At 45.7% G+C, this 102,218-nt stretch overlaps 2 protein-coding genes across 3 annotated transcripts in view; one reads left to right on the plus strand and one right to left on the minus strand.

Moving 5' to 3' along the window:
- The window catches only part of TUBA1A (tubulin alpha 1a), a 4,403-nt gene extending 2,978 nt beyond the window's left edge, over positions 1-1,425 (minus strand). Inside the window, exon 1 of the mRNA XM_003778011.5 lies at positions 1,302-1,425. Coding sequence (XP_003778059.1) covers positions 1,302-1,304 — 3 coding nt within the window. The 5' untranslated portion in view covers positions 1,305-1,425. The remainder of the gene's footprint in view (positions 1-1,301) is intronic.
- Positions 1,426-28,270: 26,845 nt separating this feature from the next.
- Positions 28,271-85,491, plus strand: LOC100446260 (tubulin alpha-1C chain). 2 transcript variants are annotated; one of them, XM_054527209.2, is made up of 6 exons: positions 28,271-28,424; positions 40,259-40,334; positions 47,435-47,543; positions 81,891-82,113; positions 82,269-82,417; positions 84,408-85,491. In XM_054527209.2, the coding sequence occupies exons 1-6, from the start codon at positions 28,310-28,312 to the stop codon at positions 85,380-85,382; spliced, it is 1,647 nt and encodes a 548-aa protein (XP_054383184.2). In that variant the 5' UTR covers positions 28,271-28,309; the 3' UTR covers positions 85,383-85,491. The 2 variants fall into 2 exon arrangements, with proteins under 2 accessions (XP_054383184.2, XP_009245955.1); XM_009247680.4 differs by lacking the exons at positions 28,271-28,424; positions 40,259-40,334; positions 47,435-47,543 and adding an exon at positions 77,421-77,628.
- The last annotated feature ends 16,727 nt before the right edge of the window (positions 85,492-102,218 follow it).

Raw genomic sequence — 102,218 nt, forward strand, 5'->3', positions numbered from 1 at the left:
CCCACCACATAATATTCATATTCTTTGCATCCAATAGAGGTTTTCTTCTCTGTGGTCTTTAGGGCTACCACTTTCATTGTCTATTCGCTGATGTGGTGGGGGCGGGGCGGGGCAGGTGGGGGGCGGCGGGGAAGGGCGTTTCCCTGAGTCCTGACCATCAGGGTACCCTGGGGCTCACAAAGTGGGCTTTCTCCCTCGCTGAACGTGCAGCCCAGAGAGAGAGAGAGAGACACACACACACACACACACACACACACACACACACACACACACACACACACATTCAGTCGGTCATCAGGGTACCCTGGGGTTCACAAAGTGGGCTTTCTCCCTCGCTGAACGTGCAGCCCAGACAGAGAGAGAGAGAGAGACACACACACACACACACACACACACACACACACACACACACACATTCAGTCGGTCAGGGCAGGGCGACACACACTTCAGTCGGTCAGGGCAGGGCGTCCCCAGACCAGTCATTAAAGAGCTTGTGAAGTGAATTATGATTTTGCTCAAGAAAAAAAAGTCATCTAACTTATAATAGTGAAGAAAACCCTTTTGGAGCCTATAGTTCCGCAATGATGAAAGGTTTTTTTTTTTAAGTTAGCTCCTGACAGAAGAGGTTCAGTGAGGGCGAACCCCGCCCAGTGGCTCCAACGCCATAGAAGCCAGAAACAAACAACCCCGCCCCTGCGCCGCCCTGACACCCGCTGCCGGGGGCTCCGACAGAAACTCACCATGTTTTCCCGGGAATGTGTGGGTACCTTTCCAAAACGCCAACGACCGCGAGGGGTCTTCCCACGCTAACCCCAGGCTGCGCTTTGTTCCCGTTCCCCCTCCCACGTCCCCCAGCTCGCCCAACGCCCCCGCTCTTTTTGGGTGCCTCGTCCTCTCCCGGTCCCCAGAGAACGACGCGAGACAGAAAGTGGCCCCTCAGCAGCAGCGAAACCGTGCGCAAAGACACGGGGCCCAGCCGGGACGCCCCAGACCCCTCGGTCGCGGCAGACGGGCTGCCCGCGGCCCCGAAAGTCTCTCGGACAACACAGGCGCCTAGGCGCCGCCTTTGTTCCTCCCCAGCGATCTGCTGCGCCCTGGGCGCAATCCTGGCCCGGTTCCTGCACCCGCATTGCGGCGGCGGGGGGGCTTGAGGATTTGGGGCTAAGCTAAACCTCACAAAACATACCACCACCCTCTCGCCCAGAGAGCTTACGAAAGAAAAGAGCTTAAAGGTTTTCCAAGTAGAGCCTGGGGGCGCTGACGCCACCCAACGGCCACAAAGAGCCGAAGCCGATTCTCACCATGGTTGCTGCTTCGCGGCTGCCGAGCAGATGGCGGAGACGAGGAGGAGAGGTTGTTGCTTCTTACAGCGCGACTCTTAGGCGGTCGATGTAAGAGAACCTGCGGCACATGGGCGGATGCGGCTCCCTATATACAACTCGGTCACCATGGGGATGGGCCGGGGCCTTTTCCTGTTGGTCCAGACCCCCAATCTGCCCAGAGAAGCCATGACAGGAGACTGGTGATTGGTGCAAGCGACGTGGGATGAGGTAATCTCTCCCCCACCCCTTTTTCTCTAGCATCCGTAGACTGTTCGCATCCTTTAGACAAAGAGACCGTGCAGAAGCAGTCGGCAGAGCATCCATTATGGGGCGGGGTTGGGGAGGGGCGGAAGGAGAAGAAAGGGGACTGGAGTTAGAAGACTTTATGTTGCTTAAACCTCAAACTGCAGTTAAAATTATCTATGTGAGGTTTTTTCCCCCCTACCCTTAATAACAGAATTTATGTTTAGATTAAATATTTAAAGGAAAATTACTGCCAGCCCCTCCCTCGTAATATATTAAACTCGACTACATTTTGTTAGCGTTCAACATCTCTAATTGCTTTAAACATAAAGTGGGAGAGAAAATGGGCGTGATGCTCAAAATGGCCTGGGTAAATGTGATTTTTTTTTTAATTTAAAAAAAGATTTAGTCATACAGTCATTCCAAATGGTTTCTCAGGTTCAACTAACTTATTTTCAGAGCTTCTTTTGCAGGCACACGCACACCCGAATAGCTAAACAAAACTGGAAGATGGAAAGAATAACCATACTAAATAAAGAAGCGAACAAATAGTTCTAACATGGCAATAATCAAGAGCAAGTGAACGTAGAGTAGTTATAATAGTTTACTAGAGGTATTCCTTTATGAGAAGTCTATGTAACACATTTTGTGTGGTACATTGTCCTTTGGAATGAATCATCTTTCCTGATATAAAATTGGGAAAATACAAGGAGAAATAATTGAGCTCAGAAGTTAGTACTACATGTGTGCAATTATATATCTGAATTGGACTTTTGTCTGGAAAGTAGCAAGCAAAATAATAGTAATAACCAATACACCAAATTAAAAAGAAGAGAATAATATAATGTAAAAAGAAGACCATTTTGCAATGTCGCCTCCATCCACAGACAACTGTGAAACATCAGCTCAATAAATGCATTTCCTTTTTATGTAGTTCTTATGTCAATTTGGTAAATATCCTCCTCCGAGTGGGCTTCTAACTGTGGGAATTTTAGCCGGCCTCACACCCTTGCTATTTAGCTAGAGACTCTGGTGGTTGCTCAGTTGTCCCTTGGGACAAAAATGCTTTGCTTTCACCCCTAGGAAATAAATTGGAGTAAAATTATCTTGCTATTTAGAAAGGCTCCATTCTCAGCAACAATGCGGAGTAAGTCACTGGACTTCGTACCACTGGATGTTGGTGATGAAATTTCAGAGGTAAATAAGTTTGGCCACTAAAGTTGAAAGTTTATTTTTTACAAATAATTTTTCCTTTTGGTTTTCAGCGACAGATTTTCAGGGTCTGCAGCACTACTCACACAGTGCTCTGCGGAGCCCATTCATTCCTGCTAGGCTGGCAGGCTAAGAAGGGCGTGGGAGGGAGGGTCTTGAGAATACAGCTGCTGCAGGTTGTGGTGTGACAATGGCGACCACGGATTTTTCTAGCCTGCCATCCACAGTTCTGCTTTACTTGTTCAATTTTGCTTCAGTAATATTCTCTGGAAAAAAAATAATATCCAAAATGCAAAAATCATTTTATCTACTTATTGTATATTTCCTAGGAAAAAATAATCCTCAACATCATCTTATCTCCACTTCTTTAGCAAAAAAAAAAAAAAAAAAGTATATTTCAGAAGAGACAGGAGGATTAGGTATTTGAATGCTTCTTTCAGAACCCAGAAATATATTTAACAAAAATAAGAATTAAATGGCATAAGGAAGCATAAGGATTAATAAGTAGCTCATTCAAAATACTTTCACAATTTTAATAATAAAATATATCAGACACTATTGGATTATAGTAACATGTACAAGTCTTTTTGGAATGAGAAGCAGAGTTTGAACATTATTTTCTTTACAATATAAAAAGATTAATTAAGAAATATGTCATTTATCCAATAGTCTCAGTTCTTTATGCAATTTCCAAAGGATTAAATAAAAGAGAGGAGGGTTCACGCGGTTGATTCTTTGTAATTCTATCTCAGAGCCATTCTGTTCCTTATGTAAATGAGGGTTATTCCCTCCGCTTGGGCATATGTAACAAGATCTAGGTCAGAAATAGACTATTTAGGCACTGATAATCTCAAATATATAAACAAGAGATCAGGGGAAATAACTAATCTATAATTTTTGTTCCTTATTATCTGATTTAATAATGCTCAAACTGTGGAAAGGAAAACAATACTTTTTTTACTAGTTCATCTCTTATTTTTACTGCCATTTAAAAAAATTTGACATCAATATGCATGTACAAGTATTCTGCTAATGGATTCATTCTTGTACACAGTAAGATTAGCATAAAACATTCTTCTTTCATAATATTTGTAGAATTTTAATCATTTATTCACATGTCTACATTTCTCCTCCATTAAAATGTAAGTCCTAATTCCTGTCAAAGTGCCTAACTACAGTAGATGTTATACACCACATGTTTGCTCAATTAAATGAACAGCTCTCTGTGCAGTTTCTTTCTTTCTTTCTCTTTTTTTTTTTTTTTTTTTTGAGATGGAGTCTCATTCTGTCGCCCAGGCTGGAGTGCAGTGGCACGATCTCGGCTCACTGCAACCTCCGCTTCCCGAGTTCAAGCGATTCTCTTGCCTCAACCTCCTGAGTAGCTGGGATTACAGGTGCTGGCCACCACACCTGGCTAATTTTTGTGTTTTTAGTAGAGACGGGGTTTTGCCATGTTGGCCAGTCTGGTCTTGAACTCCTGACTTCAGGTGATCCACCTGCCTCAGCCTCCTAAAGTGCTAGGATTACAGGCATGATCCATGGTGCCCAGCCTGCGCAGATTTTCATTACCTATTATCATGCTTAGTAATGTAAAGATATTGGCTAGAGCGGTGGCTTACTCCTGTAATCCCAGCACTTTGGGAGGCCAAGGTGGTGGACCACCTGAGGTTAGGAGTTTGAGACCAGCCTGGACAATATGGAGAAACCCTGTCTCTATCAAAAATATAAAAATTAGCCCATGCGCAGTGGCTCATGCCTTTAATCCCAGCACTTTGGGAGGCCGAGGCAGGGGATTATTTGAGGTCAGGAGTTCGAGACCAGCCTAGCCAACATGGCGAAACCCCACCTCTACTAAAACAAAACAAAACAAAACAAAACACCAGCCAGGTGTGGTGGCTCGTGCCTGTAATCCCAGTTATTGTGGATATTGAGGCATAAGAATCGCTTGAACTCGGGAGGCAGAGGTTGCGGTGAGCTGAGATCATACCACTGCACTCCAGCCTGAGCGACAGAGTGAGACTCTGTCTTAAAAAAAAGATATTTAATTAAGTATTTTACTATTTATAATCAGCAAGCATTTACTGAGTAAGCCCAAGACCATACTAGGTGGTGAAGAATTCAGAGGTAATAGCATGATCTCTTTTCTCTAGAATCTTCCAATTTATTGGAATAATTGAGACACGTACATTCCTATAGGTTTGAGAATGACATGTACGTGTGTATGTTTGGAGAGGGGCCATGCAATAGATCCCAATAGAGGGGATCTATTTCATGACTCCGTGTATCATAACTTATGAGGGAAACAAGAGTTGTCAAACACTTTTTTTTACATCTTCACCTCCTATTCATCCCTAAATCCATTTCAAACTGGATTCTGCTCCTATCACTCCTTTAAAGTGCCTCCTTGTTTGTTTTTTGTTTGTTTGTTTTTGAGATGGAGTCTCACTCGTGTTCAGTGGCGCAATATCAGCTCACTGCAGCCTCTGCTTCTGGGTTCAAATGATTCTTCTGCCTCAGCCTCTCAAGTAGCGGGGATTACAGGTGCCCACCACCACGCCCAGCTAATTTTTGTATTTTTAGTAGAGACAGGGTTACCTCATGTTGGCCAGGCTGGTCTCAAACTCCTGGCCTCAAGTGGCCAACTTGCCTCAGCCTCCCAAAGTGCTGAGATTACAGGCGTGAGCCACCGTGCCTGGTCTATCTCAGTTGTTAAATCCACTGGACACATTTTAGTTCTTGTTGACCTGTGACAGGATTTGTCACAGCTGACTATTATCTCCTTCAAGACACTTTCTTCCCTTAGCCTCAAAAACTCTACATTTGCTGGGTTTCTCTCCTACATTTTTGTTTCCAGTCAGTCTCTGTTGGTTCCTCCTCCTTTCCCTAATCTTCAAACGTTGGAATTCCTCAAGCTTCAGTCCTAGACCTTTTCCTCATTTTATTCTATGTGGTCTTATACCTTTTTGGTGGATGGCAAGTGCATTCATTCCCAAGGCTTCAAATCCTTCCTGTATGCCGATGACTTCTTTTATTTATTTATTTACTTTTAATTTTTTTTAGAGACAAAGTCTCGCTATATTGCCTAGGCTGGTCTCAAACTCCTGGCCTCACGTGATCCTCCTACCTCAGCCTCCCCAGTAGCTGGGATTACAGGTGGGAGCCACTTTGCCTGGTGCCGATGAATTCCTTTTTCTTTTTTTTTTTTCCTAAGACGGAGTTTCACTCTTGTCACCCAGGCTGGAGTGCAATAGCATGATCTCGGCTCACTGCAAACTCTGCCTCCCAGGTTCAAGCGATTCTCCTGCCTCAGCCTCCTGAGTAGCTGGGATTATAGGCGCCACCACCACGCCCAGCTAATTTTTGTATTTTTAGTAGAGACTGGGCTTCACCATGCTGGCCAGGCTGGTCTTGAACTCCTGCTCAGGTGATCCACCTGCCTCTGCCTCCCAAAGTGCTGGGATTGCAGGCGTGAGCCACCTCGCCCAGCCTGATGACTTCCTGATATCTCTTCTTAGTCTCAGATCATATAGTCAATTTCCAGTCTCTGGCTTGTTTTCTCAGATATCTCAAATTGAACTAATGTTTGTTTGTTTGTTTGTTTGTTTATTTTGAGACAGAGTCTTGCTCTGTCACCCAGGCTGGAGTGCAATGGCACTATCTTGGCTCACTGCAACCTCTGCCTCCTGGGTTCAAGCAATTCTCCTGCCTCAGCCTCCCGAGTAGCTGGGATTACAGGCACACGCTGCCATGCCCAGCTAATTTTTTGTATTTTAGTAGAGACGGGGTTTCACCGTGTTGCCCAGGCTGGTCTCGAACTGCTGAACTCAGGCAATCCACCCACCTTGGCCTCCCAAAGTGTTAGGATTACAGGCATGAGCCTGTATAATGTTTATAATGGAAGCTTTTATTAGAAATGGTGGCTCTTGAATAGAATGGTAGTGGAATAATAAGTACTCTAGGAAAAGTAACATTAGCAAAGATATAGTATAATGATGAACTGTTGCCTGGATAAGGGAGGACAAAGAAATTGGCTTGATTAGGGCATTCGAGGGTGGGTAAGCGATGTGTTATATGGGGAGGGTGGAGCTAGTTAACAAAATGGTTTAAACTTCGGTCTGAAGGAGTTTGGGATTGAGTCCATACACAGTGTGAAGCCTTTATACATATATATGTGTGTATATATATATATATATATATATATATATAGAGAGAGAGAGAGAGAGAGAGAAAGAGAGAGAGAGAGAGACGGAGTTTTGCTCTTGTTGCCCAGGCTCGAGTGCAATGGCATGATCTCGGCTCACCACAACCCCCGCCTCCCGGGTAAAAGCGATTCTCCTGCCTCAGCCTCCCAAGTAGCTTGGATTATAGGCATGCGCCACCATGCCTGGCTAATTTTGTATTTTTAGTAGAGATGGGGTTACTCCATATTGGTCAGGCTGGTCTCGAACTCCCAACCTCAGGTGATCCACCCGCCTTGGCCTCCCAAAGTGCTGGGATGACAGGTGTGAGCCACTGTGCTTGGCCGAAGCCTTTATGTTCTTATCCAAAAGAGTGACAGGCCAAGTGTAGTGGCTCATACCTGTAATCCCGGCACTTTGGGAGGCCGAGGCATGAGGCTTGCTTGAGCCCAGGAGTTCGAGACCAGTTTGGGCAACATAGAGAGACCTCATTTCTACAAAAAATTTTTAAAATTAGCTGGGTAAGGTGGCATGCACCTGTGGTTCTAGCTACTTGGGAGGCTGAGGCAGGAAGAATGCTTGACCCTGGGAAGTCAAGGCTGCAATGAGCTGTGATGATTGTGCCACTGCGTTCCAGCTTGGGCAACAGAGTGAGAGAGACCCCGTCACCAAGTTAAAAAAAAAAAAAAAAAAGGGACAAATTTATGAAGGGAACAGCATTTTCATAAAATTAATGTGACTGGTGTATGGAGTAGGAAAAAAGAGACTGGAGAATGAGACCAATACAATTATTGCAATAATCTAAGCAGAAGGTCTCAGGCCATCATAATGGATAGAAAGGGATAAGAGAAGACATCATTCAAAGGAAGAATCCTGGTGGTGATTGGTTGGATATGTGGTAAAAAGGAAGGAGTCAAAATCAACCCTTAAAGTGTTTTTTTTCTTTTGTCTTTTTTTAGAGGCAGGACCCAGGCTGGAGAGCAGTGGCATAATCATAGTTCACAGCAGTCTCAAACTTCTGGGTTCAAGTGATCCTCCCACCTCAGCCTCCGGTGTAGCTGGGACTACAGACCCATACCACCACACTTGGCTTTTTTTGTAGAGACGGGGTCTCACTTTTCTTGCTCAGGCTGGTCTCAAACTCCTGGCCTCAAGCAGTCCTCCTACCCCAGCCTCTGAAAGTGCTGGGATCACAGGCGTGAGCCAGTGTGCCCTGCCTAATCTTTAAAGTTTTTAGCCTGGAAGACTCAGAGAATGAAATGGTAGTGGTGCTATTAACAGAATAGGGAAGTTGAGAAGAGATGCAAGTCTAAGCAGAAAATGCATTTGTGTGTGTGCTGGGGGAGGGTGTTGAGGGCAGGAAAGTTCAGTCGATGTGATCTAACAAGCTGAATGTTACACCATTTAGGTGACAGAGGAATTGAGGGCAGAAGTCTTGGAGGCTGCTGGGAATCTGAGATTGGGACTGCTTAGGGAAAGGTCAGGACTGGAGGGGATGGAGATGTGTATTTGGTGGCTAATGACAACAGCATGGTTATAAAGCTGGTGGTATAGTATGAGAATAGAATTCTCCAACTGTAACCCATAATTTCAAGCTATGTCACTGAATGGGAACGAGATAGATTTGGGGACTTTTAGGGTTATTTAGCAGGCTGACTTACCAGGTTTGGGAACAGATTTAATAAATTAAAAACAGGGTCGTGCGTGGTGGCTCACGCCTGTAATCCCAGCACTTTGGAAGCCAAGGTGGGTGGACTACCTGAGGTCAGGGGTTTGAGATCAGCCTGGTCAACATGGTGAAACCCTGTCTCTACTAAAAATACAAAAATTAACTGGGCGTGGTGGCAAGTGCCTATAATCCCAGCTACTCAAGAGGCTGAGGCAGGAGAATTGCTTGAACCCAAGAGGTGGAGGTTGCAGTGAGCCAAGATCACACTACTGCACTCCAGCCTGGGTGACAGAGCAAGACTCTGTCTCAAAAAAAAAAAAATTAATTAAAAACAGTAGGCTGGGTGAGGTGGCTCATGCCTGTAATCTCAGCACTTTGGGAGGCTGAGGCAAAAGGATCGCTTGAGCCCAGGAGTTCGAGACCAACCTGGGCAACATATCAAGACCCCCATCTCTACCAAAAAGAAAAAAATTAACTGGGCGTGTTGATGAACGCCTATTGTCCCAGCTACTTAGGAGGCTGAGGTGGGAGGATCGCTTGAGCACAGGAGGTCTAGGTTGCCGTGAGCTGTGATGGTGCCACTGCACTCCAGCCTGGGGGACAGAGTGAGACTCTGTCTCAAAAATAATAATAATAGGCCAGGCGCCGTGGCTCACACCTGTAATCCCAGCACTTTGGGAGGCCGAGGCGGGTGGATTGCCTGAGATCAGGAATTCGAGACCAACCTGGACAACAAGGTGAAATCCCATCTCTACTAAAATATAAAAAACTAGCCAGGCGTGGCTGTGTGTGCCTGTAGTCCCAGCTACTCGGGAGGCTGAGGCAGGAGAATTACTTGAACCCAGGAGGTGGAGGTTGTAGTGAGCCAAGATCGCACCACTGCACTCCAGCATGGGTGACAGAGCGAGACTCCATGTCCAAGAAAATATAATAATAATAACAAATAATAATAAAAATAAAAACAGTAAAGAACTGCAAGGGAAAGAAGTGTCAGAAAAGGAAACAAAGAAGGAGGCGGTAAAGGAGAACACGTTGATGTCACAGAAACAAAGGAAGGAGCGAGTGTCAAGAGAGTGCTGAGTAATACCAAATACTGCAGAGGAGTCTTTAAATAAGGACAGAAGAGTGCTCATTGGATTTAGTAACAAGGAAATCAGTATAAAGCAAGGGCTTGGCATAAAAGACAAAAAAAAAAAAAAAATGTTTCCTGCCCCAGAGGAGCTCAAGGTGCAAGGAAAGAAACTGTTATTACAGTGTGACGAGTGCTGTAAGATAGAGTTCAGCCCAGGAGCTGCCACACGGACACAGAGATGAAGCTGGTGGTCCAGTTTTCTAGGTGCTGTTGGTTCACACTTCCTAACCTCATTTCCCTGTGATGTCACCTGTCTCATGCCACATCACTGCCTCTGCATCTTTTGTGAAATGAGCATACCTGTCCATGCCACACTGCCTTCTTGGTGCGTGGTGGAGTGTAAATGGGTATATTCAAGCAACCAGGTTTTCCTTAAATTCTCTTGCTAAACACGCTTCAAACTCTAAATGTAAACAAAGGAATGGACATGATTATAATGATACATGGAATTTAAGTTTATCTTCATTTTAGGGTTTAGTATGGATCAATATATTGAATGAATTGGCTCTATGTGTGGCTATCCACACAAAGACTATCCACTGAATTTACCTTGGCCAAATTCCAACGCTAACCATTTAGGTAAGAATATGGTTCCACATCTAGAATTCAGAATTTTATTTAAAGCTTAACATTCTTTTTCTCAGGATCTGGCCAACAATGCAGTATTACTAAATAATAGTTTTTTTCTGGATAACTATGGTAAGAATTATCTGTGGTCATTCTGGTAACTGAGTTTTATCTATTTGGGGAAGGATTTTTGTGTGTATAGCAGAGATAAACATTAATGGATTTCTATTCCAGAAGTAGGACTTACAAAATAACACAATGAATACCTGAACCCTGTAATATTAAAAATATATCTCTGGCATTGGAATAAAATGCTTTGAAGTAACTCGTTAATGTTCATTTATTTACTGGAGCAGTCTTTTTTTTATGTGTCAGAGTCTCACTCTGTTGCCCAGGCTGGAGTGCAGTGGTATGATCACGGCTCACTGCAGCCTTGACCTCCCAGGCTCAAGCCATCCTCATACCTCAGCCTCCGAGTAGGTGGGACTACAGGCACACACCACCATGCCTAGCTAATTTTTGTATTTTTTGTAGAGACAGGATTTCTCCATGTTGCCCAGGCTGGCCTCGAACATCTGGGCTCAAGCAATCAGCTGGCCTCCACCTCCCAAAGTGCTGGGATTTCAAGCATGAGTCAACGCGCCCGGCCTCTGGACCACTCTTTTAAACAAAATATTTAAGTCCTGAGATACACATTTTAATTTGTAATTTTGCTCTGGTACATTGGAGTGGTAATTTAGCCATGCCTACTGATGAAATCTGACATTTGAGGAAAGGGGACAAAACTTGAAGAGGCTCAAAGGCATCCGGAGAAGACAAGAAAGAGAAGGAAACAGAGAAGACAATAGAGAATGTCAGTTTTCACGAAACACAATTTATGATTCGGTTGCATTTTACACATACTCACAAGAATGCACATCGAACCACCTCTGTCCCGCCCCCTTCCTTCTCCAAAGCAAATGGAAATGAGGTGGCCGACTGGGAAGGTTGCCATGGTGCACTGGCTACAGGGATTCAATTGTAATCAAAAGAGGCTCCAGAGTCCCTTCCCCCAACCTTCCAAATGTGGGTTTCTCTCTTTTCTCTCAAATCCCTGTCTTAATTCCATGCTGTAGATAAACCAGAATGAGAATGATTTACCAGTGAACAAAAAACCATTTAGTGCCTCCAAAAGTTTACAGATGCATTGATCTTGTCAGACACAAAACACTGAGGAATTAGAACTGGTTCATTTTTAGATACAGCTTGTCACACAAAAGTCAGAATTCACTTTTAAAATGTCTTATACAGCACACCTCCATCTTTGAGACTTATATTTCTTACTGATTTTATCCCCAGATAACCTGCACACATCTCAAATTCAATATATCTAAATGGAATTTGTTATTTTTCTCCATCACTGTCCTCGTATTTTATATTCTCAGTGATCCTGTATTCTTAATATTAGTTCATTGTCACCATCTTTCTGGTCTATGAAGCTAGATTAAAATGATAACCTCGGCTGGGCACGGTGGCTCATGCCTGTAATCCCAGCACTTTGGGAGGCCTAGGTGGGTGGATCACTTGAGGTCAGGTATTCAAGACCAGCCTGGCCAACATGGTGAAACCCCATTTCTACAAAAAATACAAAAATTAGACCAGTGTGGTGGCTCACACCTATAATCCCAGCTATTAGGGAGGCTGAGGCATGAGAATCACTTCAACCTGGAAGGCGGAGGTTGCTATGACCTGAGATCGCACCACTGCACTCCAGCCTGGGTGACAGAGTAAGACTCTGTCTCAAAAAAAAAAAAAATATATATATATATATAAAAAATAAATAATAATAATAACCTCATATAACACTGTGTTCCAGGCACTATTCTAAGTACTTTAATTCATTTAAGTTAATCCTAACTGATCACTAAATTCTGTCAATTACAATTCAAAATTATCTTAATAAACATGCAGAATGAACAATTGAGGAGGCTTCTGAAGCTTTACCAGTCTTTTCTTTTTGGAGATGGAGTCTCACTCTGCCGCCCAGGCTGGAGTGCAATGGCACGACCTCAGCTCACTGCAACCTCTGCCTCCCAGGTTCAAGCGGTTCTCCTGCCTCAGCCTTCGGAGTAGCTGGGATTACAGGCGTGCACCACCACACCAAGCTAATTTCTGTATTATTAGTAGAGATGGGGTTTTACCATTTTGGCCAGGCTGGTCCCGAACTCCCAGCCTGAGGTGATCCACCCACCTCAGCCTCCCAAAGTGCTGGGATTACAGGCGTGAGCCACCGCGCCCAGCCTTGACCAGTCTTGTTAGCCAAAGGGCCTACATCAAGGGGAGGACGTGGCAGAATATTTAGGTCGGGCTTTGAACCTCCCTCTTCAAGTGTTACAGGCATAAATCTAAGACCAAAATATAAGATACCCCCCTATAACATGTTGGAATGATCATGTACACCAGTGTTTCCTAAATGTGCTGAAGTAATTGGGGTACTAGTTAAAATATGGATTCCCAGTTCCTCCACCAGACAGTCTGATTCAGTAGGTCTAATTCAGTAAATAATACTCTCCTAGAATTAATAATTTATCATTTTTGAGCTAAACAATTTTAGTGTGTTTGATGTGGTTCAGCTATTTCTAAATTCTGATATCTGCTCGATAAATTTACTGAAAATTACTTTATTTATGGTTGTTAACCCTAAAGACACAACTCCTAGTGAAGCCTAGACTCAAAGAGCATTTTAAGAAATGTCTGTCCATATTCCCTTTTTAAAATATTTTTCTTTTTTTTTTTTTTAAACTTCTCTGGAGATAATACTGGATCTGCCTTCCTTTAGATTTAGAAATCAATTATGCACAGGCAAAAGAGAAGTTAGAAAAAGCTGCATTTTTCTTCATCTGCCTAGCCTAAAAGATCATTTAGGAAACATTTCTCCGTTTCCCTGTGGATGTAAACTTTGATTATACATGTGTAGAAGAGAAAGGCTTAGGGAACGCTGTGGGTTTTTTCCTTCATCTGCTTATGTGAACACCAATCTGTTGTTCTAGTACTGTCTACAGATTATAAGAGATGAGAGGTTCACTCAAGATAGCATAGCCTGAAATAAGTCCCTTACATGGCAAGACTATTTATGGATTTAGTATATTTTAATAAATAAGCCCACTATTAATCTTTTTAAAATGATTTCAGTATTTTTAGACTTGTAAGAGCGACTTCGCTCTCACCCCCATGTTACTAAGCAACGTATTATACAGTTGCTAGGAGACAGACTAGCAAGGTTGGGGGTATTTCAAATTTCCGTTGTCACCTTGCCTATCACATGACTATACCCGAGAGAGTTTTACAGCCTTAGAGAAAAGAGAAAAAAGTTAATGGCACATAGAAAAGAAGGAAAGAGAGATGAGGTTGAGGAATAAAGGAATAGAATAAGGAAAATCGCAAGGTATTTGAGAAGAGTCTGTGAACTTGGCAGGGAAAGGCTATTATGCAATTTCCTTGAATGAGTCATGGAAAAACCTTAAATTGCCAGTGCTGTATTTTATATTCTGTATGCTTCTACCTTTTCTAAAAACAAATTAGAGAATAAGCTTGGAGAAGAAGATCTTTCAGATAGTTTTTCTGAATACTTTCAGAGAGTGGAAATCAATTATAACTCTTACAGAAGACAGGCATTTACAAATGAATTTTTCAAAGTCACACATAATTTAAAATCCCCAAGTCAGATAAACAAGCTTATTTCCTTCTATTTCTCCCTCAAAATAGTAAAAAAAATGACAGTACTGAGAGGAAGGTTAGAATACAAGTGTTCTTAGACAAATTGAGCAGCAAGATGGTCATATAGGCTCTTGGGCAGTATGTGTTTCTGCACACAATTTAAAAAATTTAATACAAAGCAGAGAGAGAAGAAGCCTTTGTACTCTATCTCAAGGACTCTGTATCTGAAATAAGAAACCAGGCTCCAGGTCTCATTGTGTGTATGTGAAAAGTTGAGTCTTTGTGTCATTGTGTCTTCATGGTATTTACTGTTGCTAGCAACCAGGAAGCTCCCTAGTGATTGTCGCTAGGTCCTCCATGCCTCTGTCTGCCTGAAACCTTAGTCAGTGCCAGAAACACCAGAGATAAAAATCGTTGCAAAAAATCCAGCGCACATCATTCCCAATGGTTTTACAGCAAACGATTCATCTTGTGTTCAGTGAAAATCTGTGTAAAATGGAGGCTTCACACAGAGCTCATCCTCAGCTTCTTCTTCATGAATGCCAATCTTTCCGTGCAGAGCAGAGTGGACATTGTGATGGTTTAATTAAAATAAGATTTATATCCTAGCATCATCAGCTTTAACCAATAAAATAATAAATAAATAAATCAGACAGCCGGGCACGGTGGCTCACGCCTGTAATCCCAGCACTTTGGGAGGCTGAGGCAGGTGGATCACCTGAGGTCGGGAGTTTGAGACCAGCCTAACATGGAAAAGCCCGGTCTCTACTAAAAATACAAAATTAGCTGGGCATGGTGGAACATGCCTGTAATCCCAGCTACTCAGGAGGCTGAGGCAGGAGAATCGCTTGAACCTGGGAGGCAGAGGTTGTGGTGAGCTGAGATCACGCCATTGCACTCCAGCCTGGGCAACAAGAGTGAAACTCCATCGCAAAAAAATAAATAAATAAAAAATAGTTAAAAATAAAATAAAATAAATCAGACGAAGAGCAGAGAAAAGAAAGATTTCACCAGTTTTAGGTGACTTCTAGTTCTAAGGCATCAACACTTGCTGACAGCTTGAGATCACCTTTGTGTTCACAGAACCATGGTACAAATGATGATACTATTTCCACAGAAGAGTCTAGAATATTCCGATTAAAGATCCACATCAGTGTCATCCCCAGAAACGACTGACATCATCTCTCAAAACTCAATTTTTTGGGTCTTACATGAACCCCAAGTCAATACAACTTACTTACACCATCCTGTACAAATGCAGACTTTATGTTTGGTTTCCTGTGTGTTTTCTACTCAGAGGTAGATAGTTACAGCTCTGAAATGGGAAAGAATTGCAAATCTGAGCTGAAATTTAGAAAAGATTAATGTTGAGATGACATAAATATGTACTTCTTTCAGGTGCCTATACTCCAAAAGAGTATCTGAAGAGATATTTATTTATGTATGTATTGAGACTGTCGCCCACGCTAGAGTGTAGTGGCACAATCAGGGCTCACTGCAGCCTCAACTTCCCGGGTTCAAGCAGTCCTCCCACCTCAACACCCCTGAGTAGCTGGGACTACAGGCACGCACCACCACGCCCAGCAAATTTCTTGTATTTTTGGTAGAATTGGGGTTTCACCGTGTTGCCCAGGCTAGTCTTAAACTCCTGGCCTCAAGCGATCCTCCTCCCTCAGCCTCCCAAAGTGCTGGGGTTACAGGTGTGAGCCACCACGTCCAGCTGAGATATTTATTATTGTGATTACAGCACCTAATGAAGGCTATAAGTAATACAGGAGTTAAGAAAAAATCACTTAGGCAGATAGTTAGGGTATGGGAGTACCCCAGGGTATATACCCCAGACAACATAGCTGCTTCATAAATACTTGATATTCATTATGTAATTTAATCATTTATTTTATCCTCAAAATAATTCTAGGGGATAGATACAATTATATTCACTATTTTTCTCAGTTGAGGAAGCTGAGGTTTAAATTTAAATAGTATGGCCGGGCGTAGTGGCTCACGCCTGTAATCCCAGAACTTTGGGAGGCCAAGGCGGGCGGATCACCTGAGGTCGGGAGTTGAAGACCAGCCTGACCAACATGGAGAAACCCCATATCTACTAAAAATACAAAATTAGCTGGGCATGGTGGCACATGCCTGTAATCCCAGCTACTCCAGAGGCTGAGGCAGAATTGCTTGAACCCAGGAGGCAGAGGTTGCTGTGAGCCGAGATCATGCCATTGCACTCCAGCCTGGGCAACAAGAGCAAAACTCTGTCTTCAAATAAATTAATTAATTAAAATAGTATGTCCAAGCAAGGTCTCTTACAGCTGATAAGTAACAAAATAAAAATGCAAACCTAGGTCTATCTGGCTTTAGTGTTTGACTCTCAACCATTATTTAATTTATTTATTTGTTTATTTTGAGATGGAGTCTCACTCTGTAATCCAGTCTGGACTGCAGTGGTGCAATCTTGGCTCACTGCAACCTCCGCCTCCCAGGTTCAAGCAATTCTTCTACCTCAACCTCTGGAGTAGCTGGGACTACAGAGGCATGCCACCATGCCCAGCTAATTTTTGTATTTTTAGTAGAGACAGGGTTTCACCATGTTGGTCAGGCTGGTCTTGCACACCTGACCTCAAGTGATCCACCCACCTCGGCCTCCCAAAGTACTGGGATTATAGGCCTGAGCCACTGAGCCTGGCGTATTATTATTATTTTTTTGAATAAACCTCTCAGCATCCCTTAACCATTATTTTACATATTTTGTGTAACAGAGAAAGCTTTCTATATGGAATTAAATTGTGCAGTACAGTATTGTGTCAGGGTGAGGAGCACAGGCTCTAGAGTCCCTCTGTCCCCTGACAGGATAATGGTGACCCAGAATGCCTGCTCACTCCGGGGCTGGGCCTTCCCACTGGGCCCTATCTGGATGACCATCTAAAACTAACAATTCCCCATACTTGGATTTCCTCAACTCTAGGTGCTTCAATCTGGAAGACCTCCATGGGGTCTTTAGATGGCTAGTTCCCACTGGGCTCTGTGATGCCAGTCCAGTCAACCTGATAGTTCTTTTTCAGTGTGAGGCAAAGACTTGTCCCTAGAGCCTTCCTGCATTCATCTGATCTTCTCCCCTCCTTTTCTTATCTAATAAGAGCAGGAGATCCATTTTAGGGGCCATGTGTGGCCTGAATTCTAATTCTAATTCAGTCTAATAAAGAATGTGTTTTTAGAAGAACTGTCTAGGATACTGCAGCATTTCACATTCTTCAAGGCTTGGTTTAGTGCCTTGGAGCCATATTGTCTCAACATCTTCATTTCAGAAGAAAATCTTGGCTTTCCCTTTGCATAATCAAAAAATCCATTGAATTGGTATTCTTAGAACAAAGAAACATTTAATACATTTTTTTTTCCATTTTAAAATGCATTTCTTCTTACATACACACTGAGCACAAAACATGAAATAGTCACATGCAGGTGGTGTCCTGGAGCCTGCCTGGAAGACTCCTGAGAATCAGGTGTATGAACCCATTCCCAACTCGGTGTTCAGTGATATCACACTGGTGGCCTGAAATGGGCCATGATACAAACATTTACATCATGGAAATTGGCAAATGCTACAAATCAAGCCTTTTTCCTTTCTTTCTCTCTCAGTGCCAGTTAACATTTTACCAGAAGGCCGGGCGCAGTGGCTCATGCCTATAATCCCAGCACTTTGGGAGGCCAAGGAGGGCAGATTGCCTGAGGTCAGGAGTTCGAGACTAGTCTGGCCAACATGGTGAAACCCTGTCTCTACTAAAAATGCGAAAAAAAAAAAAAAATTAGCCAGGCATGGTTGCACAAGCCTGTAATCCCAGGTACTTGGGAGGCTGAGGCAGGGTAATTGCTTGAACCAGGGAGGTGGAGGTTGCAGTAAGCCGAGATCGCACCACTGCTCTCCAGCCTGGGCGACAGAGCAAGATTCCATCTCAAAATAAGTAAATAAAATAAATAAACATTTTACCAGAAAACCACTAGGAGAGGAGTTCTTAAAGAGCAATGTGCCTGTAATCCCAGCTCCTCTGGAGGCTGACATGGGAGGATCGCTTGAGCCCAGAAAGTTGAGGCTGCAGTGAGCCATGATCGTGCCACTGCACTCCAGCCTTGGCAACACAGAGAGATCTGTCTCAAAATAAATAAATAAATAAATAAATAATAAAAGCAATATGTCATCAGTGTAACTTCAATGAAGCATAGTTCATCCTTGTGTCACCTGGCATCGTCTTGCTGGACTTCTCAAATCATATAAATGAAGGAAGTCATTTGCTCAGTGACATGTGCTAACACAACTTTCGTTAAATGGGGGAGTATTGCACGCACCCTCAAACACAAGACTTGCTAGAAATTATGTTCACCATCTAACACAGGGCAGGCTATAGTAGGATCCAATCTTCTCAGAAGATTGAATATATCCGGATTGCCTACAAAAAAAGGCACAAAGCAGGTTGCGGGAATAGCACAGTTTTCTCATTACAGTGTTTGTGGTTAGCTTTTCAATTCTGAGATGATTACCTAAAGGATCTTTATTGAAATCTGTAGATGACTGGTTTAGTTACAACAAGTGAGAAGCCTTACGATCTGAATTCAAATGGTAATTATTAGAAAAACAGGATTTAAAAATCTTGACTTGTATTGCTAAACGAACTGAGAACATCTATAGTAATAACTAACATTTTTAAAGTTATGACTACGTGCCAGGCTGTGTTCCGGGTATTATATTTGTATTAACTCATTTATTCTTCACCACAACTTTCAGAGATAGATATTATAATTAATCCCATTTTACAGATGACAAAATTGAGGCACAAAAAGTTTAATTACATTGCCAAATGTCACCAAGTAAATAATAAAGCCAGAGTTCAAACCCAAGCAGCCTAAATTCTAATCCTTCTAATCCTAATTAAGGCCTTCTGGCATCATTTTTTATGCTAAATATAGATTTAAACTTACATTTAGATTTTTCTAGTGATTTTTTAAAACAAATCATATATGGTCCACTAGTTCAGCATTTTTCCAAACTTGTTGACCATCGATCTATTGTTAAAAGTATATTTTGCATTCATATTATATCTATAACAAAATAATATTTACTCTTACTGTACACAATACACTCTGTTTTTTAAATTCTATTTCACTTTTCAAAAGTTGGTTACAACTCACTATGAGAAAAGAAAGAAAGAAAGAAACAAAAAAAGAAAAAGAAAGAGAGAGAGAGAGCCTGGGCGTGGTGGCTCACGCCTGTAATTCCAGCACTTTGGGAGGCCGAGGTGGGCGGATCACGAGGTCATGAGATCGAGACCATCTTGGCCAACATCTAAAACCCTGTCTCTACTAAAAATACAAAAATTAGCTGGGCATGCTGGCACATGCCTGTAGTCCCAGCTATTTGGGAGGCTGAGGCAGGAGAATCGCTTGAACCTGGGAGGCAGAGGTTGCAGTGAGCCGAGATCACGCCACTGCACTCCAACCTGGGGGGCAGAGCAAGACTCCGTCAAAAAAAAAAAAAAAAGAAAGAAAGAGAAGGAAGGAAGGAAGAGAAAGAAAAAGAGAGAAAGAGAAAGAAAAAGAAAGAAAGAAGGAAAGAAAGAAAGAAACTCAAACCTGTAATCCCAGCACTTTGGGAGGCCGAGGCAGGCAGACCATGAGGTTAGCAGTTCGAGCAAGCCTGACCAACATGGTGAAACCCCATCTCTACTAAAAATACAAAAATTAGCCAGGTGTGGTGGTGGGCACCTGTAATCCAGTACTATAGAGGCTGAGGCAGGAGAAATGCTTGAACCTGGGAGGTGGAGACTGCAGTGAGCCAAGATTGCGCCACTACACTCCAGCCTGGGTGACAGCGAGACTCCGTCTCAATAAAAAACAAAACAAAACAAAACAAAGGAACAACAACAAAAAACTATTCTGGGCAGGCATGGTAGCTCATGCCTGTAATCCCAACATTTTGGGAGGCTGAGGTGGGCAGATCACTTGAGGTCAAGAGTTCAAGACCAGCCTGGCCAACATGGTGAAACCCCATCTCTACAAAAAAAAAAAAAATACAAAAAAAATTAGCCAGATGTGGTGCCACACACCTGTGATCCCAGTTACTTGGGAGGCTGAGGTGGGAGAATCGCTTGAACCCGGGAGGCGGCAGTTGCCGTGAGCCGAAATCGTGCCACTGCACTCCAGCCTGGGCAACAGTGAGACTCTGTCTCAAAAAAAAAAAAAAAAAAAAAGAAAAGAAAAGAAAAAAAGAAAGAAAACCAAAGAAATCCGAATAAAGTATGGACTTCAGTTAATAATAATATATCAATGTTGGCTCATTATTTGGGGAAAATATATCATACTAATGTAAGATACTAATAACAGGTTAAACTGGGTATATGGAATTTCTATGTATCTTTGCAATTTTTCTGTAAATCAAAAACTATTCTACAACAAAGAAATTTATTTTAAAAAACTATTTTCTACTAAAAAGAATCAGGTCTTTAAAAAAAAACTCAGAGCTTCTAGAAGATAATGAATCAGGGGTTTTTGGAGAAATGGCTAATTCCTGGTCTGAAGCATAAAATGTGCACAATGTGCCCGGTACATCTTGTTATGCCAGAAAGCAAAGAAGTTATCCAAAAAATTAATGGGATTGTCAAAAGGCTACAGGAGCCAACATGAAGCTATTATTGGCCCCAAACAAGACACTATACGCATTGAAAAGAACCATTACTGCAATTGAAAGAGACACACTGATCATATTTTTCAGATCATGAATTCATAATAAGATTTTTAAAGACAGAAAACAAAAAACATTCATTTGTCACTATATTCTGAAAATTCGCAATTTAAAGGGAAGAAATTAAGCTTTATCCTCTCTTTTCCATATTAACTATGTTTCAGGCAACCAAGTAGCACTTCTTTACAAAATCATTTTAGCTAATAAATGTAGAAAAAAGTACAGAATTAGAAAATTACCACTTTGCACCCCTTAACACAAATAATTGACGCAGGCAAAGGTCATCAAAGGATGATACCATTACAAGCAAGTTGAGGCATTTTGCAATGAAGGCACCAGGCTGTCACACCTTGAATCTGCTAATGAGTCTTGGCATCTCTAACAGTTGGAGAACCGGAAACTGTGCGCCTCCTTATGTGATGCAGTGTGAAGCGCACAGCACAGCCTGTGAGATAGACCCTTGAATCCGGATCTAATGAAGGCTTCGAGCTACCTTCTTACAGGTAATATGGAGAATAGAGGGGCAAGTTAAAAAAACCACCAAGAAGCAAATAGCAAATTCCGAATGTGGGCCATTTTAAAGAGAACTGTGTCAGCCTGTTCTTGTATTGCTATAAAGAAACCCCCGAGGCTGGGTAATTTATAAAGAAAAGGGGTTTAATTGCCTCACAGTTCTGCAGGCTTTATGGGAAGCATGGTGCTGACTTTTGCTCGGCTTCTGGGGAGGCCTGAGGAAGCTTACAGTCATGGTGGCAGGCAAAGGGGGAGCCCCCAATACATGGTGAAAGCAGGAACAAGACGGCGGGGAGGTGCCACACACCTTTAAACAACCAGATCTCCTCAAGAGAACTCAGTACTGTGAAGACAGCACCAAGCCACCAGGGATCTGTCCCCATAATCCAAACACCTCCCACCAGGCCCCACCTCTGGCACTGGGAATTACGATTCAACATGAGATTTGTTTTTGATTTTTTCTGTTGTTTTTTTTTTTGAGACAGAGTCTCACTGTGTCGCCCAGGCTGGAGTGCAGTTGCGCAATCTCAGCTCACTGTAACCTCGGCCTCCTGGATTCAAGCAATTCTCCTGCCTCAGCCTCCTGAGTAGCTATGACTACAGGCGTGTGCCACTGCCCCTGGCTAATTTTTGTATTTTTAATAGAGATGGGGTTTCACCATGCTGGCCAGGCTGGTCTTGAACTCCTGACCTTGTGATCCGCTCGCCTCAGCCTCCCAAAGTGCTGGGATTACACGCACGAGCCACCACGCCTGGCCCTAGATTTGACTTTTGTTTTTAATTTTTAAATTATTATCATTATTATTTTTATTTATTTATATATTTTTTGAGACGGAGTTTTGCTCTTGTTGCTCAGGCTGGAGTGCAATGGCACGCTGTCCGGCTCACTGCAATCTCTGCCTCCTGGGTTCAAGCGATTCTCCTGCCTCAGCCTCCCAAATAGCTGGGACTACAGGAATGTGCCACCACACCTGGCTAATTTTGTATTTTTAGTAGAGATGGGGTTTCTCCATGTTGGTCAGGCTGGTCTCGAACTCCTGACCTCAGGTGATCCACCTGCCTCGGTCTCCCAAAGTGCTGGGATTACAGGCATGAGCCACTGTGCCCGGCCTATTATTATTATTATTTGAGACAGGGTCTCACTCACTCTGTTGCCCAGGCTGGAGTGTAGTGGCAAGATCTTGGCTCACTGCAACCTCTGCTTCCTAGGTTTAAGCAATTCTCCTGCCTCAACCTCCTGGGTAGCTGATTACAGATGTGCACCACCACACCTGGCTAATTTTTGTATTTTTAGTAGAGATGAGGTTTCACCATGTTGGCCAGGCTGGTCTCGAACTCCTGATCTCAAGTGACCCACCTGCCTCAGCCTCCCGAAGTGTTAGGATTACAGGCGTGAGCCACCATGCCCGGCTATTATTATTATTATTTAACTTATTATTTTAAGTTCAGGGGTTCGTGTGCAGGATGTCCAGGTTTGTTACATAGGTAAACATGCGTCATGGGGGTTTGTTGTACAGATTAGTTCATCACCCGGATATGAAGCCTAGTATCCATCAGTCATTTTTCATGATCCTGTCTCTCCTCGCAGCCTCCACCCTCCAGCAGGCCCCAGTGTGTACTGTTCCCCTCTATGTGATCATGTGTTCTCATCTTTTAGCTCCCACTTATAAGTGAGAACACAGAACGAGATTTGGGCGGGGACAAATACCCAAACTATATCAACAACTGACCCAGTTTATTCAACAGGACAATGGCATGGGGATTTAAAAAAAATGGAAGAGGAATGGCTTCAGATTAAAAGACAAGAGGCCGGGCTTGATGGCTCACGCCTGTAATCCCAGCACTTTGGGAGGCCGAGGTGGGCAAATCACTTGAGGTCAGGAGTTTGAGACCAGCCTGGGCAACATGGTGAAACCTAGTCTCTACTAAAAATACAAAAATTAGCTGGGCTGTGGTGAGGCCCGCCTATAGTCCCAGCTGCTCGGGAGGCTGAGGCAGGAGAATAGCTTGAACCTGGGAGGCAGAAGTTGCAGTGAGCCAAGATCACGCCATTGCACCCCAGCCTGAGTGACAGAGTGAGATTCTTTTTGAAAATAAATAAATAAATAAAATAAAATAAAAGACAGGAGACATAACCAAAATAATGTGTTCTCCTCATTTGGATACTAATTCAAACAAACCAATTATAAAATAATTTATTTTGAGATAATCAGGGAAATTTGAATATGGACCAAGAAATTGTTAATTTATTAGGTATGACAATTACTTTGAGGCTATGTAAGAAAATGTCCATATTTGTAAGAGATAGGTACTCAAGTATGTAGGGTGAAATGACATGAAGTCTGATTTAAAACAATAATAACAATAATAATGAGAGACAGGTTATATTATTCTCTCTACTTTTGAATGTGTTTGAAAGTATTAATAAAGTTTGAGGCCAGGCACGGTGGCTCATGCCTGTAATTCCAGCACTTTGGGAGGCTGAGGCGAGTGGACTCCTTTGAGTCCAGGAGTTTGAGACCAGCCTGGGCAAAATGGTGAAATCCCGTCCCTACAAAAAAATACAAAGACTAGCTGGGTGTGATGGTGCATGCCTGTAATCCCAGCTGCTTGGGATGGTGATGTTGGAGCATCGTTTGAGCCCAGGAGGCGGAGGTTGCAGTGAGCCAAGGTCACACCATTGTACCCCAGCCTGGGCAACAGAGCAAGACCCTGTCTCAAAAATAAATAAATAAATAAATTAATTAATTAATTAAATTTAAAAAAATTTTGGCAGCCGGCGTGGTGGCTCATGCCTGTAATCCCAGCACTTTGGGAGGCCAAGGTGGTGGATCACCTGAGGTCAGGAGTTCGAGACCAGCCTGACCAACATGGTGAAACCCCATCTCTACTAAAAATACAAAAAAAAAAAAAAATTAGCCAGGCATGATGGTGCGTACCTGTAATCCCAGATACTTGGGAGGCTAAAGCAGGAGAATCACTTGAACTCCGGAGGCGGAGGTTGCAGTGAGCCGAGATCTCACTATTACACTCCAGCTGGGGCATCGCAGCGAGACTCTGTCTCCAAAAAAAAAAAGAAAGAAAGAAACAAAAGAAAATATTACATCTGGGCGAGATGGCTCACACCTGTAATCCCAGCATTTTGGGAGGCCAAGGTGGTGGATCACCTGATGTCAGGAGTTCGAGACCAGCCTGGCCAACATCGTGAAACCCCATCTCTACTTTTAAAAATACAAAAAATTAAATGGGCATGGTGCCGGGCGCCTGTAATCCCAGCTGCTCAGGAGGCTGAGACAGGAGAATCACTTGAACCCGGGAGGCGGAGGTTGCAGCGAGCTGAGATCACGCCATATACAGCAAGACTCCATTTTTTTTTTTGAGACGGATTCTCACTCTGTCGCCCAGGCTGGAGTGCAGTGGCATGATCTCGACTCACTGCAACCTCCTCCTCCCAGGTTCACGCCATTCTCCTGCCTCAGCCTCCCAAGTAGCTGGGACTACAGGCACCCGCCACCACGCCCGGCTAATTTTTTATATTTTTAGTAGAGACAGGGTTTCACCGTGTTAGCCAGGATGGTCTCGATCTCCTGACCTCGTGATCTGCCCGCCTTGGCCTCCCAAAGTGCTGGGATTACAGGCGTGAGTCACTGCGCCCAGTTGCAAGATTCCATTTTTGCAGACTCCACAGCCAGTGTTGTGGACACCGTGATGCACTGCCCCGATCCCCCTGTACTAAGGGACTTGTTGTCCCTGCTATTGGAGAGTTGTTGGCAGATGCCTGCAGCTGTCGGCCCCTGCAGAGACTTCATCAGCTTCAGGGAGCTGTAATCAAGTTAAAATTAGATCATTAGAGTGGGCCCCGATCCACTATGACTGTTGTCCTCATAAAGAGAGGAAAGTTGAACAGAGATACAGACCTGCACAGAAGGCAGACAGACACAGGGAGAAGGTGGCCATGGAGAAGCCAAGGAGAGAGGCCTGAACAGTTCCTTCCTTCACGGCGCTGGGAACAAACCAGTTCTGCCAACACCTTGCTTTGGACTTCTAGGCTCCAGGACTGAGACAATAAATTTCTGTTGTTTAAGGCACCCAGTTTGTGGTACTTTGTTCTAGCAGCCATAGCAAACTAATACAGATGGCAAGAAAACTAAACACTTTTGTCCAATTATGCACACATATCTACCAAAACCGTCAAGAAAAGCGAGAGAATAAGCACTGATTCTTCCGTGTGGGAGGAAAGGGCTGCTGTCTGGGCAGGAACATGGGGAGCTCCATCAAGAGTCCTGCATCACGATGTGGTTCCTGACGCTCCAGTTCTTGAGGGGGTGGGAAGTTCATGGACATTGGTCCTATAATTATGATTTTAATTTTTACTTTATATATATATATACACACATATATATACATATATACACATATATATACATATATACACATATATACATATATACACATATATACATATATATACATATACATATATACACATATATACATATATATACATATATACACACATATATACACATATATGTATATGTGTAAACATATACATATATATGTATATGTATGTATTTAGAGACAGGGTCTCTCTCTGTTGCCCAGCAGGAATGCAGTGGCACAATCATGGCTCACTGCAGCCTTTGGCCTCCTGGGCTCAAGCACTCTTCTAGCCTCAGCCTCCCAAAGTGCTGAGATTACAGGTGTGAGCCACCATGCCTGGCTTATAATTTTTTTAAAATGTAGAAAACTCATCTGAATTGTGGGAATATGCACAAAGTTCTCTCACAGAGTTTGGCATTATGAGAGAGGGGACGCATAGACAAACACGAAAATCTATTTCCTTTTATAGGGACCAGAGTTCAGACGGGAGACTCTTTTTGGTAATATTCATATCTAGTCCTTCTGGGCCTCTTTCATGGCCCGTGGGATATAAGAGGCAAAAAAGTCGTACTTCAATTTTTAATGCCCCAGGAAACAAGTTGCTTATATGAACTCAATGATGAATCAGCTGAAGTGACTCATTTATGTAATTTTGAGAATGGATTCAGCCGATTTCTTTAATTCCAACATTGACTGCAGTAGAAAATAAATGTGCTTGACCTCATTCTACAGCTTGCTGGAAAATAGGATTAATGTTTACCTCAGAACAGTCATATGAGGCTTGATGTTTCAGAGATTTTTGATGAGTGGTGTTTAAGAAATCCAACCTGTTTGGACTGCAATCAAGGTTAACTATTTTCTTGTTTGGCTAAATAGGAACTCTATTTTGCCGGGTGTTTTTTGTTTGGTTGGTTTATTTTTGAGACGGAGTTTTGCTCTGTCACCCAGGCTGGAGTGCAGTGGTGCCATCTCAGCTTGCTGGAGCCTTGACCTCCCCAGCTCAAGGGATCCTCCCACCTTTGCCTCCAAGGTAGCTGGGACTATAGGCTCATGCCACCATGCCTGGCTAATTTTTTTTTTTTTTTTTTTGAAACAGAGTCTCGCTCTGTTGCCCAGGCTGCAGTGCAGTGGTGCGATCTCGGCTCACTGCAACCTCCACGCCCCAGGTTCAAGCAGTTCTCTGCCTCAGCCTCCCAAATAGCTGGGATTACAGGCACCCGCCACCAGGCCTGGCTAATTTTTTTGTATTTTTTAGTAGAGACAGGGTTTCACCATCTTGCCCAGGCTGGTCTTGAACTCCTGCCCTTGTGATCCACCTGCCTCAGCCTCCCAAAGTGCTGGGATTACAGGCGTGAGCCACCTTGCCTGGCCTAATTTTTGTATTTTTAGTAGAGACAGGGTTTTGCTATGTTGCCCATGCTGGTCTCGAACTCCTGGGCTCAAGTGATCCGCCCACCTCAGTCAGTCTCCCAAAATGCTGAGATTACAGGCCTGAGCCACCACGACTAGCCTTGTTCTTCTTTTAGTGCTGGTCTTGTGCCTGGTACTCTCCTAGGGGCCAACATCCTGGCCCTCTTGTCTTTTGGTGATAGTTATTAGAGTTCCTGAAGCCATGTCCAGGCAGGTCACTGCCCCCACCCCTTGAGCAGTGCTGTTCCGGGGACAGCCTTCCCTGCTTGCTCAAAGAATCAACCTTTCCTTCCTCAGCTAACACTTTCTATACAAGAGGATTACTTAGGGCTGGGCAGCTTCAAAAGGCAATTAGCATAAAGTGGGAAAGCAGTCCAGTCTCAGAACCTGGCAACTAAAGGGACTGTAACTCAAGTTACACATCTAAATGTTGGGAGCAGGAAACAATGAAAGGGAGCCATTGCTTAGTGGACATTTTAAAACTATACTCCTAAAGCAGCAACCCTGTCTGTCTTTTTTAACACAAAGTAAGGACATGGTTAAAGAGCTCTTCTCGGAAAGCAGGTGAGATTGAAGAGATTTATTTATGACTTACTGGAAGCACAAAGAGAAGCTTTTATTGTTGATAGCTAGGCTGGGTAAGTGCCAGGAGACACATCCCAGGGGAGCTGTGCTGCCAAGCACTGACACACAGAGAGCTGACCCAGTCCTTTTTTATGCTGACTGCTTGCTAAGAAATGATAGCAGAGGACCGCATGGAAAGACCAATGTGGTTTAGAACAATTATGGAGACTTTAGAGTGATCCTGATTCTAAGGAACCATTTGAAGGGAAATAGAGAAGCAGTATATTCATCAGATTTGTGCAGAAGTACTGTTCAATTTGTTTCGGGAAACTGCCTTGAAATCACTCTGAGAGACACGACCATACATTCAGTGTTATCATCCTCCTTGTTTTTTTGAAACTACAGATTTAAATTCAAGCTTTCAGCAAATGCCTGCCAGAGATCCCAGGTTAAAAAATGTAAGGAGCACATTATTGTAACCAATATATTTAGGCTTGGGAAGACTTCCGATTCTGAGCTGAAAGTCAGAGGGAGAGAGGGACAGGGTGTGCATACAGAGGGGAGAGAAGGAAAAGAGGGAGAAAGAGTGATTTTTGAGGGAAATAGTAACCTAAAGCCCAAAACAATGCATAGATTTTGTTAGACTCAACAGAGTCATGAAATGCCAGTGTGGAAAGAGCTTGAGAGATGGCATCCCTGTCCCTCACTGGTCATCCTACTGACGAGGAGCCTAGACCAGAAAGTGGAGTGACCATGCCAAAGAGGCAGAGCCAGGTGGTGGCAGAACAACGCTGGAAGCCAGGTATGCTCATTCTTCTCAAGACACCCCTGGCCTCCATGACCTCGCATCCCACCTGGCCTGAGGACTGTGGCCCTTTGTCCTTTGTCCTTCACTTTAAGAGGTTGTGGACAAAGGGCCCATAAAGCAGGTGGGATTGCAATTTGTGCAAATGCCTTCTGGTCTCCAGGTCTTGTATCTTCACATCCTAAGACAATAAATCAATTCCATTTTCCAAAAAGGTCTTATTTTTTAATCTTTCATTTGGAAAATATGATATTTAAATGTAACAGGGGAGAAATATTCCTGTAGAATTTTCTTTTCAGAACAATTCACATTCTACAATCTTTTTTTTTTTTTGAGATGGAGTCTTATTCAGCCGCCCAGGCTGGTACAGTGTAGTGGTGCAATCTCGGCTCACTGCAACCACCGTCACCTCGGTTCAAGTGATTCTCCGGTCTCCTGAGTAGCTGGGTTTACAGGCACCCACCATCATGCCTGGCTAATTTTTTGTATTTTAATAGACACGGGGTTTCACCATGCTTGCCAGGCTGGTCTTGAACTCCCGACCTCAGGTGATTCGCCCACCTCGACCTCCTAAAGTGCTAGGATTACAGGTGTCAGCCAACGTACCTGGCCTCTACAATCTTTTATGTTGCTGTAGATCCCACATACCTCCCATGGCCATGCAGTTAGTGTCAGCTTCTGCAGTCTCATATTCCTCCCTGACAACAATAATTTGTTTTCTCCATAGAAACTTGAGCAATAAGGATTTTGCCAGGATGCAGTCCAGGGACCATGTGGGACTCAAAGCTTTAGCTCTTCCAGATAAGCTGGTTGATGCCACTTAGTTTGTAGAGTAGGGGGAGGGGCAAGCGTGGTAATTGGTAGAATATAAAATATAATAATACTGTGCATCTAGAGTATGGCCTTAGGTCTTTAATTACCTTCTTCTCTCCTTTATTTTTGCTTGCACTCTGCTAGGCATCTTGTTGCCTCAACTACCAACAGGCCAGTACAGTAATTTATGTTTGTTTATTTGAGGTACATGCATTCAAAAACAGAAAACTACATAAAAGAGGATTTTTGGTTTTTTTGAGACAGGGTCTCGCTCTGTCACTCAGGCTGGAGTGCAGTGATGTAGTCATAGCTCACTGTAACCTCAGACTCCTGGGCTCAAGTGATCCTCCAGTGTCAGCCTCCAGAGTATCTAGGATTGCAGGCGTGTGCCACCATACTTGGTTAATTTTTTTTATTTTTATTTTTTGTAGAGATGGGGTTTCACTATGTTGCCCAGGCTGACCTCAAACTCCTGGTCTCAAGCCATCCTCCTGCCTCACATTTTGCTTTCTAATGCTCATTCCTGGTGTCTTTATGAAGTGAGAGAGACAATCGTCTTGATTCCTCACGTGGGCTCCAGAAGACAGGTGAAGACATGGTGGCAATGGTGAGATGCTCCTCAAAAATTGGGAAGTAAAATAGTCCTAATAAACATTAAAAAATTATAATTATTGGCTGGACACAGTGGCTTATGCCTGTAATCCCAGCACTTTGGGAGGCTGAGACAGGCGGATCAGGAGGTCAGGAGATCAAGACCATTCTGGTTAACATGGTGAAACCCCGTCTCTACTAAAAATACAAAAAATTAGCCGGGCGTGGTGGCGGGCGCCTGTAGTCCCAGCTACTTGGGAGGCTGAGGCAGGAGAATGGCATGAACCCGGGAGTCGGAGCTTGCAGTGAGCTGAGATCGTGCCACTGCACTCTAGCCTGGACGACAGAATGAGACTCCGTCTCAAAAAATAAATAAATAAATAAAAATAAAAATAATTATTATTATCTGTACAAATACACCTCTTTTTCCTCAACCAAAGAGTTTCTGATTCTCTTAGGCATCTAAAAGAGATTTATATGCAACCTATTACATCAGCAAAAATTAATTGCTAAGCATCCACTCAGTGTTTGATGACATGTGAGCAATGTGAGAGATAATAATACTAACTAATGTTTATTGAGTTTTTAGAATGTGCTAGCTGTCTGTTGGGCTCTGTATATGAGTGGTCTATGGCCACTCCTATGAGATAGGTCTTCTTTTTTTTTTTTTTAGACAGGGTCTGGCTGTATCGTCCAGGCTGGAGTGCAGTGGCATGATCTAGGCTCACTGCAACCTCTGCCTCCCAGGCTCAAGACTTCCTCCCACCTCAGCCTCCCAAGTAGCTAGGAACACAGGCATGCAACACCACGCCTAGCTAATTGTTGTATTTTTTTGTAGAGATGGGTTTTCGCCATGTTGCCCAGGCTGGTCTCAAACTCATGAGCTCAAGTGATCTACCCACCTCGGCCTCCCAAAGCATAGGGGTTACAGGCGTAAGCCACTATATTCGGGCTATGAGATAAATACTTTTATTATCTCCATTTTAAATATTAGGAACTGGCCAGGGACGGTGGCTCACACCTGTAATCCTAGCACTTTGGAGGCCGAGGTGGGTGGATCATGAGGTCAGGAATTCGAGACTAGCCTGGCCAACACAATGAAACGTCGTCTACTAAAAATACAAAAATTAGCTGGGCGTGGTGGCAGGTGCCTGTAATCCCAGCTACTCGGGAGGCTGAGGCAGGAGAATCGCTTGAACCCGGGAGGCGGAGGTTGCAGTGAGCCGTGATTGCACCACTGCACTCCATCCTGGGCAACAGAACAAGACTCTGTCTCAAAAACAAAAAAGAAGAAAAAAAAACAAGAAAAGAAGAAGAAGAAAATTAGGAACTAAGACATAGAGAAGTTAAGCCATTTGCCCAGTGCCATATAGCTAGCAAGTAGGAGAGCCAGGATTTGAGTATAGTCTGATTCCAGAATGTATGATCTTAAAGAAGTAGAAATTGTCTGGGCGCGGTGGCTCATGCCTGTAATCCCAGCACTTTGGGAGGCCGAGGCGGGCGGATCACCTGAGGTTGGGAGTTTGTGACCAGTCTGACCAACATGGAGAAACCCTGTCTCTACTAAAAATATAAAATTAGCTGGGCGTGGTGGCACATGCCTGTAATCCTAGCTACTCGAGAGGCTGGGGCAGGAGAATCGCTTGAACCCGGGAGGCGGAGATTGCGGTGAGCCGAGATCGTGCCATTGCACTCCAGCCTGGGCAACAAGAGCGAAACTCCGTCTCAAAAAAAAAAAAAGAAGTATAAATTATGGTTCCTGCACTCAACAAATTTATAATCTAGTTGAGGGAAACGTGACTAACACACATGAAAGCAACAGTAGATTATGTAAGATGAGCATATATAATTAAGTGCTAAATTGAATGCTTCAGAAGTTCAGAGGGCACAGGAAGGCGTGGAACAGGCAAGCAGTCTTTATGAGGAATAACCTTGAAGTTGAGCCTTAAATGGTCCCTGAGATGAGCGTAGGGAACGCACTGCTTCAGATAAGGTGGTGGCAAAAGCATTACAAGCAGGAGTGAGCAAGACTTTGTCCTGGAGGATGGAGCAGCCAGCCTGACCACAGCTGGGTGGAGCCAATGGGAAGGGCTGGACCAACTAGGAAGGCCTTTAAAGCAAGGCAGAGTTTAGGCTTGGTGCATTAGTAAACAGGGAGTCGTGAAAGGCCCTCCATCAATAAAGCAATATTATAACAGGTGTTTAAGGAAGACATGTTTGGCAGGAGGATCTATCTTATTAAAATTGTAGATGACAGCCAGGCGTGGTGGCTTATGCCTGTAATCCCAGCACTTTGGGAGGCCGTGGCGGGCAGATCATGAGGTCAGGAGTTCAAGACCAGCCTGGCCAACATGGTGAAACCTCGTCTCTACTAAAAATACAAAAATTAGCCAGGCGTGGTGGCACGTGCCTTTAGTCCCAGCTACTCGGGAGGCTGAGGCAGGAGAATTGCTGGAACCCGGGAGGCAGAGGTTGCACTGAGCGGAGAGCATACCACTGCACTCCAGCCCGGATGACAGAGCAAGAATCCGTCTCCAAAAAAAAAAAAAAAAAAAAAAAAAAAAAAAAAAATTGCAGATGGCACAAAGCTTGAAAAAACATGAAATGATTCTAAATTGTTATCTCAAATTCACTGCTTATTTTGTTTGATCTTCAGGCTTTATTTCACATTAGCAAGTTCTGCCAAATATTCCTCCTTAATACTTTTCCAATTTGTTTATTTCTCTACATTTCCCTTGCCATTACTTCAGTTCAGCCACCATCCTAAGGGTGAGGGGAGGTGTCAGAGAAACCTTCCTGGAAAAGATGACATTTTTCCAGAGTCCTGAATATTTAGCAAGAATTAGCCAGGTACCAAGGGAAGGGCTTGAGGGGGGAATGGAAGTGAGGAGATGGGAAAAAGAAGAGGGGAAGGATCAAATAATGGGCAGAAGAAAGCAAAAGCAAACAAACAAAATAAAATATAGACTTTGATGCTACAGGAAGGAAAATTAAATATGGCATTAACTTAGCGAAAAGGGTCACTGGTGGGTGGTGCAGGCCCAAAGAATCCAGACTAGAACACTGATGACGCCTTGCTATGTGGTATCAAAACATTTGGTCGAAATGTCACTTCTTGTACCCTGGAGGGCAGACCACTCCCAGTGAAGTGGAAAGGAAAGGCCTTTGAAGAGGTGACATGCAGTCAGGGCCCTGAACACACAGGTTGAATGGAAGGAACCATGTTGGCAAAGGCACAGAGTCTGGCGGTGCAGGGAGGAGAATCCTGACTTCCAGGGTTGAGCTCTGGGCAGATTAAACTGTTGATGGGCGTGCAGAGAGCAGGGAAATGGACCCAAGTAGGGAGAACTAAGTTAGGGAGAGGGCCCAGCTGAAGACTGCTCACCTACTTTAGAGAAATGTTGGCAAATGGGGAAGTGAATATTTTATTTTTATTTTTGAGACAGTGTCGTTCGTTCTGTTGACCAGGCTGGAGTGTAGCGGCACAATCTCGGCTCATTGCAGCCTCGACTTCCCAGGCTCAAGCCATCCTCCCACCTCAGCCTCTGAGTAGATGTGTGTACAGGTGTGCGCCACCCTGCCTGGTTAATTTTTGTATTTTTTGTAGAGATGGGGTTTCACCACATTGTCCAAGCTAGTCTTGAACTCCTGAGCTTAAGTGAGCCACTTGCCCCCACCTCCCAAAATGGTGGGATTACAGGTGTGAGCCACTGTGCCTGGCCAAAATTTTTAATTCTCTTTCAAAATTCAGTAAGAATTTTGAAAATTCAGTAAGAAGTGAGCACTAGATTTTTAAATAGCTTTATTGAGGTAAAAATCACATACTATAGCGATTCACCTATTGAAAGTACACAATTCGCTGGGCGCGGTGGCTCACGCCTGTAATCCCAGCACTTTGGGAGGCCGAGGCAGGTGGATCACGAGGTCAGGAGATCGAGACCATCCTGGCTAACACGGCGAAACCCCATCTCTACTAAAAAATACAAAAAATTAGCCGGGCATGGTGGCAGGCGCCTGTAGTCCCAGCTACTCAGGAGGCTGAGGCAGGAGAATGGTGTGAACCCGGAAGGTGGAGCTTGCAGTGAGCTGAGATTGCACCACTGCACTCCAGCCTGGGCGACAGAGCGAGACTCCGTCTCAGAAAAAAAAAAAAGAAAGTACACAATTAAACTATTTTTAGTATATTCAGAGAGTTTCACAGACATCATCAAAATCAATTTCATCACTCCCAAAAGAAATCCTGTACCCATTTCTATCCCTTCCTCCTAGCTCCTGGTAATTACTAATCTACTTCTACAGGACTTGCCTGTTTTGGACATTTTATATAAATGGAATCATACAATATGTGATCTTTTGTGACTGGCTTCTTTAATAAATGCTAGATTTTGCAAGTCCATAATTTTGTTATTAAATAACCAATGGTTAAACTACACATTTGCAAATATATTAGGAAGAAATAATAGTAAATATTTGGAAAACAGTGGGGCAGGATGCCAGTATAAGAATAAAGACTCTAGGCTGGGTGCGGTGGCTCAAGCCTGTAATCTCAGACTTTGGGAGGCTGAGGTGGGCGAATTGCCTGAGGTCAGGAGTTCGAGACCAGCCTGGCCAACATGGTGAAATGCTGTCTCCACTAAAAATACAAAAAATTAGCTGGTCGTGGTGGCAGGCGCTTGTAATCCTAGCTACTTGGGAGGCTGAAGCAGGAGAATCGCTTGAACCCAGGAGGTGCAGGTTGCAGCGAACCGAGATCATGCCATTGCACTCCAGCCTGGGCAACAAGAATGAAACTCCGTCTCAGAAAAAAAAAAAAAAGACGAACTAGGAAGTTTGCTTTCCTTAATGCTTCCCACTTTACAGAGGACAAAAATAACTGAAAATAAGGAACAAGCTATGTGAATAAATAGCATGTATGTGGTGTACTGCTAAGCACTGAAATCTGACAGATAGAGAGAGAGAGAGAGAGAGAGAGTGTGTGTGTGTGTGAGAGAGAGAATGCTTGGCATTTTTTTAGCCCACTTCCTCATGGACAGCTGGTCAAATTCCTAACTCGTGAGACTGCTTGGATAGATGTGGTTGAGTTTTATATAACAGAATAACGCTTACTGAAAGCTTTGAACAAGATGGGAAGAGATACATTCTTTAAAAAGAGTCTTGAGCTCCCTCCCTAACTTTCACTTACATGGGAAATGCAGACATTTTGATCCTTCTCCTTGAATACTAGCAATCCATTGTTCCTATACCTTGTTATCTGTCTTTAGCTGCCAAACATCTCAAAACAGGGGACAGGGAGTGAAGCTTGGCCTCCACCCAAAAAATAGGCCGGCCTCGTGGCTCACCCTTGTAATTCTAGCACTTTGGGAGGTCAAGGCAGGAGGACTGCTTGAGCTCAAGAGTTTGAAATCAGCCTGAACAAAATAGTAAGACCTTGTCTCTACAAAAAAAAAAAAAAAAAAAAAAGCCAGGCATGATGGTGCATGCCTATAGCTTCAGCCACTCAGGAGGCCGAGGCAGGAGGATCACTTAAACCCAGCAGGTGGAGGCTGCAATGAGCTATGGTTGTGCCACTCCACTCCAGCCTGGGCAAGAGAGTGAGACCCTATCTCAAAAACAAAAAGAAAAATAAAGGAAAAAATAGAGAAAGAAACCTCACAGGTGTAAATGAATTAACACTCACCATTACCAAATACACAGTGTCCAAACTAGCAGGGAGAGTTGCTGATTAGAGAGGAGCTCTGCTCCCATCCCCGGGACTCTCTCTCTCCACTTTTCTGGGTTTTCCTCCATGTATTAGCTTCATTCTCAAATAGGCTTATCCCTTTGGTGTCAAAATGGCTACAGCAGCCCTGTCACCAATTAATTAACTCCATGTCCAGCAGGAAGACAGAGAGAGAGAGAGAGAGAGAGAGAGAGAAAGAAACCCTTCTTCCAGTAAGTCCAGCAGGAAGACAGAGAGAGAGAGAGAGAGAGAGAGAGAGAGAGAGAGAGAGAGAGAAAGAAACCCTTCTTCCAGTAACTCTGGAGAAAGTCCCTAGATTTAATCTGATTAGGAAGGCTTAGAGCACATGCTTACCTCAAACCAATTAGTTAGGATAGACTGGCTGATTTAGGCCTAAATCTTGTCCTTCACCCTGGAGCTAGAGGTTGGGGAAGCCCTAATCAGATCGCAAAGACCAAAAGCGGAGAATTCCCAGAAAAAAAAAAAATCAGGCCTATTGTCAGAGTACAGGAAGAGAAACTGGGGTGACAAGAAACAATGTCCATTGCAATTCAGTAGGACTAGAGTGAGGATATTACATAAGAAACCATATAACATAGCATATAAAAATGCAGTTAAAGAAGAGAAGAAAGGAAGACCAGCCTGGGTAACACAGCAAGACCCTGTCACTACAAAAAATGAAAAATATCTGGGTGTGGTGACAGGTGCCTGTAGTCCCAGCTACTCAAGAAGCTGAGATGGGAGGATCTCCTGAGCCTGGGAGGTCGAGGCTGCAGTGAGCTGTGATTGCACCACTGAACTCCAGCCTGGAACAGAGTGAGACCCGGTCTCAAAAAATAAAAGATAAATAAATAAAAGCATATCTAGGGCTATATGCTGTGGTAGGTGTATTTTACATAAATATGTAAAAGAAATAAGTCTCAGTCTTTGGGAAATTTATCATCTAATGAGGGAGGCAGACATATAAACACATCAAATAGGCTAAGTGTCAGAGCATGGGTGCTGCAGAGGCCCAGACAAGGCACCGACAGCTCTGCCCAAGAGCTCAGGAAAGATTTCCTAGAACACATGGCCCCTGAGCTGAATCCTTCCCACCTGTCCTCCAAACTGTCTTCCATGCTGCCATCAGAGCCACCTTTCTTTCTATTTTTTTTTTAAGGAGGGATCTCACTCTGTTGCCAAGGCTGGAGTGCAGTGGCACGCTCATGGTTCACCACAGCCTCAACCTCCTGGGCTCAAGTGATCTTCCCACCTTAGCATCTGAGTAGCTGGGACTACAGGTGCACCATGCCCACCTAATTAAAAAACAATTTTTGTAGAGATGGAGTCTTACTGTATTGCCCAGGCTGATCTCAAACTCCTGGGCTCAAGTGATCCTCCTGCCTCAGCTTCCCAAAGCACTGGGATGGCAGGCATGAGCCACCGTGCCTGGCCAGAGCCTTCTTTTCCTTTTTCTTTTTCTTTTCTTTTCTTTTCTTCCTTCTTCTTTTTTTTTCTTTCTTTCTCTCTCTCTTTCTTTTCTTTTTTTTTTTTAAATTGTGATGGGGTCTTGCTCCATTGCCCAGGCTAGTCTTGAACTCCTGGGTGGAAGGAATCCTCCCACCTCAGCCTCCCAAAGTGCTGGGATTACAGGTGTGAGCCACCGCGCCCAGCCTACAGGCCATCTTTCTAAAACACAGTTTGGATCATTTTACTTCCCTGCTTAGAACTCTTCAGTGGTTCCCAGGAGCTGCCAAGAGACAATCCAGCTTTCTCCCCTTCTCACACAGTGTTTCCATTGATCTCTACCTAAATTCCCAATCTCATCTTTGGTGCTATTCAAGCCCCAAACTTCCTTTTTTTCCAGCAAAACACCAGGCCCACTCTCTATCTCAACGCCATGTACTTGCATCCCTCCTCCCTCCCATCCCCGGATATCCCTTATTTCTCAAAGCTCAACTCAGGAATCACTTCCTTTTTTTTTTGAGATGGAGTCTCGTACTGTCACCCAGGCTGGAGTGCAATGATGTGATCTCAGCTCACTGCAACCTCCGCCTCCCGGGTTCAAGCGATTATCCTGCTTCAGCCTCCCGAGTGGCTAGCTGGGATTACAGGCGCCCACCACCACACCCAGCTAATATTTTGTATTTTTAGTAGAGACAGGGTTTCACTCAGGCTGGTCTCGAACTCCTAACCTTGTGATCCACCCGCCTCGGCCTCCCAAAGTGCTAGGATTGCAAGTGTGAGCCATTGTGCCCAGCCAATAATCACTTCCTTCGACATTTTTCTGATTCCTTGAACCTCAACCAAGGAAAACAGTATTTCCTCCTCCCACCGAGGCCGCACAGTGCTCGCCTGCATGTTAAGTGTTGACACTGCTGGCTCCTTGAGGCTGTGTCTTACTCACTGGAGTAGCCTTATCAGGCCACAGGGGCTTAGCAAATAATGAGCTTTTAATAAATGCTTTTGAGCAGTTGAATGAACTGTACATGAATGGGTTTATATTACAACCCGGTAAACACTAAGTTTGTTCCAAGGAGAACTTCCTACCGTTTGCTCCTGCTCATAGCTCTTGAGGCCACGGGCGTGGCCAGAGCTGGGTCAGGGACAGGGCCACTCCTATGTAAGAGCAGAGCCCAGGCCTCCAGCCTGTTGAGGTCCATGCTGTGCTTCTATGACAGTTGTGTGGCATTTGGTGACTCAGGTTCTAGTACAAGACCACTGAGTTCCCAGTAAACTCAGTAAATTCAGGGAAGCATTTCTAAACATATAGTCCTCTGGCTGGGCGTGGGGGCTCACGCCTGTAATTCCAACACTTTGGGAGGCTGAGGTGGGCAGCTCACCTTAGGTCAGGAGTTCAAGACCAGCCTGGCCAACATGATGAAACCCCATCTCTACTAAAAATACAAAAATTAGCCGGGTGTGGTGGCGGGCACCTGAAGTCCCAGCTATCTGGGAGGCTGAGGCAGGAGAATCATTTGAACCTGGGAGGTGGAGGTTGCAGCGAGCCAAGATCACGCCACTGCACTCCAGCCTGGGTGACAGAGTGAGACTCCGTCTCAAAACAATAAGAAAAATAAAAATACGGTCCTTGGGTGAGGAGAATTCTTTCCTCAGAGAAAGAAAGTGCTGGGTGGGCGCGGTGGCTCACGCTTGCAATCCCAGCACTTTGGGAGGCCCAGGCGGGTGGATCACCTGAGGTCAGGAGTTCGAGACCAGCTTCAACGTGGAGAAACCCTGTCTCTACTAAAAATACAAAATTAGCTGGGCATGGTGGTGCATGCCTGTAATCCCAGCTACTCGGGAAGCTGAGGCAGGAGAATTGCTTGAACATGGGAAGCGGAGGTTGCAGTGAGCCGAGATCGTGCCACTGCACTCCAGCCTGGGCAACAAGAGCGAAACTCTGTCTCAAAAGAAAAAAAAAAAAAAAGAGATAAAGAAAGTGCTTTCCTGGCCAATATAGTTTATTATCAAGCACAGGATAAATTGGAGAAAGGCAGGTTTGTGACAAAACTGATCAGAGTCCGTTTGCATAGTGCCAGGTGTTAAACATCTATTAACTGATTTCATGACACTGTCATGTCACTTCTCACTTTTGGTCTGTGTTTTTTAATATTCCAAGAAAAGTTATTAGACTAGATGATCTCTAAGATCACTTCCCATTCTATCATCTTATTGTCTGGTTCTTACCTAATACCAATATAATGTGTGTTTGAGATGGTGAAGGTTCAGGAGTTACTGGCCACATTTCACAGATGGGAAACAGGGCAGCGGGGCACGGGATTTGCTTCAGATCCGTGGGTCCTTGCTGAGCTCTACTTCATTAAGCGATTAATATTTCCTGGCTCCTGGGTGGAACTGCAGTTACATTTCCCTTTGGAAAAGCTGGTCTGTTTTTACCAATAGGCCTGCAGAAAAAAACCAAGGCCGGCCGGGTGCAGTGGCTCATGCCTGTAATCCTAGCACTTTGGGAGGCCGAGGCAGGCGGATGACCTGAGGTCAGGAGTTCGAGGCCAGCTGTCAACATGGTGAAACCCCGTCTCTACTAAAAATACAAAAATTAGCTGGGCGTGGTGGCACATGCCTGTAATTCCAGCTACTCAGGGGGCTCAGGCAGGAGAATCGCTTGAACCTGGGATGCGGAGGTTGCAATGAGCTGGGATCTTGCCATTGCATTCCAGCCTGGGCAACAGAGCAAGACTCTGTCTCAAAAAGAAAAAAAGAAAAAAAATCAGGGTCAGAGTATTGTTATGAAAAAATACAACAGCACCACTTATTCTACTCCCACAGCCTACCTAGGCTTTGAAGCCCACAGTATTGACAGTAAGAAAACTCAGAGGTGCTAAGACTGCCAGGAGGCACGTAGGAAAGAGGCTGGAGAAGAGGAATAGATTTGAAGCCACTAAGGAGAAATTTCAGTGATCTGTGGACTAGGATGGAGGAGGGGGCGGGGACCTGATCCCAAGGGCACAATGACAAGGTCAGCCTCATCTCTTCTCTCTGTTCTTGGCAACAGCCAGTCTAGCCAGAAAGAGCAATCTGTCAAATCTAATTAAAGTAGAAGAAAGTGAACAATGGGCACCCAGCTCTAAAATGACAGCCTGGTTCAATGGGGTGGAGGAGCTAGGGAGGGATGAGTGCTTTGTGTGCTTGGAATTAGATCCTTCAAATGGATCCTTTCTGAACTCAAACTGTACATCTCTAACTGGATTCTTATTTACTTCACCAGGACTCTTCAGCTCCCTGTGCCTTTTAACACATGCACATCCAGAAAAAGCAGAGGAGAACCTGGCTGTGATTCAAAGGTAAGGCTGTAATAGTAATGTAATGTAAATAGCTTCATCATGCACGGCTTGGACATGGTACTGTGTGCATGCAACTGATATTTGTGAATTTGCTCCTATTTATTGTTTCATGTTTAATTATATTGGTGGCATTAGTGTTTATCTTATTACTTCTGCAATCCTTTTTATTATAAGGCTTATTATTGGAACATTGAAATTTCAGAGCAGTCTGAAGTTTTATTAGGACCACAAATAGACATATTTTCAGATGCAAAACACGTTAATTATATTTTTGTCTTATACTTTAAATGGACTCTCTGATTTGAATATTTTAGTTTTTGAATCAAAAGTGGGTCGCACAGGGAAGAGGCATATTTTATAAATGGAATCAAATGAGCATATCCCTTAAAATACATGCATGAATACAGGCTATTGAAGCTTAAAAACCACGCATCTGCAGAATCTGACGTCTCAAATTACAGAGGCCTGTTATCAGCAAATATTATACTAAAGAATGATTTATTAATTTTACTCTACTTTAGTGTGGGATACTCAGACATCTTAAAGGTGTGAGGAAAAACAATTCTGTGAAGTGGGAGGGAGAGAATGGGAAGAGAGTAGGCGCTAACACAATCTGCAATTTACAAGTCTCTGTTCCCCAGGTTTGGATGGACTTTCCTATGCATTATCTCATTTAATCCTCAGGGCACCCTGTGAAGTGTGTTACTATCCTCTCCACTCTGCAGATAAGGAAACTAAGGCTTTGAGAAACTAGCCCAAGGTTACAGAGAAAGGCAGTTAGGTCTTGAACCCAGGTGGTCTGCTTCCAAGTCTATTGAACTTCTCAGGAATATATTTCTGGTAGACACAGGAGACATTAAATTTAGAAAATCATTAAAGTATTAATAATGTCAACATGAGGACACTCCTCTAATCTATTGGTCTTCCCTGGACATGAAGGAGGCGGTGGATTTTAGCTTGGTGTATTTGTATCACTTTCCCCACTTTACTGCATGTTGCGAACCTTTATCTTTCTTTTTTTGGGACAGAGTCTCACCCTGTCGCCCAGGCTGGAGTGCAGTGGCATAATCTCAGCTCACTGCAACCTCTGCCTCCTGGGTTCAAGCAATTCTTTGCCTCAGCCTCCCGAATAACTGGGATTACAGCTGTGTACCATGCCCAGCTAATTTTTGTATTTTTAGTAGAGACAGGGTTTCACCATCTTGGCCAGGCTGATCTTGAACTCCTGACCTCAGGTGATCCGCCCGCCTCAGCCTCCCAAAGTGCTGGGATTACAGGCGTGAGCCACCGCACCCAGTCTATTTTTTAACAGCATCACTTGTTTCTTTTCTGTCCTTTCTTTCTTTACATACCCATTATACGAATAAATTATCTTGTAAAAAGACAAAGGAAAAGTCTGCCAGTACTGCTCACTTCACCCCAAACCCAGTCCTCTCCCCAGAGAAACCCCTGTTAACAATTTGGGGGTGTAGCCAACTATTTCTTACCTGTTTGCATAGAGGTGTGTGTATGTGCACATCACATTGTTTTGTGTGACTTTTTAAAAGATAAATGGTGCCATGTTGTGTTTTTTATTCTTAACTTGCTTTTTTTTTCTTTTTAAATTTATTTCATTATTTTATTTTATTTTTTGAGATGGAGACTTGCTCTGTCGCCCAGGCTGCAATGGCACAGTACAGGCTTACTACAACCTCTGCCTCCTGGGTTCAAATGATTCTCCTGCCTCAGCCTCCCGAGTAGCTGGGACTATAGGCGTGCACCACCATACCCGGCTAATTTTTGTATTTTTAGTAGAGACAGGGTTTCACCATGTTGGCCAGGCTGGTCTCAAACTCCTGACTTCGTGATCTGCTTGCCTTGGCCTCCCAAAGTGCCGGGATTACAGGCATGAGCCACCATGCCTGGCCTTTTTTTTTTTTTTTTTTTTTTTCTTCTTTAGAACAGTCTATGCCTTGTGGAGAACTTTACCTGGCAGTATGCTTAAATCTAATTCATTCTATTTAACTCTTACATAGCATTCCATGCATCATGACTTGTACTGTTTTCTCTCGACCTCATCTGTGCTTTTGAAATGGTTTAACGGCATACAAGTCAACATTTAACCATATTTGTATTTATGGGGCAGGTAGAGACAGGTGCAAGCTTTCTGGCTGGCTGGAGTGTTACTAACAACATAGGAGAAGAAGGAAAGGTGAGATGCGCCCACGCCAGTACTGTGAGCCCAAGTGAGAGGCCTGGGGCAGGTACAGTGTTATCAGTAGATTTGTTCCCTCTCTGCCTCTGAATATTTGAGCATTTACCTTTTTCTTGAACCCAGCTGTTCTCCAGACATTTATTCCTTATATATGAGATAACAGTAACATCCTCCACAGGGTGCCATGGGGATTAAACTAGAAAATGCACAGGAGAAGACATCAAGCCCAGGCATATTGCGACATGTTCCGTTATGAATTGTGCCTGTGCTGACCCTTTTCCCTCTCCCTCTCAAATTATGTATTGCTTTTTAAATTTTATTTGAGCTCGTTTGCTCTGAAGGACTATCCCTCTCACTTCAGATATTAGGTTGCAAGGCTCAAAGCAGGGTGGTTAATAAATGGAGCTATGGAGGTCATCATGAGATGTTCTGGTGCAGGATTTTGCCTGAAAGCATTGGAAACTGACTGAGAGCTGGACTCAAGTCCTGATGTGGACACTTACCAGCGGTGTGACTTGGGTAATGTTTTGTCATCTGGAAAATAAGCGTAATCCTAATAGTAATACTTAAGTCTGTGGGGTGTGGTCAGATGTAAATGAGATAATGTATGAAAAGAACTTAGTATAGTTTCTGGTAGAGAGGAAGGTCAGCTACTGTCATTGTTATTTAGAAAGGTTGCACCATCCCCACTTCTGTTTTCTGGCTATAAAGTATCACTGTCTAGTTTCCTCAGAAGTGACAATAAAAGCAGCCTTAATCTCAGAGCACAGCTGTTTGTTGTTCCATTAGTCCATAATTATTTTTTAATTGTTATTTTTTATAGTCAGGGTCTCATTCTGTTGCCCAGGCTGTAGTGCAATGGTGCAATTATAGCTCACTACAGCCTTAAACTCCTGGGCTCAAGTGATCCTCCTGTCTCACCCTCCCAAGGAGTTAGGACTAACTACAGGCATGCACCACCACTCCCAGCTCTAATTTTTAAAAAATTTTTGTAGACATAGGATCTTGTGTTGCCCAGACTGGTCTCATACTCCTGAGCTCAAGCAATCCTCCCACCTCAGCCTCCCAAAGTGCTGGGATTACAGGTGTGAGCCAGCACTAATTTCTTTTTTAAGTAAGTATTCCCAGTGACCACTGCATGTGTAATACCTTGCTGGGCACTGTGAGAAATATAAAGGAAGTGCGAAACAGGGCTCTTGCCCTCAAAGTGCTTACAAATTTTAAATTTAATCTCCTTAACCTGGAGAGAACACGGCGTAGTATTGTGAACGTATGTGCCGTGGCTATTTTTCTTTAAATTTCTGCTACTTAAAAAAAATATAGATAGATAGATAATAGATAGATAGATAGATAGATAGATAGATGGAGTCTCGCTATGTTGACTAGGCTGGTCTCGAACTCCTGGCCTCAATTGATCCTCCCATCTCAGCCTCCTGAAGGGCTACGATTACAGGCATGCACCACTGCGCCTGGCCTTCTGTTACTTTCAGAGGCATCCATAATTCTTGGACACCTGCTCATATGTTCTGTGTCTAGCTTCACAATTATTGTAGAAGCTTGCCTGAGCGTCACCTATAGAACCTAAGCCATTAGATCATCTGTCCCTAAATGCTAATGCTGGGCTGGTTTCCTGGCTGGGGGTGGCTCTCATTTCCTCCAGAGAGCCTGACAGAAGGAGGACAAGAGCTGATTGGGAGGAGCTGCCCTCCGGGCCACCCAACGCTTGCTTTCACAGTAACGTGCAGATAGTCCCTTGTTCTGGACACAACAGGAGTGGATATTTAGCAAGCAGATGAAATCCAAAGAGCAGAAACTGTCTGAAAGGGCCTGAGGATGCTGTGTGAAGGGAATGAAGCAACCTTATTTTTGCGGATAAATTTCCAGGAAATAAACCTATAGTATTTACAAAATGTCCGCCTAGTCCCTCTCAGCACAGTAAGCTTTCTCTGACCCACAGAACCCGTTTTCTGTTTGGATACAAACTCATTGCAGCCTGCCCAACATGAAATTCCAACTGGACATAAAAGGGCACTTCAGCTGTCAAGCCACGTGTGGATTTCGGTTTAAGAATCAGCCCAGGCAGCAGATGCTCCGAGTGCTTGGGGAGTGGCACGCCTATTCCTGATACAGAAGTCAGGCACCCTTTGTCTTGATCCCCCACTTAAATCAGGGGTAGGCAATTCTGACTTTTTAAAAAGGAGCTATGTTAAATCCTTCTTATGAGAAAAAAATATCACTTATAATGTAGAAAGTTGAGGTTTCTCAGAGAGCTCTCCCTTTTACTGCTGAAGGGGCTTCTCAGCAGGCAAATATATCTGCTCAGTAACTTACACCTCTGTGAAAAAGAGATTCCTAAGTGTAAGGTGTATGACTTGTCGTTTTTGGGTTAAGTACAATTCCAAACACTCTGTCTCCACCACCTTTTTTCTGGAGGTGTTCTTTTTATTTTATTTTTTCAAAGTGGGGCACATTTCTGAAATTTTTGTTGGGAAACTCAGAATACAAACTTAACGGCATGTTAAAATTCTAAAAATAGTTTGACCCTGCATTTCACAGAGTTGAGGGCTTCAAAACTATGCTGTCCAAACATGATTGGTGATTAATTTATCGCGACCTCCTGCAAGAAGTGAAAGCAGCTGGTTTACGAGACTTAAGAGACAGCCCATTTTCCAAGGGAGAACAAAGAAAAAGTGGCCACCCCTCCCCTCTGGGAGCGCGCTTTGCTTTGTCTGAGCGGACTCCCTCCAGGGACTGCTGCCGGGGAGGCTCAAAGCTGTGTCCTTGCGATTAGTTTGGTACACTTGGTTCAGCAGCCTGGGGAATGTGGGGAGATGTGTGCCTGCACAGTATCAATGTTATCAGCTGCCCTGTTCATGTCGCCTCTCCCTGAAGGACACTTTCATAACACAGTAACACTTAGGAGGAGGTTCCCCTCCTTTACTTCTGTTTCTCTGCTGATAAACAAATGTCAGGCATCTTCCTGGATCCGGGCCCTGATTCACTAAGTTACTGTATATCCATTGCCCTTTTTTGTCCTCCAAACACTGAGCTCTCAGTGCTCTTCTGGCTGGATCCAGATTGTGAAGATTACAGCCCACTGGTCCCTTTCAGGACTTGGGGGCCCAACCTTCCATCTCCAGGGCCTCAAGGAGCCTTCCATTCCTGATGGGTTCCCTATTACCGTGTTTCTGGTGCTACCAGACAAAAGAGAAGGCCCTGTTTTGACCCAGAGCCCTATAGCTGTGCCCTGATGGGAGATGGGAATTTTGATGTCTGACAACCTGATCAACAGCATGACTCCTAGACCGAGTGAACCGTGGTCGGTCCACGAGCCTTCATCACTAGAGGAAAAACGCAGATGAATGATTATGACGCTTGAAGCAATGAAGCTCTGCAAGTAGGAGGGTCCGGAAGGTTATTCCGGAATCACTGGGCAAGGTGAAGGGCAGGGCTGCGTAAGCGAAAGCGTCTGCTCAGTGCAGGGCAGCATAAACTCTGCAACATAAAAAGAGGGAAGCTGAGCTCTGGCATCATCTTGCGGGTTGCAGTTCCCGGCAACAGGGCTGGCTCCAGAGCAGAAGCGCAACCCGTCATCTTCCTGCGGGCCGCAGCCATAGGTGGAGAAAGGTGGTACCACAAGGCTCTCCCAGTGGATGACGGTGACGCGCAATAAGCAGATGATTGCAGAGGCTCCTGTCAAATGGGTGCAGAGAAAAGGGAAGTGGGGAGAGGAGGAGGGACCTAGAAATGGCACTGCAACGATCCTGGAATAAAAACGAGGGGCCACAGTCAGAAATGACAAACGCCTCCACCTTGAAACGCAACCCCTAGCCCATTTATCCAATTTGCCTCTGATAACAGCTTTTAATATGTTGTAAATCCCATTAAAGCAGGATAGAATAAATGAAAGCAGTCCCCTACCAGGTTCTAATTTTCATTCTCCTTTAGGATTGTCTTAAATAACAAGGACACCCTAAAAATCAAGTCCACCCTGTTTAGCTGTGGCAAGCGCTAAAAACCGTTAAGCTCGTTGAAACACTGCTCTCCAAACCAGAGTAGGCTTCCAGGTTTCTCTGCAGAGCAGAAAGGAGGCTGTGGTTGTGTCCATGACTTTGCTTCCTTGGTTAGTGAGGTGACGTGCAGCGCCACGGACTGGGCCTGGGCTCCCACCCGCGTGGCGCCGCAGTCCTGGCAAGCCCCGAGCGCTCTGTCCCCGGTGACCAGCAGGCGGCGCTATCTCCGGGCCGCAGCCACCGCCCCGCCCGCCACGAAGGCCACTTCCGCCGCGGCTCGGCGAGCGCGCCCCCGCCACGCCCTGCTGTTTAGAAGCGGCCTTTCTTCACATAGCGTTGTCCGCGAAAGTTTCTGAACGCTTGTGACAATTAATGCTGTTTGAAAACCTCCGTCTTGGGTCTTTTGGAAGAGTGGACATTCCTAAAAAAAAATTTTCTTTTTGGAGACGGAGTGTTGCTTTTGTTGCCCAGACTGGAGTGCAGTGGCGCGATCTCGGCTCACTGCAACCTCCGCCTCCCAGGTTCAAGCGATTCTCCTGCCTCAGACTCCCGAGTATTTGGGATTACAGGCACCCGCCACCACGCCCAGCTAATTTTTGTATTTTTAGTAAAGACGGGGTTTCACCATGTTGGTCAGGCTGGTCTCGAATTCCTGTCCTCGTGATCCGCCCGCCTCGGCCTCCCAAAGTGCTGGGATTACAGGCGTGAGCGACTGTGCCCGGCCAAAAAAAAAAAGTTTAATTTGGGATTGCGTAATCAAAAAGTCTTTTAGACATCTCAAATGCATTGTAACTTATTCGAATAAAAAGGGCCCCGACACGACAAAAAGGCAGTATAGGTTGAAAATTAGAATGCTTAAAAAAAAAAAAAATTCCCCTTCCTGTTTGTTCCAGATTTTTCTACAAGCTTGGAGGACAGCTCGCGAAAATTCAGCTGGGGCGCCATCTGCTGGACGCGCCGCGCCGCTGCAAGGCCCTTTCCGGGAAGGTGTCGGGGTTGCAGGTCAGCGCCCCATTTTTTATCCAGGGGAGACTCGCTGGCACCAAGGTAGCATTCAAATGCTACCTTGGCTGGACCAGGCTGGGCGCAGTGGCTCACACTTGTAATCCCAACCCTTTGGAAGGCCGAGCTAGGTGGATCACCTGAGGTCAGGAGTTTGAGACCAGCCTGGCCAACATGGTGAAACCCTGTCTCTACTAAAAATACAAAAATTAGCTGGGCCTGGTGGTGCGCGCCTGTAATCCCAGCTACTCGGGAGGCTGAGGCAGGAGAATTGCTTGAACCTGGGAGGCGAAAGTTGCACTCCAGCCTGGGTGACAGGGCGAGACTCCGTCTCAAAAAAAAAAACACAAACATACATATATATATGTGTATATATATATATATATAGTTTTCTATATATATATATAGTTTTTAAAAAATAAAAAGAGACCAGGCTGACTCTCTGCAAGAAAGTGGCCTGTGTTGAGGAACCCTCGGGCCTCAGTGAGTCGTCATTTGTTACATTGGTGGTCTCTGAGGAAAACCTGAGGCTCAACTCATTTAATTTCCTCCACTGGCCCACGGGAACAGGGCTACAAACTAAAACTATGCTTTCCATCAGTCCACACAGCGGATTTCAGGGACAGAAATCACAATGTACTTATTCTGAATGCTTCCGATTTTGCTGAATGGGAGGAGTTTCCAAGGTGAAGAGGGTGACAGAAATGAAATTAATCTGGGAGTAGGGAGATGTTAAAATGTGGCCTTGCCATGGTTTGATATAAGATCATGAAGCCCTGCCGACATTTTCCAAACTCCTCAGTCAGTTCTGATTCAGCTGAAGATTTTTCTATTTAGAAGACTTCAGGCCCTTTTCACATGAGGGTCTAAACGCATTAGCAAACACATTTATACATATACTTCAGCATGAGACTGCATTCCCCGGTATTGCACTTTGTTAAAGCCCATAATCAGAAAACGCTGGGAGAACTGGTAGAAAGCAGAATATTAGAGCAGATTGCAGTTGGCCCACCCACCTGGAAAAATATGGTATGAGGGATAGAAAGCATTTGTAATGGAAACATGTTATCAAGCATAGTTCTGACCTGGCAAACCTTGATAGTTACTTTCCAACAAAACCGAATGTTGTATTCAGAGATGAGCTTATGATGGTTTTCCTGAAAGAGATGAAGTAGCTTTATCAACAGTATAGCCTACTGAAGCCTCACTGATTATGTAGTCCTTGGGGTCCATGTCATGTGACTTCCATGTAAGTCATGTGTCATTTAATGACTGATACTTTCTAAGAAATGCATCCTTAGGCAATTTCATCACTGTGCAAACATCATAGAGTGCACATACACAAACCTAGGTGGTAGTGTCTTCTACACTCCTAGGCTATATAACATAGCCTATTGCTCGTAGGCTTCAAAACTATATAGCATGTAACTGTACTGAATACTGTAGGCAATTGTAACACCATGATAAGTATTCGTGTATCTAAACATAGCTAAACAGAAAAGGAACAGTATTTGATACAGTACAGATTATGATATTATAATCTTATGGAACCACCATCATTAATGAGGTCCACCATTGACTGAAACATCATTATGCAAAGCATGACTGTATAGTCAATATGTTATAAGGACATCCTTTGGTACTTCAATAACTAAGCCCTCGTGAATGAGACCTGCTGATTCTACCATGATGCTGATCATAGAGAAAATGTTAACTTTCTATATGGGTGCTTGAAGAAGATACTCAGACAACTAACAAAACGAGATGAGAAATAAGATAAAAATCCGGGCCAGGCGTCGTGGCTCACACCTGTAATCCCAACACTTTGGGAGGCTGAGGCGGGTGGATCGGCTGAGGCAGGTGGATCACCTGAGGCCAGGAGTTCAAGAACAGCCTGACCAACATGGAGAAACACCATCTCTACTAAAAATACAAAATTAGCCGGGAGTGGTGGCGCGTGCCTGTAATCCCAGCTACTCGGGAGGCTGAGGCAGGAGAATTGCTTGAACCTGGGAGCGGAGGTTCCGGTGAGCTGAGATCATGCCATTGCCCTCCAGCCTGGGCAATGAGTGAAACTCCGTCTCAAAAAAACAAAAGAAGGAAAAAAGAAAAATAAGATAAAAATCTACCCTGGGCTGGACGTGGTAGCTCACGCCTGTAATCCCAGCACTTTGGGAGGCTGAGGCAGGAGGATCACTTGAGCCCAGGAGTTCAAGACCAGCCTGGGCAACACAGTGAGACCCCTGTCTCTATTAAAAGTTTTCAAAATTAGCCACATGTGGTGGCACGTGCCTGCAGTCCCAGCTACTTGGGAGGCCAAGGTAAGAATATCCCTTGAGCCTAGGAGTTCGAGGATGCAGTGAGTATGATCGCGCCACTGCACTCCGGCCTGGGTGACAGAGACCCTGTCAAAAAAAAAAAGAGAGAGAGAGAGAAAGGGGTGGGGAGGCAGGGAGGAAGGAAAGGAAAAAGGAAAGGGAATGGAGGAGAAGGGAAGAAACCAGGCGCGGTGGCTCACACCTGTAATCCCAGCACTTTGGGAGGCTGAAGCAGGTGGATTACTTGAGGTCAGGATTTTGAGACCAGCCTGGCCAACTTTGTGAAAACTTGTCTTTACTAAAAATCCAAAAATTAGCTGGGCATGGTGGTGGGCGCCTGTAATCCCAGCTACTCAGGAGGCTGAGGCAGAAGAATAGTTTGAACCTGGGAGGCAGAGGTTGCAGTGAGCCGAGATTGTTCCACTGCACTCCAGCCTCGGTGACAAGAGCGAGATTCCGCCTCAAAAAAAAAAAAAAAAAAAAAAAAAATTCACTCTGGCAATGCATGAGTGGACTGTATCAGAAAACTAGTAAGACGAAGTTATTGGGTACCGAACTGTGACTAGAATAGGAAATACTGATGGCTAGTGCCACATCTATTGTATCCCACAATTCTGCTAATGTGAAAATATATAAGAAAAAACTAATTTAGTTTCTCCTGTACTGTCACTCAACAATCAACACAGAATACTTCTGTGACCTCTGGTCACCAAAATGTGTGTGGGGATTTTTCCCCACCAACAATCAATCAGTTCTTTTCTGCAATGGATAGTAACTGGGTGTTCTCTAGTTCAATTCTCACACTACCTGGAGAGCCTCGGATCCCATGAGGACTGAGTCCCACGAGACTGAGCCCCGCTTAGGATGCTGATTGCGAGCCCCAGGTGGTTTTTACCGGCTATAAATGAGAGTTCCCACAACCTCCTCCTTGGGATCAATTAATTTGCTGGAATGGCTCACACAACTCCAGGAAGCACTTATTTTTGTTTACCGGTTTATTACAAAGGATATTCATTTTTTAATTTTTTTGCTTATTTTTATATTTTAAAAATTTGTTTACAGACAAGGTCTTACTGTGTTACCCAGGCTGATTTTGAACTCCTGGGCTCAAGCATGCACCACCGCACCTGGCTACAAAGGATATTTTCAAGGATGCAAATAAACAACCAGATAGAGAGATGCATAGGGCGAGGTACGGAGGAAGGGGCACCAAGCGTCCATGCCGTCCCTGGGCACACCATTCTCCAGGAACCTCTACGTGTTCAGCCATCCAGAAGCTCTCTGAACCCTGCCCTTTTGGGTTTTTACTGAGGCTTCATTACATAGGAATGATTGATTAAACCGTTGGCCATTTGATGGTCAGCTTAACCTTTAGCCCCTCTCCCCTCCCTGGAAGTTCCAGCCCTCTGGGAATGTGGCTGGTTCCCCTGGCAACCAGATCCCCATCCTCTGTAGCCATCCTGATTTTCGCCTCATTAAGGTAAACTCAGGTGTCTTGAAGAGTTTGGTAAAAATAACAAAAGATTGTCTGTCTTCCACCTTTATTACTCAAGCTTTTCCTGAACTGCTTCAAGACTCAGGACAAAAGGCCTTTAACAAAAGATATTGCTCTAGTCACTTAGGAAATGACAAGGCTTACAGGAGCTGAGAGCCAGGAATAGTGGAGGAATACCAAAATATATACATCATAACGTCACATAATGTATTAATATTTGTAGAGTCGGCCACGTGTGGTGGCTCATACCTGTAATCCCAGCACTTTGGGAGGCCGAAGTGGGCGGATCACCTGAGGTCAGGAGTTTGAGACCAGCCTGGCCAACATGGTGAAACCCCATCTCTACTAAAAATACAAAAATTAGCCAGGTGTGGTGACATGTGCCTGTAGTTCCAGCTACTCAGGAGGCTGAGGCAGGAGAATCACTTGAACCTGTGAGGTGGACGTTACAGCGAACTGAGATTTCACCACTGCACTCCATCCTGGGTGACAGAGTGAGACTCTGTCTCAAAAAGAAAAAAAAAAAGAAATAAATTGCCGGAAGCTGGGTGCAGCTGCGTACTCCCGTAGTCCCAGCTACTCGGGAGGCTGAGTTGGGAGGATCGTGTGAGCCCAGGAGTTGGGAGTCCAGCCCTGGCAACATAGAGAGATGGTATCTCTAAATAAATAAATAGCTTGATAACAAAGCAGCACTGAATATTGGCATTAAGTAGAGAGTCGAGCATCTCTCAGCAAAGGTTTTTTCAGGGCCTCTGGCTTGGGACAGGACCAGGAGGGGAGGTGGAGCAGTGGGATCTTCCACTTGTGTGGCACAAATCAGTCCCTTGAAACTGTTTTCTCTTGTTGTTCTGCTTATTTCAGTTGCTTGTTTGCTAGGAGGGTGCCTCCACCCTCAGAGCACAGCCACACACACACCCTGCCTTTTTCCTCACAGACATCCCAAGAGCATTCTCTGAGCATTATTTTTGGGGAAGCCAATATAAAAAGGCTGCCCACTCCCCTGGCAGTTGAACTCAGGATTCAAATATTTATGTTTGGCAAAAAGCAAGGGGAAAATTTTTCTGGAGATGACCTCTCCCTTGACTTTCAGCTTGTTCTATAATTGGGCTTTTGAGAATATGTGACCATTCTCTGAAAAAAAAAAAAAAGAAAGAAACATTAAATTCAGTAGTTTCTATCTGGACCCTAGAGTTAAGTGTGTCCCTCATGTTGAAATCCTGATTCCACAGAGGAACTGCCTTAAAAATATCAATTCAACTCATTTTTGTGTTTTCAGTATAGATCAGTCCTCTTCTCTCCTCTCCCCACAAAATGTCAGGCTTATCAGAGGGTCTTAGATTTCTGGCCACTTCCTGGACCCCCACAGGGTGCCCCTGCTGTGAGCTGGCAGCACCTCCAAGTTCCCCATTGTGGCTCTTTTATCTACTTATTTATTTTTGGGACAGGGTCTCTCTCTGTCACCCATGCTCGAGTGCAGTGGTGCGAACACTGGTCAGTGCAACTTCGACCTCCCGGGCTCAAGTGATCCTTCTGCCTCAGCCTTGCGAGGTAGCTGGCACTACAGGCGTGCACCACCACACTGGACTAATTTTTTTATTATTATTTTTTTGTAGAGACGGACTCTCACTATGTTGTCCAGGCTGGTCTTGAACTCCTGGGTTCAAGTAGTTCTCCCACCTCAGCCTCACAAAGTGTTGGGATTACAGGCATTAGCCACTGCACCCAGCCCATCATAGCTCTTTTTTTCTTTTTGAGATGGAGTCTCACTCTGTCACCCAGGCTGGAGGGCAGTGGCGAGATCTCAGCTTACTGCAATCTCTGCCTCCCAGGTTCAAGCGATTCTCCCGCCTCAGCCTCCCAAGTAGCTAGGACTATAGGAGTGCACCACCACGCCCAGCAAATTTTTGTATTTTTAGTAGAGACAGGGTTTCACCATGTTAGCCAGGCTGGTCTTGAACTCCTGACCTCAGGTGAACCACCCGCCTCGGCCTCCCAAAGTGCTAGGATTACAGGCGTGAGCCACCCTGCCTGGTCCCATCTTAGCTCTTATAATACCATATATAATATGATTTATCTGTGTCTTCCATACCAGACACTTAAATTTTATGAGAATGGGGCCAAGATTATCATGTTCATTTTGTACCCCCGGTGCCTAACTAGTGCCTCAGACCAGGCAAATGTTAGGTAGGATTCAACACTGAGATGGGAGGGAAAGGTATTTCCATTGGAGTAAGTGGAAGGACCACATACAAAGGTAGAGACCTGGAAGAGTGACAAGGAGCATGAATGTGGTTTGCTTCAGCCTGAAGGGACTGACAGGAGGTAAGATGGGGTGATTATGATGTGAGTGTGAGTTTAAGGCAGTGGTCATCAGAACTTGAAATAGTTACAATTCATGCAATTTCTGGTGTATGATAAATGCTTTACACATATTTTCCTTCCCTCCCTCCCTCCCTCCCTCCCTTCCTTCCTTCCTTTTTTGAGAGTCTCGCTCTGTGCCCAGGCAAGAGTGCAATGGTGTGATCTCAGCTCACTGCAACCTCTGCCTCCCGGATTCAAGCAATTCTGCCTCAGCCTCCCAAGTAGCTGGGACTACAGGCGCACGCCGACACGCCCGGCTAATTTTTTGTATTTTACTAGAGATTAGGTTTTACTGTGTTGTCCAGGCTGGTCACGAACTCCTGAGCTCGGGCAATCTGCTCACCTCGGCCTCCCAAAGTGCTAGGATTACAGGTGTGAGCCACCGTGCCCAGCCTTTATACATATTTTCATCAAAACTTAGAGCCTTCTTTCTTTTTTTTTTTTTTTTTTTTTGAGACAGTTTCATTCTTGTTGCCCAGGCTGGAGTGCAGTGGCGTGATCTCAGCTCACTGCAGCCTCCGCCTCCCGGATTCAAGTGATTCTTCTGCCTCAGCCTCCCAAGTAACTGGGATTACAGGTGCCCGCCACCACACCTGGCTAATTTTTTGTATTTTTAGTAGAGATGGGGTTTCACCATGTTGGCCAGGCTGGTTTTGAACTCCTGGCCTCAAGCAATCCACCTGTCTCGGCCTCCCAAAGTTCTGGGATTACAGGTATGAGCCACTGCACCCAGCCAAAAGTTTACAGCCTTCTTAGACAAGGTGGCATGAGGAAAAAAATGTGGTTTGGAGCCACAGATCTAGCTCCTTCCATTTGTAGAAAATATTACTTAACTAGCAAAACCAGTCCCCATGGCCAAACCAATCAGTCAAATGGAGTTATTTTGTTTTTTTGTTTTGTGTTGTGTGTGTTTTTGTTTTGTTTTGTTTTGAGATGGGGTCTTGCTCTGTCACTCAGGCTGGAGTACAGTGGCACAATCCTAGCTCACTGCAGCCTCAAATCCCCAGGTTCAAGCAATCCTCCCACCTCAGCCTCCCGAGTAGCTGGAACTGAAGGTGCACACCACCACACCCAGCTAATTTCCAGCTAATTTTTTTGTTGTTGTTGTTATTTACACAGACAGGGTCTCCCTGTGTTGCCCAGGCTGGTCTCAAACTCCTAGGCTCAAGCAATCCTCCTGCCTCAGCCTCCCAAAGTGCTGGGAATACAGGTATGAGCTACCACACCTGGCTTATCTGTGACTTCTAATTCTTTTGTTGTTGTTGTTTTGAGACAGGGTCTTACTCCTGTTGCCCAAGCTGCAGTGCAATGGTGTGATCTCGGCTCACTGCAACCTCTGCCTCCCAGGCTCAAGCTGATCCTCCCACCTTAGTGGCCTGAGTATCTGGGACTACAGGCACATGCACCACCACACCCAGCTAATTTTTGTATTTTTAATAGAGACAGGGTTTTTGCCATGTTGCTCAGGCTGGTCTCGAACTCCTAGGCTCAAGTGATCTGCCTGCCTCAGTCTCTGGAAGTGCTGGGATTACAGGTGTGAGCCACTGTGCCCGGTCGTGACTTCCAATTCTAAGAAGCTTGCCATGAATTTGTTAAGATGAAATAAGATGCAGGCCGGGTGCGGTGGCTCATGCCTGTAATCCCAGCACTTTGGGAGGCCAAGGTGGGCGGATCACCTAAGGTCGGGAGTTCAAGACCAGCCTGGCCAACATGGAGAAAACCCCATCTCTACTAAAAATACAAAAAATAGCTGGTGGCGCGTGCCTGTAGTCCCAGCTACTCGCCAAGCTAAGGCGGGAGAATCGCTTGAACCTGGGAGACAGAGGTTGCAGTGAGCCGAGATCGCACCACTGCCCTACAGCCTGGGCGACAGTGTGAGACTCCATCTCCAAAAAAAAAGAAATCAGATGCTACCCTGTGAGTGTTTCTTACTTGGCTCTCAGGAGATCCTCCATCAGTCATGATGCTTCTCCAATTATCCCTTTGCTTGGGAACATCACACATAGCATAGTTCAGGATGGCTAAGGGATAGCTTTGGTTTTTGATTTTTATTATTTTGTCTATTTATTTATTTTGAGACAGAGTCTTGCTCTATTGCTCAGGCTGGAGTGCAGTGGTGCAATCATGGTTCACTACAGCCTCAATCTTTTTGCTGTGAAGGCTAAGAGAACTTGGGAAGGGGAGGCCGGAAAAGAAAAATCAGCTCATTGCAAACCATTCTCAGGCAGATCCCTTTAAGGAAAGGGTACATTTGGTGGTTTAGAACCCGGAAATTGAGACTTGTAATACTATCTTGTTAGAAGAAAAACTTTAGGCCAGGCATGGTGGCTCATGCCTATAATCCCAGTGCTTTGGGAGACTAAGGTGGGAGGATCTCTTGCTGTCAGGATGTCAAGACGAGTCTGGGCAACACAGCGAGATCCCGTATCTACAAATAATTAAAAAATTAGCTGGGTGTGGTGGCATGCACCTGTAGTTTTAGCTACTTGAGTGGCTGAGGTGGGATCACTTGAGCCCAGGAAGTCGAGGCTGCAGTGAGCTATGATCATGACACTGCACTCCAGCCTGGGTGACAGGAGCAAGACCCTGTCTCAAAAAAAAAGGGGTGGGGGACACAATTGCTGGCTGAGGTGATAGCAAGGAACAGCATCAGCATGAAGAAAATGCACAGTAGTTCCATGCCTGCTGTCAAAGAGCGGGCGGTCTCACTGACACAGGACATACAAGTAACAATAGTAAAAGATGAATAGTGCATGACTAATGCATAGAGGAAGGACAGTGAGGAAGAACTGTAGGAGAACAGAGAAAGGGCAATTTTTAAAACTCTGTTTTAGGCGAGGCGCAGTGACTCACGCCTACAATCCTAGCATGTTGGGAGGCCGAGGTGGGCAGATCACCTGAGGTCAGGAGTTTCAGACCAGCCTGGCCAACATGGTGAAACATCGTCTCTACTAAAAATACAAAAATGTGGGGCCAGGTGCAGTGGCTCACACCTGTAATCCCAGCACTTTGGGAGGCCAAGGCGGGCGGGTCACGAAGTCAGGAGATTGAGACCATCCTGGCCAACATGGTGAAACCCCGTCTCTACTAAAAATACAAAAAATTAGCCAGGCATGCTGGCGCACATCTGTAGTCCCAGCTACTCAGGAAGCTGAGGCAGGAGAATCGCTTGAACCCAGGAGGCAGAGGTTGCAGTGAGCCGAGATCGCACCACTGCACTCCAGCCTGAGCGACAGAGTGAGAATCTTGAAAAAAAAAAAAAAAAATTAGCCAGGCGTGGTGGCAGGCGCCTGTAATCCCAACTACTCGGGAGGCTGAGGCACGATAATCACTTGAACCCAGGAGGTAAAGTTTGCAGTGAGCCGAGATTGTGCCACTGCACTCCAGCCTTGGCGACAGAGTGAGACTCTGTCTCAAAAAAAAAAAAAAGAAAAAAAAATCTGTTTTAAAACATGTATTGCCTGCAGAAACAGCTGAATTTTCAGCAAGGCCCTAAATGGGGCTCTAAATGGCCTCACCACTCACCACAGTATTTTCATTTTCAAATTCCACACATTGTTTGGTCATGTTTCTCCTTCTCCATCTTTTACCACAAAATGGATGTTTCCCTTCTGATTTGGGAGACTGTGTCTTCTTAGAAGAAACATCTAAAAATGGGAAAGCTTGTGATTAAGAAGAATTTACATCTATAGTCCTGGTCTTTTGAAGATATCTACAGTATCTTCAAAATGTTCAAATGTCCAGGGAAGAAGGAAATTAAGGGAAGTAATTTGAGTAGCTTCCCTATTTTTAGAAATTCTATTACGACCAAATTTTCCCAGAGAGGTATATATATTTTTTTCTTTTGAGATGGAGTTTCATTCGTGTTGCCCAGGCTGGAGTTCAATGGCATGATCCCAGAGAGGGGATTCTTTAGAGTTCACAAAGAACATCATAATAAGGCATAATAATACCTTATAGTTGTGTCTAATGGATATAATATCAAAGAGTTTTCATGATTTTATCCCTGCATTCCCACCAGTCATGTCTCCACTGTGTGTAAGGATGGAAAACGAGGTCAAGGGCCATCCCAGACTCACAGTCTGAACAGGAGCTCAGACCTCCTGACAAATACTGTGTTGGGAAAGGACTCTGAAGCATCCTCCCAGATGCTTGCTCAGACCACACCTTCCTTATAATAACTTTATAATAACACCCTAGGTATTATTTTAGCTATTTAACAGAAAAAAAACAAGACTTGGAGAAGATAAATATACTCATCAAGTACACAGTGACTAAGTGGCAGAGCTACAATTCAACCCAGGCCTGTCTTACTCAGAGCCTGTTTTAGTGCCTGGAAAGTAAATGATAATCTTTGATAAGACAGTTTCAGTACAGTGGTCAAGACAGAACACAAATTACAAGGGGTTTATTCACTTATTCATCACATGTTTATTGAGGAGGGTGAAATGTCCAGCTATGGCAGTGTGAAGAAGTGGGCAAATTCTTTCCCTAAAAAAAAATTACAAAGGTGGAAAAAATTGACAAAAATGACCATTTCTGGCACTCTGAAAATTGACCAAAGGCATGTAATAATCTGAGAAACAGCCAGGCATGGTGGCTCACACCTGTAATCCCAGCACTTTGGGAGGCCAAGGTGGGAGGATCACTTGAGGCTAGGAGTCTGAGACCAGCCTGGGCAACATAGTGAGACTCCCATCTTTACAAAAAATAAAAATAAAAAAATTAGCCAGGCAGTGGTGGCACATGTCTGTAGTCACAGCTACTCAGAAGGCTGAGGTAGAAGGATTACTTGAGGCTAGGAATTTGAAGCTGAATTGAGCTCTGATCACTGCACCCCAACCTGGATGAAAAAAATCTGAGAAGCGTTTATGTTTGAGTAACTGCTGAACTTTTGTAATAACAGTGGGAATCTGTGGCATCTTGCCTGGGGACGCTCCCATTCTCAGCTGTCCCTTCAGCTCCGTCAGCAAGGGGATTTTGCCAGGGTGGGGATTGCTGTAACAACCAGCCTTGCAGCTACACTCAAAGAGGGCCTACTTGGTTTGGAGCAGGGCAGGACCAAAGGTTCTACTAACCTGAGGTTACAGTTCTGGCTGGGGCAAGCATCTTCCTGGCTAAACTTCTACATATTTACAACAGATAACAGAGGGCCTAAGATTGCCACATACTTCTTCTTTTTTTTCTTTTCTGAGATGGACTCTCACTCTGTCGCCCAGGCTGGAGTGCAGTGGCACGATCTCAGCTACCTGCAACCTCAGCCTCCCAAGTTCAAGCGATTCCCCTGCCTCAGCCTCCCAAGTAGATGGGACTACAGGCATGCGCCACCGTGCCCACCTAATTTTTGTATTTTTTAGTAGAGACCAGGTTTCACCATGTTGGCCAGGCTGGTCTCAAATTCCTGATCTCAAGTGATCTGCCCGCCTCAGCCTCCCAAAGTGATAGGATTACAGGCGAGAGCCACTGCATCTGGCCTAATTGCCACATACTTCTGACTGACCCTGGGGCAGCCTGCCTAGAGAAAATGTGATGGAAGAACCCAACACAGAATAAAAGTAAAAGCCCAGATAGAATTGAAAATGGCCTGAACTTGGCCGGGCGCAGTGGCTCACGCCTGTAATCCCAGCACTTTGGGAGGCCGAGGCGGGTGGATCATGAGGTTCAGGAGATCGAGACCATCCTGGCTAACACAGTAAAACCCCGTCTCTACTAAATATACAAAAAATTAGCCGGGTGTGGTGGCGGGCGCCTGTAATCCCAGCTCCTTGGGAGGCTGAGGCAGGAGAATGGCGTGAACCCGGGAGGCGGAGCTTGCAGTGAGCCGAGATCGCGCCAGTGCACTCTAGCCTGGGCGACAGAGCGAGACACCATCTCAAAAAAAAAAAAAAAAGAAAATGGCCTGAACTTTGAATTGTGTGCTTCCTAAAACATGCAGAAATGCATTATCGGAAGACAGAAGGCCAACTGGCTTATGGCATTTCAGGACAATTTCTGCCCCATCATTGGTCAACCAGGAGGCTACTCAGACACAGGGGGCAACCCCTAGGAAGCCAGACTTAAAAAGTAAAACAAGGCCGGGCACAGTGGCTCACAGTGACCCAGCACTTTGGGAGGCCGAGGCGGGTGGATCATCTGAGGTCAGGAGCTCGAGACCAGCCTGACCAATATGGTGAAACCCTATCTCTACTAAAAATACAAAAATTAGCCAGGCTTGGTGGCAGGTACCTGTAATCTCAGCTACTTGGGAGGCTGACACAGGAGAATTGCATGAACCCAGGAGATGGAGGTTACAGTGAACTGAGATCATGCCACTGCACTCCAGCCTGGGTGACAGAGCGAGACTCCATCTCAAAAAAAAAAAAAAAAAAAGTAAAACAAGAGAAAAGAAACTGAGCAGAGAGATCAGCAGCTAGAAACCTCAGAGGAGAGACAGAGCTCATAGATTTAACCCAGGCAAGTCACTAAACAAAGACAAACCCGCCGGACTTGGTGGCTTACGCCTGTAATCCCAGCACTTTTGGAGGCTGAGGCGGGTGGATCACCTGAGGTCAGGAGATCAAGACCAGCCTGACCAATATGGTGAAACCCCATTTCTACTGAAAATACAAAAATTAGCTGAGCATGGTGGCATGCACCTATAGTCCCAGCTACTCAGGAGGCTGATTGCTTCTCAGCCTTTTGGCTAAGATCAGATGTACTCAGGAGGCTGACACAGGAGAGTTGCTTGAACCTGGGAGGCAGAGGTTGCAGTGAGCCGAGATCGCGCCACTGCACTCCAGCCTGGGCAACAGAGCAAGACTCTGTCTCAAAACAAACAAACAAGACAAACCCACAAACAAAGCAAAAAACAGGCTTTAGAAAGTAAAATCGGCTGGGCACGTTGGCTTACGCCTGTAATCCCAGCACTTTGGGAGGCCAAGGCAAGCGGATCACGAGGTTAGGAGTTCAAGACCAGCCTGGCCAGCATGGTGAAACCCCGTCTCTACTAAAAATACAAAAAAATTAGCCAGGCATGGTGGCGTGCACCTGTAATCCCAGCTACTCAGGAGGCTGAGGAAGGAGAATTGCTTGACACCAGGAGGCAGAAGTTGCAGTGAGCCTAGATCCTGACACTGCACTCCAGCCTGGGCGACAGAACGAGATTCTGTCTCAAAAAAAAAAAAAGAAAGAAAGAAAAGTAAAATCAGAGCCAGGTGCAGTGGCTCACACCTGTAATCCCAGCAGTTTGGGAGGCTGAGGCAGGCAGATCACGAGGTCAGGAGATCGAGACCATCCTGGCCAACATGGTGAAACCCCATATCTACTAAAGTACAAAAAATTAGCCAGGCTTGGTGGCACGCACCTGTAGTCCCAGCTACCCGGGAGGCTGAGACAGGAGAACTGCTTGAACCTGGGAGGTGGAGGTTGCAGTGAACCAAGATAGAGCCACTACACTTCAGCCTGGTGACAGAGCAAGACTCCGTCTCAAAAGTAAAAAAAAAGAAAAAGAAAGTGGCTCACGCCTGTAAGCCCAGCATTTTGGGAGACTGAGGCTGGCAGATCACCTGAGGTCAGGAGTTCGAAACCAGCCTGGCCAACAAGGTGAAACCCGTCTCTACTAAAAATACAAAAATTAGCTGGGCACGGTGGTGGCGCCTGTAGTTCCAGCTACTCAGGAGGCTGAGGCAGGAGAATCACCTGAACCTGGGAGGCAGAGGTTACAGTGAGGTGAGACCGGGTTGTTGCCTGGACAACAACAGCGAAACTCTGTCTCAAAAAAAAAAAAAAAAAAGAAAAGGGCCAGGCGCGGTGGCTCATGTCTGTAATCTCAGCACTTTGGGAGGCCGAGGCGGGTGGATCACGAGGTCAGGAGATCGAGACCATCCTGGCTAACACAATAAAACCCCGTCTCTACTAAAAATTCAACAAAAAATAATTAGCCGGGCATAGTGGTGGGCGCCTGTAGTCCCAGCTACTCAGGAGGCTGAGGCAGGAGAATGGCGTGAACCCGGGAGGCGGAGCTTGCAGTGAGCTGAGATGGCGCCACTGCACTCCAGCCTGGGTGACAGAGCGAGACTCCGTCTCAAAAAAAAAAAAAAGTTAGAAATCAACAACGGAAAGAGATCTTGGAAATCCCTATGTATTTGGAAATAAAACAGACTTCTAAATAGCACATAGGTCAAAAGCCATTTCACAAGGGAAATCTTAAAATATTTTGAACTGAGTAAAAATGAAAATACAACATATCAAAATTTATGGGAAGCAGCTAGAAGTGCTTAGAGGAAAACATGTATATAAGAAGAAAAGAAAGGTCTCAAATCAAATTAAGCTTCTACCTTAAGAAAATAAAAAGAAGACCAGGCGCGGTGGCTCATGCCTGTAATCCCAGCATTTTGGGGGGCTGAGACGGGCCGATCACCTGAGGTCGGGAGTTTGAGACCAGCCTGACCAACATAGACAAACCCCGTCTCTACTAAAAATACAAAATTAGCTGGGTGTGGTGGCGCATGCCTGTAATCCCAGGTACTCAGAAGGTGGAGGCAGGAGAATCGCTTGAACCCGGGTGGCGGAGGTTGTGATGAACTCAGATGGCGCCACTGCACTCCAGCCTGGTCGACAAGAGTGAAACTCCGTCTCTAAATAAATAAATAAATAAATAAATAAAAGATCAAACTAAACTCAAGGTTAGCAAAATAGAGGAAATAAAGATTAGAGCAAAAATCAATGAAACAGAAAACAGCAATATAGAAAATCAACGAACAAAAAGTTGTTTCTTTGAAAAAATAACAATGGCTGGGCGTGGTGGCTCACACCTATAATCCTAGCACTTTGGGAAGCAGAGGCAGGTGGATCACTTGAGCCCAGGAGTTGGAGACCAGCCTGGGTAACATGGTGAACACTGTCTCTTCCAAAAAAATACAAAAATTAGCCAGTCATGGTGGCACATGACTGTAGTCCCAGCTACTTGGATGGGGATGCTCACGAGATAGAATCGCTTGAGCCTGAGAGGTTGAGGCTGCAGTGAGCTGAGGTCACGCCACTGCACTCCAGCAGGCAATAGAGCAAAACATTGTCTCCAAAAAAAAATAGTAAGATTAGCCAAGGGAAAAAATTTTTTAAAAAGGCCAGACATGGTGGCTCATGCCTGTAATTCCAACACTTTGGGAGGCCGAGGCAGGTGGATCACTTGAGGTCAGGAGTTTGAGACCAGCCTGGCCCAACATGGTGAAACCCCATCTCTACTAAAAATACAAAAATTAGCCGGGTGTGGTGGCGGGTGCCTGTAATCCCAGTTACTCAGGAGGCTGAGGCAGGAGAATCGCTTGAACCCGGGAGGTGGAAGGTTGCAGTGAGCCGAGATTGTGCCACTGCACTGCAACCTGGGTGACAGAGTGAGACTCCATCTCAAAAAATAATAATAATAAATTTGTTTTAAAAAACAGAAGACACAAATTACCAATATCTAGAATGAAAGAGAGGACATCAATCTCTGCCCTACAAAAATTAAAATTATAAAAGTATATTATGGGGCCAGGCATGGTGGCTCATGACTATAATCCCGACACTTTGGGAGGCTGAGGTGGGCAGATTGCTTGAGCCCAGGAGTTCCAGAACAGCCTGCGTAACAGTGAAACCCCATCTCTACCATACACACACACAAAATATAATATGAACAACTTTATACCAGTACATTAGGCAATTTAATGAAATGAAAAATCCCTAGAAAGGCACAAATTATCAAGACCAACTCAAGAAGAAATAGGATATCCAAACATACCTATATCAAGTGGTTAAAAAAAAATGAATTTAAAAAACAATCTTCCAGCTGGGCATGGTGGCTCACACCTGTAATCCCAGCACTTTGAGAGGCCAAGGCAGGTAGATCACTTGAGGTCGGGAGTTCAAGACCAGCCTGGGCATTATGGCAAAACCCCCATCTCAACCAAAATGTACAAAAATTACCCAGGTGGGGTGGCACACACCTATAGTACCAGCTACTTGGGAGGCTGAGGTGGGACAATAACTTGAACCAGGGAGGTGGAGGTTGCAGTGAGCTGAGATTGTACCACTGCACTCCAGCCTGGGGCAACAGAGTGAGACCCTGTCTCAAAAACAAATAAATGAACAAACAAAAACAATCTAACAATCCTCCCACAAGAGCCCAGCCCAGATGGCTTCACTGGTAAATTCCATTAAATATTTAAAGAACCAATAATACAAATATTCAACAAATTATTTCAGAAATTAGAGGAGGAACACTTCCCAATTTATTCTATAAATTCAATATTACTCTGATACTACAACCAGATAAAGACACTGTAAGAAAAGTATATATCGATATCATTATAAATATTGATACAAAAGTTGTCTGCAAACCAAATTCAGCAACATACAGAAGAGGTTATAGGCCGGGCCTGGTGGCTCACCTTGTAATTCTAGCACTTTGGGAGGCCGAGACGGATGGATCAGTTGAGGTCAGCAGTTCAAGACTAGCCTGGCTAACATTGTGAAACCTCTGTCTCTACTAAAAATATAAAAATTAGCTGGGCGGTGGTGGGCACCTTTAATCACAGCTACTTTGGAGGCTGGGGAAGGAGAATCGCTTGAGCCCAAGAGGTGGAGGTTGTAGTGAGCTGAGATGGCACCACTGCACTCCAGCTTGGGCGACAGAGTGAGACTCGGTATTTAAAAAAAAAAAAGATTATACAACACAACCAAGTTGTATTTATTCCAAGGATGCATGGTTGGTTTAAATTCTAAAATCAATTAATGTAATATACAATATTAATAAAGGACAAAAGCTACATAATCATCTCAATCGATGCAGAAAAAACATTTGACAAAATCCAACCCATTCATGATAAAAACTCAACGAACTAGGAATAAAAGGGAATATCCTTAACCAGATAAGGGGCTTCTAAGAAAAACCAACAGCAAACATTCTGAGTCTGTCAGCTGGTGAATGGGTAAATAAAATATGCTACATCCATACAATGCAATACTGTTCAGCAGTAAGAAGGAATGAAGGATGAATGCATGTTACCATATAGATTAAACTCCAGAATATGATGCTAGGTGGCAGAAACCAGATGCACAGGTTAGGATGTTTTTGCTCTGTAAGGCATTAACCAGTTTTGTATCTACCTATAAATTTTATTCTAATAAAATTGTAAGTGTCTTTCCTAATAAAATATGTAAATTCCTGCTCTTCAAGTGCTCTTTTCACCAGCTTGACCATTTTACTGCTTCCTTTAGTTAATAAAACTTGGTGTTTATTCTATATTTGTATGACAGTCATAATCTTAACTTTTTCAAAATTATATTTTAACAAGAAAGACATAGCAGTAGGGGCTTGTGGACATTCTTTTCTGACTGCTTCTATTTTCTCAGTGAATAAGGGTGAAAAGTCATGAACTGAGAGTGAGAATAGGGAGAAGGTTTGGGGGAAGTTGAGGGTAGTGAAGAAGATATTACAAAAAGACTTTTAGAGCCTGGCCAACATGGCGAAACCCCATCTCTACTAAAAATACAAAAATTGGCTGGGCGCGGTGCCTCACACCTGTAATCCCAGCACTTTGGGAGGCCGAGGCGGGTGGATCACAAGGTCAGGAGATCGAGACCATCCTCACTAACATGGTGAAACCCCGTCTCTACTGAAAACATATAAAAGATTAGCCAGGCATGGTGGCGGGCGCCTGTAGTCCCAGCTACTCAGGAGGCTGAGGCAGGAGAATCACTTGAACCCGGGAGGCGGAGGTTGCGGTGAGCCGAGATCATGCCATTGCACTCCAGCCTGGGGCAACAAGAGGGAGACTCCATCTCAAAACAGAAACAAAAACAAAAATTAGTCAAGTGTGGTAGGCCTCTATAATCCCAGCCACTTGGGGAGGCTGAGGCAGGAGAATTCCTTGAACCTGGGAGGTGGAGGTTGCAGTGAGCCGAGATTGCAGCACCACTGCACTCCAGCCTGGGTAGCAGAGCCAGACCCTATCTTAAAAAAAAACAAAAAAAAATACTTTCAGGAGAGTGGGAAAGTGAAAGATTAAGGGAAATTCCGGATGACTGCTGAGCAATATAAACCCGCTGGAGGTTAGTAGTCATGAATTTTAAACGGAACTCTCAGCATACCACAGCCATGCCTGCAGGCATGGAGTAGGCAGAGTTAGATTTAATCAGGTTATTCGGTTTTGCTAAGTGAGCACAAACAAGAAAATAAAGCATGAGAGTTGGTAGGTGTAAGCTATGGCGGAAGCTATGGAAGGAGACCTGAGGATGTAGCGGAATAGAGGACAGTGCACACGTGGGCATGTCAATGTCTTGTAAGTCCCAGTTAGGTAGAGGGGTTGTGGGTATTGGTTTCGTAGAGCTAAAAAGTGGGAGGTTGTGGTTGGACGGTGGGATGCTTAAAATTGAAATCATGAAGGGAGGGGGCATGGGGAGGGGATACTCATTTTATTTTTGAGAGAGGGTTTCACTCTTGCCCAGGCTGGAGTGCAGTGGCACCGACATGGCTCACTTGAATTCTTGGGCTCAAGCTATCCTCCCACCTCAGCCTCCCCAGTAGCTGGGACTACAGGCATGTACCACCACACCATGCTAATTTTAAATTTTTTTGTAGGTCTTGAATTCCTGGACTCAAGCAATCTTCCTGCTTCTGCCTCCCAAAGTGGCCTATAATTTTATTTGAACAGTAACTCAAACTGGTACTGAAACTAGAGTTCAGTCCCAATTTGTCTAAACAAAAGAAAGTGAAGGGTCAAGAAAAAGGGTTAAATTATGAAGCAAAATCCCAGAGACTGTGAGCAGGAATACAGAACTGGGGCACAGGTGGATAGGACTAGTATTAATAAAATCAGGGACAGGGAGCCCTACAGAGATAGAAGAGAGGATAAAAGCAGGAAGGGGAGCCAGGTGCAGTGACTCACACCTGTAACCCCAGCAGTTTGGGAGGCCGAGGCAGGCGGATCACCTGAGGTCGGGAGTTCGAGACCAGCCTGACCAACATGGAGAACCCCTGTCTCTACTAAAAATACCAAATTAGCCAGGCGTGGTGGCGCATGCCTGTAATCCCAGCTACTCGGGAGGCTGAGGCAGGAGAATCGCTTGAACCCGGGAGCTGGAGGTTGCGGTGAGCCAAGATCATGCCATTGCACTCTAGTCTGGGCAACAAGAGTGAAACTCCGTCTCAAGAAAAGAAAAAAAAAATTAGCCGAGTGTCATGGCGCACGCCTGTAATCCCAACTACTCAGGAGGCTGAGGCAGAGATCACCTGAACTTGGGAAGTGGAAGCTGCATTGAACCGAGATCATGCCACTGCACTCCAGCCTGGGCAACAGAGCGAGGCTCCATCTCAAAAAAAAAAAAAGCAAATGAATTGTCAAATGAGGAGATATATAGGGTGAGGTCTGGAAGGCTCCTGAGTGCAGCAGCTTCTGTCCTTTGAGTGTAGTGGAGCTGGGGTGCACAACCCTCCTGGCAAGTGGATGTGTTCTTGTTTACCAGTTTGGAACTCTGGGAACCCCGTAGTTTAGGGATTTTTATGGAGGCTTCATCACATAGGCATGATCAATTTTTAACTCAATCCCTAGTCCTTCTCCCCTCCCTGGAGGATGGGGGATGTGGCTAAATTTTCAAGCTTCTAATCATGACTTTGTCTTTCTGGTGACCAGACCCTATCCTGAAGCTATCCAGCAAGCCACCAAGAGACCCTCATTAGTACAAAAGATGCTCCCATCACCCACGAAGTTCCAAGGGATTTAGGAGCTCTGTGTCAGGAACTTGGTGCAGAGGCAAAATACATATATTTCTTTTTCTTTTATTTTTTAAGTAGAAATGGGGTCCCTCTGTGTTGCCCAGGGTGGTCTCAAACTCCTGAGCTCAAGTGATCCTACCACTTCAGTCTCCCAAAGTGCTGGGATTACAGGCTTGAGCCACTGCACCTGGCCTCAGGCTGTTTTGGAGCAAGTCTTATCCTCACACCAAATGCAGATGGAGAAACTCACCCAAAATACAACTACGGACCTTGCCAAAGGTTACTCTAATCACACTATAAGCCAGAATTCCTATAATTATAATGGCTCTGAGAGTTTACAGTGAATAGTCTAATTCAGTATTTTGTTATTCTAATCTTTACTTTCCTTACCCTGCAGTGCTTTTCCCTTTGTGTTTTATCTTGTCCTTATCTTTAAAGGTCAAAATGATTCTGTTGCTTGCTAAGAAACCAACTACCACTTTCCCCAGCAGCTGAACTTATGTTTTTTTTTTTATTAAAAAAAATATATATATATTATATATATTTCTCTGATAGAGGTCTTGCTATGTTGCTCAGGCTGGTCTCAAACCTCTGGACTCGTGTGATCCACCCACCTTGGTCTTCCAAAGTGCTGGAATTACAGGCATGAACCACTCTACCTGGTAGATTCGTCTTTTTTTTTTTTTTTTCCGAGACTGAGTCTCATTCTATCACCTAGGCTGGAGTGCAGTGGCGCAATCTCAGCTCACTGCAACCTCCACCGCCCAGGTTCAAGCGATTCTCCATTCTCGTGTCTCAGCCTCTGGAGTAGCTGGGATTACAGGCGTCTGCCACCACGCCTGGCTAATTTTTATATTTTTATTAGAGACAGGGTTTCACCATGTTGGCCAGGCTAGTCTGGAACTCCTGACATCACGTGATCTGCCAGCCGCAGTCTCCCAAAGTGTCTGGGATTACAGGTGTGAGCCACCACACCCAGCCAGATTTATCTTTTTAGGCTTCCATAGCAATGTGCTTGAGGCTAGGGCGTGGTGGCTGACATCTGTATTCCCAGCATTTGGGGAGGCTGAGGCCAGTGGGTGTGGTGGCACGTGCCTGTAGTCCCAGCTACTTGGGAGGCCCAGGTGGGAAGATCACCTGAGCTTGGGACGTTGAGGCTGCAGTGAGCTACAATGGTGCCACTGCACTCCAGCCTGGGTGAGAGTGAGACCCTGTGTCAAAAACAAGCAAACGAACAACACTAAAAGAAACTAGCGTGTTTGGGGTTAGGCCCTCCTGGCCTTGACCAAAGGCCATGAAACCCCCCAATGCAATCGAGCAAGTGAGCATCAGGGAAACAGGCTGTGTAGCTTGTCAGGTGATCTCTGTTCCAGGATAATTTTTTTTTTCCTCTGAAGCAACTTTGGTTTATTATCAGTCATTTCATGCAGAGTAAAGAGAAAGAACAGCGTGAATTTAAAATTTGTTTCTTTGTTTTGAACAAAAATTATTTCTTCTTTTTCTTTTCCACAGTGTGTGAACCCAGCTCTGTCCCTTGGGTTCCGTACAAATAAATGGAGCAGCTGAGGGAACTGGATAAGAAGTTGATTTTGTAGTTACAGGCTGTTCCGTATCACCCATTTACAAGGTCAGTGGGGACTGAAACTGACCAAAACAGAGAACTATGTACTTTAAAATAAGGAAATCTTTATCTACCAGAAACACACAAAGAACTTTCAGGGGTTCTAAAGGGCTTATATTCCTGACTCCATTGGAACAAAATATGCTGGAGGGTAAGGAAAAAAGTATATGGACTAGAGGATCAAAAACAGCAAAGTGTTGTGAAAACAGAGGCCTGCAAGTGCAGACCCTCATCTGTTAGAACCCTGTTCCAGCCTCCTTCCTTCACTGCATCTCCTGAGGGGTTTAGGGACATTGCAGATTTTGATGATTTGGGGAAATAAACATGTAATTAAAGTTGTAGATATAAAAGTGGTTCTATATTAATGTTCTTGGAGAGAAGACAGTAATTTAGGCCAGGAGCGGTGGCTCACGCCTGTAATCCTAACACTTTGGGAGGCCGAGGCGGGTGGATCACCTGAGGTCAGGAGTTCGAGACCAGCCCGGCCAACATGATGAAACCCCGTCTCTACTAAAAATACAAAAATTAGCTGGGCATGGTGGTGGGCGCCTATAATCCCAGCTACTTGGGAGTCTGCGGCAAGAGAATCACTTGAACCCAGGGGGCAGAGGTTGCAGTGAGTCCAGATCAAGCCACTCCATCTCAAAAAAAAAAAAAAAAAAAAAAAAAGAAGACAGTGGTTTAGAAATGAAGGCCTTAAAGCCAACCTCCTGAGGGAACGGTTGGGATTCCAAAGAAGGCTGGACTGAAGGCAGCATGCGCTGCTGTGTGACCTCAGGGCAGTTCCCAAAGCCAGGCAGCCTCCATTTCCTCTCCTGTAAAATGGAGGTAACAATAGTGTCTACCTCATAGGGTTTTCATGAAGAATAAATAAGTTAAAGCATTTAAACTCCTCAATCCAGGGATGAACACCTAGCATGCAGATACTGGTACTAGCAGTGGAGGGGCTGAGGAAAGGGGGCGGGAAGAGGCATTTTCTTTTTTTAAATTTTACGTTTGCAGGCCAGGCGAGGTGGCTCAAGCTTGTAATTCCAGCACTTTGGGAGGCCAAGGTGGGAGGATTGCTTGAGGCCAGGAGTTTGAGACAGACTGGACAACAGCAAGACCCTCTCGCTACAAAAAATACAAAAAATTAGCCAAGCATGGTGGCACACACGGTAACCTCAGCTATTCAGGAAGCTAAGGCGAGAGGACTGCTTGAGCCCAGGAAGTTGAGGCTGCAGTGTGTCGTGATCATGCCAGCGCACCCCAGCCTGGGTGACAGAGGGAGACCCTGTTTCAAAAAAAATGTTGTACAGCTGTACAATGTGTTTGTGTTTTAAGCTGTGTTATTACAAGAGACAAAAAGTTTTAAAAAGTTTACAATTTCTTTTTTTTTTTTTTTTTTTGAGCAGAGTCCCACTTTATTGCCCAGGCTGGAGTGCAGTGGTACAATCTTGGCTCACTGCAGCCTCCGCCTTCCGGGTTTCAGCGATTCTCCTGCCTCAGCCTCCCAAGTAGCTGAGATTATAGGCATGCGCCACCACATCCGGCTAATTTTTTGTATGTTTAGTAGAGATGGGGTCTCACCATGTTGGCCAGGCTGATTGTGAACTCCTGACCTCAAGTGATCCGCCCACCTCAGCCTCCCAAAGTGCTAGGATTACAGGCATGAGCCACAGAACCTGGCCTTACAAATTTTTAAAGCTACAGTAGGCTAAAGTTAATTTATTATTGAAGAAAGAAACATGTTTTCAAGTTTAATGTAGCCTAAGTGTCAGTGTTTATAAAGTCTACAGTAGTATACAATAATGTCCTAGGTCAGCTGGGTGCAGTGGCTCCCACCTGTAATCCCAGCACTTTGGGAGGCCCAGGAGGGAGCATCACTTGAGCCCAGGAGTTTGTGAGCAGCCTGGGCAACAGAGTTTTTATAAAAATTATTTATGTTTTGTTTTTTGTTTTTCTTTTTGAGACAGTCTCGCTCTATTGCCCAGGCTGGAGTGAACTGGTGTGATCTGGGCACACTGCAACCTCCACCTCCCTAGTTCAAGCGATTCTCCTGCTTCAGCCTCCCAAGTAGCTGGGATTACAGGTGTGCACCACAACGCCTGGCTAATTTTTGTGTTTTTAGTAGAGATGGGGTTTTGCCATGTTGGTCAGGCTGGTCTTGAACTCCTGACCTCAGGTGATCAGCCCGCCTTGGCCTCCCAAAGTGCTAGGATTACAGGCATGAGCTATCATGCCCAGCTATAAGTAAATAAATAAATAATTCAAAAATGAATTTTGTTTTGAGACGGAGTTTTGCTCTTGTTGCCCAGGCTGGAGTGCAATGGCACACTCTCGGCTCACTGCAACCTCCACCTTCCAGGTTCAAACAATTCTCTTGCCTCAGCCTCCCGAGTAGCTGGGACCACAGGCATGTGCCACCACGCCCGGCTAACTTTTTTGTATTTTTAGTAGAGACGGGGTTTCTCCGTGTTGGTCAGGCTGGTCTCGAACTCCTGACCTCAGGTGATCCACCCGCCTCAGCCTCCCAAAGTGCTGGGATTACAGGTGTGAGCCACCATGCCCAGCCAAAAATGAAAAATTTTTTAAAATGTCCTAGGCCTTCACATTCACTTACCACTGACTCACTAAGCATCTTCCAGTCCTGCAAGTTCCATTCATGGTAAGTGCCCTATATAGGTGTGCCATCTTTTATCTTTTATACCATATTTTTACCATAAGTTTTCTATGTTTAGATACAAATACTTTCTTTTTTTTTTTTGAGACAGAGTCTCACTGTGTCGCCCAGGCTGGAATGCAGTGTGTGATCTCGGCTCACTGCAACCTCTGCCTCCCGGGTTCAAGCGATTCTTGTGCCTCAGCCTCCTGAGTAGCTGGGACTACAGGCACACACCACCATGCCTGGCTAATTTTTGTATTTTTAATAGAGTTGGGATTTCACCATGTAGGCCAGTCTGGTCTCAAACGCCTGACCTCAAGTGATCTGCCTGCCTCAACCTCCCAAAGTGCTGGGATTACAGGCGTGAACCACCACGCCCAACCTAGATACAAATACTTATCATCTAGTTACAATCGCCTAAGTATTCAGTACAGTAACAGGCTGCACAAGTTTCTAGCTTTGGAGCAATAAGCTAGGTTTGCGTATGTATACTCTGTGATGTTCCCACAATGAATAAATTGCCTAGGATGCATTTCTTAGAACAGATCTTGGTTGTTAAGTGACACATGGCTTACATGAGTAAAAAGAGACCGGTTTCACCTCTAAGTTTCCTAACTATGATTTATGCACTGATATTCTCTCTAGTATTCAGATTCCATTGCCTTAATTATGTATGAAAAAACATTACTTAGTGTACTTGATAATGGCTGGCTGTGTGTCCTGGGAGGAGGAGGAGGCAGGTGGAGACGCAGAAAAGTAAAACGGAAAAGATTATCCTGAGATTCACAGTCCCTAAGCAAATTCCCCATTGTCTTGCTTGGTGGCAAGAAGTTAGTCGCAGGGAAAGAAAACCTTCAGGGGCCTTCTACTTTGGGCCGCCTGAGTGCTTTTTCAGTACATGAATAAATTTATTAAATAAATGTTACTATAAATAGAAAAGTTTTCCAGGCTCTATGATATAGTCCATTTATTAGAATAATACTGTAGACAATTGAAGAATGTGAGTAGTTCCTTTTAATTTTCCTCCAAGAGAATTTTATCTGTGTATCCTAAAGGAATGGGGGAAGGAGGCAAGGGAATGGTGGCTAATTCCAGGAAAGATTAGCAAGAGCTTGAGTAAGAAGTCTTGGGTGTAGGGATACAGGGTGGGAATACAGGTCAAAGGAACCGGTTCAGTTGTTTCAGTTAGTCACCGAGGAAGCGATGCCACAGCACTGTATTTTTAGGAAATATAAAGCAGATCAGAACAAGCCAAATCTCAGTGGAAAGAAAATGTGTAATTTCAGAGATGAAAGTCAATCTTCTATGGTAATCTCCCAGAATGGAGCTAAAAATTCACATACTAAGCCCTGCCGAAGGGGAAGTCATCCAAAACACAGCTCAAATCAGGGAGGAAGAGAACTTCTAAAGAATTTGTAGGAAACTTGTAAAGATTGCAAACATTTGTGGGATAAAAGAGAAATAAATAAAAGTTAAAGGATCCAAGGACTGTTTTTCCCATAAAATAAAATAACATGTTTCCTAGAAAATAACGTCCTGCTATTCTGTACGTACAAGGCATAAAAAAGGAGAAAAAACAAACTGCCTTGAAATACATAATTGTATTTCTTTTGGGTGGAACAGGGTCTGTTTTCCCCCCAGGCTGGAGTGCAGTTGCACGATCTTGGCTTACTGCAGTCTCAGCCTCCCAGGCTCAAGTGATCCTCCCACTAAAGCCTTTCGAGTAGCTGGCCGACAGGCACACACCACCATGTCCAGCTAATTTATTTTAATTTTCGTAGAGACAGGGTTTCGCCATGTTGCCCCAGGCTGGACTTAAGTAATCTGCCCACCCTGGCCTCCCAAAGTGTTGAGATTACAGAAATGAGCCACCTCACCTGGCTGAAATGCATAAATCTTAAAAAATGCTTATTGTAGGCTGGGCGCAGGGGGCTCACGCCTGTAATCCCAGCTCTTTGGGAGGCAGATCACCTGAGGTCAGGAGTTTGAGACCAGCCTGGGGCTCAGTGGCGCTGAGCCAAGATAGCGCCATTGCACTCCACCCTGGGCAACACAGCAAGACACTGTCTCAAAAAAAAAAAAAATGCTTATTGTAAAGAAGGTTGTTCAACTGCAGAGTCCTAGCTGTCCTTTGGGGTTGTTAAAAGTAGGGTAAATTTTTTTTTTCTTGTTACATTAGTAATCTTACCATAGGACTACAAATTCAATAAATGACTTTTCTAGGACTTCCCTTTCCCTGTTAACTAGAGCCAATAACAGGCTGAGGAAGAACATAGAATAAAAGAGACAACTGTCATTGTAGGTATTTAATCTGACTCCTATCTCTTGTGGTTTGGGGTAAATTATCTCAAGTCTCAGGACTTTATTTTCCACAGTTCCATAATAAATACCTTTGTAAAAACTCATTTATAAAAACTCTACCAATGCACTATTGCAGTAGAAAACATTTTGTTATAAATTTCTACATAAGCACAAAATATTCCTACATCATTAATTGTAATATGTAATTTGTAACTGAATACAAATAAATACTTCAGTATTACTAGTATCTCAGCAAAGAAAACAGGAGTTAGGCTGAAAAAAAATAAGGTTCAGTTTTATCTGAATTCTTTTCTCTTTACTAATGTTTTGTGAACAAGCTATATAATTTAAAGCCCAAGTTCCCCAAAGCTGCAGTAGGTATGCAACGCTTATTTCCCTAAAGCATTGTAAGATTACAATGAAAGCCCCATCTGTAATTATTTATCTAATGTTCTGGTGATTCTTCAGTCAAGATGTTGACTGAGGAAGCATGTTTTCTCCTTTGCTCATATTTGTTGAGCTCACATGAACCCCACAAACTTTGAGTTACACATCAGAGAATGTTAGGGCTGTAAGGGCCTTACAGAGGATCCTGTCCAATCTCCTCATATTGCACATTCAAAACCTGGACCCTGAGGAGGGGAAATGTCCATCCAAAGTTATATATTAGCCAGGCGTGGTGGCTCACGCCTGTGATTCCAGCACTTTGGGAGGCCAAGGCAGGAGGACTGCTTGAGCCTAGGAGTTCAAAACCAGCCTGGGAAATATAGTGGGACTTCATCTCTACAAAAAAAAAAAAAAGATTAGCCAGGCGTGGTGGCACACACCTGTAGTCCCAGGTACTTGGGAGGCTGAGGCAAGAGGATTGCTTGAGCCCAGAAAGTCGAGGCTGCACCACTGCACTCCATCCAGGGTGACAGAGTGAGACCCCGTGTAAAAAAAAAAAAAAAAAAAAAAAAAATTTATAGCAAAAAAAAAAAAGGCTGATCACTGAACCATGTCTTCTGTCACCCTATTAATAATTTAGCATAGTCTGGGCAAAGTGGCTCATGCCTGTAATCCCAGCACTTTGGGAGGCTGAGCCCAGTGGATCACCTGAGGTCAGGAGTTTGAGACCAGCCTGACCAACATGGTGAAACCCCATCTCTACTAAAAATACAAAAATTAGCTGGGCATGGTGGCACATGCCTGTAAGCCCAGCTACTTGGGAGGCTGAGACAGGAGAATTGCTTGAACCTGGGAGGTGGAGGTTGCAGTGAGCTGATATCATGCCATTGCACTCCAGCCTGGGCAACAGAGCGAGACTCCATCTCAAAATAATAATAATTTAGCATATTTTTGATGAATTCTGGAAGCTGTCAACCAAAAAGTAAGATCAGTTTCTGCCTCTCCTTACACTGTAATTTTTAGACTCATAAAGATCTGTTAACATAAAGGTTAAATGTTTAACTGTCTACCCAGCAAAGAGATTTTTCCCCAAGAAATTCCAGCAGAGGGCAGCAAATTTAAATATGGATCCCAATGCTTAAAATTAATTTAAAGTACAAGAGAATTACTCTTTTTTTTTTTTCTGAGACAGAGTCTCTGTCACTCAGGCTGGAGTGCAGTGGCACGATCTCTGCTCACTGCAACCTCCATCTCCCGGGTTCAAGCAATTCTGCCTCAGCCTCCCGAGTGGCTGTGATTACAGGTGTGCACCACCATGCTCGACTAATTTTCGCATTTTTTGGTAGAGATGGGGTTTCACCATGTTGGCCAGGCTGGTCTCAAACTCTTGACCTTAAGTGATCCGCCCGGCTCGGCCTCCCAAAGTGCTAGAATTACAGACTTGAGCCACTGCGCCAGGCCTGTTGGTTGTTTTCCTTCCCTATCCCACTCCCACTTCCCTATCTTCCCTATTCCCTCTCCATGAGGCAGAGCCATCAGTTTTGCTCACAAACATATTCCCTAAGCACCTAGGATACTGTGCTAAATATATCTGGGGAATGAATGAAAAAGTTGAAAAGCTCTACTAAGACTAAAATCTCTACACATATGTTCCACAAGGGCCATTTTGTATGTTTGAGTTGAAGTATATCTTGAATTCCTGACCTCAAGTGACCTGCCTGCCTCGGCCTCCCAAAGTGCTGGACTTACAGGCATGAGCCACCGTGCCCGGCCAGAAAATTCACTTTTGTTCCCTCAATATTTCCATAAACTCTGTATCTCCCAGAGATGGTCAAGGAATTCATGAGCTAAGATAACGTGATAGAGTTGCAGAGAAACAAAAACAACAGAAATAAAAGGCGCTTCTGAGAAACCTTGGCAGAGATGGTCAGAGAGGCACATTTAGTATGAAGCAGTACAAGCTCGTGTTGAAGGGTTTAATTCCTCGGAGCCCTACTTTCCTCATCTGTAAACTGGGGATAATAATTCATAGAGTTTGTCATATGGATGAAATGTGATCATGTGATATGAAAAGCCAACTACTCGGCCGGGCGCAGTGGCTCACGCCTGTATTCCCAGAATTTTGGGAGGCCGAGGCGGGCGGATCACGAGGTCAAGAGATCGAGACTATCATGGCTAACACTGTGAAACCCCATCTCTACTAAAAATACAAAAATTTAGCCAGGTCTGGTGGCACGCGCCTGTAGTCTCAGCTACTCAGGAGGCTGAGGCAGGAGAATCGCTTGAACCCGGGAGGCAGAGGTTGCAGTGAGCTGAGATCGCGCCACTGCACTCCAGCCTGGGTGACAGAACGAGACTCTGTCTCAAAAAAAAAAAAAAAAAAAAGGCCAACTACTCTGCATAGTTAGCAATCAAAAAATGTAAGCTATTCATTATCCTAATGAACTGAAAAAACTGCTTTTGCGCCTATCGGGCGGAGACTGTTAGGAGCCAAAGGCTCATTTAAAGAGGACGTAAGGAAAAGCAGCCAAAAAGGTGGGAATAGAGTTTAAGGCGCTTTCGTCGTGATTCAGACCTAGAGTGGGGAGCAAGCCCTCTCTCTGGACAGCCCTCAGCGGCGAGGGGAGCGGGCGCCCGCGGGCCCAGCTGGGGTGCCCGGCAGCCAGGACTCCGAGGCGGAACCCGCAGCCTGGTCTCGGCGTCAGCGCCTCCCCGGCGGCGTAGGGAGCGCAGCCGCGGGGACCGGAGGCGAGGCCGGGGCGGTGCAGTAAGGGCTTCTCTTCCGGGCACGGTCGCCCTCTCACCTGGAGCTTCCCCTCGCTGGGGTTTTGCCCACCTGACGGCCCCGCAACCCCTGTCCCGGCCCATTCTCCAGCCCCAGAGCCCTTCCTCCCCTTCCTCCTCTTCCTCCCCTTCCTGCTCCTGACTTCTTCCGACGAGTTTGGTTTGAACTTTTGAATCCGCCAATCAACGCCGCGCGCCCCCACTCCGCGGGTGCGGCCGGGAGCAGGCCAGAGCCCGAAGGTGGGGCCGCAGCGGCACGGGGCGGGGTCCGGGGCCCGCCCTCCCGACACGTGGCCGGGGACCGGGTATATAAGGCCCCTCGGGGCCGGCGACCCTGTCACTACTTCTCCCCCGGACTCCTTAGTAGTCTGCTAGTGGGAGATCCTTGTTGCCGTCCCTTCGCCTTCTTCAGCGCCGCAGACCCCTTCAAGTTCTAGTCATGGTGAGTGGGGTCCCTAGGGGCTGGGGAAGAGTGCGTGTCCCAGGGGACGGCGGGCCCGGGAACTACTGCCTGCACCTCGGGCCGCGCCCAGGACAGCTCCAGACTGCCCCGGGCCCCTCCGGTTAACCTGGCTTGTGGTGGCCGTGCTGGAAGGTCGAGTTCACGTGGCAGACACCAGTTCGGGCCGGAAGACCTGGCCCGGTTGCGGCCATCAGTGGAAATGGAAAGCTCTCTTGATCCTAGTGAGGGCTTTCCCCGCAGGGCCCCCTACTGTCCTAGGGAGGAAGGTCAGGGAGCCTGCTCATTGGCCTCCAAGAACTTAAACTAAAAATCTCTCCCCACGTTTTCTCAAGCGACCTCTCCTTCCCACTGCCTTACCCACTGGGCCCCGGAGGCCCTCGTGCGCTCCCGCACCGACGGTGCAGCACTTCCTGGCTCCCCTTCTCCAGCGCCCAGTGACTCGCTTCTGAGTCACCTGTGGCCCGGCCCTGGGGAGAGTTTCCAACTGCGCCAGTCCACCTGAGAATGGAGGCAGGCCCCTCCTTGGAAGGGAATAATTAACTTTCACGTTGCCTAATCCTGCATTTCTGGTGTTAATCTAGTGGTTGGTTTACAGCTGAAGCCTTTTCTTAAGCCGGGTTTAAAAACACGTCCACAAAAGGATATTTTCTTATAAAACCAGAGTTGGCCCCGCGCAGTGGCTCACGCCTGTAATCACAGCACTTGTTCGAGACAAGCCTGGCCAACATGGTGAAACCCCGTCTCTACTTAAAAAAAAAAAAAAAAAAAAAAAAGCCGGGCGTGGTGGCGCGCGCCTGTAATCCTAGCTACTCGGGAAGCTGAGGCAGGAAAATCGCTTGAACCCAGCAGGCGTAAGTTGCCCTGAGCCGAGATCGCACCACTGCACTCCAGTCTGGACAACAGAGTGAAACTCTTGTCTCAAAAAAACGCAAACCCGACCGGGCGCGGTGGCTCACGCCTGTAATCCCAGCACTTTGGGAGGCTGAGGCTGGTGGATCACGAGATCAGGAAATCGAGACCATCCTGGCTAACACGGTGAAACCCCGTCTCTACTAAAAAAAAATACAAAAAAAATTAGCTGGGTGTGGTGGCGGGAGCTTGTAGTCCCAGCTACTCGGGAGGCTGAGGCAGGAGAATGGCGTGAACCCGGGAGGCGGAGCTTGCAGTGAGCCGAGATCGCGCCACTGCACTCCAACCTGGGCGACAGAGCAAGACTACGTCCAAAAAAAAAAAAAAAACCGCAAACCCCAGAGTAAACTAGTACCACGTGTTCTTGGTTCAGTTTTCAAGAAACGTGAAATTATACGTAACTTGAGTTTTCTATAAAGCTTCCAGAAGTATTGAAAACAACTATCTTAGGCCGGGCGCTATGGCGTATGTTTGTAATCCCAGCACTTTGGGAGGCGGGAGGACCGCTTGAGCTCAGGAGGTCGAGACCAGCCTGGGCAACACGGTGAAACTCCGTCTATACTAAAAATACAAAAATTATCTGGGCGTCGTGGTGCGCGCCTGTAGTCCCAGCTTCTCGGTAGGCAGGGGTGGGAGGATCTTTTGATCCCGGGAGGTGGAAGCTGCAGTGAGCCCAGATCGCACCACTGCACTCCACCGAGACCTTATCTCAAAAATACGTATATGAATTTAAATATAAAAATCATATGTAAATACATGTATATGTCGCACTGTAACAACTTATTGCTTCTTTTCAAGCAATACCAAAAAGATACTGGTAAAAGTGTTATTCACAAAGTAGTGAGACCCTTTAAAAAGCAGGAGAGCGGCAGCAGACTGGTTTAGGCGAACACTGGTTAAATTTTCTTGTTTTTTAACAAGAGGTAAGAGCTGCTTATCCAGTTAACACTAGACCAATTGACTCCACCTGTGCCTCACTTTCTCCACGTGGCCAGGGGAGAGTGGAGGGTAAGGCAGTGGCCGCTGACTGCCTTCAAGAAGGCAGTTTAGACTGAGCAATGAAAGAAAAATTGCGGGCGCAAAATAGAAGCAGCATTTAAACAGAAGAAGCATTTTGTTAGAATGAATGGATCTTCTCAGATACTTTATCTCCTTGGGCCTGGGGGCCATCATGGTCAGGTATCTGGTTATCTCCAGCTTTTTGGGGCTTGGGCGTTTCCAAAGTCCAGTTAAAGGTAAACATGATGCTGGGCGTGGTGGCTCTCGCCTATAATCCCAGCACTTTGGAGGCCGAGGTGGGCAGATCACCTGAGGTCAGGAGTTCAAGACCAGCCTGGCCAACATGGTGAAACCTCATCTCTACTAAAAATACAAAAATGAGCCAGGCATGGTGGTGGGCACCTGTAATCCCAGCTACTTGGGAGGCTGAGGCAGGAAAATCACTTGGACCTGGAAGGCGGAGTTTCCACTGCACTTCAGCCTGGGCGACAGAGTGAGACTTTTTCTCAAAGAGGTAAACATGATGCAATGGTAAATAGTCATGGGCTAATTAGAACAAACTACTCCTGTTCTCCCACACCCCTGGAGCTGGGTGAGTAGACGACCCAGGTGATACTGAACTTGCTGATGTGGTCAAGAGACCTTGATTGTTTCATGGGGAGTGTAGGTGGGAAGGAGGTCAAAGGTGAGTAATTAGGGTTTTTATTATCTCTTGGCTTATGAGACCAGGCCCTTTGAGAACTTAGTGCTCTGCCAGTCTCCAAAGTGGCTAATCTGACTTATGATGAAATGCCAAACACCCTTTTTGTTTTCTTGTTAAGTCTGTGTGTACAGATTCTATGTTTATTCCCTTATTTTACTAAGGAGGTGTGGGTTTGGGAATTTCTAACCGTATTCTGCTTTGGCCCCTCTGGCCTTTCTAAATTAACTTGGTCCACCTCATAAATATATATCTATGAGAGAGAGAGAGAAACACACACACACACACAGTCTTGGCTCTGCTGCCCACGCTGGAGTGCAGTGGCGAGATCTCTGCAACCGCCGCCTCCTGGGTTTGGGTTCAAGTGATTCTCATGCCTGTCTGTAGCTGGGACTACAGGCGCTCACCGCCATGCCTGGCTAATTCTTGTATTTTTAGTAGAGATGGGGTTTCAGCATTTTGGCCAGGCTGGTCTTGAACTCCTGACCTCAGATGATCCGCCCACCTCGGTCTCCCAAAGTGCTGGGATTACAGGCATGAGCCACTGTGCTCTGCCATAATTTTTTTTTTTTTTTTTTTTTGTATTTTTAATAGAGACAATGTTTCACCATGTTGGCCAGGCTGATTTCAAACTCCTGACCTCAAGTGATCTGCTCACCTTGGCCTCCCAAAGTGCTGGGATTACAGATGTGAGCCAGAAACAACTAATTTCTTAACCTATCAGTAAAGTCTTGGTAACATTTTTAGCCTTTATTATTATGGTCTTCCCTCTCCCGGAGATGTTTTGATGGTGAAGGAAAAATGTTCTTCCTATAGATTAGATTCTTCCACATGGTTAAAAAGCTGTCTCTGACCACAGTTTTTAAAATATAGCTAACTGCTGCTTATCCAGCATTTTCTTCATGAGTCATGGCTGTAGTTTGCTGGTTTAAGCTGGTTTTAAAGGAGGGAGAGAGAAGCTTTTGTCTCCTAAAGAATAGGATTAAAGCGGGACCAGAATGAGCTCAGTAGTTACACAGTCATTCAGAGAATGAATCAGAGCTGGAAAGGGGAATTTTGCCTTAGTTTAAGGAATCATATCTACTGTGGCTACAAAGCAACTGTCTGGTCTTGCCGAGTAGTTGATGAACACATCTTTGGTTTTCCAAGGCACTTTTGCTGAATTAGGTCTTCAAAGATTTTTGCTTTTGAAATTATAGTCCCTGAGCCGAGTGGCCTGCTGAAAGATGGTTATCTTTTTTTGTTTGAGATGGAATCTCTTGTCACTCAGGCTGGAGGGCAGTGGTGTGATCTCAGCTCACTGCAACCTCCACCTCCTGGGTTCAAGTGATTCTCCTCCCTCAGCCTCCCAAGTAGCTGGGACTACAGGTGTGCGCCATCATGCCCTGCTAATTTTTTTTTTTGTATTTTTAGTAGAGATGCAGTTTTGCCATGTTGGCCAGGCAGGTCTCAAACTCCTGACCTCAGATGATCCACCTGCCTCAGCCTCCCAAAGTACTGGGATTATAGGCGTGAGTCACTGCGCCCAGCCAGTTATCTGTCTTGAAGGTTAATCAGTCATTAGGTGTGAATCATTCCTAAGTGTCCCATCTGATGTATTATATCCTGACATTTTTCTTTCTTCCTCCCACAGCGTGAGTGCATCTCCATCCACGTTGGCCAGGCTGGTGTCCAGATTGGCAATGCCTGCTGGGAGCTCTACTGCCTGGAACACGGCATCCAGCCCGATGGCCAGATGCCAAGTGACAAGACCATTGGGGGAGGAGATGATTCTTTCAACACCTTCTTCAGTGAGACGGGCGCTGGCAAGCATGTGCCCCGGGCAGTGTTTGTAGACTTGGAACCCACAGTCATTGGTGAGTTGACCTCAGTAACCCAAGTGAGATCCCAGGGTGCTGGGACAGGAGGTCTGTCCTGGGGGCTCCACTGGTCACTCACCCACTCTCCCTCCCCGCTCCTCCTTCCTCCCTCCTCCTCCTCCCCCCTGCTCCTCCCCCATCATCTTCTCCAGATGAAGTTCGCACTGGCACCTACCGTCAGCTCTTCCACCCTGAGCAACTCATCACAGGCAAGGAAGATGCTGCCAATAACTATGCCCGAGGGCACTACACCATTGGCAAGGAGATCATTGACCTCGTGTTGGACCGAATTCGCAAGCTGGTAAGTATAGTACTTTAAATAAAGTGGGATGAGAGTTTCTTTTGCAGTTCTGAGACCAAACTACAAAGATCATTCTTTGCAACTAAAATGAGACTATTTGCATTGCAACTAAAATGTATCTGTTCACTAAATTAATTGGATTTCTGAACCAGATGATCTTGGGTTTATGGGACAACTATGGGGTAGGAGTAAGTGCTCTTTAGCCTATTTTGCTTCAAGCTGAGACATTCCTTTTGAGGCCATCTTTAGTCATACTGAGTGAGGAGGTAGCTGACTTCTACATATAACTAATTGATCAAAGTCATTTTTTAAAAATCTGGGCTGGTTCCTTCATGTCAATACAGAAAGTTCAGAGAACAAGAAGCCAGTGTCACACTGACAAGAAACAGCCAATACTGGAAACTTCCAGTACAGCTGAAAGTGGAGTCGGGAGCTTCCTTATGAAGTGTGCTGTTTGGATCACTTTAATTAAGAGCCTGGCAATCAGATGACTCTTTGCTCCTTAGGCATGTGGGCAGCTTGTAAGTAATCAGATATCAAGCATGATGGCCTGGGCAGAGTAACTTGTCAAGAAAATCACATTGTATTAAGCCCAGACATGACTGTTCCATTCTAAAAAATAATGGCCTTATCATTCATGGCTTCATACTTTCCTCAGATGTTTACGTAGTCTTCCCAGCAAAACTGGACTAATGTTTCCTATGCTTAAAAACTAAGCTTTAGGCCGGGCACAGTGGCTCACACCTGTAATCCCAGATCTGGGAGGCCGAGGTGGGTGGATCACGAGGTCAGGAGATCGAGACCATCCTGGCTAACACGGTGAAACCCTCTCTACTAAAAATAAAAAAATTAGCCGGGCGTGGTGGCAGGCGCCTGTAGTCCCAGCTACTAGGGAGGCTGAGGCAGGAGAATGGCGTGAACCTGGGAGGCGGAGCTTGCAGTGAGCCCAGATCGCGCCACTGCACTCCAGCCTGGGTGACAGAGTGAGACTCCATCTCCAAAAAAAAAAAAAAAACCTAAGCTTTAGTTATAAGCACTGACTTGGAAAATCAGGACCTGCCTTTAGGGACAAATAAACCTAGTAGCTATTTTTAGGGTTCTGGAGCGAGGTTTATTGCCTACCAAAACAATTGCATTTGTCCTTGGCATTACTGTGCTCACAGGAGGCTTAACTGGTGTAATATGGTAGGCAAGAGTCTGCCCTGTGCATTGATCTCATGTAGTTTGTGGACCCACAGGCTAATAAGGGAGCGGAGTAGAGAATGTTCACAAATCTGAGGCCCATCACTTGGAGAAGCAAGAGTTTACAATAGAATACTTTATTTGGAAGGTCAAAATCATTCCTTCATAAAGTAGCAGTTTGCTAACTGAAATAGCCCAGTTAGGTGGAAGAAATCCCCAACAATCTGAGGTCTCATGGAATTGTGGTTGTGTCACTTTACCCAAAATGAATGGGCTTCTTGGTACCTAGTGTCATATATTGGGTGCTTACTGTGCCAAGCACTATGCTGAGTACTTATTTAATTCTCAACCTAAGGTAGATTACTATTCTCACTTAATCAGTGGAAGAACTGAGAAATGAATATGGTCATACAGTAAGGAGCTGGTATAGCTGGATCCTGACACAGCCTGACTCCAGCACCAGGGTGTTAGAACTTTGGCTATTCTGTTGTTCCACCTCAGAAAGCAGCTGCCAAATCTTTACAAGACATCTACTGTACCAGGCTGGTGGTCCTGGGCCTGCCCCTTAGGAGCTCTCCAACTAAGAAACTGCCCTGTTCTGTGGCCACAGCAAGAGAACCAGAGGCTGCCCTCCCAGTTACCAAAACTTGAGCCCTGTATGCAAGCCCAGACCTTGTGATTCCTCTGCCTGAGGAAATAGTTCATCTTAAAATAGTCTTAGCAGAGGTTTTTCTGCTCAAGGACGAAGTCCTCTGCAGTTTTCACCAAATGTCTCGCAACACTAAAATGAAACTTTTTTATTTTGCAGGCTGACCAGTGCACCGGTCTTCAGGGCTTCTTGGTTTTCCACAGCTTTGGTGGGGGAACTGGTTCTGGGTTCACCTCCCTGCTCATGGAACGTCTCTCGGTTGATTATGGCAAGAAGTCCAAGCTGGAGTTCTCCATTTACCCGGCGCCCCAGGTTTCCACAGCTGTAGTTGAGCCCTACAACTCCATCCTCACCACCCACACCACCCTGGAGCACTCTGATTGTGCCTTCATGGTAGACAATGAGGCCATCTATGACATCTGTCGTAGAAACCTTGATATCGAGCGCCCAACCTACACTAACCTTAACCGCCTTATTAGCCAGATTGTGTCCTCCATCACTGCTTCCCTGAGATTTGATGGAGCCCTGAATGTTGACCTGACAGAATTCCAGACCAACCTGGTGCCCTATCCCCGCATCCACTTCCCTCTGGCCACATATGCCCCTGTCATCTCTGCTGAGAAAGCCTACCACGAACAGCTTACTGTAGCAGAGATCACCAATGCTTGCTTTGAGCCAGCCAACCAGATGGTGAAATGTGACCCTCGGCATGGTAAATACATGGCTTGCTGCCTGTTATACCGTGGTGATGTGGTTCCCAAAGATGTCAATGCTGCCATTGCCACCATCAAAACCAAGCGTACCATCCAGTTTGTGGATTGGTGCCCCACTGGCTTCAAGGTTGGCATCAACTACCAGCCTCCCACTGTGGTGCCTGGTGGAGACCTGGCCAAGGTACAGAGAGCTGTGTGCATGCTGAGCAACACCACAGCTGTTGCCGAGGCCTGGGCTCGCCTGGACCACAAGTTTGACCTGATGTATGCCAAGCGTGCCTTTGTTCACTGGTATGTGGGTGAGGGGATGGAAGAAGGCGAGTTTTCAGAGGCCCGTGAGGACATGGCTGCCCTTGAGAAGGATTATGAGGAGGTTGGAGCAGATAGTGCTGACGGAGAGGATGAGGGTGAAGAGTATTAACCTGTGTGCTGTGCTTTTACACTCCATTGTCTTAGAACTGTCTTATTTTTGTTCTATAAATGTGTCTATTGCCCTAAATTGTTAATAAAAGTGATGTTTCCATTTTAAATGTTGAGCTGACTTAAATACTTGATCCAGTTAAAGTTGGATGTATGAGGCTAGTAGATGAACCACCTGACTTTTGAGGGTCTTGCTCTGTCACCCAGGCTGGAGTACAGTGGCATGATAATACATAGCTCATTGCAGCCTCGAGCTCCTGGACTCATGTGATTCTCCTGCTTCAGCCTCCTGAGTAGCTGGGGACTAGAGGTGCACACCACCATGCCCAGCTATTTTTATTTCTTGTAGAGATAGGGTCTTGCTATGCTGCCCAGGGTGGTCTTGAACTGGCTTCAAGTGATCCTCCTGCCTCAACCTCTCAAAGTTTTGATTATAGGCATGAGCCACTGCCCAGCTTCTTGGTTTATCTGTTTAATTTGGGCCTGAATTAAGTGGCTATAGAATCATTTTGTAAGTGAGGAAATGGGTTCAGATTGAGCCAGTGCTTCTGTAACTAAAATGGACGTGAATCACCTGTAGATATTAAAATGCGGGTTTGGGGTCAACCTGGTGGCTCATGCACTTCGGGAGGCCAAGTTGGGTGGATCACTTGAGCCCAGGAATTCGAGACCTGCCTGGGCAACATGGTGAAACCCCATCTCTACCAAAACAAAAATTTGCATGGTGTGATGGCACCTGCCTATAGGTGGGAGGACCACCTGAGCCCAAGGAGGTTGAGGCTGCAGTGAGCCATGATTGCACCCCTGCATTCCAGCCTAGGTGACAGAGGGAGACCCCTGACTCTCAAATTTAAAAACAAAATGCAGGTTCTAATTCTATAGGCATGAGGTGAGGCTTCAGACACATCTTAATTTTTTTTCTTTGAGATGCTCTCTTGCACAGGCTGCAGTGCAATGGCACCATCATAGCTCACCCCCACCTTGACGTGGGCTAAGCCATCCTCTCACCACAGCCTCTCAAGTAGCCAGGATTACAGGTGTGTTCCACCATGCCTGGCTGATTCTTGTATTTTTTTTTTTTTTTTTTTTTGGTAGAGATGGAGTTTTGCCATGTTGCTTAGGCTGGCCTTGAACTCCTGGGCTCAGGCAATCCTGCCTCGGCCTCCCAAAGTGCTGGGATTACAGGAGTGAGCCACTACACCTGGCCCCTAGATACGTTTTTTAAATAACCTCCCAAATGATGCTGTTGGTCTGATGTGACCACATGTACAGTAGCAAAGGGTTAGATTTGCTACTACACTGCCAGAACTATTGCTGTCAGTCTTTAATAAAGTATTAGTCACATGAGAAGGGCTTGGAATCGTGATTTATTCCATACTTAGCTAAAACCTACAATGGCAAAGATGGTTCATACTAAAGGGGTTATTGTTTAGAGAAAGTGGAAATGTCAGACAAAATAACAGTCACTGGTTTTTCTGGTATTGGTATTTGACCCAATTGTATGTCATGGAGATTATTTGAAGTAGGAGTAATATGTATGTGTAGGAAAGATTGGAGGGGGTAAGTTCTCTGATTTGGACTTTTTTCCAAGCACCTGTTGGAGGACCGTGGTTCTTGGGGGCAGACGGGTGAAGGGGCATGAGTGTTATACATAGCTGGAGAGCTTGGTGCCTGGTACTCAGTTGAACTAAGCAATGGGAAAGGACAATGACCAAAAGGTCAAGCTTCGTGCAGAAGGGAGGAATCGGTTTTGGTGCTTTGGTGCTTGCCTGAGTGGGAATGCCTAATGAGTGGTAGCAGATGGGCCCTGGGGGCAGAGTTGCAGACATACTCACCTCTCCTCCGTGACTTACTTTATTCTGATGTGTACCCAGTTACCATCTCTTTCCCAAAGGTGTTTTGTATCCCTTACCCATTGCTCACTTTAGCCCCTTTGCTCTGAAAATTGCATCTGAAAGATGTGCATGTTTAAGGCCAGCACTGGGGTTCACAGCTGCAGTCCCAGCACTCTGGGAGGCCAAGGTGAGAGGATTGCTTAAACCTGGGAGTCCGAGACCAGCGCCTGGGCAACAGGGTGAGACCCTGTCTATTTCGAGCATTTTTTTGGCCGGGCACCGTGGCTCACGCCTGTAATCCCAGCACTCTGGGAGGCTGAAGCAGGTGGATCACTTGAGCTCAGGAGTTCAAGACCAGCCTGGGCAATATGGCGAAACCCTGTCTCTACTAAAAATACAAACAATGAGCTGGGCATGGTGGTGCACGTCTGTGGTCCCAGCTGCTTGAGAGGCTGAAGTGGGAGGATTGCTTGAGCCTGGGAGGTGGAGGTAGCAGTAAGCTGAGATCGTGCCACTGCACTCCAGCCTAAGGGACAAAAAATTTTTTTCCCTTAAATTTTTTTTTAATGTTTCAAATTTTTTTTTAATGTATATATTATATCTGCGTGCATAGCACAGCATGCTTTTGCAGCCTGAGATGCCTCAACTATGTGCTCAGGATGGTTTTATATAGCATTTGTCGAGAGCAACCACGGTTTTATGTCCTTCGGGGCAAGGTAAGACCCCAGCACAAATTCAGCCACGAGCCAGGTTCTTCCTGCAGCCTGGGCAGGGGAGTGGGGTGGGATGCCTGGAATGAAGGTGAACCTTGAAGACGCCGGCCAATCTGCCAGAGGAGATTTGGAGACCTTCCCAGGCCAGGAGATCTGCCGATTGCCGTAGTGCAAGCACTGGAGGAAATGGGAATGGGACACCCATGTATGAAAAGGAGCAGATAAATCACAAAGCTTAGGCGAGTGTGACACCCCATGACACCAGCATTTCCCAAGCAGGGTGCCCTGAGAATAGGATTCAGGGTGCCCATATAGGATCCGTTCAGCTTTTAGAATGACATGGTGGAACCTGGAGAGCCTGACTCACCCATCCTCCCTGGGGCCAGTCACCCCGGCCAGGAGCAGCCCCCTCCATTTACCTCTGTACACCGTACAGGTGAATTATTTTCTACACGTGGCAAGATGTGAAAAAGGTTGGAAAGCTTTAAGCAGCCACAGAGGTCTGGGGTGAAAGAAGGTGAGAGAAGAGTTTAGCTGAGAAGAAATATTCCAGTAGAATAAAGCTTGGGGAATTGGAAGAGCAAAGTGCCAGTGGTTGGGGGGGCATTTGTCCTTGTAAAGATGATTTCCCCCTCCTGCACTGGAGGGAGAGTGAATAGAAGTTAGCCTGCAGCAAGAACAAATATACCCCAAGGTCTAGGTCACTGCTCTGTGGCTGACAATCATCTGATCTGCCCTTGAGCACAAATGGAAAGTCTGGACCCAGAGCTGCAACTGATGCTGATGCTGAGGCCGCTGAGGCTTGATGGGAATAAATGGACACAGCCTAAGAGGGTGCGGACTCCTGAGGCTGGCGGCGACCCCAGGTTCCGGCTGTCTGGACAGAGGGCTTAGACTGCCCTCACCTAACCTGGCCAGAGGAGCAACCTGCTTCCCCCCACAGAGGCCGCTGACCACTGAGAGGTTAGCATGTCTGGGCAGAGGTGCTTTGGGCAGGGATGAGGAGGGGGATAATGACTTTGAGGGGCTGAGGGCCTGCCTGTCCACCTGTCATTCTGTGTTTGGGAAGCAGCTGGCAAGTGACTCTTCTCCAGCAGGAATCTGTCAGGCCAGAGGATGGCCAAGTGGGTTATGCGATTACAAATCTGTCTTCAGGCCTCTGTGGCAGGTGGTGTGGCAGTCCTGGGTGAGGCTGAAGGAGGTCAGGGGAGGCGCTGTCAAGGTGGGAGGAAAAGCTGCCTTCACGGTTTCCACAACACCCACTTCCACAGCTCACACAGATTGAATATCTAGCCTAAGGCTGCAGAATGAGTGGCAGAACTGAAATTTTACCGCAGAGCTCTGGCTCCAAAGCCTAGGCTCACTCCACTCTGTTGTCCAGCCATCGAGGAGCCCCAGAAGAAATCGGCTCTGCACCTGGCAGCCTTTCCAGTCCTGGGGGGATAGTGCCACCTCCCAGGCCCCTTTGGGCAAGAGGTCAACAGGGGCCAGCCCTCACATGAGCACTGGATGAAGCTGCAGTCACAGAGAGATCTCATTCTGCCAATGATTGTCAGAAAAACTCCCAGGAGCCCCGTTCCTGGGCCCAGGTGGCAGCCCATTGACCTTAAATGGCAAAGCCAGCTGGTCCCCATGTCCAGGCTGTAGCTTCCCTAGTGAGGGGGCATTTTTGTCCAGGCCTCCCTCTGAACTCAATTCTCAGGTCACAGGGAGATACAGTGCTTGTAGGATGGCTGCTGCCACCTGCCTGGTCTCCTGCCAACAGGGACACCAGCCGAGGCACAGGCAGGACAGTTGTACACCTGGAGCCTCGCTCCTCTATGCTCCGGGGCCAGAGTGGTCAGTGCCCGTCAGCTAAGGCCGCAAGGTAAAGCTGGAAGAGATGACCCAGGCAGATGGCTCCCGGAGCCCAATGCCAGGGCGACTGTCTAGGAGATACAAGGCAGCAGAAGCTGAAGAGAAAATAGACCCTTGGGTGTGGGGGCTGTGGAGCAGGGAGCGGGCCCTCGCCCCGTGAAATAGGTCCCCTTTGCTGACATCTCATTAGCCTGTCACTGCCCCTTTCATGCCAAGAACCTAGTGCCCCTGAATTTGTCATTGTCAGCTCCGAGCGGGTTTTGGGAAAACAGTTCTTTCCTCCTCTACACTCCCTCCGAGTCTACAGCAGGAGAGAAATAGTCAGAATCAATGAACCTTCCAGAACTAGAGACATGTCTGCTTTAGTCATAATACAAAAAGTGCTTGTAAACAGTCGTCTCACTACTGGACTTTTTTTTTCTCTCTCTTATTTATTATTATTATTATTATTATTATTATTTTTTTTTTTTTTTTGAGACAGAGTCTCGCTCTTTCGCCAGGCTGGAGTGCAGTGGCATGATCTCAGCTCACTGCAACCTCCGCCTCCCGGGTTCAAGTGATTCTCCTGCCTCAGGCTCCCAAGTAGCTGGGACTACAGGCATGTGCCACCACGCCCAGCTAATTTTTGCAGTTTTGGTAGAGACAGGGTTTCATCATGTTGGCCATCTCCTGACCTCGTGATCCACCCACCTTGGCCTCCCAAAGTGTTGGGATTACAGGCGTGAGCCACCGCGCCTGGCCTTTTTTTCTCTTTTTAAAATTGGAACAGACTATAAAGATTTTACAGAATATAAAGATTTCCTAATTACACAAAGATTTTGTCTACAGAAATTAGTTTAACTCATGGAAGAGGGTGGGTATAAATTCAACCTCACTCTCGCTCCTTTCACCCTCTCTGCACACTTCTCTATTTTTATCAAATATCTCATTTGGCTTCCAAGAGATGTCTAGTCCAAGAGCAAACTAATACTGAAATGCCCTTGGCAAAGGTAATCCAATTATACTATTCTGGCAATCATCTCCAGTTTTTTGTTTGTTTTTCTTTTTTTTTTTTTCAATACAGAGTCTTGCTCTGTCACCCAAGCTGGAGTACAGTGGCACCATCTCAGCTCACTGCAACCTCCGCCTCTCAGGTTCAAGCAGTTCTCCTGCCTCAGCCTCCTGAGTAGCTGGGATTACAGGTACCCGCCACCACTCCTGGCTAATTTTTGTATTCTTAGTAGAAACGAGGTTTCACCATGTTGGCTAGGCTGGTCTCGAACTCTTGACCTTGTGATCCGCCCGCCTTGGCCTCCCAAAGTGCTGGGATTACAGGCGCGAGCCACCGCTCCTGGCCGTTCTTCTTTCTTTCTTTTTTTTTTTTTTAATTGAGCCTGATACTTCCTAAGTTTATTTTTTTAGAGACTGAGTCTTACTACTTTGCCCAGGCTGGCCTTGAACTCCTGGGCTCAAACACTCCTCCCACTTCAGCCTCCTGTGTAGCTGAGACAACAGCACACCGCACTGGGCTTCATTTTCAATTTTCAAGTTTTATTCGTTCATTATTTTTGCAACACCTATTTGGTGCAAATCACTGTGCTGGCTACTATAGGAAATATATTTAGCTTTTTGCTTCTAAGATTGTAGAGACAGACCACACATGCATAATCCCAATGCGAGGCAGTATATGCCACATGTCACAGAAGAGGCTGTCACAGGCAGTAGCCACTGTTGCATAGCTACTTCAAAGCCGTTCCCAGCTTATTCCACCTGCCAACACAACCCAGCTCTGTCCTGGTGTGGCACACCCATGTGCATTGGAGGTGCTGGGCTTCACCACCAGGGTGAACCTTCCCCTAAGCCAATCAAGGTAATTCCACTTGTTTTGCCAGGGCCTGGTTAAGGAACCAGCATGTGATGTAATTATGGAAATGAGAGGTGAGGTAATGTCTGCCGGTTGGGGGTTGGAAGGAAGATATTCTTGCAAAAATTTCCTTGCTCTTAAAAAAGAACTCAGGGAAAGGATTTTCCTCTTGCAGCCCTGGGCATTACTGTGTGACCACATTGTGCTTGTGCTTGTGCCTGGTGCTTGAGGTTGCTGCAGCCGTCTTGTGACCAGAAGGGGACAAACAGGAGGACAAAAGCTACTGCTCAATAGCAAGGCAATACAGAAAGCTGAAAAGAGCATGGGTCCCGATAGAGTGCTGAGCCCCTGAATTAACCAACCTTGACACCAAACCTTGCTCTGCCTCCGAAGTTTTTACAAGATTTTAAGTCCCCTTATTGTTTAGGACATTTTGATTTGGGTCTTCTATTGTTTCCTGCCAAAAGCATTCTAACTAACATTAAAGCCTTATGTAATTGTTAATAGATTTTTTTTCTTATTTTCTGCTGGGCGTGGTGGCTCATGTCTGTGATCCCAGCACTTTCGGAGGCTGAGATGGGTAGACCACTTGAGGTCAGGAGTTCGAGACCAGCCTGGGCAACATAGCAAAACCCTGTCTCTACAAAAATAAAATAAAATAAAATAGAAGAAGCTGGGCATAGTTGTGTGTGCCTGTGGTCCCAGCTACTCTGGAGGCTGAGGTGAAAGGGCTTGAGCTGAGCCCAGGAGGCAGTGAGCTGTGACCGCACCATTGCACTCCAGTCTGGGCGACAGAGCAAGACCCTGTCTCCAAAAAAAAAAAAAAAAGAATTTTTTTCTGTATTTTCTTCTTCCTCCTCCCCTCTTCCTCCTCCTCCTCCTCCTCCTCCTCTTCCTCCTTCTTCTTTTGTAATAGAAACAGGGTTTTGGCAGGGCATGGTGGCTCACGCCTGTAATCCCAGCAATTTGGGAGGCCGAGGTGGGCAGATCACTCGAAGTCAGGAGTTTGAGACCAGCCTGGCCAATATGGTGAAACCCCATCTCTACCAGGTGTGGTGGCACACGCCTGTAATCCCAGCTACTCAGGTGGCTGAGGCAGGAGAATCACTTGAAGCCAGGAGGTGGAGGTTGCAGTGAGTGGAGATTGCACCATTGCACTCCAGCCTGGGCAACAGAGCGAGACTCTGTCCCAAAAAAAAAAAAAAAAAGAAACGGGGTTTCACCATGTTGCCTAGGCTGGTCTCAAACTCCTGGACTCAAGAAATTCACCTTCTGGGATTACAGGTATGAGCCACTGTGCTTGGCCAGAAATTTGTAGTAAAATTATTAATAATAAAAATATGAAGGCCCTGCTTTCATTCAGGCCAAAAAATATTAAGGCCCTTTTGAATTTGCAGAACCCCTTTGCCAGTGCAAACCTTGCTTTGGGTGAGTGAAGATCCTGTCCCCTCTTTCTTTCCTCATATGTTGCCTTCTTCCTGGTCCACCAAATGGATCTGCTTTTTCCTTCCAGTCTTCCCAGGTGCCTTGGCCAAACTCAAACAATAAATAAAAAGAACACAGACTGTAATACCAACACTTTGTGAGGCTGAGGAGGAAGGATTGCTTAAGGCTAGGAATTCGAGACAAGCCTGGCAACATAGTGAGACCCTGTCTCTACACAAAATGTAAAAATTACCCTGGTGCTGTGGCAGGACCTATAGTCCCAGCTATTCGGGATGATGAGGTAGGAGGATTGATTGAGCCTGGGAGATCAAGGCTGCAGTGAGCCGTGTTCATGCCACTGCACTCCAGCCTGGGTGACCGAGCAAGACCCTGTCCCAAGAGGAAAAAAAAAAGGATAGAACATCTGCAAGGCCAAACAGTGTGCCATCTTCTTCCTTTTTTTTTTTTTTGAGATGGAGTTTCGCTCTTGTTGCCCAAGTTAGAGTGCAGTGGTGCAATCTCAGCTCACCGCAACCTCTGCCTCCTGGGTTCAAGAGATTCTCCTGCCTCAGCCTCTCAAGTAGATGGGATTACAGGCGCCTGCTACCATGCCCAGCTAATTTTGTATTTTTATTAGAGACAGGGTTTCTCCATGTTGGTGAGGCTGATCTCGAACTCCCAACCTCAGTCAATCCGCCCACCTCGGCCTCCCAAAGTGCTGGGATTACAGGCATGAGCCACCGTGCCCGGCCTCATCTTCTTCCTTTTTACATGCAGCTATGAGTGGGGCCTGTGGCCAGATGTGAGGGGGTAGAGAAGAGCAAGAAGGCCCCAACCTGAAGGAATGCCCCCCTCCTAGGTACCTATCAGAATGAGCCTGACCCCAGGGCAATGCCACAGCTTCCAGAGCCTCCCATGGTATTTCAGACCAAGGATCTTGTAGACAAGGAGTGGTGCAGGGTGACGCAGATGAGACCCAGACCAGACTCTGAGGGCTCTGGGATGTGAATGGGGTTAGCTGACTGGTTGCTCCCCGTGTGGAGGCTCTGGGGCCTGTGAGAGGAAAAAACCCAAGTTTCCATTTCTGGCCCATTGGTTTCCTCTATTCTTCCTTCCTCCTCCCCTCTTTCCACCACCCCTCACCTCCATTTCCCTTCTCCTCTCCCCTCCTCTCTTCCCCCTCCACTTCCCCTTTCCCTCTCTCTACCATTCAGCTCTCCCTTTTCCTGTCTCCATCTCCTCTGCCACTGCCCTCCCCTCCAGCCAGGGGCCAGCACAGATAGCCGTGTACTATAGAAAGAATCCAACTAGAGAGTGAGAGAATGTTCTTCTTTTGTTGTTTTTGTTTTCTGAGATAGGAGCTCACTTGCTCACTCAGGCCAGAGTGCAGTGGCATAATCATAGCTCACTGCAGCCTCAGCCTCCTGGGCTCAAGCAATTCTCCCACCTCAGCCTCCCAAGTAGCTGGGACTACAGGTGTGCACCACCATGCCCAGCTAATTTTAAATTTTTTGTAGAGACAGGGTCTTCCTATGTTTCCCAGGCTTGTCCTGAACTCCTGGGCTCAGGCAATCCTCCCGCCTTGACCTCACAAAATGTTGGGTTTACAGGCATGAGTTGCTGTGACTGGCCAAGAGAATTTCTGACAGACATTGCCCATCAGGTCACTCTGGGTGTGAGAGCCACTGGCTCCAGAAGCTCAGTCCTGGTGGCAGCTGTCAAACCAACACCTACATAGCCTGTAAGCAGAGGGCAGGCGGGGCAGTTTGTAGGGCTTCAGACCCTGTGAATTTTTCTGTTCAGCTGTCACCCAACCTCTCCCTGCAAGAGGTAGGGTGAGACGGATGGCAGAGTGTCATGACTGAAGAAGAGCCTCTGATGACTGGCCTGATGGGCACGGGCCCCTGCCATGTCGCATGTCAGGCACATGCATGTGCTCCAGCCACTGCTTGGGGAAAAGAGCATAACCATGTGCCAGGGTGAGATCTCTCCCCAGCTCACAGAATTGCAAGTACTGCTCCCCTCTCAGCATCTTCAGCAGGAAATAGGGGGTTGGGGGTGAGGGGCTGTGCCTGGTGATCCCAGTTTTCCTCCTTCTCATCTTCCGGGGTTCCAGGCTGAGGAGCTCAGAGGCTGTGTGGAGGAGGGAGGGGAATAACAGATGGGCCCACATCAGGGCTGCACCTCCTCTTGGACGGTCCCAGAACTCAGAGTTGGCGGGGGTGAGGAGGATCGCTGCCCTCCTTGGACACCCCGACTGTGATTTACTCTACAAATCCTCCCTTCACCTGGGGAGGAGATTGCAGGCATGCTCCACCTCCAGCACGGTCCTGAGATGGGTTGTCCCCACTTCCCCCTGCCCTTTCCTTCCTCAGTAAAGGGATTACTGCTCATTTCCACCCAGAGGATCTTGGGGCATCCCCCTGAGAAGGAAGAGCTTAGGACTCCTTCCCCGCTCCACAAAGAGCAGTTAAAAAATAAAAAATAAATTAAAAACACAAACAAAGGCTACTCTGGGCACACTGCCTATGGGGTAGCCTTGCTCCACAGGGGGCAGTTAAAAAAAGTAAAACAATAACAACAAAAAACAGCAAGAACTACTGGGGGCAGTGCTCTGAGACCCACCCCTGTCTTTAATAAATGCCTGTTTCATTTTATTTTTACTTTTAAGACAGAGTCTCACTCTGTCACCCAGGCTGGAGAGCAGTGGCGCAATCATATTTTACCAATGAGGAAAGCAAGGCCCAGTGACTGGCCCAGACCTGGGACCATATTTCCTTCCTGGTTTTTGGTTAGCTGCACTTTCCTTGCAACATGAGACATCTCAAGTGTAAACACCTCTGCCTGGCTTTCCCACCTGCTATAAACCCTACTAGGGTTCCCACACCTTCCTCAAAAACCTCTTTGGCCCTAGTCCTGCTGCCCTCACTCCCAATAACTTGTCCTTCATCACACCCCCTGGAGTTCAGCCATTCAAGCCCCTGCCATTCCAGGTAGATTGCCTGAGCCCAGGAGTTCGAGACCAGCTTGGGCAACATGGTGCAACCCCATCTCTACAAAAAATGCAAAAATTAGCTGGGGATGGTGGCATGCAACTGTAGTCCCAGCTACTAGGGAGGCTGAGGCAGGAGGATAGCTTCAGCATGGGAGACGGAGGTTGCAGTGGGCTGAGACTATACCATCGCACTCCAGCCTGGGTGACAGAGTGAGACCCTGTCTCAAAAAAAAAAAAAAAAGAAAAAGAAAAGAAAAAAGTAATAGTCTGATAAATATTCATACACCCTCCACCTAGATTACACAGTCACTAATATTTGCCTTTTTTTTTTTTTTAATGGAGTTTTGCTCTTGTCACCCAGGCTAGAGTGCAGTGACATAATCTCAGCTCACTGCAACCTCCGACTCCTGGGTTCAAGCGAGTCTCCTGCCTTAGCCTCCCAAGTAGCTGGGACTACAGGCGCCCGCCACCACACCCAGCTAATTTTTGCATTTTTAGTGGAGACGGGGTTTCCCTATGTTGGCCAGGCTGGTCTCGAACTCTTGACCTCGGGTGATCCACCCACCTTGGCCTCCCAAAGTGCTGGGATTACAGGCGTGAGCCACTGTGCCCAGCTGATATTTGCCATATTTCAGCCGGGCATAGTGGTTAATGCCTGTAATCCCAGAGCTTTCGGAGGCTGAGGCAGGAGGACTATTTGAGCCCAGGGGTTTGAGACCAGTCTGGGCAACATAGTGAGACCCAGTATCTATTTTAAATAAATAAATATTTTAAATAAATAAATAAATAGAAAAAACAACAAGTAAGATGAAGACAAACTATTTTTTTAAAAAAGGAAAAAATAAATAGAAGAAAAAAATTTTAAAAATTGCCTTTTCTTTCTTTCTGTAGAACATATACTTTTTCTTTGCTAACCCACTAGAAAGAAGGTTGAGGATATCATGACACTCCACTCCTAAATACTTTAGCAGGCAGACATTCCATTACACAACCACACTCCGATCTTCACAGCTGAAACAAGAATAATCATTTCGTAGCACATAATACCCCAAATTCTCCAATAACCTCTTTTTTAAAAAGAAAATTTAGGGTCCAATCTAGCTTTGTACATACATTTGATTGTTTCATCTCTTAGTCTCTTGTTGTCAAAATGATCTCCCTCTGTAGTGGACTGAATGGTGGCTTCCCAAAACATATGTCTATGTCCTAGGACATGTTAATGTGACCTTATTTGGGAAAAGCGTCTTTACAGATGTAAACAAGGATCTTAAGGTGAGATCATCCTGGATTACTTGAGTGGGCCCCAAATCCAACGATGAGGGTCTTTGTAAGAGGAAGAGGAGACATGGACACAAAGGAGGAGACGGCCACGTGAAGACAGAGGGAGACTGGAGGGATGTGGTCACAAGCCAAGGAATGCCTGGAGCACCACAAGCTGGAAGAGGCAAGGAAGGGTTCCTCTCTGCTCCAGCCTTCGGGAGCACAGCCCTGCCAACACCTTGATTTTGGACTTCTGGACTTCAGAACTGTGAGAGAATACATTTTTGTTGTTCTAAGCCACCAAGTCTGTGGTAATTTGTTATGAAAGCTCCAAAAAACACCAACAAAAAATGATATAAACTTTTTATTATTATTATTATTTTGACATTAACTGTTTTTTTTCTTGTATTTTTAGTAGAGACAGGGTTTCACCATGTTGATCAGGCTGGTCTCCAACTCCTGACCTCAGGTGATCCGCCCACCTAGGCCTCCTAAAGTGCTGGGATTACAGGTGTGAGACACCGTGCCTGGCCTTGACATTAACTTTTTAAAGAGTCTAGGACTAGTTGTCTTATAGAATGTCCCAACTCTGACATTGTCTTCAGATTGACCTTTTAAAATCCTAAATCAGGGCAGGGCAAGGTGGCTCTTGCCTGTAATTCCAGCACTTTGGGAGGCCGAGGCGGGCAGATCACAAGGTCAGGAGATCGAGATCATTCTGGCCAACATAGTGAAACCCCATCTCTACTAAAAGTACAAAAAAATTAGCTGTGTGTGGTGGCACGCTCCTGTAGTCCCAGCTACTCGGGAGGCTGAGGCAGGAGAATCACTTGAACCTGGGAGGCAGAGGTTGCAGTGAGCCAAGATCACACGACTGCCCTCGAGCCTGGCGACAGAGGGAGACTCCGTCTCAAAAACAAAACAAAAATCATAAATAAGATTAAGTCATTCCCTGTTTCAAACCCTCCTATGGCTTTTCATTGCATTTAAAATAAACTCTTTACTCTGATTTTAAAAGCCTCGTGATCTTTGACTCCTTGCCATGCCTCTAACCTCACCTTTCCCACTCTCTTCCCTCATCTGCCTCGCGCCAGCCTCACTGAACTTTCTGCAATTCCTCAAACATGCCAAGCTCATCCCAGCCTTACCCTTCTGCTCGGGTGATGACTGAATACAATTCATGATTTTCAAATCCTGGATTGCATGGAAATAGCTATAAAGAATGTTATTGGGGCAATTGAGGGAATTTGAATATGGGCTGTGTATTAGATAATATTCTTATATCAGTGTTAAATTTCTTTTTTGTTAGTTACAAATTTTTTTTTACATGAATAAAGGCAAATCAATGTTAAATGCCTTTAGTGGGCTAATCCTACTGTGGCTATGTAGGTAAATGTCCTTGTTCTTTGGAGTTACATGCTAAAGTATTCAGAGATTAAATATAATGATGTCTAACACTTCCAGAGGAATTGTGGCAAAACATTGACAACTGGTAAATCCAAGGGAAGGATATATTGGTGTTCATAGCAGCACTCTTTCAACTTTATCCTGGGTTTGATTTTTTTCAAGATAAAATAGAGTAAAAGACGGACAATTTAAAGAAAAATATCTTAATCCAGGAATACTTAAAAATCATTAGAGCATTTGTCAATGCCCTTCTAAAGATTCAGAAGATGTGGGTAGGACCCAGGAGCCTGCCTTTTCATGGCCTGGGCAACCTTCAGGCAGCTGCCCAGGCCACACTTTGAGCAGGTTCACTGAGCACTCTGCCCTTGGAGTGTGGCTTGCTGGCACAGCCCATTATGTCCCATTCTCCAGCTGAGGAGTGGCTGGCTGAAAGATCAAGCAGGTGGATGGAGACGTGATTTTACAGTGAGGGTGGAACCGGAGATTGTGGGCACAATAGAGAATAGTGAGGAGTTGAGGAAAGATTTTGTCTTCCTGCCCTGTCTTTTGGCTTCTGGAGGAACAGAGGAGGCTCCTAGAACTCGGGGAAAGAATGGAATGAGGGCTCCAAACTCCTAATACCAGTGCTTCTCTGACTCTATTTTACACCCCCTTGGATAAATATCATCTGTAAACAAACAAACAAAAAAAGAAGTCACAATAAATTTTTTGAAGTATTCCCCAAAGTCCAGTGTTCCAGGAGCCTTGAGTCTTGAACTCAACATAGATGCAGACTGAACACGTCAGCACGTCATTCTGACTTCTGACCAGAAGGTGGCAGCAACATACCTCACTTTATTTTAGGGGCCACTAACAAAGATTTTTTGCGTGCCTCACACACATTTGATTGACCTAGGTCCGGCCACAGACACCACGGACAAAAAGATGAGTAAGATCTTATCGCTGCCCTCAAAGATCATATTGTCAGGGAGCGGAAAGTCAGAGGCAGACATATAAACAGATTACTAGTTACTAGCTGTGTGACCTTGGGAAAGTTACTTAACCTCGCTGTGCCTCAGTTTCTTCAACTATGAAGTGGGAATAGTAATAGTACCTATGTCATAGGGTTACTGTGAGGATTAAGAGTGATTAAATAAATGTGTTAGACCTAGCAAAGGGTGGCCATTACTATGTGATACAGTGAGAGAAGAGATGAGCTGGCAGGGATGCCCACAGTGCTCCCTAGCGGGGAGCAGTGGAGCCCCAAGTGGAGACAATGGGAAAGAGTTCCACTCTGGTAAAGCCACTCTGTCAGTGGGGACCCTGCAGCCAAACTGGGCTGGGAGAGTCTACCTTCAAAAGTGTGGTGATGGATCCCTTCCGGCTGAGGCTCACCTTAGGTCCTGCAGGCATAGAGCGCAGAACACCAGCAGGGCCACTCAGGGCCTGATCAACCAGGACGTGCCCTTCCAGAGAGGAAACCACCACTAGCTCACCGTACAAGCTCGGACATGCAACTTGGTCCCTCTGAGCCTCAGGTCTTACCTAAGTGATGGGGAAATAGGACCACAGGGACCAAGGAACAGTGCTGAGTTTCACATCTGGGACATCGCAAGAGCAACTGTAAAGTCAGGCAATTCAGGAGCAGCAAGGACTTGGAGCTAGGGACTTAAAAATAAAGCTGGGGGGCCAGGCATGGTGGCTCACGATTGTAATCCCAGCACTTTGGGAGGCCGAGGTGGGTAGATTGCCTAAGCTGGGTAGTTTGAGATCAGCCTGGGCAACATGATGAAACCCCATCTCTACCCAAAGCACAAAAAAATTAGCCAGGCGTGGTGGTGCACTCCTGTAATCCCAGCTACTCAACGACTGAGGCAGGAGGATTGTTTGAGCCTGGGAGGTGGAAGTTGTAGTGAGCTGAGACTGCACCACTGCATTCCAACCTGGGTGACAGAGTGAGATCCTTCTTAAAAAACAAAAATAAAATAGGCGGGGCGCTGTGGTTCATGCCTGTAATCCCAGCACTTTGGGAGGCCAAGGCAGGCAGATCACTAGGCCAAGAGATGGAGACCATCCTGGCCAACATGGTGAAACCCGTCTCTACTAAAAATACAAAAATTAGCTAGGTGTGGTGGCGCACCCAGGATGTAGTCCCAGCTACTTGGGAGGCTGAGGCAGGAGAATCGCTTGAACCCCAGAGGGGAAGGTTGCAGTGAGGCGAGATCGCGCCACCGTACTCCAGCCTGGTGACAAAGCGAGACTCCGTCTCAAAAAATAATAGTAGTAGTAGTAGTAATAATAATAATCATAATAATAATCATAATAAATAAATAAATAAATAAATAAAAATAAAGCTGGGAAGACAAAGGAATCCTGGAGAGGACCCTGGACTTCACCTATGATGTGGAGTGGAGATTTAGGTTTTTAAATTTTATTTTGTTTTTTTAAATTTTTAAATTTTTATTTTTGAGACAGAGTCTTGCTCTATTGCACAGGCTGGAGTGCAGTGGCGCAATCTCGGCTCACTGCAAGCTCCGCCTTCTGGGTTCGCGCCATTCTCCTGCCTCAGCCTCCTGAGTAGCTGGGACTACAGGCGCTCGCCACCACACGGGTTTACTTTTTTGTATTTTTAGTAGAGACGGGGTTTCACCGTGTTAGCCAGGATGGTCTCGATCTGACCTCATGATCCGCCAGCCTCGGCCTCCCAAAGTGCTGGGATTACAGGCGTGAGCCACAGCACCTGGCTGGTTATTTATTTATTTTGAGACAGGGTCTCAGTCACTGGGGCTGGAGTACAGTGGTGCAGTCACAGTTCACAGTAGCCTTGACCTCCTGGGCTCAGGTGATCCTCCCACCTCAGCCTTCCAGGTAGCTGGGACTACAGGTGCATGCCACCATGCCTGTCTAATTTTTGTGTATTTTGTAGAGATGGGGTTTCTCCATGTTGCCCAGGACTGGTCTTGAACTTCTAAGATCAAGTGATCTGCCTGCCTTGGCCTCCCAAAGTGCTGGGATTACAGGTGTGAGCCACTTCGCCTGGCCTGGAGTGGAGGTTTGTGTCAATCCTAGACCCGGAGAGGCAGAGACCCCAGCTGACAGATGCAAGTATTAGGGATGTGCTGAAGCAGAGGGTAAGGCTGGGAGGAGTTTAGCATGTCTTTTTTTTTTCTTTCTTTTTTTTTTTTTTTTTGAGACAGAGTCTCACTCTGTTGCCCAGGCTGGAGTGAAGTGGCGTGATCTTGGCTCACTGCAACCTCTGCCTCCCGGGTTCAATAGATTCTCCTTCCTCAGTTTCCCAAGTAGCTGGGATTACCTGCGTGTGCTACCACGCCCGGCTAATTTTTTTTTTTTTTTTTTTTTTTTTTTTTGAGACGGAGTCTCGCTCTGTCGCCCAGGCTGGAGTGCAGTGGCGCGATCTCCGCTCACTGCAAGCTCCGCCTCCCGGGTTCACGCCATTCTCCTGCCTCAGCCTCCCGAGTAGCTGGGACTACAGGCGCTCCTGCCACCACACCCGGCTAATTTT

The sequence above is a fragment of the Pongo abelii genome, chromosome 10 (genome assembly GCF_028885655.2).
Source record: "Pongo abelii isolate AG06213 chromosome 10, NHGRI_mPonAbe1-v2.0_pri, whole genome shotgun sequence".
Taxonomy (NCBI): Eukaryota; Metazoa; Chordata; class Mammalia; order Primates; family Hominidae; genus Pongo; species Pongo abelii.

Coding starts and splice junctions, on each gene's coding strand:
- LOC100446260 (XM_054527209.2), top strand. CDS start 28,310: ATGGCATCCCTGTCCCTCACTGGTCATCCTACTGACGAGGAGCCTAGA. Junction 40,335..47,434: donor AACCTGGCTGTGATTCAAAG/GTAAGGCTGTAA, acceptor TGTTTGTTCCAG/ATTTTTCTACAAGCTTGGAG. Junction 82,114..82,268: donor CTTGGAACCCACAGTCATTG/GTGAGTTGACCT, acceptor CATCTTCTCCAG/ATGAAGTTCGCACTGGCACC.